At 64.6% G+C, this 103,024-nt stretch overlaps 5 protein-coding genes across 7 annotated transcripts; 2 read left to right on the forward strand and 3 right to left on the reverse strand.

Annotated features, from left to right (window-relative positions):
• Nucleotides 1-17,613: 17,613 nt before the first annotated feature.
• LOC138845519 (lipocalin-1-like) lies at nucleotides 17,614-21,304 on the forward strand. The gene is made up of 7 exons (XM_070058424.1): nucleotides 17,614-17,923; nucleotides 18,250-18,380; nucleotides 19,271-19,341; nucleotides 19,818-19,928; nucleotides 20,314-20,415; nucleotides 20,579-20,605; nucleotides 21,180-21,304. The coding sequence occupies exons 1-6, from the start codon at nucleotides 17,834-17,836 to the stop codon at nucleotides 20,602-20,604; spliced, it is 531 nt and encodes a 176-aa protein (XP_069914525.1). The 5' UTR covers nucleotides 17,614-17,833; the 3' UTR covers nucleotide 20,605; nucleotides 21,180-21,304.
• A 25,387-nt stretch (nucleotides 21,305-46,691) lies between these two features.
• Nucleotides 46,692-49,558, reverse strand: LOC138846224 (lipocalin-1-like). Its single transcript, XM_070061448.1, has 6 exons — nucleotides 49,378-49,558; nucleotides 48,922-49,052; nucleotides 47,961-48,031; nucleotides 47,374-47,484; nucleotides 46,882-46,983; nucleotides 46,692-46,717 (listed from the first exon to the last, which is right to left on the reverse strand). Exons 1-6 carry the CDS (start codon nucleotides 49,465-49,467, stop codon nucleotides 46,692-46,694), a joined length of 531 nt encoding a protein of 176 aa, XP_069917549.1. The 5' UTR covers nucleotides 49,468-49,558.
• Nucleotides 49,559-60,173: 10,615 nt separating this feature from the next.
• Nucleotides 60,174-65,477, forward strand: LOC138847696 (mucin-6-like; the record flags this gene model as incomplete). Its single annotated transcript, XM_070067196.1, has 1 exon — nucleotides 60,174-65,477. A coding segment is annotated over one exon (1,350 nt), but the record flags the coding sequence as incomplete, so codon positions are not given.
• A 5,480-nt stretch (nucleotides 65,478-70,957) lies between these two features.
• LOC138845520 (histo-blood group ABO system transferase-like) lies at nucleotides 70,958-100,370 on the reverse strand. Of its 3 annotated transcripts, none has more exons than XM_070058437.1 (7): nucleotides 98,504-100,370; nucleotides 78,765-78,825; nucleotides 77,003-77,059; nucleotides 76,540-76,587; nucleotides 75,543-75,578; nucleotides 74,984-75,118; nucleotides 70,958-74,401 (listed from the first exon to the last, which is right to left on the reverse strand). In XM_070058437.1, the coding sequence occupies exons 1-7, from the start codon at nucleotides 98,517-98,519 to the stop codon at nucleotides 73,711-73,713; spliced, it is 1,044 nt and encodes a 347-aa protein (XP_069914538.1). In that variant the 5' UTR covers nucleotides 98,520-100,370; the 3' UTR covers nucleotides 70,958-73,710. The 3 variants fall into 3 exon arrangements, with proteins under 3 accessions (XP_069914538.1, XP_069914531.1, XP_069914544.1); XM_070058430.1 differs by lacking the exon at nucleotides 98,504-100,370 and adding an exon at nucleotides 85,027-85,182; XM_070058443.1 differs by lacking the exons at nucleotides 76,540-76,587; nucleotides 98,504-100,370 and adding an exon at nucleotides 85,027-85,182.
• Nucleotides 86,932-95,073, reverse strand: LOC138845527 (histo-blood group ABO system transferase-like). Its single transcript, XM_070058452.1, has 7 exons — nucleotides 94,968-95,073; nucleotides 93,301-93,361; nucleotides 91,770-91,826; nucleotides 90,772-90,819; nucleotides 89,766-89,801; nucleotides 89,210-89,344; nucleotides 86,932-88,629 (listed from the first exon to the last, which is right to left on the reverse strand). Exons 3-7 carry the CDS (start codon nucleotides 91,796-91,798, stop codon nucleotides 87,939-87,941), a joined length of 939 nt encoding a protein of 312 aa, XP_069914553.1. The 5' UTR covers nucleotides 91,799-91,826; nucleotides 93,301-93,361; nucleotides 94,968-95,073; the 3' UTR covers nucleotides 86,932-87,938.
• Nucleotides 100,371-103,024: the final 2,654 nt, after the last annotated feature.

Genomic DNA, 103,024 nt, shown 5'->3' on the forward strand with positions numbered 1-103,024 from the left:
CGCCAGGGACGAGGCCGCCTCACGGTCCACCCGGGCACTGCGGGGGGCTGCTGGCCCCCTCCAGGCTGGGCCTGCTGCGTGCGTGGCCACAGCTGGCTACCTGTGACAGCAGTCCCACAAGGTTGGGTACCCAGATGCCTCCCAGCACCAGGCTCTGACCTACCCAGCATCCCACAGGCACCAGGACTGCCCCCAAACCATGTGCTTTCAGCTGTGTGACGTTCACACAGTTGTTCAACAAACATCCCTGGAGTGCTTCTGGGGTGTCAGGTACCAGGGTGGAGCTCACTGCCTGGGGCACAGGGTGGACAGGCCTTGCAGGTGGTGACACAGGGACGAGGAAGGTTGAGGGGGCAGTGGGGAGGCCTCCACTCTGGAGGGAGCACTCATCAAGGCAGGCTTCCTGGAGGAGGTGATGCCAGGAGTGAGTCCCCCGGCATTGGCCTGCTAGTGGGATGGGCAGGTCTGGCCTGTGGGCAGTGTGACCGTGAGTGACTATGAGTGACCGGTTGGACTGGAATTCACAGGGAGGGACAGAGGGCCTGGGAGACTAAGCATGGGCGTTAACTGTGCATTTTCTTAATTTTGTCTGTTTCTTAAAGAGGGGCCTCTGCATTTTTTTTTAAAGATTCATTTCTTTGAAAAGCTGAGTTACAGAGAGAGAGGACTTCCACCTGCTGGGTCACTCCTCAGATGGCTACAACAGCCAGGGCTGGGCCAGACTGGAGCCAGGAGCCTCTTCCTGGTCTCCCACGCGGGTGCAGGGCCCCAGCACCCGGGCATCCTCCACTGCTTTCCCAGGCCACAGCAGAGAGCTGGATCGGAAGAGGAGCAGCCGGGACTCGAACCGGCGCCCATACGGGATGGCGGCACTGCCAGGGGGCCTCTGCAATTTTAGGGGCTTCAGAGTCCATACAACTTAGGTCTTCCATGACGAGCTTGGTTGCTCTATGCTCAGATCCAATTCTGCCAGACAGGGCTGGAGGGCTCCCAGCTGGGCCGTGTCCTGGGCCACCATCTGAAGCGCCTGGAACGCAGTTTGGTTCCAGGGTTGGGTTCTGTGTCATCACAGGACGTTGTCCCCAGGGGCTTAGGCCAGGGCTGAGACCCCCCACCCCCGCTGGTCTGGGAGAGGCGGGGCAGGGGCCAGGGCTGAGCCCCCCCCCCCCCCGCTGGTGTGGGAGAGGCGGGGCAGGGGCCAGGGCTGAGACCCCCCCCCACTGGTGTGGGAGAGGCGGGGCAGGGGCCAGGGCTGAGACCCCCCCCCCACTGGTGTGGGAGAGGCGGGGCAGGGGCCAGGGCTGAGAGCCCCCCCCTCGCCACTGGTGTGGGAGAGGCGGGGCAGGGGCCAGGGCTGAGAGACCCCCCCACACACTGCTGGTGTGGGAGAGGCGGGGCAGGGGCCAGGGCTGAGAGACCCCCCCTCGCTGCTGGTGTGGGAGAGGCGGGGCAGGGGCCAGGGCTTAGACACCCCCCCCCCGCTGGTGTGGGAGAGGCGGGGCAGGGGCCAGGGCTGAGAGACACCCCCCGCTGGTGTGGGAGAGGCGGGGCAGAGGTCAGGGCTGAGAGCCCCCCCCCCCCCCCGTTGGTTTGAGAGAGGTGGGCAGGGGCCAGGGCTGGGCTGCAGTGAGCTGGGAGTAGCCTTGGAGCCGGCAGGATGCGTTTTGCCTGGGACTCAGGCCACCTCCCCCTGGGGCCTTCCCTGGACAGCTCCAGATGCCGCCCCCTGAAGCCAGGGCCTGCTTCCTCTGCACGGCCGGTGTCGCAGGCCCTGCCTCCCTGGGCCAGACTGGGACAGCCCTGGCCGGGTTCCCGGCCAGGAACACAGACGACGTGGCTCAATTCTCATCCCTCTGCCCAGGACGCTCCCGGGGGCTCTTCCTGACTCCGGTCCCCTCCAGCCCAGGCTGGGTCCTCGCACTGGCCACTCTTCTACCCACGGTACTGGAACCTATTGCCGCTTGATGGCTGAAACCCACGCAGCTTGAGCGGTGGGCTCAGGGCCGGCCCCAGCCTTGCGAGGCGGGGGTTACCTGCCCACTCTGGGAACTACCTGAATCCCACCAACTCCGCCCAGGGGCGTGGGCACCAGGCCAGCAAAGCCCCTGACCCAGGCGCACCTCCCGGGTCCCTCTGAGTGCGGCCTGCGGTGGGCTGCAGGGCTTCTGTTGTCAGCCGGCCCCGCTGCCCAGGAGCCCACACCACCAGGTGACCCAGGACCTAGGAGGGCTGACGGACCCATCCCTGGGGCTCCCAGGGACGACAGCTCCCACAGGGCTCCCAGGCTCTGCTCCCTTGGAGCAGTGAAAGTCCACCTGTAGCACCAGCCAGCTTCAGCCCAGGTCTCCGGGAGGAACCGTACTCTGGCTGGTCGCGCTTGGAATCCAGTCTGACCCCGAAGAACAGGCAGGCTCAGGGAGAAAGCTGCCCCAGGGCACAGGGGCGGAGGGGGCTGGCTGGCTCTGGGGGCCGGGGTGAGGAGTTGGCTCCCTGGTCCCAGGACCCCTGCATCAAGAGAAGGGGGCCTGGGCATTGTCAGAGTGACCAGGGTGTGAACGTGCAGCTTCAAGGGTGGCGGGGTCTCCGGGCCCACCCCGCAGGGCGTCTGCCGGGCTGTGAGGCCTGTGGGGCCCTCTGCTTTTAATCGCCACTGTCACCTCCCCCGTCTGACTATTTGTGGGCTCCCCCGTTACTGTGTGACCACCCTTGACCGTTTACCTGGGCGCTGCACGTCCAGTTTCGGGCTGGATTCCCCCGGCAGCCTGGGAGGGAGCCTGTGGCTGGACGAGGGCAGCACCGGTGGGTGCAGCGGCTGCTGGGCTTCGGAGACCCGTCCACGGCAGCCCCGCCCTGCTGTCGGCTCCCGAGCCAGCTGGCGTCCTCGTCCAGCGTGGAGAAGCAGCTCAGCGTCAGGCTGGGTGGCTGGGACTTCTGTCACCCCCCCGGTCCCCGGGGGCATCTCCTTGGTCGGCTCGGGAGGCTCTCCCTGTGCCAGGCCACCGTCATGCCACGGGCTTTGCTAGGACAGCCATGTGACCCCGGCTGTAATAGAAGCTGCCTTTGCCGTGTGCCACCAAGGCAGTGGGAGACGCCCGTCTCGTAGGGGAGCTCTGGCGGGGTTCTGGGTGGTGTCTGGGGTGAATGGCAGCCACCAGGTGCCCCGAGGTCTCTGGAGATGCCGTGTCTACACAGAGGCGACGTGCTGGCTGCTGGCCTCCATCCCGCGTGTGTTCTCCCAGCAGGAGTGGCCCTGGGTGGGGGTGACGCTGAGGTGCTGGCTGGGGCTCGGGGGGACCCCAGGAATGGCTGCAGGATCACGGGTGAAGACGTAGCAGCACAAAGCCCTCGGCCCACTCCTGGAAGTGCCGGACGCAGTGGGTGTAGCTGGCGAGGTCAACCCCGCTGTTCACCACTGCCCAAGCAGAGGTCACTCAGGGCTGACCCCCGGGGTCCCACAAGCCTAGGACCAACATCCCAGGTGTTGTGGAAATGTTCCCTTTGCTTAGTGCCAGACGGTGCTGCGAGACACTCTCGTTGTCTCGAATCTTCGTAAGCGTGCCCATTATATAGGCAGGAACACTGAGGATCTGATATAAGCGAGTAGCCCAGAGTCAGGTGCGTGGCAGAATCAAGGGAAGGTGTGTTATGCTGGAAGCTGGGGCTCAGGGCCGGAAGTGGGAGACGCGGCCACACTCCCAGCCCGCAGCTGATGGGACAAAGGAGCCTGCTGACCCCAGGCGGGCCTCTCGGGCCCAGGGGAAGTTACCAGGGCATAGCTTCTCAAGGAACAGCCAGGAGGGGTCAGCAGGGGGCCCCCAACAAAGACCCCTGGGCTTCTCATCTGTTGGGCCCCCGGGTCCCATATGCAGGCCCTGTGTCTCCCCCAAACCAAAAACTCCGAAAGCTCAGGAGCCCCTCACAGCCCACCCAGCCACTGCGCACTCCAGCCGTCAGGTCGGCGCTGGTGCATTGCTGCACAAGTCTGTGGTCGGCGGTTGTTCTTCCTGGCTTTACGCTGGCCAAGTTCTCTGGGCTGCCCCGAGGGTGGAGGCAAGCAAGGCAGGGCAGACCTAGCCCCGAGGCCCTGTGGTCTCTGTCCACCCCATCCCAGCGGTGGGGCAGATCCAGCCTCGTGGTGGTGCTGATCTGGGTGACAGGTGAGGGCGGACAGGAGAGACCTCCGGGACTTCAACATAGAGTGACAGGAAGCCAGAGGGGAGGAAGTGGGAGACAGGCCAGCAGGTGCACTGGACCCCTTTCTCCTTGGAGACCGTTAAGTGGACTGAACCAGGAACTTCGAACCCAAAGTGTGCCCAGAAACCACCGGGCAAGCCAAAGGAAGAATAAAACCAGCCTGGCTTGGGCTCCAGCGGGGGCCCCAGGACAGGGGCAGGTGGGGGGAAGGGGTCACATCTGGATGCAGGGAGCCGGGGCGGATGTGGGGGGCGGACACTCATCCCTCAGTAACACCCAGGGTCCCAGGAGAAATGCATTCATTCTTTCCAAGGGCAGCACCCCCAGCTGACTTGGGACCTCCCACCAGGCCACCTCCCGGTACCACTACCCATGAATCTCTGGGGGTCGAGAAACATCCGAACTGCACCAGCCACGGCAGCACCTTTGGAGGGGGAGGCAGGCCGCCGAAGCTGGAGCCCACACTGAGGCCCCACTCCTGCCGGGGGCAGACGCCGTCCAGCTGCTCGGCCGTGAGCTCCGAGGGCAGGGCCGGGGTCGGGGTTCACGTTGTCTCCCGGTGACTGCACACAGCAGGGGGCAGTGCACGGTGCTGGGTGTGAGGATGGAGGAGGGGAAGGAAGGAGCCGAGACCCCGCTGGGTCCGGGTGTCTCCTCTGTGAGCAGGGTTGCGGGCCGATGCCCCGGCTCCTCCCTCCCGTCGTTCCGTGACCTGCGGGGCCCCGGGTGCCAGGTCTGTGCCCGACGCTCGGGGACACAGCCGTGTGCGTGTGGAGCTGACTCGGGCAGGGTTGAATGAGGGAACTGAGCCCCAGCCTGGGGCAGACTCAGTGGGGAGCAGGTGCCTGGGTCACAGGTCCTGCACATGTCTGGCGGCTCAGGAGCAGCTGGGCGGGGCCTGGGCAGGTGGAGGAGGCGTGGCATCTTGGTCTGCAATCCCTTTCTGGGCCTTTCTTCTCACTGAGCCTCAGTTTACCTGTCTGTGAAAGGAGGGAATGCACATGTCGGCTCCCCGTGAACTTGGTCTTGTTCTCCGAGAAAGACAGAGAAGTGGTCCGTCTTCCCTCTGGTGCCCGGGGAGCGCGGAGGTTTGAGTTCATGGAGGGGAAGTGGACACACCCCTGGGCTGAGGTCCCCAGCGTGGTTACTGGCAGAGCTGGGCTGGGAGCCCTCGGGCCCTGCACGTGCCCAGCCCCTGCACGGTGCGCCCCACGACCGAGCCGGCCCTGGGAGCCCTGCGTGGGCCGGGTGGCAGAGGTCCAGACCTTTCCTCTCCAAGGGCTGGGGTGGGGTCTGCAGAGCCCCTGTGGGGCTGGTGGGGTGGGGGCAGCAGAGTGACCCCCTCTAAGGGCCTCGCCCTCCTTCCCTGGGGGAGAAACTTGTGTCAGGAGCAGGAGCCAGCAGGCCCAGTCCAGACCCGGACCTTGCTTTTGCCTTTGTTCCCTGGGTGGGTGGAGCCCACGTCTCAGCCCATCCGCCCAGGGTTCCACCCCAGATTTTCAAAAACAGCTTTATTCTCAATTTTTAAATTTAATTTTTATTATTTATTTGCAAAGCAGAGTTACAGAAAGAGAGAGGGAGAGAGGGATAGAGAGAGGGAGAGGTCGTCCATGCCTGGTTCACTCCCCCAATGGCCGCAACATCTGGGGCTGGACCAGGCTGCAGTCAGGAGCTTTGAACCCCATCAGGGTCTCCCACGTGGGTGCAGGGCCCAAGCACTGGGCCGTCCTCCGCTGCCTTCCCAGGTGCGTCAGCAGGGAGCTGGATCAGAAGTGGAGCAGCCAGGACCTGAACTGGCGCCCATGCGGGATGCTGGCGTTGCAGGCAGTGGCCACAATCCCCGTGCCTCTAATCTACAGTTTTGACTTCATACGGGAACCTCAGGCAGAGGTGGCAGACTCCTTCAGTGCCTGCCGGGCTGTGGCTAGGAGAGCCCTGTGGGGGTCCCTGGCATGTTTGCGGGGGTGGGGCTTCCTCCCGGCGTCACCCTGAGCAGTCCTCCCTGGGGCTCCACATCGCTGTCATGAGAGCCATGTGCAGCTGCCCCAGACACAGGGGTTTACCGATGGCAGGGCTCAGCAGGCTCCCGGCTCCTCGTGTGTCCTGTTCCTCTCTGACCTCAGGGCCGCCGTGGGTTCACAGCCCCCCACACACACACTCAGCTCTCAGAACCCAGGAAGGGCCAGGAGTCACGGTCAACTCAGCCCGTGGTCCTGCGCCAACCAGGGCCCGGCTGGACCGAGCAGAGCCCAGTCCCACAGGTGGACACTGAGAGCAGTGTGCCACCCCCTGTCCTGCACACTGGCCTGCCGCGCCCCCGGGGGGCATGCCCGCAGTTCTGGAACCTGAACCTGTGCTGGGGGTGCCCAGGAAGGGGCTGTGCTTGGGAAGTGACTGACGGGTGGAAATCCAGCCACGAGGTGAGACAAGTTCAAAATCATCGCACTACCAAACTCATGCAGTTCCCCTCCCTCAAGCCCCGAAGGTAGAAAGCCTTGGGGTGGCCCCAGGGATGGGCGTGCACTCCCCAGCAGTAAGCGGGGGTCTGGACGCTCCTCCTGGAGTGGGGCTGGGCAGGAAGACCCCCAGCAGCCTCCCCTCTACTGAGTTTCTTTACTTCTGGGGCCCAGGGGGCAGGTTGGAGCCCCTGGGGCCCCCAGCATCCAGCAAGACATCGGATGTCCCTGGCAGAGAGAATACGGTGCAGCCATTTAAAACCACAGGGCCAGGCTGAGTTCCCCCCAGTGCCATCAGCTCCACGGAGTGGACTGTGAACTGAGTGCGTGCGTGCATGTGTGTGTGTGTGTGTGTGCGATTTTAAATACAATGGGAGGGCTGGCACCGCGGCTCACTAGGCTAATCCTCCGCCTCGTGGCGCTGGCACACCGGGTTCTAGTCCCAGTCGGGGTGCCGGTTATGTCTCGGTTGCCCCTCTTCCAGGCCAGCTGTCTGCTGTGGCCAGGGAGTGCAGTGGAGGATGGCCCAAGTGCTTGGGCCCTGCACCCCATGGGAGACCAGGAGAAGCACCTGGCTCCTGCCATCGGGTCAGCACCGGCTGCGGCGGCCATTGGAGGGTGAACCAACGGCAAAGGAAGACCTTTCTCTCTGTCTCTCTCTCTCACTGTCCACTCTGCCTGTCAAAAAAAAAAAAAATACAATGGGAAATATTAGAAGGCCACTCCCAGGAAGGGCAGGTGTCCCGGCCAGTTGGTCTCAGGAGTGACGTGGCCCTGGCCAGGTGTGTCTGTGTCGGGAGGAGGCCGGGGGAGCCCAGGACACCCGTGCCAGTGCCTCCTGGCTCTGGCATATCCTCGCTCAGTGCTCCCCATTCCTGGGGGGGGTGCAGCTTTGTGACTTGGAGGCAAATGGACTGGACTTGAATCCTGTTGCTACTACTTATGGCCAGGAGTCCCCACTTAGGGCGTGGGGGAGCCGTGGTCCCCACCGCTGTCTCCCGTGTGGAGGAATCGCACATAGCTCGCCAGCCCCTGGCGCATGCTCACGGCAACTGCTGGATGACTGTGCCCTCGTCCACGCCCGGCCGTGCCAGGCAGTGACCTCACCCCGTCAGCTGCTCTGAGCTGAGCCAGGCCCTGGGGCTCCCTTCGGGCACAGGTGCCCTTGTGGCGGAGCTGGCCTGGCCCCAGCGGAGGGAGGGGAGGCAGCTGCCTGGCTGTGTGCTGGCGTGTTCTCTGCCCAGGGCCCAGGTGCACTGGCTCCAGGACCCGTCTAGGAGCTGTTGCTGTGAGAACAGAGAAAACCCAGCAAAGGCGGGCACCGGGTCCTGGCCTTGGCTTTGGGCAACCTGGGCCATGCTGTGCCAGGGCGGGGGTGCTCTGCTGGGGAAGGGGCTCTCCGTGACAGCAGCCACCGAAGCGCGAGAGTTGATGCCTGGGAAGCACTCTCCGGCGATGGGGACTGAACCTGTCCAGGGGGATGTGGTCTCCTGGTGAGTCTGAGCCCAGGTGCCCACCCCAGGGCCCACCAAGGCCCCTCTCTGGCTGTCCTCCCTCCGCCCCCTCCCACGCCCTCTCCCGGTGCCCGGGGTCCCCTGCAGCAAAGGACTTGTCCCCCAGTCCTGTGTGCTGCCAGGGACCCACACTCTGCCAAGGCTCCGTCCACCCCAGCTGAGTGACCTGAGCGAGTGTCCTCCCTGTAACCTGGGGACGAAATGCTGACCTCATAGCCATGAAAGAGACAGGTGTGCACACCCGGGGCCATTGGCCTAGTGGCTAAGATGCCGACATTCCACACTGGGTTCTTGGTTCGAGTCCCAGCCCTGCACCGGTTCCAGCTTCCTGCAGATTCAGACCCTGGGAGGCAGCAGTGGTGGCTCAAGTCGTTGGGTCGCTGTCACCCACGCAGGGGACCTGGATCCAGCTCTGGCTTCCGCGTGGGAATTTGGGGAGTGAGCCAACAGATGGAGCTCTCTCCCTGGCCCCTTGTGTCTCTAGCTCTCTCTCTGCCTCTCAAAAGAGATACAAAGATCAAAATGCAAAGTGTGTGAAGAGACAGTTCTGTTATGTGGGGATGGACTCGCAGGGTGTCCAGGGCCAGCTACGGATGGGCAGAGCCGGCAGGGTGTCCAGGGCCAGCTACAGACAGGGCAGAGCCGGCAGGGTGTCCAGGGCCAGCTACAGACAGGGCAGAGCCGGCAGGGTGTCCAGGGCCAGCTATGGATGGGCAGAGCCGGCAGGGTGTCCAGGGCCAGCTACGGACAGGCAGAGCCGGCAGGCTGAGACCACGCCAGAGAGGAGGCCGCGGCAGAGGAGATGCCGCTGTTCCCCGAGACGGCTGCTCTGCTCGGCGTGGTCTTCGCACAAGGCAGAGCTCCGACCCGAGACGGCGTGGAGAGCAGGACAGCCAGCTCCATGATGAGAAATGCACCTGGCAGGCCGGCGCCGCGGCTCACTAGGCTAATCCTCCGCCTAGCGGCGCCGGCACACCGGGTTCTAGTCCCGGTCGGGGCACCGGATTCTGTCCCGGTTGCCCCTCTTCCAGGCCAGCCCTCTGCTGTGGCCAGGGAGTGCAGTGGAGGATGGCCCAGGTGCTTGGGCCCTGCACTCCATGGGAGACCAGGAAAAGCACCTGGCTCCTGGCTCCTGCCATCGGATCAGCGCGGTGCGCCGGCCGCAGCGCGCCGGCCGCGGCGGCCATTGGAGGGTGAACCAACGGCAAAGGAAGACCTTTCTCTCTGTCTCTCTCTCTCACTGTCCACTCTGCCTGTCAGAAAATAAAAAATAAAAAATAAAAAAAAAAAAAGAAATGCACCTGGCAGCCCGGGCCGGCGTCGAGCCAGGAGCCGAGCGCCCGTCTGCTGTACTCAGACTGCGGTTCCGGGGGAGTGGGTGTGTCCCCCGCTCCCTCCTCTGGGTGTGGAATTTCCAGAATTCCTCCTGGGCCCTCATCCGCACAGCACTGTCAGACCAAGAGCCCCTTGGGTGTAGCTCAGGTCTGGAAGATTCCCCAAGCTGCCCCGGGGAGAAGGCTGGGAGGCAGCTAAGGGTCTTGGACAAGACCGACAGTTTGGGTGTGTGATCGTTGATTGACTTTTTTTTTTTTTTTAAGGCAGAGTTGGAGAGAGAGAGAGAGGGAGAGAGAGAGAGAGAGGGGTCTTCCATCCACTGATTCACTCCCCAATGGCTGCACCGGCCAGGGCTGGGCCAGACCGAAGCCAGGAGCCCAGAGCTTCATCCACGTCTCCCAGCGCCCGCACCTGCCACGCCCGCACCTGCCACGCGCGGTGCCGGCCCCTGTTCTGCATTGGAGGCTCATCCCACCGCACAGAAGACCCGGTGTTCTCTGTACGTTCCCGTCCAGCCCCTCTCGCCCACGCGGGCTGACCAGGTGACCTGGCTACCTGAGAACGCGGCCGGGCAGCCCTGGCCGCCCTCGGCTGTCGGCAGGAGCGGGCCGGCCCTGGTCCCCGCTCGCCTGGTAAACGCGGGAGCCGCGCCTCTCCCACGCCGCGGTCCTTCTGCTCCCAGAGGCCAGGTCTCTCCTTCCGGCCAGGTACCTGCCTCTCACTAGAGGGGCCGATGCCGGGGCCATCGGGGTGCGCGTGGGCTCGCGTGGGCAGGGGCTCGCGCGGAAGCGGCCCTGCTGGGCACCCCCCCAAGGCACAGGGACCCTGAGGGATTAAGGCACCTGCCCCCGGCACCCAGCTCCCAAGGAGCTGTGGTTCCAGTCTCGGGGAGATGTCATAGGGAATTGGAAATGCAGACTCTGGGGTGGGCGCTGTGGCGCAGTAGGTTAATCCTCCTCCTGTGGTGCCGGCATCCCATGTGGGCGCCGGTTCTAGTCCCGGCTGCTCCTCTTCCCATCCAGCTCTCTGTTATGGCCTGGGAAAGCAGTAGAGGACGGTCCAAGTGCTTGGGCCCCTGCACCTGTGTGGGAGACCTGGAAGAAGCTCCTGGCTCCTGGCTTCTGATCAGCACAGCTCCAGTCATTGTGGCCATCTGGGGAGTGAACCAGCAGATGGAAGGCCTTTCTCTCTGTCTCTGCCTCTCACGGTCTGTAACGCTACCCCTCAAATAAATAAATAAAATCTTAAAAAAAAAAAAAAAAAGAAATGCAGACCCAAGGACGGGCCCCAACAATCCCCCTCCCTACCTCCCAGTTTCAGATCTGCCTGTGTGAGTTCGAATCGGACCTGGCGACCTGTGTCTGCGCTGGGTGACCTTTGCATGTCCTCCCTGAGCGTCCTTGCTGGGAGGGCCAACCAGCTGGAGGTGGCCTGGGCCGCCGCCCCCGGTCGACGGGCACATGAGAGGCCGAGACAGGGAGTGGGAGGAGGGCCCAGGTGAGGGGCTGAGACGGGAGTGGGAGGAGGCCCAGGTGAGGGGCTGAGACAGGAGTGGGAGGAGGGCCCAGGTGAGGGGCTGAGACGGGAGTGGGAGGAGGCCCAGGCCTGGACCCTCCTCCTCAGCTCAGCCCAGCTCTGAGGGCCACTGTGGGTGGGGCGTCTTGCCACTGCGAAGTCTCCCCCCGTGGGCAGGTGATGCCTTCCCTCCTCCTGTGTTGTCTTTAACCTCCGCCGGCAGCGTTTGGTGATTTTCAGTGCACAAGTCTTTCACTTCCTTGGGGGGGAGGGTGTCTTTTTAAAAAAATAGATTTATTTATTCAAAGGGCAAAGTTAGAGAGAGAGAAGGAGAGACAGACAGACAGACAGACACACACACACACACACACAGAGGGAGAGAGGGAGAGAGGGAGAGAGGGAGAGAGGGAGAGAGATCCTCCACCTGCTGGTTCACTCCCCAAATGGCCACAATGACCAGGGCTGGACCAGAAGCTTCTTCCTGGTCTCCCATGGCGGGTGCAGGGACCCAAGGACTTGGGCCATCTTCTACTGCTTTCCCAGGCCACAGCAGAGAGCTGGATCGGAAGTGGAGCAGCCGGGACCCGAACCAGAGCCCATATGGGATGCCGGCCTCGCAGGCGGCGGCCCCTGTCAAACGCTTCGCTGCATCAGCTGACCTCATCCTGCAGCTTTGTCGGTTCTGCTCCTGCGGCGGGCCCACTGCCAGGTCTCCACGCGCCGCCCCTTCCTCGGTGTGCCCGTGTGCGCCTGAGCTGGGCTGCAAGCCTCCTGGCTGCTCCCCTGCCCGCCTGGGCCCTGGGGGGCCCTGACCCGTGCCTGCTGCAGCACCAGAGCCCGCCTGGGGGCGTGGCCGCTCGAGGCCCCGCCTCTGCTCCTGGGGCAGCGCGGCGGAGGCAGGTGAGCAGCAGCGCTATGGCTCAGCACACGGTGTCAGGGCTGCAGGACGCGGAGAGCCCCTGGAAACCGCCGGGAAAGCGGCGGGGGGGGGGGGGGCTGCGTGCCGTACCGGGGTGCCGGCACCTGTCCTGGCCCCTCTGCTTCTGACCCCGTGTCCTCCCCACGGGCCTGCGAGGCAGCGGGGGTGGCCCAAGCACTTGGGTTCCTGCCACCCTCAGCGGGAGACCCAGAGGGAGCTCCTGCCGCCTGGCTTCGGCCTGGCCCAGCCCTGGCTGCTGCGGGCGTTTGGGGAGTGAAGCAGCGGATGGAAGATCGTTGGTCCCCCCCTGGTCCCTCCCTCTCTCTGTGTCACTCTGCCGTTTGAATAAATAAATAAATAAGTAATGAATACGTTTTTAAAACAAAGAAAAGGAAAGGGTAGTGAGCAGCCGCCCTGGAGAGCAGTGGTGGGACAGGGAGTGAATCATGGGAGGATGCACTCGGTCCCGGCGTCCCGAGACGAACCGGCAAAGGCACAGCGAGGGCTGAGCTGTGGGGACCCCCGGCCTTTGTCCTGGTGACGGGAGCCCCCCCATCTTCCTGTGGAGGCTGCTGGGTGCTTCCTGTCCGTCACCCACATCTCTTGCCTTTGGTCCAGTGGGCAGGTGCAGGGGGCATGACCCCTGGGGACACCTGCATGACGTCCAGAGCCCACCACACAATGGAGTCCTGGGTGCCCAGGGCGGGAAGACAGGCGCAAGGACAGGAGCCCTCCATGTGCCGATCTGGAGAGATCTCCGGCTGGACTCGACCCTGGCAGGCCTGACGGCTGCTGGTGTGTGCCTCAGATGTCACCAGGAGCGGGCACGCAGCCAGAGTCCGTGGGCGTCCAGCCCAGGGCTCCCAGCCAAGCTAAGCCTCTGAACAAGAAGGAAACCCTAGCCAGTCCTCAGGGGAACACCACCCACGTCCCTTGGTGAACCCAAACCTGCTCCTCCAGGTGGCTGTAGGGGGCAAGGGTCAGGGACCCCACTACACGGGAACACCCAAACCCAGGGCCTCTGGTTTCTGGGATTCCTGGCTGGGGCTGCAGGGCTTGCACTGGCCACCAGGGGGCGCAAGTGCCCCAGGCACAATGGAACCACTGGAGCCAGGGACGAGCCCCCAAGGTCTGGCTCTGTGTCCCTGTCCCCAGCCAGGGTGACCTCGTGTCCCTGGCATCCATGTCCTCAGTGTGTGCTGCTCAGGGGCGGGGAGGGGCTCCCAGGGGCGCTCATCTTTGCATGCCCCTGGTCACTGGGCCTGGGTGGGCCTCTGAAGTGGCCATCGGGGGCTGCCCCATGTGGAGTGGACAGACACGGATGCTCCAGAGAAAACCCAGGGAGAGCAAGAGTGAGGCCCAGAGGGAGCAGGAGGCGGGGCTGGGTCACAGGTGGGGTCCACTGTGTCCCATGGGTCACTTTTTGTGTTGCACGCAGATGGGCAGCAGCACCAGCCCTGCCCAAGTCTGGGGTCGCGTGCCGGCTTGGTGGGGGCTGAGCTCTGCAGAGACGGGGCGGATGTGAGTGCAGCGAGGGTGGGGTGGAGCCCCAGGGCTGCAGGGAGCCAGGGGGCAGAGGAGGGAGGGGCAGGGCAGGGCCACCCCTGAGCCTGGGCCTGTCCTGTGCCGCTGCCGGTGCCGCACAGCTCACGCACAGCTGCTGGCAATGCACGTTGCTGACCCACAGAGCCTGTGGCCTGGGATCCAGTCCCAGCTCCGTGGGAACCTCTGCCCTCAGGTAGCCGGGTCTGGGCCCTCGGCCAAGGCTCCCCGGGCGTTCCCCACTCAGGGCTCTCAGCCAGGTCACTGACCAGACCCTCAGATGCTGACCAGGCTGCAGGGGGCTCTGTGTTCCTGCCCCTGGGGCCTGTGCATAGGCAGCTCACGACATCCCACCCGGCAGAGAGAGAGAGAGAGAGAGAGAGAGAGAGAGAGAGGAGCCCGCAGAGCTGCAGCCCAGGCCTCGCCCACTATCCCCCTTGCCCAGTTCCGTTTCTTGGGAGCCGACCCGGAGTCCAGTCCAGCTGAGGGGAGGGGTCACACCCGTGGGAGCCAGGAGGACGATGGCTGGGAACCAGGGTCGGGGCCCTCCCCTCGCAGACCCGAGGTGTCCCCGGGCTGACGGTGGACGTGGTGGGAGGGGGGGGCAGGTCCCTCCCCGGGAACACCCTGACTGTGTTCACGTCAGCCCGTCTGCTCCTGAAGCCTCCTGGGAGTGCAGCGTGGCCAGGTGTGGGCCCCTGAGGGGTCTCTGTGCACAGGTGGCCCCGGGGCCCTGGGGAGCCCAAGGGTCTGTGGCCCCCAGCGTGGGGCTGAAGTCTGAGCTGCCTAGGGTGGGCCCGGTCCCTCCCTGGCCATGTCAGCCCCACCTCCCTCTTCTGGGAAAGGTGACCCGGCCACAGCTCCCTGGGGTCGGTGCCGGCATCAGGTGGTGTGTGCACGGCTCGGCCCTGCCTCTCTCACCTGTCACCCTCGGCACGCACACGAAACAGCCGCAGGACCCTGCCCCAGGGGGGCTTCCTGCTGCTCACCTGGGGAGACGGGGGCTCACCTGGGGAGCAGGTGCAGGCGCACGGAGGTGGGCTTCTCTGCCCAGGCCTGGCCTGAAGCCCCGGGGCGCTCTGCCTCCTGGGCAGCAGCTGCTGAGGGGATGAGCTGGCCCTCGGGTTCCCGGGGTGCCCCGGGCAGCTGCCTGCTTGGCTCCTGGTGGCTCAGAGCTGAGACCCCCAACCCCGTCTCCTTCTCCATCACCCCACCCCCACGCCCACCCCGCCGGGGTCTTCCCGGCCAGTGTCCCTGCTGCTGTGAGCAGAGGCGGCCGTTCCTGGGGCCTCGGCCCCTGCTCACCCACGCACAAAGGAGAGGGTGGGCTCAGAGCTGAGCGTGCTACCCTCGGCAGGAAGCCCCTCCCCCACCGGCTCTCCCAGCCCAGCCAGCCCTGGCCTGACTGTAGGGTGCCGAGCTGCTGCCTCGGGGGTCCAGACCCTGCCCCCGACACCCACCCGAACTGACTGAGAGGAGGGAGGAGCCCACGAGGCACTCCCAGTGTCGCATCTCGGCGTGGTGGGCTGCGGGCGCGCTAGGGGGGGCCCGTCCCCGCCATCACCTGGCCGTGCGTCAGGAGGACACAGGCGAGGGCACAGGTGCAGGCGGTTCCTGCATGGCTGACATTCATGGGACAGCCACGGCACAAAGTGTCCTGTGTTCCCATGGCAGGGTCTGGGGGAACTTGCAGATAAGAGGGTTCCAGAAGGCAAACATGGCCCGGCCTTTCCTGCCGCAGCCCCTGTGCCAACGGGCGTCCTCGGCTCCTGGCCCAGTGCAGGAGGAGTGAGCTCACCACGCGCAGCTCTGCCCCGAGTCCAGGCCCCGGGAGCCTCTGCTGAGCGCAGCCCTGGAGGCCGAGGAGCCCAGGGAGGGGGACGGCGGGACCTGCGCTGAGAGCATGGCCCTCGCTCTCGGGACAGGCACCCTCTCCCCAGCTCGGGGAGGCTGGGGCCGGTCAGGCTGCACCTGCCCGAGAGCTCTGTAGGCTGGGAGGTCAAGCTTCCCTCCCAGGGGGTGGAGATGGCAGGGTTCTGGGGGGGGGGGGGCAGAGGCGTGAGCGCAGGACCTGGCATCCAGCCAGATGGGCAGCAGTATGGTGGGCACGGGGGCGGCCCGGCCAGCACAGACCTCAGCACAGACCGAGGGAGTCACAGCTGCAGCCCCCAGCCATGCAGGGCGCGGCCTGCCTCTGGTCTGGAGGCTGCGCTGTGTCCCCTGCCTGCCTGGGCCCCTGCTCCCCGGGAGGCCACAGCCCCGGGCCTGGGGTGTGAACAGTGGTCGGCCTCCCCTCTGGGTCAGGGACCCCCAGCCACCCCTCCCCACGAGCAGGCCCGAGGCCAGCGCTGCCAGCCCCAGCGCCCGGAGCCCACGGACCTCGGTCCAGCCCCACTGAGCTGAGCCGAGCGGACGTCTCTCCCGTGGCGGGTTGCGTGTGTGCACGCGTGTGCGCCTGTGCGTGTAGAGGCGGCACTTCAGGTGTTCTGGATCACGGATGTGTGACAAATGCTGGGACTGCGGGTGGCTGCTGTGGCGCAGGGCATGAGCTGCGGGGGCGGTGCCAGCTCCCGCATCGGAGTGACCGGGGGGGTCCCGGCTGCTCGGTTTCTGATGCCGGTTCCTGCTAACTCAGCCGGGAAGGCGGCAGAAGATGGCCCACGTGCCAGGGTCCCGGCCACCCCTGTGCAGACCCGGCCAGAGGCCCTGGATCCAGGCTGTGCCCTGGCTCTGACCTGGAGTTGCAGCCGTGCGGGTGTGAACGTGGGGGTGGAGGACTCTCTCGGTCTGTCGGGGTCGCTCTACTTTTCTAATAAACGCATAACCACATACGTAGGAGAGGTCAACGCGTCCTCGGGATTTCAGAGCATGACCCCCTGCCCCCGACACCGTGTGAGCGTGAGAAGGCTCGGAGCCAGCCCTTGGGCGCTGGGGGCACTGGGGTCCCGGACGCAGCCAGGTCCCTGCTGGCTTCCTGATCCTGGCGAGCGGCAGCGGGGTCCTGCCCTGACGTTCAAGGTCGGGACAGGAGAATCCGAAGGAGCCCAGCTGACCCATGGCTGCACGAGTGGTGGTTTCCACGGAAACTCTGCCGCGGGGCCCCTGCCGTGTGAGAGGACCTGGGCGTCGACCTGGGGAGAGGACCCTGGGCGCTTCCTGCTGAAGCCGTGTCCAGCTGTCACTCACTACCCTCCCGCGAGTCAGCAAGAAAAACGCTCGGTCGTCCCCACCGGCCGTGTGACCCCTGCTGGCCCCTGACTGGCCCGTGTGTGCTGGGCCCGGCTGCGCCCACCTTCGGAAGCTGGGCTCTGGCTGTGCGTTGCCCCTGGACGGTGCTGCTGACCCCGCTTCTCCTGCTGTGTCAGTTCTTGCAGAACCCTGCGGGTCTGGCTACAACACGCTCCACGCGGCTCCGCTCTTGCTACAGCTCCTCTGGGGCCGCAGCGTTGGCCCCATGAAGCCGAACTGGGCTCTCCTCTCCCTTCACCCAGATCTGTGTGCCCTGCGCCCACTAATGGGCGTGGGTCTGCCATTATCTACTGTCAATCATCGGTCCTGTCTAAGGAGGGTGTGGACAAGGTGCATTTCCCACAATGCATCGGGCCGGTGCCTTCCTCTCCACAGGGGGCTCGGCCTGTAGCACCTGCTCACCCCTCCTCCGCCAAGGCCCCTGCTTGTCCACTGCCGAGCTCCTGGGGGCGTGGTCACAGACGCTGTGCACGGAGCATCGGAGGTCTCCCTTCTCCCACCACATCACCATGTTTGATGTTTGTTCTTGTTTCCGACTACCAACATTCCCGCTCACCCGTCCGGTCCCCTGCCCGACCTGCGGCTGCTCTGGGGGTGAGCAGAGTGGGCCCCGCCTGCTCAGTGGCTCAGGAGCGAGGGTCCGTGCAGCGCACATTTCCACGCGGTGGGCCTCATTGTCCTGATTTTTCTCGGGTTGAGGGTCCTGCCCAGACCACAGGAAGTTCTGCCGAGACCCACGCCCAAGCTCTCTCATCCTCACGGCACCCGCGCCAGCAGCCAGCCAGGGGGCGTGGGCGCAGGGCGGCCAAGGCCACATCGTACCCGAGGCTCCACACCCAGGGAGGTCAGAGCCCTCCCCTGGGCGGCAGCCCTGTCTGGGTGACCTTTGCGGAGTCAACAGCCGTGATTGAGGGACGTCCAACATCAACGACACCTGAGCCGGTCCGAGGCAGCGCTGGCCACGGTTGCGGCCAGGAAGGGATCGGCCGGTCCTCGGCGCCAGCTTCCGGGAGGACCCTGCCCCGGCCCTATAAGGGTGGAGGCGAGAGGAGCTGAGCAGACTCACCCAGCCCGGAGCTGACCTGTTGCAGCCGAGAGCGCAGACCGAGATGCAGACCCTGCTGCTGGCCCTGGGCCTCGGCCTCCTCGTGGTCCTGCAGGCCCAGGACCCCCTGGACGTGGAGGCGGAGAGCCAGGCCGTGAGGCTCCGAGAGGGGAGGGCGGGGCGGGGCTCCAGGGGGACAACCGCGCTGGGGCAGGCGAGGAACTCCTGTCCTGAGCAAACCTGAGCCTGAGGACCCCGGGCAGCAGAGGGCCGGGAGTGAGGGTCCCTGGGATCCGGCCCAGGAGGGACTGGGAGGCGGCAGGGCTGGGTCTGGGGAGGCCACTGGGTGCTTTCAGGGTGGTGTGGTTGTGGGGAGTGCGCCCCGTTCCTGGCCCTTGGCGTTCAGGGTCTGGGGGCTGCAGACCCTGCGAGGGGAGGCCCTGAGCGTCCGTAGGGCCTGATGGGTCGCACCCTCACCAGCCCTCAGGGACCTTGTACATGAAGGCCATGGCCTGGGACAAGGAGATTTCAGAGCTGAAGCCGGATTCTGTGGGCCCCGTGACCATCGTGGCCCAGGACGGGGGCAGCCTCAAGGTCACCCTCAGCTCTGTGTGAGTGTCTGCGCACTGTCCCCACACAGGAGGCTGGGCAGGGATGGGGGCGCTGGCCACATGGGGTCCCCAACGCTGAGCACCTGGGCTCTGAACACAAGCTGCCTGCCAGGACCTGGGCTGGGAGAGCCTCAGGAGGCCCTAGAACCAAGCCTGTGGGCCCAGGGGCACCTGCAGGGCACTGCCCACCTCCCCTGCCTGGGCACCCGTGCCCCACAGGCCCATGGGGAAATGGAGTCTCATCCCAGCCCTGGGTCAGGCAGGGGGCCGGGCCTGCACTCTGGACTCGGGACCCTCACGGCGCATGCCTGCTCTGTGCACCCCAGGGTGGGGTTTACACAATGACCAGGTGGGACACGACCCCCGGCTGAGGGCATGGCATGGACACAAGGACCCTGTGCCATCAGGGCAGCCCTCAGTGGGGGCGCCCTCCCGTGGGGGTCAGCACCTGCTCTCTGGCCTGGAGCTGACCCGGCTCTCGCTGACCCTGGCGGTGGTCTGATGTTTGCCTCTCCTCCCCACAGACACCCCCCACCCCCCAGAGCACATGAAGGTGCCTGCGGGGCTGGCTGTGCACGGCTCCTTGTGCGGAGGACCTGCTGGGGGGCCTGGGCAGTGAGGGACGAGGAGAGGCCGTGGCCACAGACTGTCTGGCAGCGGACAGGATGGCTGGGAGGGCAGCCACCTGGAGGAGTGGCCCGGGGCTCGAGGCCACTGATTGACCAGGGCGTGGCCGCCTGCACTGAGGCCAGCTGGGCCTGCCTGTGTGCAGCTCTGCCTGCTGCTCCCTGGGCCCGGCTAGGACCCGGGTGCCTCCAGGCCCTGCGCAGTGTCCGCTCTGAGAGGGAGGTCAGCTGGGACAGCGCTGCCCACTCGGCTTCTGTTTCCAGGAAAAAGGGTCAATGCCATCAGTTGAGCACCGTCCTGGAGAAGACGGAGCAGCCGGGCGTTTACTTGGCCTGTGAGTGTGGAGGTCGCGGGGTCCAAGTCAGCGAGGGAGGGCGAGGCCCCCCCCTCCACTCTGGCCCCCTCTCAGCCCACCACGCCCGCCCTGGGTCTCCTTGCCTTAAAGAGTCCAGCACCTGACACCACGCTGCACGCGAGACCTTTAGTGCGCAAGGGGCCCGCCTGTCCAGGGCTGTCCCTCGGGGAGGCTGTGCCCCTGTCGGGTCCTGTGTCAGGGTTGGGGAGCTGCGTGTCCATAGCAAACTCTGCCCACCTCTCACCCCCAGCCTCCCTGGGCCTCCCTGGCCTGGCCACGGCCGTCCCTGGGTGCAGGGGATCTGGGGAGGTGGGGCACCCAGCGCCTCAGGGGACCTGGTCCAGCAGCTCTGGGCAGCTGGCAGCTGAGGTGTTGGCCGGGCTGGGGCGGGGCCACGTCCCGGGGCCTTTCTGAGGGAGGCGTGGCCTCGTGGGACCCCTGTTCCCGTTTTGCAGTTGAGGGCAGGACCACAGTGCAGGTCACTCAGATGAAGGAGAAGGACCACTGGGTGTTCCAGTGCCAGGGCGAGATTCACGGGCAGCGGTTCAAGCACGCCAAGCTGATCGGTGAGCCCCCGCCTCCCACCTCCTGCCGCCCACCTCCCTTGCCTCCCGCCCCTCCTCACCCCTCCCTGAGAGGCCCCTGGGATGCAGGGACCCCCCCCCCCCCATGCAGGACACTTGTGTTGATTTCCTGATCCAAGTCCGTCCCGGTGCCGTCTCCGGAGCTCAGGGCTTCCCCGGATCAGCGAGTTGGGGGCTCAGGGCCCGGGACCCCTGGAATCCACAGGCAGCTGAAAGCTCCCCAGCCCCAGGATCTCGGGGTCAAAGCTCAGAGGTGGCCGAGGGCACCCTCCCAGCCCAGGGGCTCCTGGGTCGCCAGGCTGGGATGCAGATGCCTCCAGCCCGGTGCTGCCCCCACCCTCCTGACTCCTCCCGGCCTCACCTGCAGGCAGAGACCCTGAAAACAACCCGGCAGCCTTGGCGGAGTTCGAGCAGCTGGCAAAAGACAGGGGACTGAACGCGGAGAGCATCTTCGTTCCCACACAAGGAGGTAGGGGGACGCACCTGCCCCTCCCCGGGCCCAGGAGCTCGGGCCGCAGGGCGAGTCCCCGGGATGTCCCTCGTCTGGGGCTGCTCTGTGCTCGCCAGGGTGAGGAAACGTCGGGTCGGAGCGGCCCGGGGTCCTCTGACCGTGCGTCTCCCTCTTCCTGCAGAGAGCTGCTCTCCCGCGAGTGACTAGGGTGAGTGGCCAGAGCACACCTGGGAAAACCTGAGTCTGGGGTCTGATGGGCGGCAGGAGCCGCGGGCTCCAGCCCCTGCCATCCTACCTGGCAGGTGAGGCCCACCTGGCCAGACAGGGGTGGGCTCTGCTCCTACACCTGTCTTGGCCCTCAGGTGTGGCTTCAGATGCCTGCCCTGGGATCATACCTGGGCGGTGGGGGAACCCTTCCACGGGGGGCCATTCCCATGGTTCTCTGGGGGAGACAGACTGTCCACCCCGCACTGTCCAAAGCCGCGCCCCGGGTCTGCTGGCCTCCAGAGCCCTCCCTGCTGGGTGCCCTGTGAGGTCTAAGGGGCAGGACTTGCCCAGGGCTCCACCAGGCTGTGGGCGGAGCCAGCATCTCCTGTGAATCAACGCCCTTCTAGTCCTCCGTTGTCCCCAAGACTTGCCGTCCCCACTCCCACAGGGAGCAGGGCTCTGGGCAGCCTTGGCTAGGCCCCTCCCCCACTGCCTGACCCTGAGGCTGGGGTCCCAGGTGCCCGGCCCATGCCACGCCCCCTGCAGAACCCCCCCTGACCCTCCCCTCTTCCTAGGGCGGGGCCAGGACTCTGCAGCCCACAGGGCCTTACCCCGGAGGACTGGAGGAGCCCCTCCCGGAGCCCAGCCAGGCCCTTCCCTGCCCCCCCACCCAGATTCTACATAAAGAACTCAAGCAGTCTCTGTGTCTCTGCTCCCTGGGGCTCCCTTGGGGGTCTGCGGGGACGGGAGGACCCGGCCTGCTCCCTGCTCTCCAGGGGCAGGGCCTGCACACAATGGGCATGAGGTAGGGGTCCGTGGGTGCATCTGAGCTAGGATGCCCAGCGCCTGGGCCCTGGCTGGGGTGGGGAGATGGTGTGGGGTGATGGGCCACTCAGCCCAGGGGTGGGACCTGGCAGAGCTCCTGTGCGGGTGGGGATCTCCTGGGCTCCCCAGGGCCTAACCCACTGGGGGTCGGGGCAGGAGGGAGGGAGGGGAGGACCCAGCAAGGTCACAGGCCAGGGCCAGGCCTCTCAGGCCCTCCAGGTGGGCAGCAGGCCCCCGGGCCCTGCCCCGCCCTCTCGGTGGGACCGACCACGTGCTGGTCACTGAGTGCCCGCTGGTGGCGTTAGGGCTGCCCCCTCCCGGCTGTCTCGGGGGTGTCTCGGTGCGCATGCGTGTGCGTGCCCTTGTCTGAGTCCTTGCTCAGCTCTGGGGCTGGCCCCCCAGTCCCTGCTGTGGGTGTTCCTTTCCTGTGCCCGTCTGAGGTCCCTGTGGCCTCCCGGGCTGGGCCGGGTGACCCTGGGCCTCCAACTGACCAGCTGAGGACAGCCCAGGGCCAGGCGTGTCTCCAGCAGCATCGGCACCACCCTGGACCCGCAAGAGGACTCCGCTCCACCCGGCCCGAGAGTGGGCATCGCCGGGGCCGCGGGCGGCCGGGACAGCGCAGCCACAACCCCGCAGCGGCCTGGGGTGGGGGCCGCAGATTCAGTGGCCGGGCAGACGCCCTGGCTCAGCTCTGACCACGCCTGCTGTGCCGCCCCCTGGCTGTCGCTACCGAGAATAAACCTGTGTTGGTTAAACCAGCAACTGTGCGGTCATTTTTCACTAAAGTCACTGGATACGGACACACACACACACAGAGACACAGACACACACATGTACACAGACACACACACACACGTACACAGACACACATACAGACACACTCGGACACAGACACATGGACTCAAACTCACACAGACACATGCACACACACACATGCACATACACTCACAGACACACACAGACACACACAGACACACACAGAGACAGACACACGCACGGACACACACACACACACACACGGACACACTCGGACACAGACACATGGACTCAAATTCACACAGACACATGCACACACAGTCACACACACAGAGACACAGACACACACACGTACACAGACACACGGACACAGACACACGGACACAAACACACACACAAACACATACAGACATACACACACACAGAGACACACACACAGAGACACACAGAGACACACACATAGACACACACAGACGTGTGAACCCTCACAGAACAGCAGGTCCACCTCGGCCCTGAGGGTCCCCAGTGTCCTGGGTGAACGCACACCCTGGCCCTCAGGGTCAGCCGCTGGGCAAACGTCAGGCAGTTCTTTGTCTCAGTGTGCGGTCAAGGCCCTCTTCATGTGCAGTGGGGGAGGGGTTCCCTCACGTGCCCACGTTACAGACGGGAACAGTGAGGCCCAGGAAGAAGCAGCCAGTGGGGTCATGGGGCGCGTGGCCTCTCAGACCTAGGATCCACATGGCCTCCACCGCAGGCCCCCCAGGGCTGGTCCTGAGTCCCGGGCACGAAGCTGGGCCCCCGCGGTGCAGGCAGCTGCTTCCCATGGGGCTCCGCCCCCGAGCCTGGGACCTGGACCCCCCATTATCCCTGCGCGAGTCAGCCCCACCCCACAGCAGCTGGCAGTGTCCGCAGCTGTGTCCCCGAGCGTCGGGCACGGACCTGCCTCCCCGGGCCCCGCAGGTCACGGAACGACAGGAGGGAGGAGCCAGGGCACCGGCCCGCAGCCCTGCTGCTCACAGAGGAGACGCCCGGACCCAGTGGCGTCTCGGCTCCTTCCTTCCCCTCCTCCATCCTCACACCCAGCACCGTGCACCGCTCCCTGCTGTGTGCAGGCACCGGGAGACAATGGGAACCGACCCCGGCCCTGCCCCCGGAGCTCACGGCCGAGCAGCTGGACGGCGTCTGCCCCGGCAGGAGTGGGGCCGAGCCCGGAAGCTGCTCCAGACTAGCACCTTGCAGCTGCCGCAGAGCTTTGCCGGCTCTCAGATCCCAGGACCTGCACGGTGCCGAGGAGTGGCGCTGCGCCTCAGCTGGGCTCCAGTGCAGAGCCAGAGCCTGGGTGTCCGTGTAGCTTCCCTGGACCCCGCTCAGCTCAGTCCCGGAGCCAAAGCAGGCCCCTCTCCAGCACCGCACCACCTCCACGCCAGCCTGTGGCACAGACCCAGCCTGTCCAACACCACATCGGGAGACAGACGCAGTGCATGCGCGCAGCTAGGACCAGCCTTAGCCCCACCTCCTAACGGGACCAGTCTGGCTCCGCCCCTAAGCTAGCGCCAATCCTGGAATGGATGCACAGCGAGAATCCACAGTGGTGTCCCCTCCACGCTACCAGCGAGAGCCCTGAACCACACACCTCCCGTCCCCCACATGCCAAGACGGGCTTTCCTTCCGGGATTGTTCTTCCGACGTCTCTTGCATTTTCACGACATGAACTTTATGGAACTGTGGAATCGAGCGGTGTGTGGCCGTCTCTTAGCTCGGGTGTGTGGCTCCTCTGTGCCGCACCTGTCGCTCGCTGTCCGTGGTCCTGAATCACATTCCACTGAGGGCACACACGTGTCGTCCACACACACAACCACTGCTGAGCAGACGTGTCCTGCTGGAGTCCGCGAGCCAGGTTCCACGCAGGGGCTCGCGTCTGGGCTTCCTGTGCTGTGGACTCCGTCTCTGTCTCTGGTCTCCGGGCTCACCCCTGCACACTCTGAAGAGCCTGACCCCCGGGGGTAGCTTGTGGCTGTGTCCCTCTCACACGTTATGCAACGTGGTGTCGATGTCTCCATGGTGAAGTGGGGACTCGGGGCACTCAGTCCCTGTCATGCTGTGTAACCCCCTCCTCTCCCACCCCACCCAGCACCCGGCTCCCCTGGGGGCACCCACAGCCATCCTGGGGCAGGGAGGGAGGCCCTGCTTGTCCAGGGAGCATCGGCTGCTGGGTGGGGCCAGGGACCCAGGGAAGCAGGGATGCTGCCGTGGGCTGGGCTGGCGCCCCCTGGTGGTCAGCAACAGGGCTCTGAGGGCATACACAGTGGCTGCGTGGGACCCTCTGTGTCCCCAGCTGTGACCCGGGTTCCCAGCGCTCACTAGAGGGAGCTGTGGAGCTGTGGAATGTGGCGCCCTGGGGCTCCGGGCACACTCTGAGAGTTGGGGGGGGGAGAAGGGGATGAGGACCCCACACGTGAGGGTTGCACACGGGGAGGGTGGCCTTTCCCCCAGCGAGGCTGTAATGCCACGAGCCTCGTCACCATCCGTCCTTGTGACCGGAGCTGCGACAGTGCCCGTCCCTGTGTCCCGTGCCTGGGACAGGGGCAGGAGAAGTCCAGCAGTGAGGGACAGCGAGGTGGTGCAGGCAGCGGGGTCCACGGCACTGAAGAGAAGTGGGCGGGGCCAGGAGGCACCTGGGTGGCGACCTGCCAGTGTCCAGGTGAAAACTGACCCTGGATGCCGGTGTGGAAGCTGAGCCACACCGAAGCCGGGAGACCGGAGCTCCATGCTGGTCTCCCACGTGGGCGACGGGACTGAAGGACTTGAGTCATCCCCTGCCCCTCCCCAGGCTGTGCACCCACAGGGAGCTGGACTGCAAGCAGTGGGGCTGTGACTGCAAACAGCACTGAGACACCAGACGCAGGTGTCCCAACCCACGCTGTCAGGGACCTGGGGACGTGGAGACCCTCGTCCTCCCGCCCTGGGGCTGGACGTGCTGCAGCCACCGCGAAGTCCACCAGGCGGCGCTCGCAGGCGGCGCCCCCGCCCCGCGCCTTGCCCGGGGCCGCTGGAATCCAGGTCCCCAGCACCTGAAGGCTCAGAGCAGCATCGCTCCCAGGACCGAGACCACAGCAGCCCGATGCGTGTCCCTGGGAACCCTAACCCGATTCTGCACGCAACGGAGCTCCGCTCAGCCACTGGCGAGTTTGGGGCACACGTGCCGACATGGATGATTTGGGGCACACGTGCCGACACGGATGATTTGGGGCACACGTGCCGGCACGGATGATTTGGGGCACACGTGCCGACACGGATGATTTGGGGCACACGTGCTGGCACGGATGATTTGGGGCACACGTGCCGACACGGATGATTTGGGGCACACGTGCTGGCACGGATGAGCCTTGGGAACTGTGGCTCAGGAAGAAAGCGTGGCAGAGGATCCCGCGTGACCCGAGCCCCTTCAGAGGCCCCTTGTGACCTGATCTCTCTAGGGATGCCCGGGACAGAGACACCAGGCCAGCGCTGCAGCTGTCACTCTAGGATCCTTCTGGGTCTGGCTCACAGATGATGGGGCCTGGAGGGAATGGGATGGAGGGTAAGTGGGGTCCCCAGGGTTCTCGGGGACATCATTGTCAGGAAGCAGAACTCCAGAGCCAGGGCACTGGAGGCATACAGGCAGACAGCTGTTAGAGGCCTTGGGCTGCAGGGGGCGCTGTCCAGCCCTGAGCACAGGCGAGTCCAGCAGGGCTGGCACTGTGCTTGGACTCCCAGGTCTGCCATGAAAGTGGCGGTGTGCTGACGTCACCCTGGCTGGAGCTGACCTCTGGGCGGGGACCAGCGATGCCTGGGGGCTCCTGGGCCCAGGCGGGTGCAGGCTCCCGGGGAGAAGGCAGGGTGGGGCAGGGGGAGCACAAGGAACCCTTGTTGTCACCCCCCAGAGTGCATGGTGAGCCCCTCCCACCCACACCACCCTCCCTTTCAGACCAGGGCCCACAGGGCCCCGCCCAGGTGCTGGCTGCTGACCCCGGCCAGCGCCGCCCACTCACTCACGGGCTCCAGGAAACACAGTGAGCTCACCACCTGCTCTGCAGCAGGGGGCCTGTGTGGGGAGGGGCGGGAGTCCTGCTCCAGGGCAGCCCAGAGCCGGATAAATGGGCAGCAGGGAGGCGGGCAGCACAGGGCAGCCGGGCCGGGACCATGCAGCTGCTCCTGCTGACGGCCGGGCTGGGCCTGCTCTCTGTGCTGGGAGCCCAGGCCCCTCAGCTGATCCCTGCCAGCGCTGAGGACGTGAGAGACGCGGGGAGAGACAGGGGTGGGACCAGAGTTTCCGAAGTCCTGGCCCTGGACATAGTGAGAGCCCTGGTCCTCATCCTCTGATCCCCACGGGATGGCGCAGAGGTCCCCTCCCCTGTCTTGGGTGACATCTGCCTGGCACAGACGGCCCCACGGCCAGGCAGTCACTCTGATGGGGTGGGGTCCTCCTCCTGTGCACCTGGGGGTGTGGCCCAGGGGCTGTGGGTCACTGGGGGAGGGATCCTGCTGTGGGGCGTGGTCTCCTGGAACTTGGGCTCCTGGCAGCGTCTCCACCCCCAGCTGAGCCCCACTCGGAATGCTGACTGCAGTGACAGCCACCTCAGGGTCAGGTGCACACGGCCATGGCCCCCTCTAATCTACGAGAGTGAGCGTCTGCAGGGAGGCTGAGGGCCCTGCAGAGGACCACACAGAGCCCAGTGCCCATCACAGGCTCCCTTATGTTGATGTCCTTGTTCTGAAATCAGAAGGACCCTGACCCAACATGCCCAGGGTCAGAGCCCTTGTCCAGGAGCCCCGGCTCCCCCTAGTGGCCAGTCTGGCTCTGGGGCCCCCAGCCATGACCCCAGGCGCGTCTCTGTCCTGTGCCCCAAGCCCTCCTGTCCCCTACTCAGGGATGGCCAACTGCCAGTCACCTTCCCAGCCCACTGTGTCGGGACCCGAGCTCCCTCTGCCCTTCCCACACCAAAGCCCTGTCCAGATCCTCCCTTCCCCAACACAATGGCCTGGGCTCTGCCCGTCCCAGGCAGCAGCCACAGCCCTGGACACAAGAGGAAAAAAAGGCCACGGGGTGAGGAACCCAGGGCCGGGACAAGCAGGGGAGGATGCCGGGGCTGGACTGGTGGCATTGTTCAGGCCCCAGGATGGTCCTGTTCCTGTGGGTACAGGTGGACGGACGGACACGTGGCATTGGGAGACCTCTGCCGAGTCTCTAGCTGAGAACTGAGGACGCCAGGGGAGGCTGCGCCAGCCGGTTCCCAGCATGGTGACAGCGGTGACAGCAGGAGCCTGCACGCAGGCAATGTGTGGTCCCCATCCCCAGGATGTCACCACCCTGCTGCCCTCTCTGCCCCCGCCCCTGCCCCGTCCCTAACAGCAGCTTTGCCCTGGGCCTTTGGGTGACTCCCTCAGCTGCTGGCTCTGTGGCTGAGGCCGTCCTGGGTGCAGGTGCAGGCCCAGGTCCCGGTGCCTGCCTTGCCCCTCGCATGGAGGGACGACCCCGTCCCCACCCAGCCTCTGCCCCCCACTGCTCGCCCAGCTGAGGGCCCCATTCCCGGCTCAGCCCGGGCCCTGCTGTCGCCTCCCAGCTTGTAGGCCGATGGCACATCAAGCTCTGGGTGGGGACCTTTCCCATTCCGGCCAAGAGGAGGAGCCACCCACTGCCTCCCTTCAGCACCCGCGGCAGAGGCGGGCAGGTCCCTCGTGGGGGTTCCTGGTCTGGACAACAGAGCCGCCTGGGAATGAGAATTCAGAGACCAGGACATGCCCGACGGCCCCGGGGGACACAGGGGTACAGGGGCCTCAGGTCGGTGCCCGCTGGCTTGGCGGGAAACGGCTGGGCTGTGGGGGCACCAGGCCGTCCTGACCTCGAGTGCCACCTGGCCGTGGGCTCTGTACCTGCCCGGGGTCTCTGGGGCCGGGGCCACAGGGAGCACACGGGGAGGGGCACGGATTCCCCGGGAGGCCACGTGCAGGGCCGTGTCCTGCAGCGTCAGGCAGGACACGCCAGGCCGCCCGTGGCCTTCTGGGGATGTGCCCCGTGTGCTCGGACTGCTCTGTGGGTCTTAGTCATGTCCGGAGGCCTGCGGGGCCCCGATCCTGACCGCCCTGGTGCCCAGTGATCCTTACTCGCAGAAGGGGCCGAGGGGCCGTCCCGGCTTCCCTGGGCCTCCCGTGACCTGGGCCAGGGCTCCTTGGGGTGGGGCTCCTGGGACCCTTGTGGCCGCCCTGAAGGCCAGTGCTCTCTGCATGACGGACACTAGGACATACCGGTGGGAGGAGCCGGCCCTCTGCTGGGGGACCCCAGAGGTCGGGAGCAGGAAGGTTGGGGAGGGGTCCTGGGCAAGGTCCATGCCTTGATTCTGCACCAGGAAACCCATTGGATGCATTCCGTTCAAGTTGCCCCTGGACATCGGATCCAAACCCGGCGTCTTCCACACCTGTAAGTGTGAGAGCGCCGCCTCCCTCTGCCTCAGCAGAGCCCGCGGGGCCTTCCCCAGGCATTGCTGAGTCTCCGTGCCCTCCCTGCAGGGTATAAGTACCCCATCTACATCAACTTCCTGCCGGGGAAGCAGCACGCCATCGCAACTTCAATGACACCATAGACTACTCCTACCATGTGATGATGATGCTCATGGGTGCGTCTGCCCTCGCCTTGTTCGCGGACGCTCCCTGGCTCCCGGTCCCTGTGCACACAGCCCCTGGGCCATCAGCCCAGCTGCCTCCGGTTCCCAGCCCAGAGCCCTGCTGGGTCAGGACACTTGGTGGGGGAGGGAGGGCGGGCTCTGAGCCTCCCGTTTCACAGCTGTCACTCCTGGGGTCCAGCACCGGCATCCACACCCACCTGTGCCACCCCTGCTCTGGGCAGGACCCCTCCTCACACAGCAGGACTCATGGGGGGTGCATAGGGCAGGGGCTGGGGCTCTGTGCACGATGCTGGCCAGGAGGGTCCGGGTGCAGCCTCTGAGACCCCGACTCCGGGACAGCCCGGGCTGAGGACATGGCCGGGGCCCCTGGGGGAGCCAGGGCCACACGGGGCTCTGCCGCTCTCCAGGGTGAGCCTGTGTGCGTGGCAGGGGTCAGGACCCCGCGGCCAGGTGGGGAGAGGGGCCCTGGGCTGGGAGCTGAGCGCCGCATGGGGGCTCCACGGTGGGACCCCTCCCTCCTCACACTGGGCTCTCCTCCCGGCTGCCAACCGCAGGCCCCTTCCTCAGCTAGGGGATCCCCAGCCCACTGTCTGCCCTCCAGGGCCAGTGCGGGGCAGGACCCCTTCCTGGGGGCTGGGGGACGGCCCTGGGGCTGTCAGCCTGGCAGGAGGCCCCTGCACTCAGGAGACCGAATTCCAGACAAGACCCAGGCTCCCCCTGCCTGGGCCCCAGCTGCTCCTTCTCAGGATGCTGGGGGTGGGTTCTTGGGGTTCCCTGGGGACAGCAGGCTGGCGGCTTCTCAGAGTCCAGGGCTCCCCCGCGAGCTGTCAGGGTCAGGCCTGGCAGGGGGCCCTCCCCAGCCCACCTGCTTCCCCAGCGTGAGCCAGGGTCGCCCGACTGCACCCGCCCCCACCTGCAGGCCGCACCCTGGATGGAAACCCGGAGGCTGAGGCGACCTTCGAGGAGTTCGCGGAGAGCAAAGGGCCGAACCGAAGCGACATCGCCAGGCCCCCTCCCCTCGGTGACCTGGGGCTCCCCCGTCTGTCACTCACCTGTCACTCACCCGGGATGAGGGCTGACGCTGGTGCCTCTCTGTCCCGTGAGCGCTGACCCCTCCCCGCCTGTCTCTCTGGGTCTGCAGAAGCCTGCGCGCTGACCCCAGACTCTTAGTGCCGGGGGCGGCACCGCCTGCCCAGGAAGGACCCGGCCCCGCCCCGCGCCTGCGCTCAGAGCTCCAGCCTGGGAGCCGCCCCGCCCTGCCTGCGTGATGGAGTCAGCGGAGTGGCCCCTCCCTCCAATCGCTGGCGCACCACGCTGATCCGATGGCAGGAGCCAGGTGCTTCTCCTGGTCTCCCATGGGGTGCAGGGCCCAAGCACTTGGGCCATCCTCCACTGCACTTCCGGGCCACAGCAGAGAGCTGGCCTGGAAGAGGGGCAACCGGGACAGAAACCGGCGCTCCGACCAGGACTAGAACCCGTGTGCCGGCGCCACAAGGCGGAGGATTAGCCTAGTGAGCCGCGGCGCCGGCGGCACTGGTGATTTCACGATGACCTTAGGCCCCTGCAGGGACACAGTCTGCAGCCACATTAGATGTTTCCGGCTGGCACTGGTTCTAAGTTTGCAGCATCACGAAACAGGGTTTCCACGACACACAAGGTGGGGGGCTTGGGAGTGCACGGAAATGGGGTGTGGGCGGTGCAGGCTGGGCTGTCACATGGCTGTCCTGTTGGCCGGCCAGGCTGTCACTCAGGCCAGCTGAGGTTGTTGCTGGGGTGAGCTGGGGTGGGCCGTGCAGAGTGCAGCAGGCCAGGCAGGGAAGCAGGCTGGGCAGGGCTGGGCAGGGCTGGGCAGGGCTGGGCAGGGCAGCGGGGCAGCGGGGCAGCAGGCCGGCAGTGCAACTCGGCTCGTCTCTGCTGGCTCCCGCCCTGCCCACGACAAAGCCCCCCAGCACCTGCTGTTCCACGCAGAGAGAAGCTGCAGTCCTGACCATGGCCCGCAGCCCACACTCGCGTCCACCCTCGCTCAGGCTCCCCTTGGCCGGATGCCCCCTGGGTCGTGGGCGGAGGCTGCCGCTGTGCCCTACAGGCTGTCCCTGGACCCGCCAGCCCTCTGCTCCTCCAGGCCCACACTGCGTGTTCCTTCCGCCCAGAACCCTCGCCCACCCGCCCTGCTCCTGGCCCAATTCTGTGTTCCAGCGCCAGCTCGGGGAGGCGGGCTCCGACCGTGCCACTCAGAGCACAAACGCCCCCTTGTCACCCTGCCCTGGTCCACGCCGTGCCCTTTGCCTTTCCCCGGTGCTCATCACCTGGAAATTAATCCATAATTACAGGAGTCGGCGCTCAACCAGGAAGCAGCAGGACGCCCTGAGCGGGGGTTCACCCGGGGAACAATGGACAATGGGCCGGCACAGGGAGCCGCAGGGGACAGCCCGAGACGTAGGGGAGCACGAGGCGGGCAGGGGAGCCCAGTCCCTGCGCAGGGCTGGGCAGGGGAGGTGTGGGTGTGGCCCAGGGCTGCTGGGGACCTTGGCTGGCTTGGCTTTGGCTGTTGCGGATCCCTGGTCAGGGCAGAGGCCGGCAGGGAGGGAAATGCTGGTTGGGCCAGGCGGGCAGGAAGCCTCTTCCCTCCCCTGGGGCAGGTGGGCTGGGGCCCGGGAGCCTGCGAGACGCCCAGGGTGCACCTGCGGCGCAGCCAGGGCCCCAGCAGTTTGGCTGCCCTTCGCTCAGGCCACGGTTGCTGCCAGCTCACTGCCCGCCCGTGTGTGTTCTTGGGCACAACTTCCCCTTACTCCCTTGGTCCATTTTCTGTTCTCTTTTTATTTTTTTTAAGATTTTATGTATTTATTTGAGAGGTAGAGTTACAGACAGTGAGAGATAGAGACAGAGAGAGGTCTTCCATCCATTGGTTCACTCCCCAGATGGCTGCAATGGCTGCAGCTGTGCTGATCTGAAGCCAGGAGTTCCATCCGGGTCTCCCACTTGAGTGCAGGGGCCCAAGCACTTGGACCATCTTCTATTGCTTTCCCAGGCCACAGCAGAGAGCTGGACTGGAAGAGGAGCAGCCGGGACTAGAACCGGCGCCCATATGGGATGCTGGCACCACAGGCAGAGGATTAACCTACTGCACCATGGCGCCGGCCCCATTTTCTGTTGTCTTTTTAAAAGACTTATTTATTTATTTGAAAAACAGTTACAGAGAGAGGTAGCTACACACACACACAGAGAGAGAGAGAGAGAGAGAGAGAGAGAGAGAGAGGGGTCTTCCATCCGCTGGTTCACTCCCCAAATAACAGCAACCGCCGGAGCTGGGTGGGTCTGAAGCCAGGAGCCAGGAGCTCCATCGGTCTCCCACGCGGGTGCAGGGGCCCAAGGTTTAAGGACCTGGACCATCTTCCACTGCTTTCCCAGGCCACAGCAGAGAGCTGGATCGGAAGAGGAGCAGCCGGGACTTGAATTGGGACTCCGGTTTGGGATGAGCCCATCACCCACTGTGCCACAACACTGTGGGGGTCCCGGCAGCTCTGCACGCGGATGCTCCGGCATGCGGTGAGGTGAGGTGTCGGGCGGCCTGGACAGGGTGTGGGGGAAGTGATTGCAGAGTTCGCCGACCTGCGAGGCCCCAGAGGGATGGACAGCGATTTCTGGTGGGCAGGAGGATCCTGCATCTGCAGGGTCTGTGGGAGACACACGGCCGGGGCAGCACAGCCCAGGGACCTGCAGCCCGGGGTCTGAGCAGAGCAACGGCCACACGGGCAGTGCACGACCAACAGAGGCCCTGAGGGACCAGAGGCCAACGCCGGGTCACCCTCCCCAAGCACAGTCGTGACCCCAGGCCCCACCCGGTGTCAGACCCTCAGGGGGAGGAGCCTCTAGCGCCAGGGGCAGCAGCAGCAGGTGACCAACTGAAGTCCCAGCAGGGCCCACACCACTGTGCCCCTGGGAAAGCCTGCCCCAGAGGCTCGGCCAATGGGGGCCGGAAGTGGAAAGACGGACTCTACAGCCAGGCAGACCCCCACCCGCCCACCCCGCTCCCAGCCCGAGACCCTCAGCCTGAGCCTCACACCTCACCCAGAAACGACTCCAGTGGGTCACAGGCGCTCACCTGGGGAGCACGGACCACTGGAGCTTTTAGAAGCCACATGAGGCCGGCGCCACAGCTCACTAGGCTAATCCTCTGCCTGCAGCGCTGGCACACTGGGTTCTAGTCCCGGTCGGGGCACTGGATTCTGTCCCGGTTGCTCCTCTTCCAGGCCAGCTCTCTGCTGTGGCCCGGGAGTGCAGTGGAGGATGGCCCAAGTGCTTGGGCCCTGCACCCCATGGGAGACCAGGAGCAGCACCTGGCTGCTGGCTTTGGATCAGCGCGGTGCGCCGGCCGCAGCGGCCATTGGAGGGTGAACCAACGGCAGAGGAAGACCTTTCTCTCTGTCTCTCTCTCTCACTGTCCCCTCTGCCTGTCAAAAAAAAAAAAAAAAAAAAAAAAAAAAAAAGCCACACGAGAAAGTCTGGGGATGTGCAGCTCCGTCGGGGGTCCTCAGGTTTGTGAACCTCATAAGAGAGGTGTCCTCAAATGAAAAGCGCTTGCTCCAGGCCCGAGCCTCTGGAGGCTAAGAAAGGGCAGGACGGGGGCTGCCACGGTGCGGCCGGGTCGGCGATGGCTCCTGGCCCCGGCCCCCGGTACTGCTACCCCAGGCCCCCGTCTGGAAGCTGAGTCCTGCGGCTGCGGTTACGACTGGTTGGCTGAGGCCCCTGGAATCTGCCGCTCATGGTCTGGCAGCTGGGAGGCCGAGGGCAAGGTGCTGGAGGGGCTGGTGTCTGCTGGGCCAGCAAGGCCGCCTCCCTGCCGTGTCCTCCCACAGTGCGAGGGACGCACCCCGGTCTCCTCAGCCCCCTGGAAGGGTGATAATCCGATTCGTGAAGACTCCAACCCCGTGACGTGACGCTCTCAGCCCCCGAGGGCCCCACCCCAGCACCTCAGAGGCTGGGGTCACACACACGGAGGCAGTGCAGGGCCACAGCTTTCAAGGCCAGGCTTTAGTTCCCTCTCTCCACCACTAGGTGGCAGTAGCAGCGGCTGTCACTGTTGGGCACACAGGTGCACCACCCGGCTGCTGTCCGCTCCTGTTCTCCTCACGCCTTCTCAGGGTCCACCACGCTCTCTGACCACCTGCATGGGCCGTGGCATCAGTTAGGGAGGGATCCAGGCTCAGCCTGTTGGGGAGGGGTCCAGATCCAGAGTTGCCCTCCTTCGGGTTCCAAGGGGATCCTTTGGGTTCCCGTTGTCTCACTGTAGGTGGCCTTAGCAAGAGACCAGTGCGGACGTCCAGTGCGGGAAACCGGAACCTCCCGCTGATGGGGACGCCTGGGGCTGCCCTAGGACAGGCGTGTTGCAGTCAGCGCGCTCACGCAAATGTGCACACGTGGGTGGAGAAGGCAAGAAGTGCCCAGCACATAGGTCAAAGGCCAAGAGTCTTTCTTGTTGTTTAAACCTCTTCAAGGGGCCGGCGCTGTGGCGTAGCAGGTAAAGACACTGCCTGCGACGCCGGCATCCCATATGGGCGCCGGTTCAAGTCCCGGCTACTCCACCTCCACTCCAACTCCCTGCTGCTGTGCCTGGGAAAGCAGTAGAAGGTGGCCCAAGTCCTTGGGCCCTGCACCCAGGTGGGAGACCCAGAAGAAGCTCCTGGCTCCTGGCTGCAGATCGGCACAGCTCCAGCCGTTGCGGCCATCTGGGGAGCGAGCCAGCAGATGGAAGACCTCTCTCTCTGTCTGTCTCTCTCCCTGCCTCTCCTTCTCTCGGTAACTCTTCAAATAAATAAACTTTCAAATTAATAAATTTCAAATTTTCAAATAAATATTTTTCAAATAAATCTTTTAAAAAAAGAAAGAAAGAAATCAAAAACAAAGGGCGAGGTGAGCTAGGGTGAGCAGAGACAAGCAGGATGAGAGTCAGGGCCGAAACCGAGGGCCGCGGAGGAGCAGCAGCAGCCCAGAGCGGGTTCTCAGCGATCGGCTAAGCCGCGCCAGGGAGAGACGGAAACTCACAGCCGGCGGTGATGGCCGGCGTGGAGGCCGTGATGCTGACGCAGGGAGGCAGGGCGGGGTCCTTCCAGAGACGGCCAGAGCGGCGTTCCACGTCGCAGGCAAACCGTCTGCAGATCAAACTGCCGTGAGCGGCCCCTCGTCCAGCTCCGCGGGCGGCCGCAGGTGGGAAGACTAAGCCCCCACAGGAGGGAGGGCAGCAGCCTCGGAAGCAGCCCGGGCTCTGCCCTCCGGAGTCCTGCCCGAAACCTCACAGGCGGCCCCGCCTGCGCCCAGGGAGAGCGCGCAGGAGTCCTCCCCACCGCCAGGCAGGCTGCTCGGCCGGATAACTGGGTCAGAACCTTGACCCGAATCTCAGCGACTTCACACCCAGCAAACCCTTTGTCCCGGAGGAGCGGGAGAAGGTGTGAAGAACCGGACCCCAACCCACAGGGGCCCCAGTCTGAATGCAGGCCCTGGGCTGTCACCCGTGTCACTCCGTTGAACCCTGTGGCTCTGCTTGTCCCCGTCTGCACCTGCACAGCCGGGACTGTCCCCCGCTGGCGAGAGCTGCAGCTCCACACCCTGCCCGTGCCCGCACAGCCTGCTCCTCGCTCCTCACCGGAGGCCAGGGGACCAGCCTGCCCGGTTGTCACCAGCACAGACACCCTACCTCTCACTGTCCCCGCTGCCCCAGGGCCCTGGTGGCTTGGGTGGGGGGTGCTGGGTCCCAGAGCTGACCCCAGAGGATGCCGGGGCTGCAGAACGCCAAGACCTTGTGTGGCCTCCCTCGAACTCTAAGCACGCTGGGGCGAAGACTGTCCCGTAGTGAGCTGTGGAGGCGGGGGAGGGGCAGGGCCAGCGCTTCCAGGCCAGAGCCAGGAGGCAGGGCCAGGCCCCGGCACTGCTGCCCCGTCCATGGTGAACTTTCCCCAGCGACGGGCAGGACCTGCTTACCGCCGGGTCTCAGGGAGGATGGGGGCTCCTCTGGACCCCTGGACTACACGGCTCCTGGAGGAGGCTGCCTGTGAGGAGCCGGGACACGGGGCGGGGTGTCCCCGGCCCACCTGGGGTCTGCCGGGCCTGGGTCACTGCAGGGGGCACCCACAGGCCAGGGGGCTGTGAGGTACCCGCTGGGTGCTCGCTGTCCACCTGGAGGACACTGGCAGCGTCACAAATTCATGGCGTTCCCATCATGCCACTGTCCCCTTAGACACGGCCTCAGCCAGCTCCAGCGGACCTCAGAGCAGGGGGCACAGCCCCAGGGGGGCAGCCAATCCTGATCTGATCCTGGCCGTGGACACGGCTCCCGGGCAGGCAGGGAGCCCGTGGGGGGCCCGCAGCCCGCAGAGCCGGGCTCCTGTCGGATTCCCACGTCTGCAGCCCTGGTGTACGGGTGCTGAGGTCTGAGGTCTGAGCCCCGGTTGCCAGGGGCGCGGACGCCTCTCAGCAGAAGCTCCACAGGGCCCCCAGGGCCCCCGAGCAGAATCGGATCAGAACACGGCATCGGGACACTGGGCTGTGGGCGGCGTGGATGGCCAGGACCCAGGAGGAGGAGGACCCTGGCAGAGCTGAGCCCTGGCGGTCTCTGTGTGGAAGCCGGGACTGCAAGGCTGCTGGGCCCCAGGTGTGAGAGGAGCGGGCTGCACGTGGGACAAAGCCAGCGTCCAGCCCCAGGCACTGGAGAGCAGGACCCACCTCGGCCTCCCACTCTGCACACCTCCAGGAAGCCCCCGTGGGTGTGCATGGCCCCGCTGGCCTGTGGGCCCTACATACAGGGGCGGCTGCACGTCCACACTGCACCCACAGGTGCGGCAAGGTAGGCCACACGAGGAGTCCACGCACAGCCACCTGTGGACACGCACGGCTGGCGGCCTCTCTCCATGGAGGCCGCTGGTGAGTACACACTCGGCTGCTGGTATAGACAGATTGGCATTCTGCCATCCTGCTCTTCAAATAAAATCTCCAATGGGGCTGGCGTCATGGTGCCCAAATCTCATAAGAGGGATGCTTCAAGCTGAAAACTGGTACCGAGGCCAGAGGCTGCACAGGTGCACAGGCACCGGGCAGGGGACCAGCTGGACTGGGCCCAGATCACGCCGGCCGAGGCTCACGGGTCCGAGAGGCAAGGGCTCCGAAGCCCGGGGTCCCGAGAGAAACCAGGGGAGGCCATGCTGGGCAGGTGCTGGTAGAAATGAGGATTTACAGGGACTGGGGCAAGGCCGCCCTCATGACCCCAAGCCCAAACCTGGCCGTGGTGCCCTCCCGTGGGACATCTGGAGCCCTCTCGCCCTGGACACCGGCCGAGCACCAGGCAGTGGACTCCTTGTGGCACAGGAGCTTCCTGGAAGCCATGGCCAGATACAGCCTCAACCCTGGGGGCCTTGGGCTGCAGGGGGCGCTGTCCAGCTCTGAGCACAGGCGAGTCCAGCCCGGCTGGCACTGTGCTTGGACTCCCAGGTCTACCATGAAAGTGGCGGTGTGCTGACGTCACCCTGGCTGGAGCTGACCTCTGGGCGGGGACCAGCCATGCCTGGGGGCTCCTGGGCCCAGGCGGGTGCAGGCTCCCAGGGAGAAGGCAGGGTGGGGCAGGGGGAGCACAAGGAACCCTTGTTGTCACCCCCCAGAGTGCATGGTGAGCCCCTCCCACCCACACCACCCTCCCTTTCAGACCAGGACCCACAGGGCCCCGCCCAGGTGCTGGCTGCTGACCCCGGCCAGCGCCGCCCACTCACTCACGGGCTCCAGGAAACACAGTGAGCTCACCACCTGCTCTGCAGCAGGGGGCCTGTGTGGGGAGGGGCGGGAGTCCTGCTCCAGGGCAGCCCAGAGCCGGATAAATGGGCAGCAGGGAGGCGGGCAGCACAGGGCAGCCGGGCCGGGACCATGCAGCTGCTCCTGCTGACGGCTGGGCTGGGCCTGCTCTCTGTGCTGGGAGCCCAGGGCCCTCAGCTGATCCCTGCCAGCGCTGAGGACGTGAGAGACGTGGGGAGACACTCACCACCCTGCTGCCCTCTCTGCCCCCGCCCCTGCCCCGTCCCTAACAGCAGCTTTGCCCTGGGCCTTTGGGTGACTCCCTCAGCTGCTGGCTCCGTGGCTGAGGCCGTCCTGGGTGCAGGTGCAGGCCCAGGTCCCGGTGCCTGCCTTGCCCCTCGCATGGAGGGACGACCCCGTCCCCACCCAGCCTCTGCCCCCCACTGCTCGCCCAGCTGAGGGCCCCATTCCCGGCTCAGCCCGGCCCCTGCTGTCCCCTCCCAGCTTGTAGGCCGATGGCACATCAAGCTCTGGGCGGGGACCTTGCGCATTCCCGCCCACAAGAGGAGCCACCCACTGCCTCCCTTCACCTTGGCCATGAACCGGCTCCGGAAGCTGGAATTCAGGATGAACCTCACGTGAGCCCCTGCCCGCGGCCCCTCCCTCCCCAGTGCAGCCCCCGCCCTCCTGGCCCAGCTGCCCTGAGCTCAGCTTCCCTCCTTCCTGCTCCGTCTGGGTCGTCTCCCGCCACCCCTGCCACTTGTCGGGACCCTGTCCCTGCTGGGCTGTGGGGCTGGGACCCCAGCTGCCGCTGGAGATGCCGGGGCTGTGGGCGCTGCGCTCTCTTCTGTGGGGGAACAGAGCTGGGGACCGGCCAGGGTGCTGCCGCCTGGACAGACGTGGGCTCCCCAGACACCACTGTCATCACTGCACTTGGGAACCTGCTGGGGACAGCGGCCAGCAAGCTGAGGCTGGGCAGTGTGGGGTCCTGCCGAGCACGACGCCGTGAGCAGTCCCAGCTGCCAATCCGTGGCCTGTAGCAGTGGCAGGTGGGGCCACTTGAAGCTTCGGGCCCTCCCGAGAGCCGGGGGCCCAGGCATCTTCTGGTGGCCGAGCCGAGAGTGAGGGCTGGCAGCACAGGGGGCAGTGGGTGCAGGGGCTGACCCAGCGCTGGGAGTCTGCGCAGCTGGGAGTGGGGTGGGGGCAGGGTCGGGGCTGGGGCCATGCCCTGATTCTGTGCCAGGAAGCCCATCGGATGCATCCAGTACAAGCTGCCCCTGGACTATGGGCCCGACCCGGGCATCTACGGCTCCTGTGAGTGTCCCCGCGGCACTAAGTTCCGTGTAAGCAGAGCCCGCAGGGCCCAGCCCTGACTGTCCCCGTTCCTGTTCTCGGCAGGGTGGCGCCACCTCATCTACATCAGCTTCCTGCCGGGGAGGGAGCACGCCATTGCCTACTTCAAGGTCAAGGTGGACACCATCAACCACTACATGATGATGCTCATGGGTGCGTCCAGCCCTTGCCACACGCATGCAATGTGGCCGTGGACCCCGGGTGCATGAGCTTGGAGCAGCTGCCCAGGCCTCCTGCCCCACTCCCTCCAGTTCCCAGCCCCGAGCCCAGCCTGCGGGCAGGACTCGCGGTGCGAGGGGAGGAGCAAGCTCTGTGTCTCCCCGGTTCCACGCCCACTCAGGACACCCCTGGGCCTGCCCTCTGCGCTGGCGGGGACTCAGGCTGGAACGGGGGGCACAAAGACCCCTGCCCGGTGGCTCAGGTGGAAACCCTGAGGCCGACCTCATGGGCCCTTGGGGCCGCCCAGCTCCACTCGTCTGAACCCGAGCCACCTGCCCCACCTCCCTCCTCTCCTCCTGGCCACCCTGCTCTGATGCTGGGTGCCTCTCTGTCCTGTGAGTGCTGACCCCTCCTCGCCTGTCTCCTGCTCTGGGCAGGACCCCTCCTCACACAGCAGGACTCGTGGGGGGTGCATAGGGCAGGGGCTGGGGCTCTGTGCACGATGCTGGCCAGGAGGGGCCCGGGGGCAGCCTCTGAGACCCCGACTCCGGGACAGCCCGGGCTGAGGACACGGCCGGGTCCCCTGGGGGAGCCAGGGCCACACAGGGCTCTGCCGCTCTCCAGGGTGAGCCTGTGTGCGTGGCAGGGGTCAGGACCCGCGGCCAGGTGGGGAGAGGGGCCCTGGGCTGGGAGCTGTAGCACACGGTGGGACCCCTCCGTCCTCACACTGGGCTCTCCTCCCGGCTGCCAACCGCAGGCCCCTTCCTCAGCCAGGGGATCCCCAGCTCACTGTCTGCCCTCCAGGGCCAGTGCGGGGCAGGACCCCTTCCTGGGGGCTGGGGGACGGCCCTGGGGCTGTCAGCCTGGCAGGAGGCCCCTGCACTCAGGAGACCGAATTCCAGACAAGACCCAGGCTCCCCCTGCCTGGGCCCCAGCTGCTCCTTCTCAGGATGCTGGGGGTGGGTTCGTGGGGTTCCCGGGGGACAGCAGGCTGGCGGCTTCTCAGAGTCCAGGGCTCCCCCGCGAGCTGTCAGGGTCAGGCCTGGCAGGGGGCCCTCCCCAGCCCACCTGCTTCCCCAGCGTGAGCCAGGGTCGCCCGACTCCACCCGCCCCCACCTGCAGGCCGCACCCTGGATGGAAACCCGGAGGCTGAGGCGACCTTCGAGGAGTTCGCGGAGAGCAAAGGGCTGAACCGAAGCGACATCGCCAGGCCCCCTCCCCTCGGTGACCTGGGGCTCCCCCGTCTGTCACTCACCTGTCACTCTCCCGGGATGAGGGCTGACGCTGGTGCCTCTCTTCCCGTGAGCGCTGACCCCTCCCCGCCTGTCTCTCTGGGTCTGCAGAAGCCTGCGCGCTGACCCCAGACTCTTAGTGCCGGGGGCGGCACCGCCTGCCCAGGAAGGACCCGGCCCCGCCCCGCGCCTGCGCTCAGAGCTCCAGCCCGGGAGCCGCCCCGCCCTGCCTGCGTGATTGAGTCAGCGGAGTGGCCCCTCCCCCGGAGGGTCAGCATCCCCCTGCGGGGACCCCTCCCCAGCATGGACGCGCGGGGGCGACCCCAGGCTCTCTGAGAGGCGGGTGCTGTGGTCACCTCCCCTGAGACGTCGCCATGGAGACGAGTGTGCTCCTGAGTGCCAGTGGCCGCAGCCCCTCCCCTCTGAGAGTGGAGCCCCTGAGCCCAGGGCGGGGTCCCCTGCTGCCCTCCTCCCCCGCCCCCTGGGATCTCCTGTGGCTTTGCCTGCCCTGAGCCCTGGGTGGCTGCTGAGTGAGAATAAAGCTGTGTCTCCCCTGTGCTGGCCTCGCGCCTCCTGGCTGATCTGTCTCAGAGTCTGCAGGATCAGGTGGGCTCTGCTAGGTGGGAAGTTAGAAATTAGCCTATGTGTGTGTGGCAGGGAGGTCTGGGGGGCTCAGAAAACTAACGCAGCCCAGGATTTTACACTGCACAGCCCTGCCCACACCCCAGTAACTTACAGGTGGTCTCAGCCCTCCCCCCACGGAAGTCTCCCGAGAATCCTCTCTGCTCAGTTCCAAATGGGTTGGGCAGCCTGGCAACCCGGGGCGGTAGGCCATCACGGCGGGCAGCCCGTGGCCTCTGCCTGCGCCACGTGGGACTACTCAGCAGGATCACACGGGTGCATGGAACCCTGGGAGGAATTCTACGGAATTCACACTCAGCAGAGGGAGGAGGGTCGGGAGAAACGGAGGGCAGAACTGGACCTATTCCCTTGTAAGCCACAGGGTGAATGTAAACTGCCCCCCAGCTCCTGTCCGGAGAGGTGCCCACTCGTTCTGCTGGACACGTCACCTCGGCACTCCTCTCTGTCTCATGTCTGCATTCTCTCTTGCGCGGAGACAAGAACCCAGCACACCTGTGGCACCCACGGACCTGCGCTGTTCAGGTCACGCCGGGCACCAGCACGGGCACAAGTGCACAGGTGTCACTCGGTGGTGGCGCTGTGCCGGCCTTGCAGGGAGAGGCCCCATCAGGCTCAATGTGTCACACTCCTAGACGGGAGGAGGAAAAAATAACAGTTGTCAGAGACCCCGAGTTTGTTTTAGTTCTTTTTTTTTTTTTTTTTTTTTTTTTTTTTGCCAGGCAGAGTTAGTGAGAGAGAGACAGAGTTATAGACAGTGAAAGGGAAACAGAGAGAAAGGTCTTCCTTCGGTTGGTTCACTCCCCTAATGGCCACTACGGCCGGAGCTGCGCCGATCCGAAGCCAGGAGCCAGGTGCTTCCTCCTGGTCTCCCATGCGGGTGCAGGACCCAAGGACCTGGGCCATCCTCCACCGCCTTCCTGGGCCACAGCAGAGAGCTGGACTGGAAGAGGAGCAGCCAGGACAGAATTCAGCGCCCCAACCGGGACTAGAACCCAGGGTGCCGGCGCCACAGGCGGAGGATTAGCCAAGTAAGCCGCGGCGCCGGCCAGAGTGCCCGAGTTTGTAAGGAATTATGAGCTGGACGGGGAGAAGGTGAGGGAGAGACTCACAGCCGGAGCTAAGTTTATTCAAAAGGGAAGAAAGTTAGAGGGCTGCCTGGCTGCGTGCACACAGGGCAAACGGCGGTGGGGGGGGGGGGGCAGAGCGAGAATTCCGGAACAGGTGGGTCGGTGCAGAGGAAGCCGGGGAGGGCCCCGAGGCGCAGGGCTTCTCCCTCCATGGGAGCTGAGCTGGCCGAGGGGGAGAGCAGCTCTGGGCTGAGCTTAAGGCATTGCAGTGCCTCAGGGGGCGGGGCCGTGGTCCATTCGTGGGGTACCCTGGCTGGGCGGGCTCGGGACGTCTCAGGAGTGCAGGGGTGGGTGGAGCTGGGTGGGGGAGATGACTGGGAGACACGCCCCCACGGAGCAGGGTCTGGGATCCCAGAGGCAGGGGATGGACACACATCTAAAACCTGTGCCCTGGCTCCGTCAGGTTCTGGGAGCACCCCCCCGAGAGAGTCGCCCCTAAACACGCTGGGGGCCGGGTGGTGGCACAGCGGCTTACGCTGCTGTTTGGAAGGCCCGGTGCACATCGGAGCGCCTGGTTCAAGCCTTGGCTGCCCCACTTCCAAGCAGCTTCCTGCTGATGCTCCCCGGGAGGCGGCAGCGGTGGCTCAAGTACCTGGGCCCCTGTCACCCACCTGGAAGTCCCGGATGGAGTTCCTGGCTCCTGGTTAGGGCCTGTCTACATGAGAGGCCCAGCCAGGTGGACGCAGCCGCACAGCCGGAAGCCCTGGGGGACGCGCCCTGCCCTCAAGGGGGAACCTCTGTCCGGGGAGCCCTCGTGATGTTTCCCAGGACAGATGTCCCAGGGGGAGAGAGGAGAGACAGAGGAGCGTGGGTCATGGGAACCTAGGCGTGCGTGGCCAAGCCTGCCCACCATGTACTCCTACGGCAAAGGCAACGCACATCCTGCCGTGTGCGATACCAAACCCGGGAGGAAGGGATGGCCGGTGGCAGATAAGCTGGAGACAGACCAGGGCCCCCCACAGCCCGCTGGCCAGACAGGGTGGGCAGGGGGCCCCACGGGGGGATCTGAGCGCCCCTCATGCTTCTGCCTCCGTCACCAGGGCACACCAGCCTGACAAGAAAAGAGCCCAGGCTTGGTGGGCCCGGCCTGGACAGGGACAGGGGCTGGAGTTCACATCACAGGCGAGAGCTGGAGTGACCCGGACTTCATGGCTGCGCTGGGGATGGTCTGTGCCTGGACCGCAGGCATCTGGATGGGCAGAGAGCAGCGGTGGGACCCCGAAGGTGCCCTTAGCCAAATTCCCCAGGGAAGAGGGAGCTGGCTGGGGTGGTGGGACTGGCCCAGGGGCAGGGGCTGGGGCTGGGGCGGTGGGACTGGCCCAGGGGCAGGGGCTGGGGCTGGGGCTGGGGCTGGCCCAGGGGCAGGGGCTGGGGCTGGGGCGGTGGGACTGGCCCAGGGGCAGGGGCTGGGGCTGGGGCTGGGGCTGGCCCAGGGTCTGGGGCTGGGGCTGGGGCGGTGGGACTGGCCCAGGGGCAGGGGCTGGGGCTGGGGCTGTGGGACTGGCCCAGGGGCTGGGGCTGGGGCTGGGGCTGGGGCTGGCCCAGGGGCAGGGGCTGGGGCTGGGGCTGGGGCTGGCCCGGGGGCTGGGGCTGGGGGTCTGGCATGCAAGCTGGGGTTGGGGCGGGTTGGCTCTGGTTCTAACCGGGCAGTAGTGCTGGAACATTCTAGAATTGGCTCCTGCCTGGGCTTGATTCGAACACTGGCCATGCCCAGAAGAGTTGCAAGGAGGGCCGTGGAGAAGGCTTTGGCTCTGGAGCTGATCCAGGGCCCCAACCGGAAGGTGGCTCGGCTCTGCAGCGGCTGTGGGGCAAACACCGTCCAGCTGCTCGGCCGTGAGCTCCGGGGGCAGGGCCGGGGTCGGGTTCCCGTTGTCTCCCGGTGCCTGCACACAGCAGGGGGCAGTGCACGGTGCTGGGTGTGAGGATGGAGGAGGGGAAGGAAGGAGCCGAGACGCCACTGGGTCCGGGCGTCTCCTCTGTGAGCAGCAGGGCTGCGGGCCGGTGCCCCGGCTCCTCCCTCCTGTCGTTCCGTGACCTGCGGGGGCCCGGGAGGCAGGTCCGTGCCCGACGCTCGGGGACACAGCTGCGGACACTGCCAGTTGCTGTGGGGTGGGGCTGACTCGCGCAGGGATAATGGGGGGTCCAGGTCCCAGGCTCGGGGGCTGAGCCCCATGGGAAGCAGCTGTCTGCACCGCGGGGGCCCAGCTTCGTGCCCGGGACTCAGGACCAGCCCTGGGGGGCCTGCGGTGGAGGCGATGTGGATCCTAGGTCTGAGAGGCCACGCGACCCACGACCCCACTGGCTGCTTCTTCCTGGGCCTCACTGTTCCCGTCTGTAACGTGGGCACGTGAGGGAACCCCTCCCCCACTGCACATGAAGAGGGCCTTGACCGCACACTGAGACGAAGAACTGCCTGACGTTTGCCCAGCGGCTGACCCAGAGGGCCAGGGTGTGCGTTCACCCAGGACACTGGGGACCCTCAGGGCTGAGGTGGACCTGCTGTTCTGTGAGGGTTCACACGTCTGTGTATGTCTCTGTGTGTGCATGTGTGTGTGCATGTGTGTGTGTGCATGTGTCTCTGTGTGTCTGTGTGTGTCTGTGTGTGTCTATGTGTTTGTGTGTCTCTGTGTGTGTGTGTCTGTGTGTGAGTGTGTGTGTCTGTGTCCGTGTGTGTGTGTCCGTGTGTCTGTGTACATGTGTGTGTATGTCTCTGTGTGTGTGTCTGTGTGTGTCTCTGTGTGTATGTGTGTGTGCATGTGTCTGTGTGTCCATGTGTGTCTGTGTGTGTGTGCATGTGTGTGTGTCTGTGTCTGTGTGTGTGTCTGTGTCTCTGTGTGTGTGTGTCTGTGTCTGTGTGTGTGTCTGTGTCTCTGTGTGTGTGTCTGTGTGTCTGTGTGTGTGTGTCTGTGTACATGTGTGTGTCTGTGTGTGTGTGTGTCCGTCTCCAGTGACTAGTGAAAAATGACCGCACAGTTGCTGGTTTAACCAACACAGGTTTATTCTCGGTAGCGACAGCCAGGGGGCGGCACAGCAGGCGTGGTGAGAGCTGAGCCAGGGCGTCTGCCCGGCCACTGAATCTGCGGCCCCCACCCCAGGCCACTGTGGGGCTGTGACTGCGCTGTCCCGGCCGCCCGCGGCCCCGGCGATGCCCACTCTCGGGCCGGGTGGAGCGGAGTCCTCTTGCGGGTCCAGGGTGGTGCCGACGCTGCTGGAGACACGCCTGGCCCTGGGCTGTCCTCAGCCGGTCAGTCAGAGGCACAGGGTCACCCGGCCCAGCCCGGGAGGCCACAGGGACCTCAGACGGGCAGAGGACAAGGAACACCCACAGCAGGGACTGAGGGGCCAGCCCCAGAGCTGAGCAAGGACTCAGACAAGGGCACGCACACGCATGCGCACCAAGACACCCCCGAGACAACCGGGAGGGGGCAGCCCTAACGCCACCAGCGGGCACTCAGTAACCAGCACGTGGTCTCCCACCGAGAGGGGCGGGGCAGGGCCCGGGGGCCTGCTGCCCACCTGGAGGGCCCGAGAGGCCTGGCCCTGGCCTGTGACCTTGCTGGGTCCTCCCCTCCCTCCCTCCTGCCCCGACCCCCAGTGGGTTAGGACCTGGGGAGCCCAGGAGATCCCCACCCGCACAGGAGCTCTGTCAGGCCCCACCCCTGGGCTGAGCCGCCCATCACCCACACCATCTCCCCACCCCAGCCAGGGCCCAGGCACTGGGCATCCTAGCTCAGATGCACCCACAGGACCCCTACCTCATGCCCATTGTGTGCAGGCCCTGCCCCTGGAGAGCAGGGAGCAGGCCGGGTCCTCCCGTCCCCGCAGACCCCCAAGGGAGCCCCAGGGAGCAGAGACACAGAGACTGCTTGAGTTCTTTATGTAGAATCTGGGTGGGGGGGCAGGGAGGGGCCTGGCTGGGCTCCGGGAGGGGCTCCTCCAGTCCTCCGGGGTAAGGCCCTGTGGGCTGCAGAGTCCTGGCCCCGCCCTAGGAAGAGGGGAGGGTCAGGGGGGTTCTGCAGGGGGCGTGGCATGGGCCGGGCACCTGGGACCCCAGCCTCAGGGTCAGGCAGTGGGGGAGGGGCCTAGCCAAGGCTGCCCAGAGCCCTGCTCCCTGTGGAAGTGGGGACGGCGAGTCTTGCAGACAACGGAGGACTAGGAAGGGCGTTGATTCACAGGAGATGCTGGCTCCGCCCACAGCCTGGTGGGGCCTTGGGAAGTCCTGCCCCTTAGACCTCACAGGACACCCAGCAGGGAGGGCCCTGGAGGCCAGCAGACCCGGGGCGCAGCTTTGGGCAGTGCGGAGTGGACAGTCTGCCTCCCCCAGAGTACCATGGGAATTGCCCACCGTGGAAGGGTTCCCCCACCACCCAGGCATGATCCCAGGGCGGGCATCTGAAGCCACACCTGAGGGCCAAGACAGGTGCAGGAGCAGAGCCCACCCCTGTCTGGCCAGGTGGGCCTCACCTGCCAGGTAGGACGGCAGGGGCTGGAGCCCGCGGCTCCTGCCGCCCATCAGACCCCAGACTCAGGTTTTCCCAGGTGTGCTCTGGCCACTCACCCTAGTCACTCGCGGGAGAGCAGCTCTCTGCAGGAAGAGGGAGACAGCACGGTCAGAGGACCCCGGGCCGCTCTGACCCGACGTTTCCTCACCCTGGCGAGCACAGAGCAGCCCCAGACGAGGGACATCCCGGGGACTCGCCCTGCGGCCCGAGCTCCTGGGCCCGGGGAGGGGCAGGTGCGTCCCCCTACCTCCTTGTGTGGGGACGAAGATGCTCTCCGTGTTCAGTCCCCTGTCTTTTGCCAGCTGCTCGAACTCCGCCAAGGCTGCCGGGTTGTTTTCAGGGTCTTTGCCTGCAGGCGAGGCCGGGAGGAGTCAGGAGGGTGGGGGCAGCACCGGGCGTGGAGGCATCTGCATCCCAGCCTGGCGACCCAGGAGCCCCTGGGCTGGGAGGGTGCCCTCGGCCACCTCTGAGCTTTGACCCCGAGATCCTGGGGCTGGGGAGCTTTCAGCTGCCTGTGGATTCCCAGGGGTCCCGGGCCCTGAGCCCCCCACTCGCTGATCCGGAGAAGCCCTGAGCTCCGGAGACGGCACCGGGACGGACTTGGATCAGGAAATCAACACAAGTGTCCTGCACCGGGTGGGGGGGGGGGTCCCTGCATCCCAGGGGCCTCTCAGGGAGGGGTGAGGAGGGGCGGGAGGCAAGGGAGGTGGGCGGCAGGAGGTGGGAGGCGGGGGCTCACCGATCAGCTTGGCGTGCTTGAACCGCTGCCCGTGAATCTCGCCCTGGCACTGGAACACCCAGTGGTCCTTCTCCTTCATCTGAGTGACCTGGACTGTGGTCCTGCCCTCAACTGCACAACGGGAACAGGGGTCCCACGAGGCCACGCCTCCCTCAGAAAGGCCCCGGGACGTGGCCCCGCCCCAGCCCGGCCAACACCTCAGCTGCCAGCTGCCCAGAGCTGCTGGACCAGGTCCCCTGAGGCGCTGGGTGCCCCACCTCCCCAGATCCCCTGCACCCAGGGACGGCCGTGGCCAGGCCAGGGAGGCCCAGGGAGGCTGGGGGTGAGAGGTGGGCAGAGTTTGCTATGGACACGCAGCTCCCCAACCCTGACACAGGACCCGACAGGGGCACAGTCTCCCCGAGGGACAGCCCTGGACAGCCGGGTCCCTTGTGCACTAAAGGCCTCGCCTGCAGCGTGGTGTCAGGTGCTGGACTCTTTAAGGCAAGGAGACCCAGGGCGGGCGTGGTGGGCTGAGAGGGGGCCAGAGTGGAGGGGGGGACCTCGCCCTCCCTCGCTGACTTGGGCCCCCCGGCCTCCACACTCACAGGCCAAGTAAATGCCCGGCTGCTCGGTCTTCTCCAGGACGGTGCTCAACTGATGGCATTGACCCTTTTTCCTGGAAACAGAAGCCGAGTGGGCAGCGCTGTCCCGGCTGACCTCCCTCTCGGAGTGGACACTGCGCAGGGCCTGGAGGCACCCAGGTCCTAGCTGGGCCCAGGGAGCAGCAGGCAGAGCTGCACACAGGCAGGCCCAGCTGGCCTCAGTGCTGGCGGCCACGCCCTGGTCAATCAGTGGCCTCGAGCCCCGGGCCACTCCTCCAGGTGGCTGCCCTCCCAGCCATCCTGTCCACTGCCAGACGGTCTGTGGCCACGGCCTCTCGTCCCTCACTGCCCAGGCCCCCCAGCAGGTCCTCTGCACAAGGAGCCGTGCACAGCCAGCCCCGCAGGCACCTTCGTGTGGTCTAGAAAAGGAGGGGGGGTGTCTGCGGGGAGGAGACTCAAACATCAGGCCACGGCCAGGGTCAGCGAGAGCCGGGTCAGCTCCAGGCCAGAGAGCAGGTGCTGACCCACACAGGAGGGAGCCCCACTGAGGGCTGCCCTGATGGCACAGGGTCCTTGTGTCCGTGCCATGCCCTCAGCCGGGGGTCATGTCCCCACCTGGTCATTGTGCAAACCCCGCCCTGGGGTGCACAGAGCAGGCATGCGCCGTGAGGGTCCCGAGTCCAGAGTGCAGGCCCGGCCCCCAGCCTGACCCAGGGCTGGGATGAGACTCCATTTCCCCATGGGCCTGTGGGGCACGGGTGCCCAGGCAGGGGAGGTGGGCAGTGCCCTGCAGGTGCCCCTGGGCCCACAGGCTTGGTTCTAGGGCCTCCTGAGGCTCTCCCAGCCCAGGTCCTGGCAGGCAGCTTGTGTTCAGAGCCCAGGTGCTCAGCGTTGGGGACCCCATGTGGCCAGCGACCCCATCCCTGCCCAGTCTCCTGTGTGGGGACAGTGCGCAGACACTCACACAAAGCTGAGGGTGACCTTGAGGCTGCCCCCGTCCTGGGCCACGATGGTCACGGGGCCCACAGAATCCGGCTTCAGCTCTGAAAACTCCTTGTCTGAGGCCACGCCCTTCATGTACAAGGTCCCTGAGGGCTGGTGAGGGTGCGACCCATCAGGCCCTACGGACGCTCAGGGCCTACCCTCGCAGGGTCTGCAGCCCCCAGACCCTGAACACCAAGGGCCAGGAACGGGGCGCACTCCCCACAACCACACCACCCTGAAAGCACCCAGTGGCCTCCCCAGACCCAGCCCGTGCCGCCTCCCAGTCCCTGCTGGGCCGGACCCCAGACCCTCACTCCTGGCCCTCTGCCGCCCGGGGTCCTCAGGCTCAGGTTAGCTCAGGACAGGAGTTCCTCGCCTGCCCCAGCGCGGTTGTCCCCCTGGAGCCCAGCCCCGCCCTCCCCTCTCGGAGCCTCACGGCCTGGCTCTCCGCCTCCACGTCCAGGGGGTCCTGGGCCTGCAGGACCACGAGGAGGCCGAGGCCCAGGGCCAGCAGCAGGGTCTGCATCTCGGGTCTGCGCTCTCGGCTGCAACAGGTCAGCTCCGGGCTGGGTGAGTCTGCTCAGCTCCTCTCGCCTCCACCCTTATAGGGCCGGGGCAGGGTCCTCCCGGAAGCTGGCGCCGAGGACCGGCCGATCCCTTCCTGGCCGCAACCGTGGCCAGCGCTGCCGCGGACCGGCTCAGGTGTCGTTGATGTTGGACGTCCCTCAATCACGGCTGTTGACTCCGCAAAGGTCACCCAGACAGGGCTGCCGCCCAGGGCAGGGCTCTGACCTCCCTGGGTGTGGAGCATCGGGTACGATGTGGCCTTGGCCGCCCTGCGCCCACGCCCCCTGGCTGGCTGCTGGCGCGGGTGCCGTGAGGATGAGAGAGCTTGGGCGTGGGTCTCGGCAGAACTTCCTGTGGTCTGGGCAGGACCCCCAACCCGAGACAAATCAGGACAATGAGGCCCACCGCGTGGAAATGTGCGCTGCACGGACCCTCTGCTCCCCAGAGCAGCCGCAGGTCGGGCAGGGGACCGGACGGGTGAGCGGGAATGTTGGTAGTCGGAAACAAGAACAAACATCAAACATGGTGATGTGGTGGGAGAAGGGAGACCTCCGATGCTCCGTGCACAGCGTCTGTGACCACGCCCCCAGGAGCTCCGCAGTGGACCAGCAGGGGCCTTGGCGGAGGAGGGGTGAGCAGGTGCTACAGGCCAAGCCCCCGGTGGAGAGGAAGGCACCGGCCCGAAGCATTGTGGGAAATGCACCTTGTCCACACCCTCCTTAGACAGGATGGATGATTGACAGCAGACAATGGCAGACCCACGCCCATCAGTGGGTGCAGTGCACACAGATCTGGGTGAAGGGAGAGGGGAGCCCATTTCGGCTTCATGGGGCTAACGCTGCGGCCCCAGAGGAGCTGTAGCAAGAGCGGAGCCGCGTGGAGCGTGTTGTAGCCAGACCCGCAGGGTTCTGTAAGAACTGACACAGCAGGAGAAGCGGGGTCAGCAGCACCGTCTAGGGGCAACGCACAGCCAGAGCCCAGCTTCCGAAGGTGGGCGCAGCCGGGCCCAGCACACACAGGCCAGTCAGGGGCCAGCAGGGGTCACACGGCCGGTGGGGACGACCGAGCGTTTTTCTCGCTGACTCGTGGGAGGGCAGTGAGTGACAGCTGGACACGGCTTCAGCAGGAAGCGCCCAGGGTCCTCTCCCCAGGTCGACGCCGGGTCCTCTCACACGGCAGGGGCCCCGCGGCAGAGTTTCCGTGGAAACCACCACTCGTGCAGCCATGGGCCAGCTGGGCTCCTTCGGATTCTCCTGTCCCGATCTTGAACGTCAGGGCAGGGCCCCGCTGCCGCTCACCAGGATCAGGAAGCCAGCAGGGACCTGGCTGCGTCTGGGACCCCAGCGCCCCCAGCGCCCGAGGGCTGGGCTCCGAGCCTTCTCACGCTCATACGGTGTCGGGGGCAGGGGGCCATGCTCTGAAATCCCGAGGACGCATTGACCTCTCTACGCATGTGGTTATGCGTTTATTAGAAAAGTAGAGCGACCCCGACAGACCGAGAGAGTCCTCCACCCCCGCGTTCACACCCGCACGGCTGCAACGCCAGGTCAGAGCCAGGGCACAGCCTGGATCCAGGGCCTCTGGCCGGGTCTGCACAGGGGTGGCCGGGACCCTGGTCGTGGGCCGTCTTCTGCCGCCTTCCCGGCTGAGTTAGCAGGAACCGGCATCAGAAACCGAGCAGCCGGGACCCCACCGGTCACTCCGATGCGGGAGCTGGCACCGCCCCCGCAGCTCATGCCCTGCGCCACAGCAGCCACCCGCAGTCCCAGCATTTGTCACACATCCATGATCCAGAACACCTGAAGTGCCGCCTCTACACGCACAGGCGCACACGCGTGCACACACGCAACCCGCCATGGGAGAGACGTGTGCTCAGCTCAGCTCAGCTCAGTGGGGCTGGATCGAGGCCCGTGGGCTCCGGGAGCAGGGGCCGGTGGCGCTGGCCTCGGGCTTGCTCGTGGGGAGGGGTGGCTGGGGGTCCCTGACCCAGAGGGGAGGCCGACCACTGTTCACACCCCAGGCCCAGGGCTGTGGCCTCCCAGGGAGCAGGGGCCCAGGCAGGCAGGGGACACAGCGCAGCCTCCAGACCAGAGGCAGGCCGCGCCCTGCATGGCTGGGGGCTGCAGCTGTGACTCCCTTGGTCTGTGCTGAGGTCTGTGCTGGCCGGGCCGCCCCTGTGCCCACCGTGTGGCTGCCCATCTGGCTGGATGCCAGGTCCCGCGCTCACGCGTCTGCCCCTCCCCCCCAGAACCCAGCCATCTCCACCCCCTGGGAGGGAAGCTTGACCTCCCAGCCTACAGAGCTCTCGGGCAGGTGCAGCCTGACCGGCCCCAGCCTCCCCCAGCTGGGGAGAGAGTGCCTGTCCCGAGAGCGAGGGTCATGCTCTCGGCGCAGGTCCCGCCGTCCCCCTCCCTGGGCTCCTCTGCCCCCAGGGCTGCTCTCAGCAGAGGCTCCCGGGGCCTGGGCTCGGGGCAGAGCTGCGCGTGGTGAGCTCACTCCTCCTGCACTGGGCCAGGAGCCGAGGACGCCCGTTGGCACAGGGGCTGCGGCAGGAAAGGCCGGGGCGTGTTTGCCTTCTGGAACCCTCTTATCTGTAAGTTCCCCGAGACCCTGCCATGGGAACACAGGACACTTTGTGCCGTGGCTGTCCCATGAATGTCAGCCATGCAGGAACCGCCTGCACCTGTGCCCTCGCCTGTGTCCTCCTGACACACGGCCAGGTGATGGCGGGGACGGGCCCCCCCCGCAGCGTGCCCGCAGCCCACCACGCCGAGATGCGACACTGGGAGTGCCTCGTGGGCTCCTCCCTCCTCTCAGTCAGACCCGAGTGGGTGTCGGGGGCAGGGTCCGGACCCCCGAGGCAGCAGCTCGGCACCCTACAGTCAGGCCAGGGCTGGCTGGGCTGGGAGAGCCGGTGGGGGAGGGGCTTCCTGCGGAGGGTAGCAGGCTCAGCTCTGAGCCCACCCTCTCCTCTGGGCATGGGTGAGCAGGGGCCGAGGCCCCAGGAACGGCCACCCCTGCTCACAGCAGCAGGGACGCTGGCCGGGAAGATCCCGGCGGGGTGGGCGTGGGGGTGGGGTGATGGAGAAGGAGACGGGGTTGGGGGTCTCAGCTCTGAGCCACCAGGAGCCAAGCAGGCAGCTGCCCGGGGCACCCCGGGAACCCGAGGGCCAGCTCATCCCCTCAGCAGCTGCTGCCCAGGAGGCAGAGCGCCCCGGGGCTTCAGGCCAGGCCTGGGCAGAGAAGCCCACCTCCGTGCGCCTGCACCTGCACCTGCTCCCCAGGTGAGCCCCCGTCTCCCCAGGTGAGCAGCAGGAAGCCCCCCCCCCCAGGCAGGGTCCTGCGGCTGTTCCGTGTGCGTGCCGAGGGTGACAGGTGAGAGAGGCAGGGATGAGCCTCCTCTTCTGCCTTCTCCTCCTCCTCCTGTCCCCCCCCCCCCCCGCCTCGCTCTAGAGAGGAAGGCTGGTTTGTCCTGAGCTTCCTGTGCCAGGAATCAGAGCCTCGCAACCTGGTCAGAAATGGCTAAAGCCGGCAGCCGTGAGTGAGGCTGGTGTGTCACCAACAGCGCCAGGACAGGCCCTGAGGTCAGCCCTGCCCTTCCCCCACCCCTGCTCCCTGGGTCCCTGCAGCCCCCTGGCCCCGCCCCCCAGCAGCACTCATGGCAGTTCTCTGTGCTCCCAACATGCGACCCCCAGATTGGGCAGAGCCGGCTGCTGCCGTCCTCCTGGGTGCAGTGTCAAGTCCCCTGAGGGACACCTGGACCCGGCCCACCTGCCGCCCGCCTCCTGCTCCCTCTGGGACTTGCTCTTGCTTTCCTGGGTTTGCTCTGGAGCAACCCCAGGGACACAGAGTCTGGCCCGGGCGTTTTATTCTCACACTGCCTGGTGCCCAGAAGGGACCAGAAAGGCCGTGGGGAAGGCTCTGCTCTGGAGCTGATCCAGGGCCCCGACCGGGAGGTGGCTCGGCTCTGCAGCGGCTGTGGGGCAGACGCCGTCCAGCTGCTCGGCCGTGAGCTCCGAGGGCAGGGCCGGGGTCGGGTTCCCGTTGTCTCCCGTTGCCTGCACACAGCAGGGGGCAGTGCATGGTGCTGGGTGTGAGGATGGAGGAGGGGAAGGAAGGAGCCAGGACCCTCTGTGAGCAGTAGGGCGGTGGGCTGATGCCCTGTGGGACCCCGGGTCCCAACTGGGAGGGCAAAAGAGACGGCCGAGGCTCGCAGCCCGCAGGGGAGGCACCCGCAAGGCAGAGGGGAACCACACAAAGCATCCGAGCCGCGGGAGATGTCAGAGTTCCCGGATTCTCAAACAGGAAGCTCCTGTCGCCGCCCACCTGTGCCCTGCAGGGAGCTTCCCGCAAGCAGTCCCGGAAGGGTCCCGGGGAGGGGGGCGGGCGAACCCGAAACCAGGCCCAGGGGTGCCACGTGCGGCACCGTTCACCGTCCTGTTTCCCAGAGTAAACCACAGCCACTCGGAGAGCTCCTGAGGCGGTGCCCACAGACCCAGGGCGCAGGTGCAGGGACAGGGACCCAGGGACCCAGGGAGAAGGCCCTAGGTGACGCGTTCAGTCACCTGCCTTCCTTACCCTCGGGGACAGGACCTGGGGACAGTTATCCCACTCGCGCCACCACTGGGGCCCCACATCTCGGTGCTGGGTGCACTGGGGGCCACGGCGCAGGTGCAGGGGGCAGGGCACACAGAGGGACCCAGGCTTCGGGGTGCTTGTCACCTGCAGAGGAGGAGGCTCTGGGGCACCTATGGGTGCTACACGTGGCCACAAAGTTACAAAAAACACCAGGCTGTGACAGGAACACCTGGGGACGCTGGGAGATGGTGCGCAGACTCTGAGGCAGATCAGCGAGGAGACGCCCAGGCCAGTACAGCGAAGCAGCTTTATTTTCACTCAGCAGACACCCAGGGCTCAGGGCAGGCAAAGCCACGTGGTGTCCTGGGAGATCCCGGGGCGGGGGGGGGAGGAGGGCAGCAGGGGACCCCGCCCTGGGCTCAGGGGCTCCACTCTCAGAGGGGAGGGGCTGCGGCCACTGGCACTCAGGAGCACACTCGTCTCCATAGCGACGTCTCAGGGGAGGTGACCACAGCACCCGCCTCTCAAAGAGCCTGGGGGCGCCCCCGCGCGTCCATGCTGGGGAGGGGTCCCCGCCTGGTGATGCTGACCCTCCGGGGGAGGGGCCACTCCGCTGACTCAATCATGCCCGGCAGGGCGGGGAGGCTCCCAGGCTGGAGCTCTGAGCGCAGGCGCGGGGCGGGGCCGGGTCCTTCCTGGGCAGGCGGTGCCGCCCCCGGCACTAAGAGTCTGGGGTCAGCGCGCAGGCTTCTGCAGACCCAGAGAGACAGGCGGGGAGGGGTCAGCGCTCACGGGAAGAGAGGCACCAGAGTCAGCCCTCATCCCGGGAGAGTGACAGGTGAGTGACAGACGGGGGAGCCCCAGGTCACCGAGGGGAGGGGGCCTGGCGATGTCGCTTCGGTTCAGCCCTTTGCTCTCCGCGAACTCCTCGAAGGTCGCCTCAGCCTCCGGGTTTCCATCCAGGGTGCGGCCTGCAGGTGGGGGCGGGTGGAGTCGGGCGACCCTGGCTCACGCTGGGGAAGCAGGTGGGCTGGGGAGGGCCCCCTGCCAGGCCTGACCCTGACAGCTCGCGGGGGAGCCCTGGACTCTGAGAAACCGCCAGCCTGCTGTCCCCCGGGAACCCCAAGAACCCACCCCCAGCATCCTGAGAAGGAGCAGCTGGGGCCCAGGCAGGGGGAGCCCGGGTCTTGTCTGGAATTCGGTCTCCTGAGTGCAGGGGCCTCCTGCCAGGCTGACAGCCCCAGGGCCGTCCCCCAAGCCCCCCAGGAAGGGGTCCTGCCCCGCACTGGCCCTGGAAGGCAGACAGTGGGCTGGGGATCCCCTGGCTGAGGAAGGGGCCTGCGGTTGGCAGCCGGGAGGAGAGCCCAGTGTGAGGAGGGAGGGGTCCCACCGTGGAGCCCCCATGCGGCGCTCAGCTCCCAGCCCAGGGCCCCTCTCCCCACCTGGCCGCGGGGTCCTGACCCCTGCCACGCACACAGGCTCACCCTGGAGAGCGGCAGAGCCCCGTGTGGCCCTGGCTCCCCCAGGGGCCCCGGCCGTGTCCTCAGCCCGGGCTGTCCCGGAGTCGGGGTCTCAGAGGCTGCACCCGGGCCCTCCTGGCCAGCATCGTGCACAGAGCCCCAGCCCCTGCCCTATGCACCCCCCATGAGTCCTGCTGTGTGAGGAGGGGTCCTGCCCAGAGCAGGGGTGGCACAGGTGGGTGTGGATGCCGGTGCTGGACCCCAGGAGTGACAGCTGTGAAACGGGAGGCTCAGAGCCCGCCCTCCCTCCCCCACCAAGAGTCCTGACCCAGCAGGGCTCTGGGCTGGGAACCGGAGGCAGCTGGGCTGATGGCCCAGGGGCTGTGTGCACAGGGACCGGGAGCCAGGGAGCGTCCGCGAACAAGGCGAGGGCAGACGCACCCATGAGCATCATCATCACATGGTAGGAGTAGTCTATGGTGTCATTGAAGTGTGCGATGGCGTGCTGCTTCCCCGGCAGGAAGTTGATGTAGATGGGGTACTTATACCCTGCAGGGAGGGCACGGAGACTCAGCAATGCCTGGGGAAGGCCCCGCGGGCTCTGCTGAGGCAGAGGGAGGCGGCGCTCTCACACTTACAGGTGTGGAAGACGCCGGGTTTGGATCCGATGTCCAGGGGCAACTTGAACGGAATGCATCCAATGGGTTTCCTGGTGCAGAATCAAGGCATGGACCTCGCCCGGGACCCCTCCCCAACCTTCCTGCTCCCGACCTCTGGGGTCCCCCAGCAGAGGGCCGGCTCCTCCCACCGGTATGTCCTAGTGTCCGTCATGCAGAGAGCACTGGCCTTCATGGCGGCCACAAGGGTCCCAGGAGCCCCACCCCAAGGAGCCCTGGCCCAGGTCACGGGAGGCCCAGGGAAGCCGGGACGGCCCCTCGGCCCCTTCTGCGAGTAAGGATCACTGGGCACCAGGGCGGTCAGGATCGGGGCCCCGCAGGCCTCCGGACACGACTAAGACCCACAGAGCAGTCCGAGCACACGGAGCCCATCGCCAGAAGGCCACGGGCGGCCTGGCGTGTCCTGCCCGACGCTGCAGGACACGGCCCTGCACGTGGCCTCCCGGGGACTCCGTGCCCCTCCCCGTGTGCTCCCTGTGGCCCCGGCCCCAGAGACCCCGGGCAGGTACAGAGCCCACGGCCAGGTGGCACTCGAGGTCAGGACGGCCTGGTGCCCCCACAGCCCAGCCATTTCCCGCCAAGCCAGCGGGCATCGACCTGAGGCCCCTGTACCCCTGTGTCCCCCGCGGCCGTCGGGTCCTGTCCTGGTCTCTGAATTCTCATTCCCAGGCAGCTCTGTTGTCCAGACCAGGAGCCCCCACGAGGGACCTGCCCGCCTCTTCCGCGGGTGCTGCTGGCCCTCACCCAGGCTCCTCCCTGGCAGGGCCCAGGCGCTGGTCCGCACAGCAGGGAGCCCAGCACCCACAGCCCCGGCTGCTCAGGGACAGATTCTCCGCTGCCCAGCATGGGGCGCCACAGGCAGCCGAGGGGAGCGAGGCCCAGCAGGGACAGGGTCCCGACAAGTGGCAGGGGTGGCGGGAGACAACCCAGACCGAGCAGGAAGGAGGGAAGCTGAGCTCAGGGCAGCTGGGCCAGGAGGGCGGGGGCTGCACTGGGGGGTGGGGGGGCCGCGGGCAGGGGCTCACGTGAGGTTCATCCTGAATTCCAGCTTCCGGAGCTCGTTCATGCCAAGGCTGAAGGGAGGTATAGGGTGGCTCCTCCTCTTGGCCGGAATGGGAAAGGTCCCCACCCAGAGCTTGATGTGCCATCGGCCTACAAGCTGGGAGGGGACAGCAGGGGCCGGGCTGAGCCGGGAATGGGGCCCTCAGCTGGGCGAGCAGTGGGGGGCAGAGGCTGGGTGGGGACGGGGTCGTCCCTCCATGCGAGGGGCAAGGCAGGCACCGGGACCTGGGCCTGCACCTGCACCCAGGACGGCCTCAGCCACGGAGCCAGCAGCTGAGGGAGTCACCCAGAGGCCCAGGGCAAAGCTGCTGTTAGGGACGGGGCAGGGGCGGGGGCAGAGAGGGCAGCAGGGTGGTGAGTGTCTCCCCGCGTCTCTCACCTCCCGAGCGGGGGCAGGGATCAGCTGAGGGCCCTGGGCTCCCAGCACAGAGAGCAGGCCCAGCCCGGCCGTCAGCAGGAGCAGCTGCATGGTCCCGGCCCCGCTGCCCTGTGCTGCCCGCCTCCCTGCTGCCCATTTATCCGGCTCTGGGCTGCCCTGGAGCAGGACTCCCGCCCCTCCCCACACAGGCCCCCTGCTGCAGAGCAGGTGGTGAGCTCACCGTGTTTCCTGGAGCCTGTGAGTGAGTGGGCGGCGCTGGCCGGGGTCAGCAGCCAGCACCTGGGCGGGGCCCTGTGGGTCCTTGTCTGAAAGTGAGGGTGGTGTTGGTGGGAGGGGCTCACCATGCACTCTGGGGGGTGACAACAAGGGTTCCTTGTGCTCCCCCTGCCCCACCCTGCCTTCTCCCCGGGAGCCTGCACCCGCCTGGGCCCAGGAGCCCCCAGGCATCGCTGGTCCCCGCCCAGAGGTCAGCTCCAGCCAGGGTGATGTCAGCACACTGCCACTTTCGTGGTAGACCTGGGAGTCCAAGCACAGTGCCAGCCCGGCTGGACTCGCCTGTGCTCAGGGCTGGACAGCGCCCCCTGCAGCCCAAGGCCTCTAACAGCTGTCTGCCTGTATGCCTCCAGTGCCCTGGCTCTGGAGTTCTGCTTCCTGACATGATGTCCCCGAGAACCCTGGGGACCCCACTTACCCTCCATCCCATTCCCTCTGGGCCCCATCATCTGTGAGCCAGACCCAGAACGATCCTAGAGTGACAGCTGCAGCGCTGGCCTGGTGTCTCTGTCCAGGGCATCCCTAGAGAGATCAGGTCACAAGGGGCCTCTGAAGGGGCTCGGGTCACGCGGGATCCTCTGCCAGGCTTTCTTCCTGAGCCACAGTTCCCAAGGCTCATCCGTGCCAGCACGTGTGCCCCAAATCATCCGTGTCGGCACGTGTGCCCCAAACTCGCCAGTGGCTGAGCGGAGCTCCGTTGCGTGCAGAATCGGGTTAGGGTTCCCAGGGACACGCATCGGGCTGCTGTGGTCTCGGTCCTGGGAGCGATGCTGCTCTGAGCCTTCAGGTGCTGGGGACCTGGATTCCAGCGGCCCCGGGCGAGGCGCGGGGGGGGGGGGGGGGGGGGCGCCGCCTGTGAGCGCCGCCTGGTGGACTTCGCGGTGGCTGCAGCACGTCCAGCCCCAGGGCGGGAGGACGAGGGTCTCCACGTCCCCGGGTCCCTGACAGTGCCGGTTGGGACACCTGCGTCTGGTGTCTCAGTGCTGTTTGCAGTCACAGCCCCACTGCTTGCAGTCCAGCTCCCTGTGGGTGCACAGCCTGGGGAGGGGCAGGGGATGGCTCAAGCCCTTCAGTCCCGTCGCCCACGTGGGAGACCAGCATGGAGCTCCAGTCTCCCGGCTTCGGTGTGGCTCAGCTTCCACACCGGCATCCAGGGTCAGTTTTCACCTGGACACTGGCAGGTCACCACCCAGGTGCCTCCTGGCCCCGCCCACTTCTCTTCAGTGCCGTGGACCCCGCTGCCTGCACCACCTCGCTGTCCCTCACTGCTGGACTTCTCCTGCCCCTGTCCCAGGCACGGGACACAGGGACGGGCACTGTCGCAGCTCCGGTCACAAGGACGGATGGTGACGAGGCTCGTGGCATTACAGCCTCGCTGGGGGAAAGGCCACCCTCCCCGTGTGCAGCCCTCACGTGTGGGGTCCTCACCCCCTTCCCCCCCCCCCAACTCTCAGAGTGTGCCCGGAGCCCCAGGGCGCCACATTCCACAGCTCCACAGCTCCCTCTAGTGAGCGCTGGGAACCCGGGTCACAGCTGGGGACACAGAGGGTCCCACGCAGCCACTGTGTGTGCCCTCAGAGCCCTGTTGCTGACCACCAGGGGGCGCCAGCCCAGCCCACGGCAGCATCCCTGCTTCCCTGGGTCCCTGGCCCCACCCAGCAGCCGATGCTCCCTGGACAAGCAGGGCCTCCCTCCCTGCCCCAGGATGGCTGTGGGTGCCCCCAGGGGAGCTGGGTGCTGGGTGGGGTGGGAGAGGGGAGTGGGCTGCATCACATGAGTGAGAGGGACACCCCCAGGAAGAGAACTGAACACAAAGGGTGTGGGAGGGGAAGGAGGGCTCTGGGGGTGGTGGCCCTGAGGGGACCAGGCACCGAGGCTGCACCGGGGCTGGGTCTGCGGCCACCGCAGCTGCTTCACCACGGCCGGGCCAGCCTGGGGCCCAGATCTGCGGTGTGGAAACAGCCGGCCAGGGATGGCCCAGGGATGGTCCTGGCCACGGATCAGCCGCCCTCCTCCCAAGGCCCCCCACCCAGGGCCAGTGCATCTTCATGAACCAGATGTAAGAACCCAAAATATGCACACAGAAGTGCAGCCAGCAAATGCAACACCGTAGAGGCTTGTCTTCCTCATCAGTGTGTGGGGCAACGGCGCACCCACAAGGGAGACACGCAAACAGAACACACACACAGTGCACCCACCGCACATGTGACACACGCAGAACCTACTACACACGTGATGCACGCACTACACACAAACGCTACGCTCTACAAGCACTGCACACACAACACACAACAGACACACTACTCAGTTCACGTCCAGCACACATACAATACACACAGACACACAGTACACACACACAGAACCCACCAGACACGCAATACCTACTACACACACTACACATACACCCAGACACACACTACCTACTACACACACTACACATACACCCAGACACGTGATACCTACTACACACACTACACATACACCCGGACACGCGATACCTACTACACACACTACACATACACCCAGACATGTGATACCTACTACACACACTACACATACACCCAGACACGCGATACCTACTACACACACTACACATACACCCAGACACACACTACCTACTACACACACTACACATACACCCGGACACACACTACCTACTACACACACTACACATACACCCAGACACACGATACCTACTACACACACTACACATACACCCAGACATGTGATACCTACTACACACACTACACATACACCCAGACACGCGATACCTACTACACACACTACACATACACCCGGACATGTGATACCTACTACACACACTACACATACACCCAGACACACACTACCTACTACACACACTACACATACACCCGGACACACACTACCTACTACACACACTACACATACACCCAGACACACGATACCTACTACACACACTACACATACACCCAGACACACGATACCTACTACACACACTACACATACACCCAGACACGTGATACCTACTACACACACTACACATACACCCAGACATGTGATACCTACTACACACACTACACATACACCCGGACATGTGATACCTACTACACACACTACACATACACCCAGACACACACTACCTACTACACACACTACACATACACCCGGACACACACTACCTACTACACACACTACACATACACCCAGACACACGATACCTACTACACACACTACACACTCCAACACTGCACATACAACACACATGCTACACACCATACAGATACACTCTACACACCACACACTCCACTCACCATACACATACACAAGACACATAAAACACACTACACACGCAATGCATGTTACACAGAATGCATACACAGTATACATACCACAGACACTACACAGTGTCCAACACAATACATGCAGCTACACACAACACACACACACACACACATATACCACACACTGCACACAAACATTTCACAACGAGCTCCAAACGAGTCACAGAACTGAATGTAAAAGACAAAATGATGCGATTCTTAGACGCAGAGAGAGAACAGCCGACCCCGACGATGCGCTTTTAAGTCCCTCACGAAGGAGATGAAGGCTCCGTCTGGGCCCCGAGTCAGGAAGACGGCACCGTGGCCTCGTCCCAGAGGGGCCCAGGACCCACTTGGTGGAAGCTGGCGTGGAGGCCACTGGGGATCATGGGCCAGAGGTGCCCACTGGGACTGTGTTCCGTTGTGTGTGTGTTCATGTGTGTCTGTGTGTGCATGTCCGTGGCTGTGTCCACATGCACGTGGCTGTGTGCATGTCCCTGTACCCGTGTGTGTGTCCACGTGCACATGGCTGTGTGCATGTCTGTGTACCCGTGTGTGTGTCCATGTGTCTGTCTCTGTGTTTGTGCCCATGTTCGTGTCCCTGTACCCGTGTGCATGTCCACGTGCACATGGCTGTGTGCATGTCCCTGTACCCGTGTGTGTGTCCATGTGTCTGTCTCTGTGTTTGTGCCCGTGCTCATCTCCCTGTACCCGTGTGCATGTCCACGTGCACATGGCTGTGTGCATGTCCCTGTACCCGTGTGTGTGTCCATGTGTCTGTCTCTGTGTTTGTGCCCGTGTTCATCTCCCTGTACCCGTGTGCATGTCCACGTGCACATGGCTGTGTGCATGTCTGTGTACCCGTGTGTGTGTCCATGTGTCTGTCTCTGTGTTTGTGCCCATGTTCGTCTCCCTGTACCCGTGTGCATGTCCACGTGCACATGGCTGTGTGCATGTCTGTGTACCCGTGTGTGTGTCCATGTGTCTGTCTCTGTGTTTGTGCCCGTGTTCATCTCCCTGTACCCGTGTGCATGTCCACGTGCACATGGCTGTGTGCATGTCTGTGTACCTGTGTGTGTGTCCATGTGTCTGTCTCTGTGTTTGTGCCCGTGTTCGTCTCCCTGTACCCGTGTGCATGTCCATGTGCACATGGCTGTGTGCACGCCCATGTTCCCATGTGCGTGTCCACATGCATGTGGCTGTTTGCATTTCCATGTATCCATGTGTGTTCATGTACACATGGCTGTGTCTGTGTCCTTGTTCAGTGTACACCTGTGTGCCTGTCCACGTGCACATGGCTGTGTGTGTATCCTTGTTTGCATGTCCATGTTCCCATGTGTGTGTCCACGTGCACGTGGCTGTGCGTGTCTCTGGGGGGGCAGAGGGCTGGGCCTGCCTGGACGTGAGCTGGGCAGCTCGGCTGCAGCCATCTCTCTCCACGGGGAGAGAAAGTGGAGCCCCTGCCCCCTTTCTCCCAAAACCGCTTCTGGTGCAGGGCAGCCTGGGAGGGAGCGCAGGCCCTGCCCTCCCCAGCCCCTCACAGGCTCCGCATCTCCGTGTGGTTTTGGGGCACAGCCACAAACCAGGGATGAGGTCGCCTATTCCTGAGAGGCTTCTAGAGGGCCCAGCCCTGCTCCTGTCCCCGAGCCGGCCCCTTCCAAGAGACTGGGCGCTCCTTCTTGTCTCCTGTCCTCTGCCAGACAAAATACTCCTTCTTAGTCTCTGGTTTGTTCACTTTTTCTTCATTTTTCTTCCTTTGAAGAGAAGGCTTTAATTTTGTTGAAATCTAATTTATCAAGTTTTTTTTTTTTTTTTTTTTTTAATGGTTGGATCTTTTTGGTCACCTTGTGTCAGGATCTCCCTCTTCGGGAACTGGCCGGGTTACCACAAAGGAAGAGTCGAGGAGACTGAGGAAGGTCAAGCTAAACACACTTTATTGATACTCTGGGCGACTAGGAGGAGAGATCACTCAAGCCTACTCCCCGTGGGCACTAGGCACTAGGGACCAGGAGCTTCTCCCCGCGGGCACTAGGCACTATGGACCGGGCAGAGGCTGAGCAACCTCTGGTTTACAGCGGCTGAGGGTCCCCTTATATACAGTTTCTAGAGGCTAGCCCCGCCCACATTCCGACCCCCCCAGGGTCCCGTAGTCATGGCAACGACAGTTTGTGGTTAGGCGGTCTAGTTAGGCTGTCGGTTTTCAAATCTTACCAGCTAGGGTGGTTACCTTTCTACTTTTCTTTCAAGCTGGCTACTGCACAGTTACTTTGTTTCAAATGGCGCTACAGTTACTTTGTTTCAAACGGCGCTGCAATTGCTTTCTCCATGAATGGTTCCCTAACAACCTTGGGTCTTGCACTAGCTCGGGCTTGGCGCAGTCAGGAGTTGCAGCTCCCCCTACAGGCTGAAGTACTATGGCCGCTTCCCAACCTCCGAGCGGCAGCTTTCTGGGGTATTCTCGCTGCTGCTTTGGCTCCGTTCCCTTTTGGTTTCCCCGAACATGGACAGCGGCCACTTCCAGAGGCCCCGAAGTCGTGGAGGAGAGGCAGAGTCTCGTCCCGTGCTGAATGGGGCGTGCTTTGCAGTCAGCAACGCTCTGCCTTTGCAAACCACCTGGTGTGTGTGTAACACAAGGAACGCGTGTTTGGAGTCTGGTTAAATATCAACTCTGTCGGTGTCCGACTGTAAGCTCTGGTTAAGGCAGTGCGTGGGCCCTGGGTGCCGCCTGAGCTCTTCCCCCGTGCAGAACCCACTGCTGCACGTCTGCCTTTCTCCCTGCTGCGTTCCCGGAAGTGCTGCCTTCCGTGGATTTTCCCGAGGTCCTGCTCGCAGACCAGGTCTGCTAGGATAAACCTGTTCTAGGGTCTGCACACAGAGAGAGCTGGATTTCCAGTCCCTTGGATGGCGGCCGAGTAGCTGGGTGAAGGAGTGGGTTTGCTTTGGGAGTTATCAGAAGTGAGTCCAACCTGGTATTCAGGAAGCTGCCTTTCTGGTAGCCACTCTGTCTTTCATCTCTAGAACTCCTTGTACGTGATGCAGAGTTTGAACTTCAAGTTTTGGCTTAAAGCCAGCCTGGTCGTACGTATCCTCCATTAAACGCACTATAGCAGCGGCTGCCCTTAAACACACAGACTTGGGGCCAGCGCTGTGGTGGAGCAGGTGAAGCCACCGCCTGCAGTGCTGGCATCCTATGTGGGCACTGGATTGAGTCCTGGCTGCTCCACTTCTGATCCAGCTCTCTGCCATGGCTTGCAAAAGCAGTGGAAGATGGTCCAAGTCCTTGGGCCCCTGCACCCACGTGGGAGACCTGGAGGAAGCTCCTGGCTCCTGGCTTCAGATGCACTCAGCTCCGGCTGATGCAGCAAACTGGGGAGTGAACCAGCGAATGGAAGACACCCCTCTCTCTCTCTCTCTCTCTCTCTGTCTCTCTCTCTGCCTCTACCTATGCCTCTCCTCTCTCTGTGTAACTCTGACTTTGAAATAAATAAATATTTTTTGAAACATGCAGGCTAGCCTGTGTCCACTGAACCTAGTTGCTTAAAAATTCGGCACTGGTTGTGAACACCGACCCAATTTCAGGGTGAGTGCATCCAGAGCCATTCCCCATTTCTCTGATACAGATAGAGTGGGAAGCTTGTCTATATTCGGGAGTCCTAGTACTGGAGTCTCTTAGTAGGTCTATAATCTTTTGAAAAGCCTTAGGTTGTTTTCCTACCCGATTAAGCAGCTCTTTCATAACTTTTTAAGGCCTCACAGAAGGATTTAGCTATTAACCCACATTCTGGAATCCAAATCCTGCAGAAACCTTCCATTCCCAGAAAGGTCCTTAGGAGTTTCATTGTCTGTGGCGTCCCTACGACTCTTTGCGAGGGCGTTCTCCGTAGGTGAGGGCTGTCCCTGAGGCCCTGAGGGAGGACTGCCCATGTGTAGTATTTAGTTGTGTTTGAGGACAGATCAGTCCACTCAAAGATGAACAGATACTGGGAGTCTTGATTGAATGGTAGGCAGAAGGAAGCATCCTTTAGGTCTAGAACTTGGCAGCATGATTCCATCAGGCGTCTGTGTCAGTGTAGTGTGGGGATTTGACACGATACGGTGGAACAGAATAACAGCCCTGAGATCCTGTCCATTCTAGATTCCCCATTTGGCCAGAAAGCCAGCAAATTGGGGTGTTTCTGGGAGAATCCCACAGAACCAGGACTCTATGAGTGATTTGCCAATAACAAGTTTCAGTCCCCACCTGACTTCTGGCTGTGAGGATGGACGTCAGTGAGAAATGCTGTCTTTCCTTTAAGAGGAGGGCGCTGGGGACAGCAGGTGGGGCCCATGCAGCAATGCCCTCACCCCAGACTTGAGGATCTGCTCTCTTATTTCAGCAGGAAGACCATCCAGCTGGACTTGCCCCAGTGCTTGCTGGCATCGACACAACTTCACCTTGGGAGCAAAGAACCTGGGAGAAGCACCTGGGGTAGGAGCAAATCCCTGCCAAGCACGGACATTCAGGAACCACCGAAAGCTGGAGGGAGGTAAGAACATCGCCCACCTGGAGGGCTGAAGACAAGCAGCATTTCTGGGAAGGAGGTTTAGCATTAACTCCTGCAACGACACATCTCTTCCAGGATAGGGGTCCTGTGTGGGAATTCAGTACAGAGTATGTGACTCCCACGTCAATTAGAAAATTAAATTCCCTGGCCGGCGCCGCGGCTCACTAGGCTAATCCTCCGCCTAGCGGCGCCGGCACACCGGGTTCTAGTCCCGGTCGGGGCGCCGGATTCTGTCCCGGTTGCCCCTCTTCCAGGCCAGCCCTCTGCTGTGGCCAGGGAGTGCAGTGGAGGATGGCCCAGGTGCTTGGGCCCTGCACCCCATGGGAGACCAGGAAAAGCACCTGGCTCCTGGCTCCTGCCATCGGATCAGCGCGGTGCGCCGGCCGCAGCGCGCCAGCCGCGGCAGCCATTGGAGGGTGAACCAACGGCAAAAGGAAGACCTTTCTCTCTGTCTCTCTCTCTCTCACTGTCCACTCTGCCTGTCAAAAACAAAAACAAAAACAAAAACAAAAAAAAAAAAAAAGAAAGAAAATTAAATTCCCAATGTCAGCATCCCGTATGTGCACCTGCTCAAGTCCCGGCTGCTCCACTTCCAATCCAGCTCCCTGCTGTGGCCTGGGGAAGCAGCAGAAGATGGCCCACATGCCCGGGTCTCTGCTCCCATGTGGGAGACCCAGAGGAAGCTCCTGGCTCCTGGCTTGGGATTGGCCATTGTGGCAATTTGGGGATGGAAGGCCTCTCTCTGTAACTCTGACTTTCATATAAATAAAATAAATCTTAAAAAAAAATAAAGCAATGAACAAAATTATGCTCTAAAATTCCAATATTCTAGTTTGTTGGTTGATTATTTCTGTAAGTTGTCTTACCAATGCCGATGTTTTTCATTATATTTTGTTATGAGGACGAGAGACTTCTAGTGAACTCATGGAGACAGTCGCATTTCCACCAGGAAAGACCTGAATTTTAGGGGAATTAATTGAGGCAAATGGAAACGGCCTGAATCTCCAGGCACAGGGCAAGGCGTCTTGAATCTGGAAGAGAAGCACCGGGCTACAGAACCAGCGATGTTTACACAGAAGGCGTGGAATCTACAAATTTGCTTTCCCGAGTATCATACACTCATTAAAATATTTACAACAATGTGATACATATATAAATGTAAAAGTTTACATTGTTAAAGTTTATGATTTTGAAACTTGATACCACATTTTATATACGCTAAGTGAACCTAATTAGTTATTATCTCTGAGATGAGCGCCAAGGCCTTTGAAGGCTTGGAGGGGCCCAGAAGTCACGAGGTCAAAGACTGGATCTGCAGCTCTGGTTCTGAGAGCGCCCCAGACACCCCGACCGGGGCTGCGGGCTGCTCTGAGGCCAGGCTGTCCCCTAGCCTCATTCCGTCTGCAGGAGCCGCAGAGGGTTTATCCCACAAGGCTTTCAGCCCTGAATAGCCCTGCACACCCAGGACTGCTTGTGGCAGGATGGTCAGCCAGAGGACAGGGAAGGCCGGGTGTGGGGAAATTAGGCACACGAGGCAATTCAAAGATGGCGCCCACAGTAAGTAAGGTGGGCGGTGCCCAAAGTCGTTTACCACCAAAGCTGATTGGCCGCGCAGCATCAGGTGATGACAACTGATGATGAGAGTACAGACAAGTGGCTGGTCCTGTAGAAAGTCACCCCTAAAATGACCTTTTAAGTAATTGGTTGGTCCTTTTGCCCTGCCCCAGTAATCCTGCAGTCTTGTGCTTTAAAAGGCTTTGCTACATGTGCAATAAACCGAGTTCTTGCTTGCTTGACCTGACTCCCCGCTACGTCTGTCTCCGGGGTCGGGAGGCTGGGGAACGGGCGAGCAGCACACTTACCTTTCTTCGGACCCAGTCCATCCTCGTTCGGGTGGACTAAGACCCTGCAGCCGGGCACAACGCCGGTGCTGGCAGCCGCTGGGGGGCCTGTGCCCGAGGCACAGACTAGGGCTGTTTGTGCCTGTCTCCATATGTGTGCACGTCTGTGTATGTATGCCTGTGTGTGCCCATGTGTGTGCCTGTATGTGCAAGACCATGTCCATGTGTGTGCCATGTTCTGTGTGTGCATGTATGTGCATGTCTGTGTGTGTGTCTTTTCTGTGTGTAACTCTGTGTCCACGTGCACATGGCTGTGTGTATCCTTGTTTGCATGTCCCTGTACCCACATGTGTGTCCACGTGCATGTGGCTGTGCAAGTCCGTGTACCTCTGTGCGTGTCCACGTGGTTGTGCGTGTCTCTGGGGGTGCAGAGGGCTGGGCCTGCCTGGACATGAGCTGGGCAGCTCGGCTGCAGCCGTCTCTCTCCACGGGGAGAGGAAGTGGAGCCCCTGCCCCCTTTCTCCCAAAACCGCTTCTGGCGCGGGGCGGCCAGGAGGGAGCACAGGCGGCCAGGCCCCGCCCTCCCCAGCCCCTCACGGGCTCCGCATCTCCTCGTGGTTCTTGGGCACAGCCACGAACCTCAGCTTCTTCATGACCGAGGGCCAGCCCAGCAGCCGCTGGTCCCACAGGTACTCGGGGGACAGCACCTTGGTGGGCTTGTGGTACAGCAGGTACCTGTTCAGGTGGCTCTCGTCATGCCACACGGCCTCGATGCCGTTGGCCTTGTCCAGCACCATGGCCTGGTGACAGGTGCGCTGCCCACTCGGGACCAGGAGGCCCCTCCCACTGTAGGAAGACCCCCCCCACAGCCCCCAGGCCCCAGGGGGATGAGGACAGCAGGGGCCGGGCCAGGGACAGAGAACAGGACAGCAGCACTGCGGGGCCTCCAGGCTCGGCAGCAGAGCACGGGAGAGGGAACGCCCCCCTCCCAGGCCCAGCGCCCGCCCTTGCCCGACCCCCAGGACACGCTTGAGCTTCCAGAACCTTCTCCGGCCTTGGCTGGCTTCCCCAGCACCCTGCCCTCTGGCCCTTGCTCTTCCTCCTCCCGTGAGACAAGCGTTGGAGGCGCAGGTGTGGCCCCACGCTGGCTCCCGCACCTGCACGCACCGCCCGGAGCCTCCACCCTGTGTCCCAGCCCTGACCCCGTGCAGCTCTGCACTGGATACCACTGCTCACCGCACCGCCCCCCCCCCGGAAGCACGCCCAGCTTCCCGGGCCACCCCACCCCCAGTGGAGCGCCCTGAGAGCCCGGGTCTCCTCGAGCTTCCCTCCCTTGCGCCCCAAGTCCACCCGGCAGCTCGCCTCAGCTCCGCCTTCGAGACGGGCTCCTGACTCTCAGAGCAGCAAGCAGGCTCGGCTCACTGCCAGCGCGGGGGCCGGCACCCACCCAGTGAAGGGTTAAAAAGTTAAAAGCTGCTCCCCCCCCAACCTCCTCTGGTGAACTTTCCTGACCTCATTAGACTTGCTCTGCATAGCCATTCTCTATAAAGTTAATTAGTCAGTAAATTACCCCAATGTGAGCGTAACCTTAGTTTCACCTAAGTAAGATAGAAGAAGTCACCGTATATCTCTGCCTCCTGGAACCCTGACCCCACCATGTGTCCCTTATCGCCATTCGGCTGCATTCCTAGGTATCATCAAGGCAGTTCCTGCAACCTTGTTGTGTTTGTTGTGTGGCCCTCCCTTTTGACAATAGGAGGCTTTTTGATACTCCCTGTATAGGCCATATGGTTCTCTGAGGTCTCATCAGGCCCTTACTCGATATCCTGTACTCCCTGTATTCATAAATCAACTGGTTGTAAAATCACTTAACTTGTATCAATTGTTTACCCTATACCTCTGTCTGATCTATGCGATGATTGATTTTCTTTGTTTAAACGTGTATAAAAACCCCAACCCAAGACTATTTGGGGCCGCTCGCCTGTACTGGGACGGGGGCCCCGACATGTCAGATCATCAATAAACCTTACCCTTTGTTAAATGCATGAGAGAAGGTCTCTTGGAGCGTTTTTGGGGTGGCAAGAGCAATCCAACTCTAACACCAGCACACACTTGACCCATGAGTTGTGCACAGCAGCCAGAGGTCAGAAGTGGCCCGGCCTCCATCTGTGGAGCCCCATGCCGGGGAGCCTGTAGGGGCAGGGAGAACAGGCTGGACCTGTCTCCTGCTGTCGGACCACCCTGCCCTTCCTTCCCCACCCCTCCCTCCCCACACCCTCTCCTGCCCGGCCCTCCCTGGCTGCAGGATAACTGACCCCGGGCAGCCCCAAGGATGCCTCCTCCCCTCGGCCATCTCTACCCCACGCCCCTAGCTCCCCCAGCAGGTGCCTGCTTTCCCCTGGAGGCACCGTGGTCCTGGCTCTTCTGGGCCAAGGTCATAACAGGAGGAGACCCCAGCTGACCGCTGGCTCTGTCCTCTGTGCCCTCACGGCCAGGGGTGGGGGCCGTCCAGGGGGCAGGCGACAGGGGGACAGGGCACTGCCCTCCCAGCAGGATGTCTTGGCCAAGGGTCCGCCCCCTGCCCTAACTCGGCCACAGCTGCGTCCTGCCTTCAATCGCCTCCCTCCCTTCGCAGACCTAGCCCCACACAGCAGCCCCCAGACCCCCGGGCTCTGCCCACTCTGCTGGCCAGGCCGTCTCTGAGCCTCCGGCTGGAGCTGTTGAGACGGTCAGGCACCGCAGAGGGCACAGCAGCCCAGCTCCGGGGCCCACGCCGCTTCCGCTCACCTCGGCCGTCCATGGTTGCTCAGGGCCCCGCAAGCCGGGGATCCGGAGGTGGAGACAAAGGCCGATGCGAGGCAGAGGTCGGCCCAGCCGGCGCTCGGACTCGGAGCCAGATCCACCTGCAGGAAGAAGCTGGCTCTTTACCCACCTGTGCCTCCTGGGCGGGTTTCTGATTTGCCCAGGACTGGCTGGGCAGCTGGCCAGGTCCACGGCCAGGACAGGAACGCAGCAGCCCGGCAGTGCCCGGGCTCAGGAGAGCTCTCCCCACAGCCCACAGCTCAGGTCCTGGAGGGGCCATGCTCTGCCCTTTGACAGCCCCCAAAGCCCCGGGGATTCCACACCCACCACCTTACCCTCTCCAGCTTTGGCTCCCGCCCTGGGACCTCATCTACCCACCCCCACACCGCAGGTCCCCGTGTTCTCTGCAGAGTGGAGAATTCAGGCGTGAGACAGTGGTGAGCATGGCAGTGAGGTTTAATGGGGTGGGGCAGGGTGTGAGATGCTGTCTTTTTTTTTTTTAAAAAAAGGTTTATTTATTTATTTGGGAGGTAGAATTAAGACATAAGAGGCAGAGAGAGAGAAAGAGAGAGAGAGAGAGAGAGCGCAAGCGCTTCCATCTGCTGGATCACTCCCCAATGGCTGCAACAGCTAGAGATGGGCAATCCGAAGCCAGGAGCTTCTCCCAGGTCTCCCACGTGGGTGCAGGGGCCCAAGGACTTGGGCCATCTTCTACTGCTTTCCCAGGCCACAGCAGAGAGCTGGATGGGAAGTGGAGCAGCCAGGGCTAGAACCGGTGCCTATATGGGATGCCGGCACCGGCACAGGCACCGGCACCGTAGGCGGTGACTCAACTCACTGCACCACAGCCCGGCCCCGAGGCTGTGTTTTCAAACTGATGTGTGGACTCCTGACAGCCAGCAGATGTTGAATTGTACACGAACCCCTCTGAGCTCATTCCTTTAGAGTTTGGCCACGCTGCCCCACATGAGCCCTAGTCTCTGTGCAAACCCCACAGGAGCGGCCGTGGGAAGCATTGGGTCATAAACTGACCACAGCCTGGAGTGGCCCTATCCAGGGTGAGGGTCATCTCGGGGTGCAGCTGGGACGTGGGCAGCAGCAAGAGAAGAGGGTGGCGTGGGAAGCGCCTTGGCTTCTCTGCGCCGTTTAAGGGGCAGGTGCGGGTCTTTGGCTCAGGGTCTCGCTGGTCTCCAGGGTGGGATGGCTTCACCCTGCTGTGCTGGCTCCAGCCGGTGGGGCCGAAAGGGAGGTAGGGAGCGGGTTTTTCCACGTGGGAGTGAGCGGGGTCTTTCCAGGCTTCAAGTAGCACCTGTGTTCCCGATTTGTGCAAGGGGGATGGGCTGGTGTCCAGGCCTGTGCAGAGCCTGCGATGCCAGAGAGCACTGTTGCCTGAATGTGGAAAGGCCTCCCGGGGAGAGCCGGGAGGGGTCCGGGGAGAGCTGGGAGGGGTCCGGGGAGAGCCGGGAGGGGTCCGGGGAGAGCCGGGAGGGGCCAGGGGAGAGCCGGGAGGGGCCCGGGGAGAGCTGGGAGGGGGCTCCTGTTCCCATTCTGGTGGAGCGAGGGGACGACTGAGACGGCTTCGCTTTGTTTCCTGGCGGTTTGCCTATGTTTTTCTTTGGGGTCTGGTGGGCTGTTTCTACCTTCCTGCAGGGGTCTCTGCCGGCTCATCCCCAGGGCCTGACAAGCCCCGCGTGAGTTCTGGGAAAGGCGGGGGGCCCTTGCCGCTTTGTGAAGGCCCTGGGAGACCGGAGCTGGGAGCACTTCCTGCAGGGAGCTGTGGCTGCTCTCCGGGCTCCTTCCCATCCGCACAGGCACCTGGGTGCGACCAGCTTGCCCGTCTTCCCCGGGGAAGCTCCCTGTCCTGCACGGGCGTAATGGGAGGTGGAGGTGGAGACCCCTGGGGGTCACTCCTAGTGCAGGTGCAGTTTCACAGATTCCTTGAGCAGTTTCCATCAGGCCCCTTCCATAAAATCCTCCGCCCAGTTTTTACGTTTGTGTCCCGAAACCACAGGAGTCACGCGGTCCTTTGTGGCTTCCGCCGCGATGCCCGAGCAAGGGCGGCTGCCGCTTCTCACTGGTGCCATCCTTCTGCTGGTTTTTGTTTGTTTGTTTGTTTGTTTGTTTTTGTTGTTGTTGTTGTTGTTTTTTAAGATTTACTTATTTATTTGAAAGACAGAGTTCCAGAGAGGCAGAAATAGAGAGAGAGAGGTCTTCCATCTGCTGGTTCACTCCCCAGATGGCCACAACGGCCAGAGCTGAGCCGATCTGAAGCCAGGAGCCAGGAGCTTCTTCCGGGTCTCCCACACGGGTGCAGGGGCCCAAGGACTTGGGCATCTTCCACTGCCTTCCCGGGCCACAGCAGAGAGCTGGATCAGAAGTGGAGCAGCCAGGTCTTGAACTGGCGCCCACATGGGACGCCGGCACCGCACGTGGAGTCTTAGCCTACCACGTCACAACGCTGGTCTCAAACGCAGTGCAGTGGAGGAAGGGTCGTCTTCTCCACAAAGGGCACTGGAGCAGCTGAGCGTCCACACGTGACACACACGTGACACACACATGCACACACAATGTGCACAGTGCACTGCTACATACACAATACAGAAACACTACACATACAACACACACGTGAACCACACAGTACACACACCACACGGTCCACAAAAGAGAACGCGAATGGGTCACAGAGCTGGAGGTGATGGGATCCTTAGAGGCAGCACAGGAGGAACCCGGCCCCCCGAACCTCGACAGTCTCTGCACACGCCTGAGGCCTTGTCCCAGACCACGGCCTCCGCCCGGCACAGGGCCCGGGCACACTCGGCGGGAGCTGCTGGTGGCCACTGGGAACTTGCGCTGGAGAAAGCGCCGGGGCTGAGTGTGTGTGTCCACGTGTGTGTGTCCATGTGCATGGCTGTGTGTCCACGTGCACATGGCTGTTTGCATGGCCATGTATCCATGTGTGTTCACGTGCACGTGGCTGTGCATATCCCTGTATCAGTGTGCATGCCCACGTGCACATGGCTGTGTGTGTATCCTTGTTTGCATGTCCCTGTCCACGTGCACATGGCTGTGCATGTCCGTGTACCTGTGTGTGTGTCACGTGGCTGTGTGAGTCTCTGGGGGGGCAGAGAGCTGGGCCTGCCTGGGCGTGGGCTGGGCAGCTCGGCTGCAGCCGTCTCTCTCCACGGGGAGAGGAAGTGGAGCCCCTGCCCCCTTTCTCCCAAAACCACTTCTGGCGCGGGGCGGCCGGGAGAGGGCAGGCGGCCAGGCCCCGCCCTCCCCAGCCCTCACGGGCTCCGCATCTCCTTGTGGTTCTTGGGCACAGCCACGAACCTCAGCTTCTTCATGACCGAGGGCCAGCCCAGCAGCTGCTGGTCCCACAGGTATTCGGGGGACAGCACCTTGGTGGGCTTGTGGTACAGCAGGTACTTGTTGAGGTGGCTCTCGTCATGCCACACGGCCTCGATGCCGTTGGCCTTGTCCAGCACCATGGCCTGGTGACAGGCGCTGGTGAGCCGCTGCACCTCGGCCACCGAGCCCCCGAAGAAGCCCCCCAAGTAGTAGAAGTCGCCCTCGTCCGGGGGGATGTACGCCTGGGAGCGCGGCCGCCGCTCGTAGGTGAAGGCCCGGCGGTCGGCACTGTAGAAGGCCGGGTGCAGGGTGCCAAACAGCGGGCTGAGGATCTCCACGCCCACGCGGTCCCGGAACTTCATGTCCACGTCAACACACACCAGGTAGTCCACCTCGTGGCGGAAGCGCTGCTCCGAGAAGCGGCTGATCATCTCCATGCGGTGCATGGACACGTCCTGCCAGCGTGCGTGGCTGCGCACGGCCAGCACCTCCAGCCGCCGGCCCTCCCGCAGCAGCACGTGGGGCACGTCGGCCGGCCGGTCGGTGAAGACGTAGTAGGTGACGCGGTGGCCCACCATGAAGTGCTGCTCCGCCGTCTCCAGGAACAGCCGCAGGAAAGCCACGTACCTGCAGGGAGGCGACGGCAGGCGGGAGCGGGGTCACACCCGCCCCAGGAGACCACGAGAAGCGGGGTCACCCCTGCCCCAGAGGGCACGGGGAGCAGGGTCACACCCGTCCAGGAGGCCATGGGGAGCCGGGGTCACACCTGTCCCAGGAGGCCATGGGGAGCGGGGTCACACCTGCCCCAGGAGGCCACGGTTTACCTGGCCCTGGGGACACAGGACCTCCTGAGGTCACAAGCAGCACACGCCACCCTGTCCTGCTTGTCCCAGGGGTGTCCATGGCTGCGCCCCACTTAACCTCTCCTCCAGGTCGGGGAGGGGCCCCCAGCTGGGGGCAGGGAGCTGCGGCACAGCGGGTGTGTTCACTGCAGCTCAGATGGGGGGCAGGTTAGACTCCCCCCAGGGCAGCTCTGACGGGTGGGGCAGGTTAGACTCCCCCCCTGCACCTGAGCCCTCCTGCTGGATCCACTGCGCTGGCCCTGGGGCGACAGTGTCCACTGCCCACAGAGAGCAAACCACCACCCAGGCGAGTCCTGGGTGCAAGGCGGGCGTGGAGGCCGAGGTGTCCGCCCCCCCCCCCACTCACTTCTTGACGGCAAACACGGTCAGTCCCACGGTCACGTTCTGCAGCCGGAACTGCTCGTCCAGGATCTCGGGGCTGAAGGTCCCCTCCCACACGATGGGAGCCAGCCAGGGGGTCAGCACGAGGACATCACTCCGTCTGCACAGGGACAGCCACGCGGCAACGCGGGGCCGGCAGGAGGGTGGGCAACACAGCCGCCCCCACCCGGGACCCCGACTCGGCCTCCGCCCCCAGGGCCGCCCCTTCCGGAGGACTCGGCAGGACACCAAGCTGAGGACACCCAGACTCCAGCCAGCGGCTCGCGGCCGGCTCAGCCCGCCCCAGCCCCGCTGCCCACTCGGGACCAGGAGGCCCCTCCCACTGTAGGAAGACCCCCACACCCACCAGGCCCCAGGGGGACACGGACAGCAGGGGCCGGGCCAGGGCCAGAGAACAGGACAGGAGCACTGCGGGGCCTCCAGGCTCGGCCGCAGAGGATGGGAGAGGGAACGCCCCCCCCCCGCCCCCCCCCCCGGCCCAGCGCCCGCCCTTGCCTGACCCCCAGGACACGCCCGGCACTCACGAGGGAGTCAGCGCCTTTGGCTGGGGGTACAGCATCCTGCAGGACACAGCGCGCGGTGAGTGCCGGGAGGGCCGCGGTGCAGGCACGGGGGTGTGCATGGCACGGCCCACACACGCTGCCTAGGCCCGGCGGTGCCTGTCGGCCACTATCCGGGGACCCCGGGAAGGACAGGCTCAGTGAGCTGGGAGAGGACCGGACCCCGCAGGCTGCAGGGAGGTCCAAGGGGTCCCTCTGAGTCCGTGTGGGCAGGGAGGGGCTGGACATGGCCCAGGGAGCAGCAGGGAGGGGCAGCAGAGGCGAGGACCACGGCCAGCTCAGCGGTCACAGGAGCTGCTCTGACGGCCCCCACCTGAACCCCACGGGCCCCCAAAGGCAGATGTGGAGGGAGAGGTCCACGGGGTCGGGCCTGGTGGGAAGATGAAGATTCAGGAAGCCCCGCAGTGACCAGGGAGCAGCCAGGCAGATAACCCCCACCCCAGGACTCTGGTCTATGGCAGGTGCAGGGGGGGTTCCACAGATAAATACAGATAAGCCCAGAGCCAGGCATGGGGCAGGCCCCGCCCCCACTTCAGCCCTGCCCACATTTAAACCCCACCCACATTGCAGCCATGCCCCCAGCCCCACCCACATTGCAGCCCTGCCTCCAATTCAGCCCCATCCTACTGCAGCCCCGCCCCACTTCAGCCCCGCCCACACTTCAGCCCCACCTACTTCAGCCTCGCCCACATTTAAACCCCGCCCTGCTTCAGCCCCGCCCACATCTAAACCCCGCCCACACTGCGGCCCCGCCCCAGGCCCCACACCCTGGCCAGGGCTCCCCGTGCTGCTGGCTGCCACCTCAGAAAGCTCAGGACCCGCAGCAGGGCAGACCCGCAGGCTGCACTCGGCCGCCCAGGCACGCGGGACGAGGGCGAGGTCAGAGCAGAGCGGGAAGGGGCCGCGGGACTCCAGGCAGAGGGCAGATGCACAGCTGGGGGACGGCACGAGGCCACTGTACCTGGACAAGGCCACCACGGGCCGGCCGTCGGGGTCCCCAACAGCCACGCTGCAGAAGGAGAGCACAGGAGACGGGGTTGGCACCGGGAGCAGAGGCCGGGCCCACGTGCACAGAACCTGGGCCTGGGGACAGCGCAGGGCGGGGCTGCAGCGGGGTCTGAGCGGTCACAGCGGGCGTCCTGGGGTGTCGGGCCTGGCACTGTGTCCCGGTGTCCCTGTCCCGTCACACACTGCTCACTAAGCACTGCCCAGCAGGGGCCACTCAAGGGCTCCAGGGAGGCCGAGTCGGGGCCGCAGGGCACGGGGAGGTCACTGCTGGAGCCAGAGCTGAGGGCAGCAGTCCCTGGGCCCCTCCAAGCTGTGGAGGGGCCGGGGCTGCTCTGGGCAGAGCCTGGAGGGGAGGGGCGGGGGAGCCCAGGGAGCAGCGACCAGGCCTGAGGCCGGCACCCACCCCCCACACTCACCCAGGCCCGACTCCCAGGCCTCCTGGCATCGGGCGTCTGGAGCTCAGGAACCCGTAGCTGCGGGAAGAGCGGGGGGGGGGGGTCAGGACGCAGAGCCCAGCCCCCCGTCCCCCTCCTGCACACAGCACAGAGCCTCCTGGGAGGCTGCCAGGTCCCGGCCCAGCCCAGGCGGCCGCAAGGTGGGCTGGGGAGGACCCTGGGGCTGGGGCTGTGGGGGCCCGTGGCAGCTGCAGGGTCCCCCCGCCGGGTGTGTGCAGCCTGAGGCCACGCCAGCGCCTCTCCTCCCTGTGCGGCACACGCCCCAGGAGCCCTGGCCGGACCTCACTCTGGGGTTCCAGGAGCCTCTGGAAGCAGCTCACGGCCTGGCCTGACTCGGCTTCCCCTCCCGGCCCTGGAGGACGGAGTGCCCTCCCCACGTCCCCTCTGTGCCCTGGAGGACGGAGTGCCCTCCCCACGTCCCCTCTGTGCCCAGGTCAGAGTGCCCTCCCCACGTCCCCTCTGTGCCCGGGACGGAGTGCCATCCCCACGTCCCCTCTGTGCCCGGGACGGAGTGCCCTCCCCACGTCCCCTCTGTGCCCAGGACGGAGTGCCCTCCCCACGTCCCCTCTGTGCCCAGGTCAGAGTGCCCTCCCCAAGTCCCCTCTGTGCCCGGGACGGAGTGCCATCCCCACGTCCCCTCTGTGCCTGGGACGGAGTGCCATCCCCACGTCCCCTCTGTGCCCAGGACTGAGTGCCCTCCCCACGTCCCCTCTGTGCCCGGGACGGAGTGCCCTCCCCACGTCCCCTCTGTGCCCGGGACGGAGTGCCCTCCTCACGTCCCCTCTGTGCCCGGGACGGAGTGCCCTCCCCATGTCCCCCCTGTGCCCAGGACGGAGTGCCCTCCCCACGTCCCCTCTGTGCCCAGGATGGAGTGCCCTCCCCAAGTCCCCTCTGTGCCTGGGACGGAGTGCCCTCCCCACGTCCCCTCTGTGCCCAGGTCAGAGTGCCATCCCCACGTCCCCTCTGTGCCTGGGACGGAGTGCCATCCCCACGTCCCCTCTGTGCCTGGGACGGAGTGCCATCCCCACGTCCCCTCTGTGCCCAGGACTGAGTGCCCTCCCCACGTCCCCTCTGTGCCCGGGACGGAGTGCCCTCCCCAAGTCCCCTCTGTGCCTGGGACGGAGTGCCCTCCCCACGTCCCCTCTGTGCCCAGGTCAGAGTGCCATCCCCACGTCCCCTCTGTGCCTGGGACGGAGTGCCATCCCCACGTCCCCTCTGTGCCCAGGACTGAGTGCCCTCCCCACGTCCCCTCTGTGCCCGGGACGGAGTGCCCTCCCCGCGTCCCCTCTGTGCCCGGGACGGAGTGCCCTCCCCACGTCCCCCCTGTGCCCGGGACGGAGTGCCCTCCCCACGTCCCCTCTGTGCCCGGGACGGAGTGCCCTCCCAGCGTCCCCTCTGTGCCCGGGACGGAGTGCCCTCCCCACGTCCCCTCTGTGCCCGGGACGGAGTGCCCTCCCCGCGTCCCCTCTGTGCCCGGGACGGAGTGCCCTCCCCACGTCCCCTCTGTGCCCGGGACGGAGTGCCCTCCCCACGTCCCCCCTGTGCCCGGGACGGAGTGCCCTCCCCACGTCCCTCTGTGCTCAGCAGAAGGGAAGGGTGGGGTGGAGTTTGAGTGACAGCTGTCGCCGCCCCTCCCCACTGCTGCAGTGCTGGGGTGGGTGGCTGGGGGTGCCCCCGTGTCTAAGGCTGCCCCTCCCCCCGCCCAGCACCGCAGGTTTCTTACCCAAAGAAGACCAGGAGGAGAAGGATCCCAAGGAGCAGGGGCTGCAGGGGGCAGCGTTTTCCTGGAAAACAGCAGGGGGCGGCGATGAGCCCTCCCCCACCTGCCACCGCACCTGTTCCCTGTGCCTCACACAGCGGTGCCCCCAGCAGGCAACGGGGGACCCCAGCCCGGCCCCGTGTCTCCCGCCCCAGCCCAGCCCCAGCTCCACGCCGCTCCCCTCCCACTGCCACTGCACCGAGGGGGGAGCCGTCTGTCCCCCAGCTCTGTGCCCGGGGCTCCTCCGGCCTCTCCAGGGCTCTGGGCCCTGCCCCCGCTCGCCTGTCCTGGGCCCTGGGCCGTCCTCAGCTCACTGCTGGGCTGGTGGGCGGTCGCCTACTCACAGGGTGGAGGTCGCCTGTGCCTGAGAGGCTTCTATGGGGGCCCAGCCCCGCTGCTGTCCCCAGGTGGGCCCCTTCCTAGGGACTGGGCGCTCCTGTCTCAGCGCCTGAGTCCTGTGCCCTCGGAGCAGTGGACTCCAGGAGCCCAGGAGCAGGGGAGGTGGGGGGGGGGGCTCTAAAGGAAACGTGTTTTCTAAAAGGGAAATTGTGGAAGTGAAACTGACACTATGAGAAGCAATGACTTGGTCAGCCCCTGTCCTGCCTGTCCAGGGACAGGGCTGCTTCTTTCCCATGCATTTTGTTGAACTCTTAGTATAGAGTGAACCGTATGTGTATAAAGCCCATTGAAAATAGATCTGGGTAGGCCAGCGTCGCGGCTCACTAGGCTAATCCTCCGCCTAGCGGCGCCGGCACACCAGGTTCTAGTCCCGGTTGGGGCGCCGGATTCTGTCCCTCGTTGCCCCTCTTCCAGGCCAGCTCTCTGCTGTGGCCCGGGAGTGCAGTGGAGGATGGCCCAAGTGCTTGGACCCTGCACCCCATGGGAGACCAGGAGAAGCACCTGGCTCCTGGCTTCGGGACGGCGCGATGGGCTGACTGCAGCGCGCTGGCTGTGGCGGCCATTGGAGAGTGATCCAACAGCAAAGGAAGACCTTTCTCTCTGTCTCTCTCTCTCACTGTCCACTCTGCCTGTCAAAAAAAAAAAAAATAGATCTGGGTAACAAATAAGAATGGAGAGGGAGGAGGCGGCGGGTGGGAAGTCACCACGTTCCGACCTCGTTATGGAGGCGTGACGTTTGCCCTCCTTAAATCAAAGGTTTCTGGGGGAAATCAAGTCACAATGTGAACAAACCAGAGCCAAGGGTGGAAAGAATTAGGATGGAAAGAATTTCGCTTTGAGTCTTGGACGCAGGAAAGCAGGTGTGTGACAAACTTAAAACCCACCCGGGGGCGGGCGCTGGGCCTGGGGCACCCGCATCCCGCGGCTCCTGAGCCCACACTCCTGCCCGGGGACCCTGGGGGCAGCCCGAGTTCCCGCTCCCAGCTCCAGCCTGGCCCAGTTCCAGTCTCGCCAGGCGTCTGGGGAGTGGGAGTTCTCTCCTGGTCTGTCTGCCTCTCCGCTGTCACCTTCATCTCTCAAATCAAAACAACAGCAAATTGAAACCAGCGTTCTCCGAGCCGTGGCTTCTGCCGTGGAGGCCACGGAGGGGAGAGCACAGGTGGGGCTGCCTGGGAGCAGGGGCGGCCCGGGGCGGCCCGGGGCAGCCAGGGCAGGGCCGGCCGGGCCGCGCTGAGCCCGCGGCTCTCCCTGCTGCCCTGGTGCTGGAGCGGGGCTGCGCCCTCCTGTGGACACCTAATCCCCATGGGAGGCGCTCAGAGGGTGGGACCTGGATCCCGCCCAGCCTTGGTGGGTGGCCTGGGCTGCCCGAGGTCACCAGGGTGGAGCCCCCTGGCTCAGCGCTGCCGGCCCGGGCGTTGTGGCCACGTGGAGAGGGGACCGGCAGACGGGAGCTGGAAGATGTGTCCCCGTCTCCGCCGCACTCTGATGCTTTGCCGTGTGGAGAAGTAAAGAAGCCTCGCTCGAGACCACCAGCGCTCGGGCCTGCACCCCCCGGGGTCCCCCTCACCCTCCTGCACAGACACACACACTCACACACACACATACACACATAAGACACACACTGACACACACACATACACACACACATACAGACACACACTCACACACTCACAACACACACACACACACTGACACACACGTATATACACACACTCACACCTGCCCCCCGGTTCCCCCTCACTCTCCTCCAGCACAGACTCACACTCACACTCACACACACACATACACACATATACACACTCACATATACACACATACACACACTCACACACATACAGACACAGACATACACACATATATATACACACACACATAAACATACTGACACACACATATATACATTCACATATATACACAATACGCACTCACACACATAGACACACATATATATATACACTGACACATACACACATACACACACTTATACATACACACATATAAACACATACAGACATACACACATATATATACACACTCACAAATATACACATACACACATATACCCACACTCACATACACACTCACACCTGCACCCAACTGGGGTCCATCCTCACCCTCCTCCAGCACAGACTCACACTCACACACATACACACACATACATACACACACTCACACACATATACACACCTGCACCCCTGGGGTCCATCCTCACCCTCCTCTAGCACAGACACACACACTCACACACATACACATACACATACACACATATATATACACACTCACATATACACATATATATATACACACTCACAAATACTCACACACATACACACTCACACCTGCACCCTCACCGGTCACCCTCCTCTAGCGAGACACACTCACACGTACACACACATGTACACACACACACATACACACTCATGCCTGCACCCTCCCCAGGGTCCATCCTTACCCTCCTCTAGCACAGACACACACACTCACACACACATATACACATACATACACACACAGAGACTCACACACATACACACTCATGCCTGTACCCCCCGGGGTTCCTCCTCACCCTCCTCTAGCACAGACACATACACACATATATACATATACACACTCACACATATACACACATACACACAGAGACTCACACATACACACACACGTACACACTCACACACATATGCATATACACACTCACACACACTCACACCTGCACCACCCGGGGCCCCTCCTCACCCTCCTCTAGCACAGACACACACACTCACACATGTACACACACACTGTACAACTCACACACTCACATGCATATATATACACTCACACACATATACATACACACATACACACATATACATACACACACACTCTCACACCTGCATGGGGTCCATCCTCACCCTCCTCTAGCCCACCAGTCTCCAGTGTGTGTGCGTGAGTGCACACACACATACATACATACACACAGACTCACACGTAAACACATGTACACACTCACACACATACATTCACACCTACACCCTCCCCGGGGTCCATCCTCACCATTCATGAGCCCACCAGTCTCCAGTGTGTGTGCATGAGTGCACACACACATACACACATACATACACACACAGACTCACAGTACACACTCACACACATACACACATGTACACACACACATTCACACCTGCACCCCCGGGGGTCCATCCTCACCCTCCTCGAGCCTACCAGTCTCCAGTGTGTGTGTGTGAGTGCACACACACACATACACACACAGACTCACAGTACACACTCACACACACATATACTCACACACATTCACACGCTCACACACATACACAAACACATGCATACATACACACACTCACATAATACATACACACACACACTCACACATATACACACGTTCACACACATATATACATACACACACACGTACACACACTCACACACTCACACTCCACAGGTTCGGAAGGCTCTGGGGCCCCAGCAGCTCTGCCCCGCCCTGCCGCACGCTGCCTGACCCCTGGCCCCCTCTGTCCTCACCACCACCTGACCCCTCAGCCACAGCTGACAGTGTAGACGACTCTTCCTGGAGGAAACGTGCTCGCCGGGCTTCCAGAACCTTCTCCGGCCTTGGCTGGCTTCCCCAGCACCCTGCCCTCTGGCCCTTGCTCTTCCTCCTCCCGTGAGACAGCGTTGGAGGCGCAGGCGTGGTGGCCATGCCGGCTCCCACACCTGCACGCACCGCCCGGAGCCTCCACCCTGTGTCCCAGCCCTGACCCCGTGCAGCTCTGCACTGGACACCACTGCTCACCGCACCGCCCCCCCGGAAGCACGCCCAGCTTCCCGGGCCACCCCACCCCCAGGGAGCGCCCTGAGAGCCCGGGTCTCCTCGAGCTTCCATCCCTTGCGCCCCAAGTCCACCCGGCAGCTCGCCTCAGCTCCGCCTTCGAGACGGGCTCCTGACTCTCAGAGCAGCAAGCAGGCTCGGCTCACTGCCAGCGCGGGGGCCGGCACCCACCCAGCACACACTTGACCCATGAGTTGTGCACAGCAGCCAGAGGTCAGAAGCGGCCTGGCTTCCATCCGTGGAGCCCCCGTGCCGGGGAGCACGGCCCAGCCTCCGGCGGAAGGCAGCGCTGCCCCGCGCCGCCATACCCGGCACCCGGGTCCCGTCCCTTCTGCTGGGTGTCTGAGCCTGAGGACAGCAGCCCCTCCTCTCTGCCAGGCCCTGCCCCCGCCCCATAACCTCCCAGGTGGTCCCAGGCGCATCCTCCGCCCTGGGCCTGGCCGCACAGCTGTGGCACTGGGCATGGCGCCTCCACAGCCTCCGGGGAAGGCGCCCTGGGGAGTGGACTCTGCCTGGCGCAGAACAGCAGGTAATAAAGCCCCGTGTGGAGTTTGACCCACCAGGGCTCAGGGAAGGGAGAAGGCAACAGCTTTCCCGGGGCCACAGGTGGAATCTCTCACAAGCTTGGGCCGTGTGCCAGCAGGGGAGAGGCTTTGCCCAGGGTGGTGCGGAATTTGTGGGTCCAAGGGTCCTGCGCTCTGCTTTGCGGGGGACCAGCAGGGGCCCCAGGACCTGAGGCTGCTGGTGCTTGAACCGGGGCAGGACCTGCGCAGCGGGGGACGAGCTGACCGCCCTCCACGGGCCCTGCCTGTGGGATGTCAAACAGCAGGGTCGCCTGCGGTGCGTGTGGCCCAACCACGCGGAACCACGTGGCCTGGCCACATCTGTGGCTGCCACCTCAGTCTCCTATGGGACGCTTGGCATCAGAGCCAGAGCAAGCCCGTGGTGGATGCTACCAGGCCATCCCCAACCTCGGGGCTGGGGTCACCGCCCTCCGGGGGACAAGGACACCCCGAGCCTCGCCCAGAGCCCAGGAGGCCGTGGAGAGCAGGGGTCAACACAAACCCCAGGTGGCCGCGGGCTGCCTGGCCCTGGGGACACAGGACCTCCTAGGCTGCAAGCAGCACACGCCTCCCTGTCCTGCACTGTCCCAGGGGTGTCCACAGACGACGTGCTCTGTGATTCGACAGCTGTTGCTCCCCCACCCCCAAAGCAGGAGTCTCCGCTTTGCTCTGAGCTCGGCGACTCTGCCACGTGACCTGCGGCCACTTCCTGTGCTGGGGCCTCCTCTGAGACCCGGGAGTCCAGAGCTGCTTACAGTGGAGCCCAGGGGTCCCCGGCCCTGTAGTTCCGGGGGCTGGGCCTGAGGGTCTGGGGGCGGGGCTCTGCCCAGCAGCCCTGAGACTGTAGGGGCAGGGAGAACAGGCTAGACCTGTCTCCTGCTGTCGGACCACCCTGCCCTTCCTTCCCCACCCCTCCCTCCCCACACTCTCTCCTGCCCGGCCCTCCCTGGCTGCAGGATAACTGACCCCGGGCAGCCCCAAGGATGCCTCCTCCCCTCAGCCATCTCTACCCCACGCCCCTAGCTCCCCCAGCAGGTGCCTGCTTTCCCCTGGAGGCACCGTGGTCCTGGCTCTTCTGGGCCAAGGTCATAACAGGAGGAGACCCCAGCTGACCGCTGGCTCTGTCCTCTGTGCCCTCACGGCCAGGGGTGGGGGCCGTCCAGGGGGCAGGCGACAGGGGGACAGGGCACTGCCCTCCCAGCAGGACGTCTCGGCCAAGGGTCCGCCCCCTGCCCTAACTCGGCCACGACTGCGTCCTGCCTTCCCCCGCCTCCCTCCCTTCGCAGACCCAGCCCCACACAGCAGCCCCCAGACCCCCGGGCTCTGCCCACTCTGCTGGCCAGGCCGTCTCTGAGCCTCCGGCTGGAGCAGCTGTTGAGACGGTCAGACACCGCGGAGGGCACAGCAGCCCAGCTCCGGGGCCCACGCCGCTCCCGCTCACCTCCTCGGCCTTCCATGGCTGCTCAGGGCCCTGCAAGCCGGGGATCCAGAGGTGGAGACAAAGGCCGATGCGAGGCGGAGGTTGGCCCAGCCGGCGCTCAGACTTGGAGCCAGATCCACCTGCAGGAAGAAGCTGGCTCTTTACCCACCTGTGCCTCCTGGGCGGGTTTCTGATTTGCCCAGGATTGGCTGGGCAGCCGGCCAGGTCCACGGCCTCTACCCACCCCCACACCACCAGGTCCCTGTGTTCTCTGCAGAGTGGAGAATTCAGGCGTGAGACAGTGGTGAGCGTGGCAGTGAGGTTTAATGGGGTGGGGCAGGGTGTGAGATGCTGTCTTTTTTTTTTTTTTTAAGGTTTATTTATTTATTTGGGAGGTAGAATTAAGAAATGAGAGGCAGAGAGAGAGAGAGAGAGAGAGAGGTCTTCCATCTGCTGGTTCACTCCCCAATGGCTGCAAAGGCCAAAGTTGGGCAGATCCAAAGCCAGGAGCTTCTTCTGGGTCTCCCACGTGGGTGCAGGGGCCCAAGGACTTGGGCCATCTTCTACTGCTTTCCCAGGCCACAGGAGAGAGCTGGATGGGAAGTGGAGCAGCCAGGGCTAGAACCGGCGCCTATATGGGATGCCGGCACTGGTACCGGCACCGTAGGCGGTGACTCAACCCACTGCACCACAGCCCGGCCCCGAGGCTGTGTTTTCAAACTGATGTGTGGACTCCTGACGAACCCCTCTGAGCTCATTCCTTTAGAGTTTGGCCACGCTGCCCCACATGAGCCCTAGTCTCTGTGCACACCCCACAGGAGCGGCCGTGGGAAGCATTGGGTCATAAACTGACCACAGCCTGGAGTGGCCCTATCCAGGGTGAGTGTCATCTCGGGGTGCAGCTGGGACGTGGGCAGCAGCAAGAGAAGAGGGCGGCGTGGGAAGCGCCTTGGCTTCTCTGCGCCGTTTAAGGGGCAGGTGCGGGTCTTTGGCTCAGGGTCTCGCTGGTCTCCAGGGTGGGGCGGCTTCACCCTGCTGTGCTGGCTCCAGCCGGTGGGGCCGAAAGGGAGGTAGGGAGCGGGTTTTTCCACGTGGGAGTGAGCGGGGTCTTTCCAGGCTTCAAGTAGCACCTGTGTTCCCGATTTGTGCAAGGGGGATGGGCTGGAGTCCAGTCCTGTGCAGAGCCTGCGATGCCAGAGAGCACTGTTGCCTGAATGGGGAAAGGCCTCCCGGGGAGAGCCGGGAGGGGCCCGGGGAGAGCCGGGAGGGGTCGGGGAGAGCCGGGAGGGGCCAGGGGAGAGCCGGGAGGGGCCCGGGGAGAGCCGGGAGGGGGCTCCTGTTCCCATTCTGGTGGAGCGAGGGGACGACTGAGACGGCTTCGCTTTGTTTCCTGGCGGTTTGCCTATGTTTTTCTTTGGGGTCTGGTGGGCTGTTTCTACCTTCCTGCAGGGGTCTCTGCCGGCTCATCCCCAGGGCCTGACAAGCCCCGCGTGAGTTCTGGGAAAGGCGGGGGGCCCTTGCCGCTTTGTGAAGGCCCTGGGAGACCGGAGCTGGGAGCACTTCCTGCAGGGAGCTGTGGCTGCTCTCCGGGCTCCTTCCCATCCGCACAGGCACCTGGGTGCGACCAGCTTGCCCGTCTTCCCCGGGGAAGCTCCCTGTCCTGCAAGGGCGTAATGGGAGGTGGAGGTGGAGACCCCTGGGGGTCACTCCTAGTGCAGGTGCAGTTTCACAGATTCCTTGAGCAGTTTCCATCAGGCCCCTTCCATAAAATCCTCCGCCCAGTTTTTACGTTTGTGTCCCGAAACCACAGGAGTCACGCGGTCCTTTGTGGCTTCCGCCGCGATGCCCGAGCAAGGGCAGCTGCCGCTTCTCACTGGTGCCATCCTTCTGCCGGTTTTTTTTTTTTTTTTTTTTTTTTTTTTTTTTAAGATTTACTTATTTATTTGAAAGACAGAGTTCCAGAGAGGCAGAAATAGAGAGAGAGAGGTCTTCCATCTGCTGGTTCACTCCCCAGTTGGCCACAATGGCCAGAGCTGAGCCGATCTGAAGCCAGGAGCCAGGAGCTTCTTCCGGGTCTCCCACACGGGTGCAGGGGCCCAAGAACTTGGGCATCTTCCACTGCCTTCCCGGGCCACAGCAGAGAGCTGGATCAGAAGTGGAGCAGCCAGGTCTTGAACTGGCGCCCACATGGGACGCCGGCACCGCACGTGGAGTCTTAGCCTACCACGTCACAACGCTGGTCTCAAACGCAGTGCAGTGGAGGAAGGGTCGTCTTCTCCACAAAGGGCACTGGAGCAGCTGAGCGTCCACACGTGACACACACGTGACACACACATGCACACACAATGTGCACAGTGCACTGCTACATACACAATACAGAAACACTACACATACAACACACACGTGAACCACACAGTACACACACCACACGGTCCACAAAAGAGAACGCGAATGGGTCACAGAGCTGGAGGTGATGGGGTCCTTAGAGGCAGCACAGGAGGAACCCGGCCCCCCGAACCTCGATAGTCTCTGCACACGCCTGAGGCCTTGTCCCAGACCACGGCCTCCGCCCGGCACAGGGCCCGGGCACACTCGGCGGGAGCTGCTGGTGGCCACTGGGAACTTGTGCCGGAGAAAGCGCCCGGGACTAAGTCTGTGTGTCCACGTGTGTGTGTCCATGTGCATGGCTGTGTGTCCACGTGCACATGGCTGTGCATGTCCGTGTACCTGTGTGTGTGTCACGTGGCTGTGTGAGTCTCTGGGTGGGGCAGAGGGCTGGGCCTGCCTGGGCGTGAGCTGGGCAGCTCGGCTGCAGCCATCTCTCTCCACGGGGAGAGGAAGTGGAGCCCCTGCCCCCTTTCTCCCAAAACCACTTCTGGCGCGGGGTGGCCGGGAGGGAGCGCAGGTGGCCAGGCCCCGCCCTCCCCAGCCCCTCACGGGCTCCGCATCTCCTCGTGGTTCTTGGGCACAGCCACGAACCTCAGCTTCTTCATGACCGAGGGCCAGCCCAGCAGCCGCTGGTCCCACAGGTACTCGGGGGACAGCACCTTGGTGGGCTTGTGGTACAGCAGGTACTTGTTCAGGTGGCTCTCGTCATGCCACACGGCCTCGATGCCGTTGGCCTTGTCCAGCACCATGGCCTGGTGACAGGCGCTGGCCAGCCGCTGCACCTCGGCCACCGAGCCCCCAAAGAAGCCCCCCAAGTAGTAGAAGTCGCCCTCGTCCGGGGGGATGTACGCCTGGGAGCGCGGCCGCCGCTCGTAGGTGAAGGCCCGGCGGTCGGCTCTGTAGAAGCCGGGGTGCAGGGTGCCGAACAGCGGGCTGAGGATCTCCACGCCCACGCGGTCCCGGAACTTCATGTCCACGTCAACACACACCAGGTAGTCCACCTCGTGGCGGAAGCGCTGCTCCGAGAAGCGGCTGATCATCTCCATGCGGTGCATGGACACGTCCTGCCAGCGCGCGTGGCTGTGCACGGCCAGCACCGCCAGCCGCCGGCCCTCCCGCAGCGGCACGTGGGGCACGTCGGCCGGCCGGTCGGTGAAGACGTAGTAGGTGACGCGGTGGCCCACCATGAAGTGCTGCTCCGCCGTCTCCAGGAACAGCCGCAGGAAAGCCACGTACCTGCAGGGAGGCGACGGCAGGCGGGAAGCGCGGTCACACCCACCCAGGAGGCCACAAGGAGTGGGGTCACCCCTGCCCCAGAGGGCACGGGGAGCAGGGTCACACCCGTCCAGGAGGCCATGGGGAGCGGGGTCACACTTGCCCAGGAGGCCACAGGGAGCGGGGTCACACCTGCCCCAGGAGGCCACAGGCTGCCTGGCCCTGGGGACACAGGACCTCCTGAGGTCACAAGCAGCACATGCCACCCTGTCCTGCACTGTCCCAGGGGTGTCCAGGCTGCGCCCCACTTAACCTCTCCTCCAGGTCGGGGAGGGGCCCCCAGCTGAGGGCAGGGAGCTGCGGCACAGCGGGTGTGTTCACGGCAGCTCAGATGGGGGGCAGGTTAGACTCCCCCCAGGGCAGCTCTGACGGGTGGGGCAGGTTAGACTCCCACCCCTGCACCTGAGCCCTCCTGCTGGATCCACTGCGCCGGCTCTGTGGGCGACAGTGTCCACTGCCCACAGAGAGCAAACCACCGCCCAGGCGAGTCCTGGGTGCAAGGCGGGCGTGGAGGCCGAGGTGTTCCCCCCCCCCCACTCACTTCTTAACGGCAAACACGGTCAGTCCCACGGTCACGTTCTGCAGCCGGAACTGCTCGTCCAGGATCTCGGGGCTGAAGGTCCCCTCCCACACGATGGGAGCCAGCCAGGGGGTCAGCACGAGGACATCACTCCGTCTGCACAGGGACAGCCACGCGGCAACGCGGGGCCGGCAGGAGGGTGGGCAACACAGCCGCCCCCACCCGGGACCCCGACTCGGCCTCCGCCCCCAGGGCCGCCCCTTCCGGAGGACTCGGCAGGACACCAAGCCGAGGACACCCAGACTCCAGCCAGCGGCTCGCGGCCGGCTCAGCCCGCCCCAGCCCCGCTGCCCACTCGGGACCAGGAGGCCCCTCCCACTGTAGGAAGATCCCCCCACAGCCCCCAGGCCCCAGGGGGACAAGGACAGCAGGGGCCGGGCCAGGGACAGAGAAGAGGACAGGAGCACTGCGGCCGAACCTGGAGGCCCCGCAGAGGACGGGAGAGGGAACGCCCCCCCGCCCCGCCCAGGCCCAGTGCCCGCCCTTGCCCGACCCCCAGGACACGCCCGGCACTCACGAGGGAGTCAGCACCTTTGGCTGGGGGTACAGCATCCTGCAGGACACAGCGCGTGGTGAGTGCTGGGAGGGGCGGGGCGCGGGCGCGGGGGCGTGCACGTACAGCCCACACACGCTTCCTGAGCCCCCAGGGTGCCTGTCGGCCACCATCGGGGACCCCGGGAAGGACAGGCTCAGTGAGCTGGGAGAGGGGGCCCCGCAGGCTGCAGGGAGCCCCACGGGGTCCCTGTGAGTCCGTGTGGGCAGGGAGGGGCTGGACATGGCCCAGGGAGGGGCAGCAGAGGCGCGGACCACGGCCAGCTCAGCGGTCACAGGAGCTGCTCTGACGGCCCCCACCTGAACCCCGCGGGCCCCCCCAAAGGCAGATGTGGAGGGAGAGGTCCACGGGGTCGGGCCTGGTGGGAAGATGAAGATTCAGGAAGCCCCGCAGTGACCAGGGAGCGGCCAGGCAGATAACCCCCACCCCAGGACTCTGGTCTATGGCAGGTGCAGGGGGGGTTCCACAGATAAATACAGATAAGCCCAGAGCCAGGCATGGGGCAGGCCCCGCCCCCACTTCAGCCCTGCCCACATTTAAACCCCACCCACATTGCAGCCATGCCCCCCAGCCCCACCCACATTGCAGCCCTGCCTCCAATTCAGCCCCATCCCACTGCAGCCCCGCCCCACTTCAGCCCCGCCCACACTTCAGCCCCGCCCACATCAAAAGCTACACCCCACCTAGCCCCGCCCACATCTAAGCCCCACCCACGTTGAAGCCCCATCCCCACTGCAGCCCGCCCACACTGCGGCCCCGCCCCAGGCCCCACACCCTGGCCAGGGCTCTCCTGTGCTGCTGGCCGCCGCCTCAGAAAGCTCAGGACCCGCAGCAGGGCAGACCCGCAGGCCACACTCGGCCGCCCAGACGCGCCGGACGAGGGCGAGGTCAGAGCAGAGCCGGGAAGGGGCCGCGGGACTCCAGGCAGAGGGCAGATGCGCAGCTGGGGGACGGCACGAGGCCACCGTACCTGGACAAGGCCACCACGGGCCGGCTGTCGGGGTCCCCAACTGCCACGCTGCAGAAGGAGAGCACAGGAGACGGGGTTGGCACCGGGAGCAGAGGCCGGGCCCACGTGCACAGAACCTGGGGCCCGGGGGACAGCGCAGGGCGGGGCTGCAGCGGGGTCTGAGCGGTCACAGCGGGCGTCCTGGGGTGTGGGGGGGTCCAGCAGCATGAGAGCAACCAGCCCTGGCCACCGTCTACTGTGACCTCCTGAGAGACCCCAGAGACCTGCGCGGCAGAGCCCAGGCACCCGGGGGCCCGGGAGAGCAGGCAGTGCCCGGGGCGGTCCCACCCTGCGTGGGGCGGGGGCAGAGGGAGCTCTGGACCCCGAGAGCAGTGAGGACAAGAGCAGCTCTGGGGCGGGGGGCGCAGACGGACCAAGCCTGGGGCCAGGGCCACGTGGCACGCAGGGCACCGAGGACGACACCCTGGCTGCCGCTCAGAACCCCGGCCTGGGTGGGGAAGGGGCTACAGAGGCTGTGCGGGGGGTGGGGGGCCAGACCACCAAGGGCCTCCTCTCCCCCTCCCCCACCTGATCCAGAAAGATCACTGCGGCTTCTGTGAGGGGCGAGGGTCACAGAGACTGGGGGTCCGGGCAGAGAGGTGGGACAGGAGGGAGACTGGGGCAGCACTGACAGCCGCGGTCAGGTGCAGGTGTGGGTGCAGGCAGAGGGGAGGAAGCCTCGGGGCGCTGCCAGGGGCGACCCTGGGGAGGGTGGAAGGGTGCGCAGGACGAGGGGCACGGGCAGGGCGGGGGCCACAAAGGGCCCCCAGAGAGGCCGAGTCGGGGCCGCAGGGCACAGGGAGGTTGCGGCTGGAGCCTGAGCCGAGGGCAGCAGTGCCTGGGCCCTTCCAAGCCGTGGAGGGGCCGGGGCTGCTCTGGGCAGAGCCTGGAGGGGAGGGGCGGGGGAGCCCAGGGAGCAGTGACCAGGCCTGAGGCCGGCACCCACCCCCCACACTCACCCAGGCCCGACTCCCAGGCCTCCTGGCATCGGGCGTCTGGAGCTCAGGAACCCGTAGCTGCGGGAAGAGCGGGGGGGGGGGGGGGTCAGGACGCAGAGCCCAGCCCCCCGTCCCCCTCCCTGCACACAGCACAGAGCCTCCTGGGAGGCTGCCAGGTCCCGGCCCAGCCCAGGCGGCCGCAAGGTGGGCTGGGGAGGACCCTGGGGCTGGGGCTGTGTGGGGGCCCCGTGGCAGCTGCAGGGTCCCCCGCCAGGTGTGTGCAGCCTGAGGCCACGCCAGCGCCTCTCCTCCCTGTGCGGCACACGCCCCAGGAGCCCTGGCCGGACCTCACTCTGGGGTTCCAGGAGCCTCTGGAAGCAGCTCACGGCCTGGCCTGACTCGGCTTCCCCTCCCGGCCCTGGAGGACGGAGTGCCCTCCCAGCGTCCCCCCTGTGCCCGGGACGGAGTGCCCTCCCCGCGTCCCCTCTGTGCCCGGGATGGAGTGCCCTCCCAGCGGCCCCTCTGTGCCCAGGAGGACGGAGTGCCCTCCCAGCGGCCCCTCTGTGCCCGGGACGGAGTGCCCTCCCCACGTCCCCCCTGTGCCCGGGACGGAGTGCCCTCCCCACGTCCCCTCTGTGCCCGGGACGGAGTGCCCTCCCCACGTCCCCTCTGTGCCCTGGAGGACGGAGTGTCCTCCCCACGTCCCCTCTGTGCCCGGGACGGAGTGCCCTCCCCACGTCCCCCCTGTGCCCGGGACGGAGTGCCCTCCCCACGTCCCCCCTGTGCCCGGGACGGAGTGCCCTCCCAGCGTCCCCTCTGTGCCCTGGAGGACGGAGTGCCCTCCCAGCGTCCCCTCTGTGCCCAGGAGGACGGAGTGCCCTCCCCGCGTCCCCTCTGTGCCCTGGAGGACGGAGTGCCCTCCCAGCGTCCCCTCTGTGCCCAGGAGGACGGAGTGCCCTCCCCACGTCCCCTCTGTGCCCAGGACGGAGTGCCCTCCCCACGTCCCCCCTGTGCCCGGGACGGAGTGCCCTCCCCATGTCCCCTCTGTGCCCTGGACAGAGTGCCCTCCCCACGTCCCCTCTGTGCCCTGGACAGAGTGCCCTCCCCATGTCCCCTCTGTGCCCAGGACGGAGTGCCCTCCCCACGTCCCCCCTGTGCCCGGGACGGAGTGCCCTCCCCATGTCCCCTCTGTGCCAGGACGGAGTGCCCTCCCCGCGTCCCCCCTGTGCCCGGGACGGAGTGCCCTCCCCACGTCCCCTCTGTGCCCAGGAGGGAGTGCCATCCCCACGTCCCCTCTGTGCCCGGGACGGAGTGCCCTCCCCACGTCCCCTCTGTGCCCGGGACGGAGTGCCCTCCCCACGTCCCCTCTGTGCCCGGGACGGAGTGCCCTCCCCACGTCCCCTCTGTGCTCAGCAGAAGGGAAGGGTGGGGTGGAGTTTGAGTGACAGCTGTCGCCGCCCCTCCCCACTGCTGCAGTGCTGGGGTGGGTGGCTGGGGGTGCCCCCGTGTCTAAGGCTGCCCCTCCCCCCGCCCAGCACCGCAGGTTTCTTACCCAAAGAAGACCAGGAGGAGAATGATCCCAAGGAGCAGGGGCTGCAGGGGGCAGCGTTTTCCTGGAAAACAGCAGGGGGCGGCGATGAGCCCTCCCCCACCTGCCACCGCACCTGTTCCCTGTGCCTCACACAGCGGTGCCCCCAGCAGGCGGCGGGGGACCCCAGCCCGGCCCCGTGTCTCCCGCCCCAGCCCAGCCCCAGCTCCACACCGCTCCCCTCCCACTGCCACTGCACCGAGGGGGGAGCCGTCTGTCCCCCAGCTCTGTGCCCGGGGCTCCTCCGGCCTCTCCAGGGCTCTGGGCCCTGCCCCCGCTCGCCTGTCCTGGGCCCTGGGCCATCCTCAGCTCACTGCTGGGCTGGCTGGCGGTCGCCTACTCACAGGGTGGAGGTCGCCTGTGCCTGAGAGGCTTCTATGGGGGCCCAGCCCCGCTGCTGTCCCCAGGTGGGCCCCTTCCTAGGGACTGGGCGCTCCTGTCTCAGCGCCTGCTCCGAGTCTCCAGTGCCTGAGTCCTGTGCCCTCGGAGCAGTGGACTCCAGGAGCCCATGAGCAGGGGAGGTGGCGGGGGGGGGCTCTAAAGGAAACGTGTTTTCTAAAAGGGAAATTGTGGAAGTGAAACTGACACTATGAGAAGCAATGACTTGGTCAGCCCCTGTCCTGCCTGTCCAGGTGTTATCGGAGAAATTGGAGTGTTCTTGTCTTAGCTCAAGAAAGAATTCAGGCGTGAGCCAGAGTAGTGGAAAGTAGCAAAGTTTACTAGGGCAGGGACATCCGCAAGAACGGAGGGCACCTCTGCAGTCAGGACCTGGGAGAGAGCGCAGCTGCTCTGACTGGGGGGAAGGAGCGAGGTTACACGTTTGAGAGACTACACCTGGCCAGGCAGAGGGCGGCTCAGCAGCGAGGCCGAGGGCTGAGCGGTGGTCCTGTTGAGGCGGGGGTGGGGGGGTGGGGGGGTTTTTAAGGAGCTGGGTCTCTGTCCTCACAGGTCTCCTCCTGAGACAAAGGACTTCATGGCTGTAAATACTAAGAAGCTCCTATCTGAGTTTTCCCCTGAAGGTACCAGACAGGAGGAAGCCTCGCTGGCGCCATCCTGGGTTCAGAGGAAGGGGGAGCAGGGCCCCCTGGAGAATGGGGTGTTTGAGAGGCAGAGACTGGGCTGCACCGGGAGATTGGGGAAGATTTGTCAGGCAGAAGGGGCGGGGCCCCCACCTGGCAGGTTATCGGGTAGAAGGGGCAGGGCAGGATGTGGACACTGGGCTGCCCCTGAAACATTATCGGGATGACTTGGAGATGCAGATGCATATGCTGGACGTAGACGTCTTCTCCGGAGGCCTTTGTCACACACACATAAGCTCATACCTAACTTCCTGCCTAACACAAGGACAGGGCTGCTTCTTTCCCATGCATTTTGTTGAACTCTTAGTATAGAGTGAACCGTATGTGTATAAAGTCCATTGAAAATAGATCTGGGTAGGCCGGCGCCGCGGCTCACTAGGCTAATCCTCCGCCTTGCAGCACCAGCACACCAGGTTCTAGTCCCGGTCGGGGCGCCGGATTCTGTCCCGGTTGCCCCTCTTCCAGGCCAGCTCTCTGCTGTGGCCCAAGAGTGCAGTGGAGGATGGCCTAAGTGCTTGGGCCCTGCACCCCATGGGAGACCAGGAGAAGCACCTGGCTCCTGGCTTCGGGTCGGCACAGCCGACCGCAGTTCGCCGGCCGCAGCAGCCACTGGAGGGTGAACCAACGGCAGAAGGAAGACCTTTCTCTCTGTGTCTCTCTCTCACTGTCCACTCTGCCTGTCAAAAAAAAAAAAAAATAGATCTGGGTAACAAATAAGAATGGAGAGGGAGGAGGCGGCGGGTGGGAAGTCACCACGTTCCGACCTCGTTATGGAGGCGTGACGTTTGCCCTCCTTAAATCAAAGGTTTCTGGGGGAAATCAAGTCACAATGTGAACAAACCAGAGCCAAGGGTGGAAAGAATTAGGATGGAAAGAATTTCGCTTTGAGTCTTGGACGCAGGAAAGCAGGTGTGTGACAAACTTAAAACCCACCCGGGGGCGGGCGCTGGGCCTGGGGCACCTGCATCCCGCGGCTCCTGAGCCCACACTCCTGCCCGGGGACCCTGGGGGCAGCCCGAGTTCCCGCTCCCAGCTCCAGCCTGACCCAGTTCCAGCCTCGCCAGGCGTCTGGGGAGTGGGAGTTCTCTCCTGGTCTGTCTGCCTCTCCGCTGTCGCCTTCATCTCTCAAATCAAAACAACAGCAAATTGAAACCAGCGTTCTCCGAGCCGTGGCTTCTGCCGTGGAGGCCACGGAGGGGAGAGCACAGGTGGGGCTGCCTGGGAGCAGGGGCGGCCCGGGGTGGCCCGGGGCAGCCAGGGCAGGGCCGGCCAGGCCGCGCTGAGCCCGCGGCTCTCCCTGCTGCCCTGGCGCTGGAGCGGGGCTGCGCCCTCCTGTGGACACCTAATCCCCATGGGAGGCGCTCAGAGGGTGGGACCTGGATCCCGCCCAGCCTTGGTGGGTGGCCTGGGCTGCCCGAGGTCACCAGGGTGGAGCCCCCTGGCTCAGCGCTGCCGGCCCGGGCGTTGTGGCCACGTGGAGAGGGGACCGGCAGACGGGAGCTGGAAGATGTGTCCCCGTCTCCGCCGCCTTCTGATGCTTTGCCGTGTGGAGAAGTAAAGAAGCCTCGCTCGAGACCACCAGCGCTCGGGCCTGCACCCCCGGGGTCCCCCTCACCCTCCTGCACAGACACACACACTCACACACTCACACATACACACACACACTGACACACACTGACACACACACATATACACACACACACATACAGACACACACTCACATACACAGTCACACACACATATACACACACACTGACACACACACCCCCACACCTATATATACACACACACACTCACACCTGCACCCCCCTGGGGTCGATCCTCACCCTCCTCCAGCACAGACACACACACTCACACACATACACATTCACGCCTGCACCCTCACCGGTCACCCTCCTCTAGCAAGACACACACACGTACACACACATGTACACACTCACACACATACACACATATACATATACACACTCACACATACTCACACCTGCACCACCCGGGGCCCCTCCTCACCCTCCTCTAGCACAGACACACACACTCACACATGTACACACACAATGTACAACTCACACACTCACATGCATATACATACACTCACACACATATACATACACACACACACACATATACATACACACACACTCTCACACCTGCATGGGGTCCATCCTCACCCTCCTGTAGCCCACCAGTCTCCAGTGTGTGTGCGTGAGTCACACACACATACATACATACACACAGACTCACACGTACACACACATGTACACACTCACACACATACACACATGTACACACACACATTCACACCTGCACCCTCCCCGGGGTCCATCCTCACCCTCCATGAGCCCACCAGTCTCCAGTGTGTGTGTGTGAGTGCACACACACATACACACATACATACACACACAGACTCACAGTACACACATGTACACACTCAACACATACACACATGTACACACACACATTCACACCTGCACCCCCGGGGGTCCATCCTCACCCTCCTCGAGCCTACCAGTCTCCAGTGTGTGTGTGTGAGTGCACACACACACACATACACACACAGACTCACAGTACACACACACATATACTCACACACATTCACACGCTCACACACATACACAAACACATGCATACATACACACACTCACATAATACATACACACACTTACACACTCACACACTTATACACACGTTCACACACATATATACATACACACACACGTACACACACTCACACACTCACACTCCACAGGTTCGGAAGGCTCTGGGGCCCCAGCAGCTCTGCCCCGCCCCGCCGCACGCTGCCTGACCCCTGGCCCCCTCTGTCCTCGCCACCACCTGACCCCTCAGCCACAGCTGACAGTGTAGACGGCTCTTCCTGGAGGAAACGTGCTCGCCTGGGCTTCCAGAACCTTCTCCGGCCTTGGCTGGCTTCCCCAGCACCCTGCCCTCTGGCCCTTGCTCTTCCTCCTCCCGTGAGACAGCGTTGGAGGCGCAGGCGTGGTGGCCATGCCGGCTCCCACACCTGCACGCACCGCCCGGAGCCTCCACCCTGTGTCCCAGCCCTGACCCCGTGCAGCTCTGCACTGGACACCACTGCTCACCGCACCCCGCCCCGGAAGCACGCCCAGCTTCCCGGGCCACCCCACCCCCAGGGAGCGCCCTGAGAGCCCGGGTCTCCTCAAGCTTCCCTCCCTTGCGCCCCAAGTCCACCCGGCAGCCCGCCTCAGCTCCGCCTTCGAGACGGGCTCCTGACTCTCAGAGCAGCAAGCAGGCTCGGCTCACTGCCAGCGCGGGGGGCCGGCACCCACCCAGCACACACTTGACCCATGAGTTGTGCACAGCAGCCAGAGGTCAGAAGCGGCCCGGCCTCCATCTGTGGAGCCCCCATGCTGGGGATCCTGTAGGGGCAGGGAGAACAGGCTGGACCTGTCTCCTGCTGTCGGACCACCCTGCCCTTCCTTCCCCACCCCTCCCTCCCCACACCCTCTCCTGCCCTCCCCCTCCCTCTCCACATCCTCTCCTGCCCTGCCCCCTCCTCCCCACACCCTCTCCTCCCCTCCCCCCTCCTCCCCACACCCTCTCTTGTCCTGCCCTCCCTGGCTGCAGGATAACTGACCCCGGGCAGCCCCAAGGATGCCTCCTCCCCTCAGCCATCTCTACCCCACGCCCCTAGCTCCCCCAGCAGGTGCCTGCTTTCCCCTGGAGGCACCGTGGTCCTGGCTCTTCCGGGCCAAGGTCATAACAGGAGGAGACCCCAGCTGACCACTGGCTCTGTCCTCTGTGCCCTCACGGCCAGGGGTGGGGGCCGTCCAGGGGGCAGGCGACAGGGGGACAGGGCACTGCCCTCCCAGCAGGATTTCTTGGCCAAGGGTCCGCCCCCTGCCCTAACTCGGCCACAGCTGCGTCCTGCCACCCACCACCTCCCTCCCTTCGCAGACCCAGCCCCACACAGCAGCCCCCAGACCCCCGGGCTCTGCCCACTCTGCTGGCCAGGCCTTCTCTGAGCGTCCGGCTGGAGCAGCTGTTGAGACGGTCAGACTCCGCGGAGGGCACAGCAGCCCAGCTCCGGGGCCCACGCCGCTCCCACTCACCTCCTCGGCCTTCCATGGTTGCTCAGGGCCCCGCAAGCCGGGGATCCGGAGGTGGAGACAAAGGCCGATGCGAGGCAGAGGTCGGCCCAGCCGGCGCTCGGCGCTCGGACTCGGAGCCAGATCCACCTGCAGGAAGAAGCTGGCTCTTTACCCACCTGTGCCTCCTGGGCGGGTTTCTGATTTGCCCAGGATTGGCTGGGCAGCCGGCCAGGTCCACAGCCAGGACAGGAACGCAGCAGCCCGGCAGTGCCCGGGCTCAGGAGAGCTCTCCCCACAGCCCACACCTCAGGTCCTGGAGGGGCCATGCTCTGCCCTTTGACAGCCCCCAAAGCCCCGGGGATTCCACACCCACCACCTTACCCTCTCCAGTTTTGGCTCCCGCCCTGGGACCTCATCTACCCACCCCCACACCGCCAGGTCCCCGTGTTCTCTGCAGGCAAAGCGCCTGGTCCCAGAGAGTCGTGGGCTGAGAATGAGCTTGGAAGAAGGCCCCAGCCAGCGATGCTCCTGAGGTCGTCCCCAAGTCTCAGGGCGGCATCACGTGCCCTCAGCCGGCAGGGAGAGGAGGCAGAGGGCAGCCCTCTCTGCTCCTCCCCCAATCCATGCTCCCTGGTTGGGCTCCCATCTGGCAGAGGGAGAGGGGAGGGGCCAGGCCAGGCCAGGGAGGAGCTGGAAGCTTAGACCCAGGACACCACCCCCCCACTGTCGTCTTGCAACCTGACAACCTCTCCTCTCCAATCCCCACCCTCTGCTCCCATCCAGCCTGGCGCTACCTCTGGTGCCGCAGGCGCTGGGGATGGAAGAGGGGCCCCCTGCCCATACAGCATCTCAGGGACCCTGGCCCTCGTCTCCAAGTCTGGGAGAGCAGAGCCGGGTCTACGGAGGCCCCTTGGCACGGCCGCACTGCAGCAGGGGAAGCCGAATGAGGAACGGGTGTCTCCACACCTCACAGCATACACAGAACTAACACAAAATACAAAAGCTAAATTGTTAAAGTCTTACAAAAAACAGAGACGTTCTTGACGTTGGGTCTGGTGATGACTTCATAGACCAAAGAAAGGACGAGCCACACTGCATCTAAATTAAAGAACTGTAAATCAAGACACTACAGGGGCCAACGCTGTGGCACAGCTAAAGCCGCCACCTGCAGTGCCGGCATCCCATATGGATACCAGTTCAAGTCCCGGCTGCTCCACTTCCCATCCAGCTCTCTGCTGTGGCCTGGAAAAGCAGCAGATGGCCCAAGTGCAGGGGCCCCTGCACCCGCGTGGGAGATGTGGAAGAAGCTCCTGGCTCCTAGCTTCAGATTGGCCCATCTCTGGCCATTGCAGTCATCTGGGGAGTGAACCAGTGAATGGAAGACCTCTCTCTCTCTCCCTCTGCCTCTACCTCTCTGTAACTCTGCCTTTCAAATAAATAGCGATACAGTGGTGAAGCTGTGTGTGATGCCGGCTCCAATACCAGTGTGAGTCCCAGGTGCTGTTTCCAGTCCAGTTTCCTGCTAACGAACCTGGAAAAGCAGCAGCAGGTGCCTCAGGTAAGACCTGGGCCCTGCCAGCCACGTGGGGACCAGGACGGAGCGCCAGGCTCCTGGCCTTGCACTGTGGCGGCCGTCGCTGCTGTGGCCATGTGGGGAGTGAAGCAGCAGTGGAAGATTTCTCTCTGCCTCACCCGTCACTCTGCCTTACAAACAAATTAATTTTTAAAAAACTCAATAGACTCCACTTGACAACGGCTAGGATGGCCATATTAGTTAAAAAGGAAGCAAAATGAACCTGTGTGGGTGGAGGTGTGGAGACCACAACTTTCCACAGTGCTGAGGAGCTGTAAAATGGAGCAGCCCCTGTGCAGAGCGGTTCAGGGCTCCTCCATGGCCTCTGGGCTCCTCCACGGCCTCTGGGCTCCTCCACAGTCTTGGCTTCTCCACAGTCTCTGGGCTTCTCCACATCCTCAAGGCTCCTCCACGGCCTCAGGGCTTCTCCACGGCCTCAGGGCTCCTCCACAGTCTCTGAGCTTCTCCATGGCCTCGGGGCTTCTCCACAGTCTCTGGGCTTCTCCATGGCCTCAGGGCTCCTCCACAGTCTCTGGGCTTCTCCACGGCCTCAGGGCTCCTCCACGACCTCAGGGCTCCTCCACAGTCTCAGGGCTACTCCACAGCCTCAGGGCTCCTCCATGACCTCAGGGCTCCTCCACTGGGCTTCTCCACGGCCTCAGGGCTTCTCCACAGCCTCAGTGATGAGCTGCCTGATGCCGCAGCGGTCCCGCCCCCCACCCCCCGACCCGGCGCCCTGAGGAGCGAGACCGCAGCCCAGATAAATCTGTGTTTGCGCAGGCTCACGGCTCTCATTCCCGGCCCAACGTGACTGCCACCCGTGTTCTGTCCACACAGAGACCATTTGGGGTCAAGAGCTGGCCCTGCCGGGAGTCGGTTGAGCCCAGGAACAGCAGGCTGGGGGACGGAAGGCAGACGCGAGACCAGCACCGTCCGACCCCATGGGTGTGAAACCCCAGGACAGAGCCACGGATGTGGACACAACTGGGAGCTGCTGGGGGCGGAGGCGGGAGGGTAGGGGCAGTGACCACCCGAGGGGTCAGGCTCTTCTTGTGATGCAAGCGCTCCGGAGCCAGACGGCGGTGCCGGCGCACGGCCCCCCGGTTTGCACCCGCTCCTGCGATCACACGGCAGTGCCGGCGCACGGCCCCCCGGTTTGCACCCACTCCTGCGATCACACGGCAGTGCCGGCGCACGGCCCCCCGGTTTGCACCCGCTCCTGCGATCAGACAGCGGTGCCGGTGCACGGCCCCCCGGTTTGCACCCGCTCCTGCGATCAGACGGCAGTGCCGGTGCACGGCCCCTCGGTTTGCACCCGCTCCTGCGATCAGCTGCAGGCCGTGAGTCTCAGCTTAGCAGACGGACCTAAGACCCCTGACAGCGCCTGCTGAGTGCATAAACGATGTGTTCTCTCCCACCCCACAGCGAGACGCCCCGTTCTGGGGTCTTGGGTCTCCTTGGCCTTGGATGGGCCTGGGGTGAGGGTAAAGGCAGGTCTGTGCGTCCTTCCCCACCTGCTGCGTAGCCTGAGGGGGCTGCTGTGAGCACACGTGGAGGCCCCGCCAGGGGGCAACAGGTGGCTGACAGGAGAGGCAGGACCAGCGCCAACGTGACTCACCTGGGACAAGCTCCCGGACGCTGGGCACAGCAGGTGTGGCACAGGCAGCCCCAGATGGAATCCCGGAAGCTCCATGGGCCCCGCCCCAGGCCCACGGGACTAGCCAGGAGCCCAAGCAGAACACACCACCGCTAGGCAGCCCTTCCCTCTCGGTCAGCACCTGCCCCTCCCCCCACAGCACCCCCTCCCGGTCAGGCCCCTGTTCCGGGTCAGGCGTCCTCGCCATTCTGTCTCTCTCCACTTGACAGACACGGGGCCCCACCCACCCTGACCGCGGGCTTTGGCTCCAGCAAGCAAAACAGGACTGGAGCCTTCCATGTCCTCCTCTGCCAGGACCTCCACCCTCCGCCCGCCCAGGACCTGGGACCTTAGACCTTAAGTCCCTTTGACGGGCACAGCTGGCCAGACCCTTAGAGCCCTCACCAGGGCCTCAGGAGAGTCTGCGCCCCTCGCCCTGCACCGCATGGCCCTGCTGGCCGGCCCCCGCCCAGGAAGCCCAGCTCGGCCCTGCTGGCCGGCCCCTGCTTGATGCCCACACCCTCCCCGGGCAGCTTCCCTGGCACCCTCGAGCCTGTTCCGGGAGCTGTGCCTCAGCTTCCCCAGGGTGCCCTGGGCAGTCCCCACAGAAGCTCTGGCCCAGCGCTGAATGGTGCTTTGTCCCCTCTGGCCTGTGAGGGCCCTGGACAGGGGTGAGACTGGGGTTCTGTGCCGTGGGCGAGGCAGGGGTCAGGAAGGGACCCATCACCTTCCCTGCCACCCAGCAGGGCGGGGGCCTGTGCACCTCCTCCACCTGCTGCGGCTGAGCTTCACTTCCCATCAGGCACCTGGTGCTGTGACACTGGCCTGGAGACCCCAGGTGCCCTGCAGCCCCACCCACCCGCCTCCTCTGGCTCTGCCTCAGGCCCCGCCCCAGCCCACACCCCCCCCCACAAGGGGACCCACAGGCTGGGTGGGGACAACTCTCTCTGTACCACTCCTTGCCTCTCAGTGAATCCTGCTCTCGTGTTTACCTCTGTCTACACCTTCCAGTGGATTCTTACACAAGGCAAGACAAGAACCTGGATGAAGCCCGGTGGGGGGGTCTCTCCAAGCCCAGCCAGGGCCCCCATCCCCACAGCACCTGGAACAGGATCTGGGGCTTAAATGTTTGTACATTCAGTGGCTACGCTGGTGGCCTGTGACGAGTCCCAGGCTCGGGAGACGCTAGGAAGAGTGGTGGACAAGGTCCCCTCACTCTGCTCTCTGCCCGCACTCCCCAGGGCGGCTCCCCTGCCTTGTCCCCAGGGCCCCTCCCCCGCCACTCCCCTGCCTTGTCCCCAGGGCCCCACCCTGCCACTCCCCTGCCTTGTCC

Source organism: Oryctolagus cuniculus, chromosome 1 (genome assembly GCF_964237555.1).
Source record: "Oryctolagus cuniculus chromosome 1, mOryCun1.1, whole genome shotgun sequence".
NCBI classification, from domain to species: Eukaryota; Metazoa; Chordata; class Mammalia; order Lagomorpha; family Leporidae; genus Oryctolagus; species Oryctolagus cuniculus.

Coding starts and splice junctions, on each gene's coding strand:
- LOC138845520 (XM_070058437.1), bottom strand. Junction 75,579..76,539: donor CCCGTGGTGGCCTTGTCCAG/GTACAGTGGCCT, acceptor TGTGTCCTGCAG/GATGCTGTACCCCCAGCCAA. Junction 75,119..75,542: donor CCAAAGGCGCTGACTCCCTC/GTGAGTGCCGGG, acceptor GTCCCTGTGCAG/ACGGAGTGATGTCCTCGTGC.
- LOC138845519 (XM_070058424.1), top strand. CDS start 17,834: ATGCAGACCCTGCTGCTGGCCCTGGGCCTCGGCCTCCTCGTGGTCCTG. Junction 17,924..18,249: donor TGGAGGCGGAGAGCCAGGCC/GTGAGGCTCCGA, acceptor CACCCTCACCAG/CCCTCAGGGACCTTGTACAT. Junction 19,929..20,313: donor CAAGCACGCCAAGCTGATCG/GTGAGCCCCCGC, acceptor CCTCACCTGCAG/GCAGAGACCCTGAAAACAAC.
- LOC138845527 (XM_070058452.1), bottom strand. CDS start 91,798: ATGCCAGGAGGCCTGGGAGTCGGGCCTGG. Junction 89,802..90,771: donor CCCGTGGTGGCCTTGTCCAG/GTACGGTGGCCT, acceptor TGTGTCCTGCAG/GATGCTGTACCCCCAGCCAA. Junction 88,630..89,209: donor ACCGTGTTTGCCGTTAAGAA/GTGAGTGGGGGG, acceptor GCCTCCCTGCAG/GTACGTGGCTTTCCTGCGGC.
- LOC138846224 (XM_070061448.1), bottom strand. CDS start 49,467: ATGCAGACCCTGCTGCTGGCCCTGGGCCTCGGCCTCCTCGTGGTCCTG. Junction 47,485..47,960: donor GCCGGGCATTTACTTGGCCT/GTGAGTGTGGAG, acceptor CCCGTTGTGCAG/TTGAGGGCAGGACCACAGTC. Junction 46,984..47,373: donor CAAGCACGCCAAGCTGATCG/GTGAGCCCCCGC, acceptor CCTCGCCTGCAG/GCAAAGACCCTGAAAACAAC.